The 144179-nt window shown below is 29.4% G+C and overlaps 5 protein-coding genes, 1 long non-coding RNA gene and 1 other non-coding gene across 11 annotated transcripts; 5 read left to right on the plus strand and 2 right to left on the minus strand.

Annotated features, from left to right (window-relative positions):
• The first annotated feature begins 15214 nt into the window (after positions 1-15214).
• Positions 15215-17268, plus strand: LOC149055745 (uncharacterized). The gene is made up of 2 exons (XM_089226940.1): positions 15215-15773; positions 17195-17268. Exons 1-2 carry the CDS (start codon positions 15215-15217, stop codon positions 17266-17268), a joined length of 633 nt encoding a protein of 210 aa, XP_089083066.1.
• Positions 17269-27757: 10489 nt separating this feature from the next.
• MCPH1 (Microcephalin) lies at positions 27758-34339 on the plus strand. Of its 2 annotated transcripts, XM_015509495.2 has the most exons (9): positions 27760-27897; positions 28035-28655; positions 29857-29966; positions 30027-30221; positions 30741-30914; positions 31555-32231; positions 32292-32460; positions 32571-32648; positions 32727-34339. In XM_015509495.2, exons 2-9 carry the CDS (start codon positions 28064-28066, stop codon positions 33024-33026), a joined length of 2295 nt encoding a protein of 764 aa, XP_015364981.2. In that variant the 5' UTR covers positions 27760-27897; positions 28035-28063; the 3' UTR covers positions 33027-34339. The 2 variants fall into 2 exon arrangements, with proteins under 2 accessions (XP_015364982.2, XP_015364981.2); XM_015509496.2 differs by having other exon boundaries at positions 27758-28655; positions 32295-32460.
• A 1572-nt stretch (positions 34340-35911) lies between these two features.
• On the plus strand, positions 35912-66517 carry Cip4 (formin-binding protein 1-like Cip4). Of its 4 annotated transcripts, XM_015509514.2 has the most exons (13): positions 35912-36379; positions 47506-47621; positions 53870-53920; positions 59735-59882; positions 60792-61049; positions 61617-61802; positions 62563-62802; positions 63779-63805; positions 64293-64417; positions 64485-64730; positions 64790-64906; positions 64972-65105; positions 65184-66517. In XM_015509514.2, exons 1-13 carry the CDS (start codon positions 36353-36355, stop codon positions 65336-65338), a joined length of 1830 nt encoding a protein of 609 aa, XP_015365000.1. In that variant the 5' UTR covers positions 35912-36352; the 3' UTR covers positions 65339-66517. The 4 variants fall into 4 exon arrangements, with proteins under 4 accessions (XP_015365000.1, XP_015365002.1, XP_015365001.1 ...); XM_015509516.2 differs by lacking the exon at positions 63779-63805 and having other exon boundaries at positions 64320-64417; XM_015509515.2 differs by lacking the exon at positions 63779-63805 and having other exon boundaries at positions 35913-36379.
• A 2541-nt stretch (positions 66518-69058) lies between these two features.
• Positions 69059-69131, minus strand: TRNAR-ACG (transfer RNA arginine (anticodon ACG)). The gene has a single exon. It is a non-coding gene; the product is annotated as a tRNA-Arg (tRNA).
• A 17659-nt stretch (positions 69132-86790) lies between these two features.
• On the plus strand, positions 86791-90024 carry LOC107162562 (innexin inx2). The gene has a single exon (XM_015509518.2). The coding sequence runs from the start codon at positions 87262-87264 to the stop codon at positions 88339-88341; it is 1080 nt and encodes a 359-aa protein (XP_015365004.1). The 5' UTR covers positions 86791-87261; the 3' UTR covers positions 88342-90024.
• Positions 90025-106647: 16623 nt separating this feature from the next.
• On the minus strand, positions 106648-107193 carry LOC107162533 (zinc finger MYM-type protein 1-like). The gene has a single exon (XM_015509485.2). The coding sequence runs from the start codon at positions 107191-107193 to the stop codon at positions 106648-106650; it is 546 nt and encodes a 181-aa protein (XP_015364971.2).
• Positions 107194-110785: 3592 nt separating this feature from the next.
• LOC149055747 (uncharacterized) lies at positions 110786-115238 on the plus strand. The gene is made up of 3 exons (XR_016191422.1): positions 110786-110890; positions 113796-113939; positions 115115-115238. It is a non-coding gene; the product is annotated as an uncharacterized LOC149055747 (long non-coding RNA).
• The last annotated feature ends 28941 nt before the right edge of the window (positions 115239-144179 follow it).

Below are 144179 nucleotides of genomic sequence, written 5' to 3' on the forward strand. Positions count from 1 at the left end.
TAAGCTGACGGGCGCTGGCGGAGCCCCGTGGCATGTGGGGTTGCAGCAGCCGTCGTTTTTCTCCCTTGCCTGGATCGTCTGCCGACGACTTTCGACCACTCTTCACCGTCCGTTTCCATAGCGTCGGTTTCGGCCTCCCGGGCGACCTGTTCGCCTACCACCTTCGGTTTCCTAGACCTGCGTGCCGAGGCTGCTTTGGACTCAATGACCGCATCACTATCCCAGTAGCCCGGGGTCAGGATCATGTCCGTGGAGGCGTCGGATGTAGATACAGCGGACTTGTCGGCGGTCGGGGGAGCGCTAAAAACGGGCGCGTTAAGCAGTACCCCATCCCTGTTGAGTAATGAATTTAAGCATTCAAACGCCTCGTTATTATTATTGAGAATCCTCTCCATTGCGCCCAACAGAACATCATCCGTCGTGCGATCATTAATCAACCTGGCATCCCTGTGTACATGCATAAGGTGTGCCGTGACTCCCTTGAGTGTCGACCAAAGATCCTGCAACCAGGCGGTTTGGGTCTGCTCCGAATTGCCCTGAGAGGTTACTGAGGACTTCGGGGACGTTGTGATCTTCATTTTCTTGACCAAGGGTTCATCGGTCGGATTCAGCTCAGACATTTTGTGCGAAGCGGCCAGTGTCTGATAGGAGTGGTCGGTTTCGAAGTCTGGTTGAAGCGTGGCGTCGCCAGGGGCCGGGCCCCTGCGCGGTGAGGTAGGCGGCTTCACTTCTCCTTTGGATTCGAGGTCCAGAGCCGCGGATTTGGGGTGCCTCTATCTCCGCTCCTGGGGGGGATAGGGGGTCCGGGTTTGCGGGGTCAGGTCCGGTATCCCTAAAGATGCTAAAGGTACGTTAGGGGGGCAAAATTTTCTTCCCGAAGCTCTCAGACCACCTCCGGCCGAGATATCCACGAAAAACCGTGAAAAGCGGGGTACCGCAAAAAACGCTAACTTCGAAGTTGGCTTAGCGGATCGGATACGGGAGCGTGACTGCTATCGGAAATCTATCGTGGCTGTCGATAGACTTCCGTTGCTAAGTTTGCTTCTACAGGATATGTCGGATATGCGCGCGCGCACACGACGACAGGAATAGCTGCGATAACGGAGCGACCCGCTGCGGTGTACGTCCTTACGGATCGGCATACACAACTCGACTCTAATGATAATAACCTATTTTCGGCGTTTTTTCACTTTTTTGTTAATTACAACTACCTAACTAACTTGGTAAGGTTTTGTTAAAACCGGTGTTTATCGTAATCGATTGTGTAAAGTTATAAACTCAGTTTTGGCAAAAAATATTTTTGTTCGAAATTGTTTACGACTCTCCCACGTGCTGATCACATTACGAACTATAATTATAATTTTTAATTAAAATCATTATAAATTAATAATATTATTGAATATGATGATTAATATATCGTTTTATGGATAATTCGTATTATTTAAATCTGATTGAAAATAAAATGATTGCCAATACAGTATTTATAATTTATTCGTTTTTAAAGCAATATTTTAACGTTTTACGAACTATTTTTACGAATTACCAAGAATATTTATTTGACTTGTATACCACAACACCGTCGTGTATCAAAATTTGAAACCCATTAAAGATTTGTAATCAATCAAATTTAAATATTATCAAACTCGAGGAAAGCAAATCAAACTTTAAAAAATGATAAATTGAATAGTTACCCCAGACAATTCAAAAATCACTGATTAATTTACACATTTTAATAATGTGAACTACTTGAATATATATTATAATTATCATCATTCAATCATTGAATCATTCTTATTTCTTGTTATAACAATTATTACTATACATTTTTTTTTATCTTTATAAAAACGGAGTCAAAAACGTGACTTACTAATTGGATTGTGTAGTTATATAACTTGAAGTATAAAAAATACAAAATGTATTGAGTGCAACAAAGTCTTGTACTAAAAGTATGTTATATCATAATACGACTTCAATGCCAATATATATATAGGTAAAAACCTATATGTAAGAGTACGTATAAGATGCGAAGCCGTATATACTATTAAATTGGCGCTATAATTGTACAATAACATGTAGGCACTCATGTCTTGTCAGTTGTCAAGTTTATTAAGTAAATAAATAAATACTCGGGAAGAAAATATATCTAATGGCTAATTATATCAGTACACAAAAAGAAAATAATATATTAATATATGTGTATGTTTAAATACAATAAAACGGAAATGTTTGGATAAGATTTATTAAGACTCGCTCCGATTACTTCTGTATTGGTATATGTAGAGATAATATAGATCTTGAACAATTAAATTAGAATTTCAAACATTAATTAACAAAAAATAAATAAATAATTCTGCCAGGAGCACAATAGAAATGCATTTTAAGGATTTTTAAAAATTTGATAACTACTTCCTAATGATTTTACCAAATAATTTTTTACGAGTTTCACAAAAACTATTGAATAATAACGAAACATTTGAAGAAATAAAGTTTTGTTAAATGTAAAAATATTTTAAACCAACATAAATCCAATATGTATAGTTACCTAAAATAACATTTCACAATAATTCATACAATCACAATAATTTAATATACATAATATGCATCAATAATATAAATAAATAAACAATTGTTAAAAGACCGAAGTTGGTAGAATTATGTCTCTTTCAATCATATATATGCTTCATAGAAATCACAGCTATCTAATATGCGAATAATGTTTATCCAAATAAGTTAATAAATTAAATTAAATCGAATAAGTGATAACAGTGATATGAATTTAAATGTGTTATAAATTCCAATTTCCAATGTACTAATTGATCTATAAAGTTTCCTATGTTGCGCGTATGTGTTATATACATAGGTAGATAGAAATTACCGCTTTCAATCGTATTAATATCATGACTCATGAGCAACTAGAACAACATAATATTATTACTATAACTAACATCATATCATATTATTTTAAGTTTTGTATCATAAATTTATATTTTTAAATAAAGAGGTATATTTTTTCTAATCGATATTTCGAATCAATATACATAGAGTCACTAAAAATTCTAAACGTAACTCAATGTTAGGCTAACGTAACATAATGATTTTAATTTTAAAATAAAATTTATATATACTATATATATATATACATATATATATATATATATATATATATATATATATATAAGTATGTACGTTAAATAGTGTCTACCCAATGCCCTGATGTAAGAATGGTACAAAAATGTTTAGCCACCTTAGATTCTTACTGAAAAGAGAAATCTGTTGTCAAAAAGGTTGTAATGAATATCATCATTATACAATAATTTATTCATAATATCGCAAACCTTCATACATAATATACATAATACACCTACTAAAATTGTTTCAATATCCGTTACAATATTTTAACGTAAATAATAAATCGCAACAAATTAAATTATAAGTTTCAATTTTAGCTTCAACTCAATAACTCTATAAAAACATTTTATACGTTGTCTATACTAATATTATAAAAAATTTGTTCGGGGTAATTTTAGACTTAACTGGTTTTAAAAATGTTTTTACCATCAAAAAGCTATACACTATTCCAAGGAAGTAAAGGCTATATTTTATCTCGATAAGTGGTTCTGATTTTTTTTTTATTGAAAATTTAAGAAGGTTGTAAACTACTCGGAAAAATAGTATATTTTTGTTTATGAAGGGTTGCTAAATAGTCGTTATGATTGCATATAATTGTATACCTTTATATTCAGAAGTTTTGGAGAAATACAACATTCCACCCAACTTGTATGGAGCTCTGGGACCGAGCAACGAGACCACATCGAACATGATAGCCTTTCTCAAAGGATCGGATTTATACAACAAAATTTAAACGTATTGATAAAAAAAAAAAAAAAATTGTAACATTAACTTAAATAGTAACCATATGTAGTTAGCATCATATAAACATCGTAATATCCTTAACATTGTATCTTAACAAAAAACTAATAGCCTTTGTTGTTGATGTTTTTTTTAGTTCAATAAAAAAAAAAATTGTATACCTATGTACTTTATATTTGATTGAAACCGTCAAAATGACTGTGTTAAAAATCTTTAATGGATATTGATATAGGATAAACAAATGTACAAATGCTATGCTTAATGTAGTAGCTGCTTATGAAGGATTTTATTTTGGTTAGGGTTTTACTTAGTATCTATTAATCGCAGGTCCGTGGTTAATTCCCAATTACATTATTTTTTCTAAACAGTTTTTATACAATAAGTTAGAATATATTATAGAATTAGTCTCAAATTTAGTATTTTAGTTAACGTTCAGAGAATTTAACTTGGCCGTCTACCTATATAGCATAATATCATCGTTAGGTCATAATACACGTGGTTTTAATCAATGATACACTACAGATATGTCGATTATAGTACAGTAAAACCTCTCTACAACGGACATTCCATTAAGTGGAATCCTCCTTATAACGGAAAATGTCAATAGTCCCAGTGAAAATAATATATGCAATTTCTACCTTTCTATGACGGAAAACTCTTTGTAACGGAAAAATGTTTGGTCCCATGTGATTCCGTTACAGAGAAGTTTCACTGTAGTTGTTTAAAAATGTTCTCAATCATAGTCGAATTAAACTGAAACTTTGATTATCGTAATGTTATTACCATTTTACAATTTATTAATCTATCAAAAATGTCTTATATAATTTATCTACTATGTGTACCTATTGCAGATTATGATGGTGTATTGTTGTTTTTTGTAAAAGGAAGACATTTTAGGGGAAGTTAGAACCATAGAATCCTACCCCTACGTACGCCATTGGTTTAATGTGTTGAAAATAAAATAAAAATCAAAGTTAAACTTACACGAATAATTGGCATTTTTAACGGACAATGAAGTGCACGGGGTCAGCTAGTGTATAGTATATATAATTATATAGTTAAGTTAAATTATACAAATTATCATAATATTCATAATTTATTAATAGTGCTTATGTACCTGTATAATATATATATATATATATATTATAAAACAGGACTTGCTGGAATGTTCATAAAAAAATTATACCATTGTCATGATTTACGAAGGCAGATTAAGGTCGGCAAACTAATAGTGTGCTGCTGCAGTGTATTAGGAATACTTAATACTTTACATAGAAAATGTAATAAAATCGATGTCGAGTCCATGGCCGCGTACGATATATAGTGTCATAGTTCAAAGGTTCAACCACACCTACCGGTATACAAGTCGTCATGGAAGAACAAACTTTGGTCTTAAGCGCTGTGCGCGTACATATACATATATAGTCCGTTACTCGTCTAAAACTTGCGGTAGCTGATAGATATAGTTGTAAAGCCAAGTTCATATCGATATACTTTTATTATAGTTCAACAGTGAACATTTTGTAACACTATTGTATGTTATTATTATTGAGTGCAAAATCCAGTTAGGAAACAAAGCTGCCCGCAAAGCGGTTAGCCTCTGGCGTAGGTGTGGTAAAATACGAAAAAAAAACATAATAACGTATATACGTCTTGTCACATTAAAAACATTACACATTCATCACATACAAGCATACTGCATATATACACATATTTGAAAATATAGTATACAACTGATCGTGTTTGTGTTGTCGAAACCACATTTGCTTTGGTCATACATGCATGATGTATAGGTATAATAATTAAACGAGACTCGGCGGGTGATCGATGGTCCGTTACCGTTTTCAATAGGAATAAACTTTAATAATAAAAAAAAAGAATTATGTGACAATGTTTGAAACGACAACAAAAATTAATCATAAACGTAATATCTTTTTTTAGGTTTCAATTATAATTTTTAGTTTGATTTTTATAGGTCGGAACTAGGAATGAAATTTAATCACTTTTCAATATACCTAGCTATGTATATGTACGTTTACACATAACACGTTATATACCGAGTATGTAACAAAGATTTATACGAATTGTGTAAGTTTTTTTAATTCAACAGTCTTATACGGAAAATTTTACAAATACTCACAATTATTCACAACCCGTTTTCCTTGATTGGGTGTCGAAATACTTTAGGAATTAAGATTAAAATACGATTTAAACTAAACGGTTGTATAAAACTAAACACGAGAAATGTTGATGATTTTCAGTTTTTATTACAAATAACTATAGTACAATTAAATTAAATTCGATCGTTTGCTTTTGTTCTGAATTATATATTTTAATTCTCCTTGTCAACTTCATTTGTAGTTTTTCAAAAAGAAAAATTTGATTCAAAAATTAAACCAAAATATATCAATTATACCAATATGTACTGTTGCACTTACTACATTACCATACAGAATATATGCTTGTATATTGTATTATTATTATTATATATAGCCAGTATACCTAACCTACAGATAATGAATTATAATAATATTATATTACAAAATATACTGATACTATATCGGTTTTTTGAACGAGCATAATCCGTTGTGGCGTTGTTTCATCATTTATTTTGATATATTATAATGATAAAAAATTGTTTTTCAATATTAGTCCCATTCGAGTCGTGTCTCTTATAGACTTATCGGCAAGCAACCACGTAACCTGGGGCGGCGGCAGTGCAAATCATTGGCAATTTTTCTTGCGATATGTCTTCGTTGAAGAATCTTTGTATGACTATATCGGCTGACGCTCCATGACAATGACGTCGACCACGGATTATACGCTCCTCGTTCCGGACATCATAATAATTTATTATCATTTAGACACTGGAACTGTATTCGAATGAATATTTTATCTGTGCGTGCCATAGACCAGATCGGGTGTGTAAATACTATCGCGACGGTTTCAATTAGGACGTCCACTGATGTGTCACATCATGCGACTCGCATGCCAAGATCCAGTCAACCGCTTTACTACCCTATCCGGCTATAATAACTAATAGCTCGAATTTATTGTAATGGAACCACTAATCAATTTATAATTTTTTTAAATTTTACTGTTTCTTCGTTTCTGAACAATTTTTCAGGATTAGGATTAATATAATATTATTTTTCTCAGTCAATCAGTTTGTGCATATTGCAGCATGCGTACACTGTATATATTGTTATACGACAGTTGGACTACACCTGTGGTCCGTACTTACCACCTACAAGGCATGTTGCAAATACAATTAAAATAAATTTCACTCCACATTATACGTCTCATGCATATATTATGTTAATGTGAAACAATTAAAGCTTTTTAAATACTTATTAATTGAAATCAATTGCATAACTGTGTTATTAGACAGCATTATGAGAGTACGTAAAGATGATGGTTCATTTATTTTTTTCAAAGTATAATTAGTCACACAGATGTATGCGTTTAATATTTGTAATTAATATTGATCACACACGAATTTATTATATTATGTGATCGGTAAGGTACCTATTAATTAAATATTAAATTGAATAACAAGAAAGTGATTTCAGTGTAAAATAATATGACATATAGGTAGCTATATATCTTAATGTTATTTGTACCTACTAATTAAAAATTACGTCTAATATTACAGTTTATTTTAAAGGCGAAAAATATAATTTAGAAGATAAAATGTAATATTTTACATCAGTATATTAGTGTGTTTAATATTCCAAGGAATAGTAGATAATTACGGCAATCGCGTAGATCGTAAACATCATTTTTAATCACAAAACTCATGTTATTGTGTAATTGTATATACAAAAATCGTTTCTCACCCATAAAACTAATTTTGAGGTCTCTTCGATGAGCCGATTCTCGCACCACGACGTGTTTTTCAATGTTACGCACTCGGATAAATACATTATTACAAAATACAGAAATCTTGCAAATTTAATTCCAAAAATTAATTAACCTCCACAAATAAACCTACCTCAATGATATTTCTGCGATATTATGAAATCGAAAACAAAAAACCACAACAAAAATATTGTCGTTTAGATATTATTATTATGCCATCGCTGATAAAATAACATCATGTCCAACTCTCGTTTAATTCGTTATTAAAAAAACAATAATTTTACAATTTGATAACATTATTTTAACTTGCAGGTTACTGATCAGGTTGTGTAGTACTAACAGCATTACTATTATTATAATTTATAATCTCGTCGATGTAGGAGAAATATTAAAAAAATATCGTACGATGGACATCGAAAACGTGATGCTGCAGTCTCCGCGGATTCGACGGTTGCAAATATATAACAATAATAATAATATAATATATTCGGTAACACTAACACTCGACACTCGTCGTGAGTTTGTGAAACTTTATCCGTCCATTATATCATAGTATTATTCTATGATAACAAACGATCGCAATATACGTCTTAAGGGTCCGGTCAACAATAATACAGCGTTCCGACCTTGAATTCGGCTACAATATAATATAATATATGTTCCTTCTCCACGTGATTATAATATTATTATTATCATGTGCGATATACAAAATATAAAAATAATCATAATAAGATAATAATAATAATCATGTACTAATTGACCCCGGACGGACAGTGACAGACATAAGCACAAGGACAAGTGCAAGCATCGCTTAGCTCCGTTAACTTTCACCGAACTGGTTGTTGGGAAACGTGTTACAATTTCATTGGAAATGAAATACGAAAAGAACAAATTAATACCCATTAAACAAGCGAAATGTGCTTACTATACTCGTATACCTTCTATAAACGATTATTATTCAACCTATTTTTTTATTATTATAATTTTAAAAATACCGTCTGTCTTGTTCACGGCTTGTGATTGTTATACTGACCTCTCACCTCCCCCGCGTGTGCACCATATTATAGCATGTATATTATTGTGTCCACTTACACCCGTTCTGTGCTAAAATCATTTGTAACATATTAACAAGCTACTACACTTTTATTATACATGCCACACGTGTATTTATCATTTTTCAAATTTTACACAATTAGGTAACTATAACCATTATTATATGCGTTTTAATAAACAGATACATCATCAAAAGTTACGAAAAGCATTTCTTCCCCTCCCCCTCCCTCCACGGATTGATATACAGCATTATTCGCTCAGGTACAATGTTTCAATTTTGAGTTCATCAATATCATCATTCCCAGTTATCAATTGCATTGTGTTGACTTGTGTAGCTACACAAACTCTTGGAAATATTCAACAAAGTACATAATATCGTACATAATAAGGCGAATACTATCATTACGATCAAGTCGAAACGTAAAAATTAATGTGGTACTCTGAACTTTTAAAATAAAATGTACTTATGTACATTGTTCATTAAAAATATTTTATTAAATCAGCAACGCGTCGTACTCGTGATAAATATTTTCAGTTAAAATTAAAAATATGACGCCACTCCAAGTTTCGTTATATTTATATCTCCTGAATAAAAGTGTAACAAAAACAATAGTTCGTGTAAATCAGTCTCACAATAATTATTCTAAATTTAATAAACTTGTAATTAAAATAATTAAAGAAAACAATATCTTTGTGATAAAATCTCGTAACTTATATGAAAAAATTGTGTGTTTTTTTTTTTAATTTGAGTATAATACTTCAATTATAATGTGGTACGTATTATGAGTAAGTTGTAAAATCACTTCCCGCAATTATTATTATGATGATTGATCTTCGCAAACTCGTTTACGCAAAGCACGCGTGAGAGAGAAAAATTTAATAAACCCCAGCATGACGTCCTCTAAATACCACTAGGATATTTTATTTTTTTTATTAAATCGCAAAGATAATTATTTAATAATTTTTTTATTTATAAGCATTATGACGTTATGTATTATATTTTTAATCTACATTGAATCCGTTTAATTATATATATTCTAATATGCGTGCGAAAGACGCGCGAGTGTAGAAGCTGTACAGTCTCTAAAGTGGAACTGTCGGCTATTAAAAGATAAAAATGTACACAAATTAACATATTATAACGACACGCATATTATGTATACTTACCTAATATAGGTACAAATTTTATTATAAGGGCTACGATGATAATACACGATAGGTAGATATAAAATTAGTATATTATAGTCGAACTTTTACTTGTATCGAATTGTATACGCATCGCATAATACTACTCGCCACTCACCAGAGTTACTTACAAATTCTAAAAACAGATTTGCGAATTCCCGCTAATCATTAGGAATCGTTTAGTGCAAAGTCTGAAGTTCTATGTCAAAACGGGTGGGCCAACTTCACAATTTCTAAAGTTTATAGCAGCCTCTATCAGGCAGACTTGCAAATTTCAAAAAGGATCTTATAAATACTTGCTGTAATCATTAGCTTTCGTTGAAACTGATTTCGAATTTCTGGGTCAAAATAGGTGGGCTACGTGAAGTTGGCCTAACTTTTAATGGTTTTAGTTTCACGGTAGAAGTTTGGACTTACAAATACTTGCAAATAACATGCAAAATAATGGCATAGATTTTGAAAAATTTGTAGTACTTAGGTTTGGCCGACTTCATGAAATAGTTTTAGACAATTTAATAATTATTTTAATAATGTAGTAATTTCTACAACAGACCGTTTCGTAGAAAAAACCAAACTTTTGAGAGACATTCTAGATAATCTTCGTGTTAAATCTCCTGGCCCCCGAATAACGTTAATCTAGGCTATTATGGTCTATTATGAGGCTATTATGGTCTATTATGAGGCTATTATGATATGTATAGGTCAGGGGTCACCAAATGGCGGCCCGCGAATGAATTTTAACCAGCCCGCAAACTGAGAGAAAAAGCCAATTATTTAATTATATTTTCATTAGTTTTAGTTAAATAATTAATAAGTGTATATTTTGAATTTCTAAGTATTTATTATACATTTTTTTCCTCGACGCGTTTCAAAAACATCACAAATTTCGATATCCATAATCAATACAGTCAGTAGTTATAGTACAGCTTTCTGGCGAACGACTGTTTAAAAGTATTATGCTTTCCTAATACATGACGATTATATATTGATTATTGATATGTAAGGTAATTTGTACTGATAATTTGTACCGATAATTCAATTATTAGGTAAGTCCAAATTTAAAAATATAAAATATATGTTACTCACTGTTTATGTTGTGCGCAAACGAGTCGTCCGTTACAGGTAAACGGCTGATTTCGTTGTGCGCAAACGAGTCATCGATATCTAGGTAAAAAATGTAGATTGTGCGCAAACGAGTTGCACCGCTCCCCCCCCCCCCCACGGATCTGTGATATTAACCCTAACCAAACTAAAACACGCTATACTGGTGCCATGAAATACAAACTTCATCTTAAGTATTTAATATAATATATAAGCCGTTCAGAAACTACTCGTTAAAAGTTTTTCGTAGTCCTCGATAAGTTTCTTACAAGTAAAAAAGTAATTTTGGTGAAATCGATAATTATACACCCACGAAAATTAACCGAATTACGTGCATAATTTATGCATACGGTGTTCACACACTTTAGCACGTTACAGATCGTATAATTATCGACTATAAAAAGCGTATGGCTAGTAGTCACTAAACTGCACACATATGATATTACGTACACTGCTGCTGTACACTATTACAGTATGTAGTATAGTCATAATATCGATAGTCGACACTGCGCGCGTCAACACCTGCATGCCTCTTAATAATAATCAGGGCTAGGATTTGTATGCAATAAAAAATTGTAAAATAAGCATTTTATTTACAAAAATATGCATTTTAATTTTTTAAATAAACATCAGTAACACACAAAAATGTAGTTACAAAAAAATATATTTATTTATTGAAATATATCAGTGATTAGCTGATTGACAGTATTGACACATAATACGTATAATATTAAGATTAAAAATTAAAATAATTATTTATTTATTACATGCATTGATTATTATTTTAGTAATACAATTTATATAATTCTCATTCAATAGTAGAAATATGTGTATTATTAAATGCTACGACCACTAAACTATAAGGACCCGTTTTACAATCATAGTATAAACCTCGTTTATGTTTGAACCACTGATTTTACCGCCGAATTCCATGGTTTTACCGGAGTTCAACTATTATAATACGGGCCCTAAGACGACTTTAAATTTTCGAATAGATCATTTAGATCGGCAAATGTACATCGTATATCGTAGTGTACCATAGTATTATATTTATAAAAATAAAATATATATTTGACCAAAAAAACAAGTTATATACTTTGATCAGTTTAATTAGTATCGACTTAAATACAATGAAAACAATCATACTAAATATGCCTTAAGCTCAATATATGTAAAAATATGCAAAATAAAAATGGTGCAATTTTCATCACAATAAATATGAATCGCGGACATTATTCACTTAAATTCCATTTAGACGTAACAAAAAAAAACATGCTGTTGCATACAAATCCTAGCCCTGACAATAATATCCTCAACAGAAAATTTACAAGAGGTATTTCCTTTACACAATCGTACATTGACACGTTATTGTCTTCCAATAGATAATATTATTCTAGCGTCGTTACAATGGATTTCTCACACGAAGAAAAAAGTATTTGAACACAAATATAATATTTTATTGTAATAATATTATTATACATATTGGTGTGTAACAATAATAATATTATATAGGTAACACGAGTAACAGTCGATTAGTCGAGATCGCTATCGATGTTTGTGGCGTGAACGTATAGCGTTCTCTCGGGTAGTATATTATGATATAATATTATAATATCACCACCCACATAAACACACATAAAAAACTACAAAGATTGTGTAACTACGTATCGTAGCGCCACGAAAGTCCAAGGTCCGGGAGCACGCGTTCACCAATATACAATATACAATAATATATTTACACATATACTATTATGTATATTATAAACGTTTATATGACTATATATATATTATATATTATATACTTAACTGCTATTACATACCGCATTCCTAACATTGCGTCCGTGGCCCTTGCGCATAGGCTAATGAACCATATATTATAATCCTATACGCCGTTGAGCAGTAAAAAAAAAAATTCACCAATGACCAATACGTAGTGACAATACCAAAAAAATATATTGACACCTATAAAATTCTTTAATATCATTCAATGTGCACGTGAGGGAGGAGTATAATAAATATTATAATATAGTTGATTTCAAATTTCTGATCAATATCTGTTCCAACTTCTAACATTGATATTATTTAATTTTTACTACCAGTAGCGTATACAAGGGGAGCGTGGGGGTCAAATCCTCTCCCATTGGATTTTTTCATTTTTGCTTGTAGGATGCTTGTATAATGTATCATATTTTGTCATATTATAATAAATTTGTATTTGATGACAGGGTTTTTTATCCTTATTCATGAAACTACCATAGCTTACACTGCTTATAGATCACAACATTGAACATATATCATGCCGATAGCGTGGTTGTACGATTTTTAATGAATTTTTATATAAACAGGAACCGTCAAACCGAGGTAAGATACACATCGTAGACCAATTCTTCATATTTTTTTATATGATTTTGTACACGTCTATATTTTTTCTATCGCTTTATTTGCGTGTGTTAATATTTTATAGGTTAATATATAATAGGTAATAATATTAGGTATAAGTGAACCTCAATGTTTTTTTTACATTAACGGTGGTCTGCAGTGTCTGCACAACTAAAAAGATTGGGGAACACTGAAGTATAATATTTTACTTCGTAGTAATTTATATCACATACTATTTTAACGGTTTGTTGATAAATATTAAGTATTAAATAAAATATAAAAGTATATAGATGCACAACATTAACAATCCGCATAATATAGTATGGGTTGTAAAATATTTGAACGATTTTTGATGTCAATCAAATAATATAGTATAATATAAGACTCATAAATAGTTTATAGTATACATAATTATAGCCTTATAACTTATAAGGCTATAATATTGTATAGTACTAGGAATAGACAATAATTCATAGAACATCGAAATTAAGATTAAATTTTCTAATATTCTATAATCTATAGTCCATAGGCTAAAAAAACTACAACAAACTATTTACCGACCACGGAAACGGAAGTCAGACGAAATAAGTTGACACTCGTACGTTACAAATTTAATTATAATAATATTAAATGTTAACCTATAAAACAAGCTTTAAAGCCTTGAAGGAGTAAGTATAATAATGTGTAAAGTATGACGATGCATTTACATTTTAACCGTTTTCATCGATGACTATATATGTAACAAGCGTAAAACATTCAATTTTTAAATCGAATTTATATTATCACCTTTAGCTTTTACTTATTATTACATTTTGTGCATATAGATATACTTAATACTCATTTAAAATATTATTATCACGGTAGTTTATAATGTTTAAAATATTATATCCATCGAGTTTAAATTTAAATGATTTATTAAAATTGTAATGCCTGATGGAATTATATACATTGATATAATTTGTTTATTCATTATTAAACTATTTTTTTATTTATAAAAAACAACACAATTCTAATAACCTAGTCAAAATCCCAAATCAACCATTCCTAGATTTCTTTCTGGTGCGATTTCGATAATATTCTTATAACACTGCATTTTTGATACAGACAATCATCCACAAATATGATGGCACGTAAGACGTAACCTGAAATGCATTTATTCTCTAGTCACGAAAATTTGGTCAGATGACCTTAAGAAAAATAAATTACTTCTCTATCTGTTAACAAGGTATATGATTATTGTATTAGCATACGAATAGACAATTCGTTTCTAAAGTTTTTTAATCAATATTGTACGATAGCATCAGTACAAGACTCTCTCCAAACCTATAATTTACAATAAAATTGAAATATGCCACTTATTAATCTTAATAAGTATATTGTTTCACAATTGATTTGATCAATCATACATCGATAATCTATATGGATAGACCACTCGATAAATAAGTTATTATACAATAGATTTATTTATATTGTTCTTTCATTAAAATTCTAGTTACAGGTATACACACATAATTCATAAATACATAATAATTATATATCTCATATTATTTACGTAACATATTATTCAACGAAATGAAAAAAAAATATTTATTTTTTAAACATAAATGTTTTATTATGTTGTAAAATAATTCAATAAATGTACCTACTCAAAAATGTAAAAATATTAGTTAGTATAGACTACCAGGATCACACAACATTTTATACCGATGGATCTAAAACTGAAACAGGAGTAGGGGCATCGGTATACTACAACAATGTAATAAAAATGATCAAACTCCCTGATTTCTGCTCCATTTTCACAGCTGAAGCTCTTGCGATCTCACACGCACTTGAGATAGTTAAACAACAAAAGATAGACCAAGCGTTAATACTAAGTGACTCATCTCTTAGCGCTCTAAACAGTATCTTAAATATAAAACAACCCAACACCATATCCAGAATAATCCAAAATCAGATCTCTCTACTAAATATTAATAATCAAATCATTACGCTGCTATGGATCCCCAGCCACGTTGGAATACCAGGCAACGAGACAGCAGACATCTATGCCAAAAGAGCCATAACTTCTCCTGATGCCATCTCTGTCCAAACATGTTCTCTGAGTGACATCAAGGGCGTCATACAGGCCCTGACACTGGAAAAGTGGCAACATCGTTGGGCTTCTTCACAAACAAAAACAAAACTCAATGAAATTAAACTCTCCATTAACCCATGGCCAAATTACCTTATCAAAAGACGTCATGAAGTAGTAATCAATAGACTAAGAATTGGACACACCTGGCTTAAACATCGTCACCTCATGAGACGAGAAGACCCAGGCCTATGTACAACTTGTGGGGAAGCTTTAACTGTCAAACATATCCTCCTATACTGTCGAAACTACGCAGACACCAGAACAGCCTTAAGTACACCTGATGAGCATCTATATGAAGCACTTGGACCCGATCATGAAAACACTATCAAAATCATAAAGTTTCTTAAAATAACCAAATTGTATAACCTTATCTGACATTTGTATTTGTATCTATTTTGTACTTTGTTTTTTTTTCTTTTCATCTTTCTCTCACTTCCAATGCTGCAGTACTTCTATATTTTAACGATATACCTTTATAAATAGTCTACATTGTACTTAATATTCACAATGTTATCTAGCATCTAATTTAATGTTTGCATTGTACAATATGCCAATAACCTTTGCTGTTGTGGCTTTAATGAAATAAAAACAAATAAAAATAAGTTAGTATATATAATAGTAATATAGAAATATAATATAAAAATTAAAAGTATTTAGACATAATTATACCTGAATGGCTAAAAATTAAAAAACAAAAAATTAAATTCTATAAATATTTATTTATATTTATCTTGCGTAAGTTTTACGGGAATCATTTCATGACATATTTAAATTTTAATAATAATTTTTGAATAATATTCTATGCAATTTTAAAAATTTAAATTTTTATTTAATTGAATTCAAAAAATCATAAAACTTCTTATCAAAAATCAACTTTACCATAACTTCAAATAAATGAGATGAATTCAAATTTTTTCAAAACTTTAAATCCATTATCTTTAATTTAAATTAATTTTTGTACTAATAATAGCAAATTATAAACAATCTTAATTTTCTAATACAGCTTTAACCACTCAAATTGATTATGTTTTTTGGCTGTTTATATTGTATAAATTATTTCCCGATGAAATCCCTTCACATTAATGTTTATATCCCTGATATAATGTGTGTACTGTGTAGTACGAAAAAAATTTGTATATTTTAGTGTAGGTATGACTGCTTTGTTATAGTATTATACTTCACAAATAGCAACATATAATTTTATATGCAAGTACGCGTATACATATTGAGCAATGTTGTAATTATTGTTGAATTTAATTCAAACGAATTTAAATTATCTACAATATAAAGCGTACTATAATGTTTAACACATTTTGAATTTGGACTATTCATATTATATTATACACTTAAACGAAACTATTCAATACCTATAGGTATCTAGCTATAATTATACCAATTGTTTTTCTGCGAATCATGTATAATAATTATGATATGAATATAACATGGTAAATATTTTTGCGGTTTTGTGTATTCTTTGAATAACGATATAATAAATAGTATACTCGATATCTATATAAATTTGAAACACAATGATTACCAGTTTAATGCGGAATCTACATTTCAAATCATAAATGATTTAATATTTAATTTTAATTTTGTTATATTATGTAGGGGTGTCCGAGGGCAAGGATAAGTCCTTGAGCCGAGTGGTCACGCCCATAAAATATTCTTATATACCTGCTTAATTGAACGAAATTCCAATATAATTGATCTCATTATCTATATATTATAATACATATATTATATATACAAAATAAAAAAATATTGTTAATACAAATAAAACGTATGAAGCAATAATAACTGTTACGAACAAGACACGACAATATATGTGGCTCGGTAGCTGCCGGTCTACTTAAACACAATTAGATTGCAAATCAAACCGTCATGCAGTTATGAAATTTAAAGGTTTTAGTGATAAATATTTTAACGTTCATTTACTTAAGTCTAATTGGCTATAAAATTCAATGCTCGAATAAATTTTTTGTAACCGATTAAGTATTAAATCGAATACTATTATAGTATTAAGGTATATAAATCGGTTTTCATTAAGACTTAATATTGAAATAAATGGTAATATACCTAAATATTATTGTATTATATACGATAATGTTATACTGTATAAAGACGAAATTATATTATAACTTACTTAAGTAGTTAAGTAGGATAAATCGAATTTGAATATATGATAAATTTATGTTCTACTTTGATTAAAACGTGTCGTAAATAAGACAATAGGCATGCGTTAAATTCTCTTACACTATAAATTTCAAAATAAGTTATGCATTTTTCAGGTTCTCGAAAAATCTAGAATGAATCTTTACGAGCTTTTTTCGCAAACTGCACCTATACATAATTGTATATATTATATGAGGTCATTATTGCTAGTTATTATAGAGAAGCTATTGCTGAGTAGAAATTATAGTTAATGAACCTATTCAAAATATTATCGGATGGTATAAATATTCTTATACTAAAAATTCCAAAATATCTCTAATCAGTTGTTTATCTGATAGTTTTATATTTACAATAAGGTTATCGATTTACATAGGTATCATTTATAAAAGAGTTACTATAGTAACTATAGCACGGAGGGCTAGTCATTTATAAAATAGTTATTTCACGTTAAAGCCCCGAAGAATATGCGTTGATCCATGAGCTCAGCACCAATATTAGGAAATGATAATCATTAACGATTAACCTAAAACAAAAAACCAAAATTTTAAAATAATACACCAGCAATTTAAAATTTTTGTATGAAGGTGATAATTGACTATTGTGCGCAGAACGTTTAACTAGCAAAAGATTATTTTTTATACTCAGAATTCAATATTGCTAGATAGGTACTAGGTGTCTGTGTTTTAATATAAGAATTATACAATCATACAATCATACAATATAATAGTATAAAAATCAAACTGGACAGTCAACAATTTGAATAATGAGTTTATGATTATAATATATTATTTTTGTTTGGTAATTTTAAAATATTATCGATCTAAGAATCATCATAACTTGCACATAATTCACATAACATTTGTAACAAACTAAAAAGTTTACTCATATGCAGGTCATAACTCATAATTTATAGTTTATTTGAACTGCCAACTGTCATTACTCATTATGAAATATCGTAGGTTCGCCTTGTCGGTTATCATAATAACGTTGACATTTTTTAGTTAATCGTCTATCAACCAAACACTTTTTTCACTGTATACGCAATTATTGGAAGTTAAAATTTCTCCATGTATTATGTAAGTACAAATGTACAGTACAATTCAATATGTAAATAAATAAATAATATATATAAAAGTTTTAGTTATAAAGTAAACTAATAAGTTTATAGGTATTGTGACTTCATATACTAACAAGTTTAAAATTATATTTTATTGTTATACTTTTTATTCAGCATTTATGCATCAATAAATACCGCAAAGTTTACATATGTATTATATGAAATACGATGTGCCGTTAATTTAAACATTTCATAATCAAAATGATTGAACACATTTATATGCTTATTTAATACTTTTTTCCTCCTATAATTTGTGGATAGTATTAAAAACTAATTTTAATTAAAGTATATAATATCATATAGCCATCTAGGTACGCAAACATATAAAAATAATAATCAGATAGACTTCCTGGTATAGAATATTATTTCTAAGTGCTATTTAGATGCGTTTTAAACAAAATAAACGTGTAAATTAAATTTATTATTATTATTTTTTTTTTTTTAATTTGTTTGCTTACACTGCAGTCACGTGGATTAAAATAATATTATAAATCTTATGAAATTATGACCTACACCGCCTAATCATATTAGATGTATTTTGTATACTACCTATTTAGTATTTACTAATAGCGACAAGCAAAATTTAGTAGTATACCCAAATAGTCGTCATATAATGATGTAAAATCCTCAGAGAATTGCGTACTAAAAAAAAACCCACTAAGTCTTAAAGAATAATATTATATTCTTAGTTTCCTTAATAAAATAACACTACAAGTAGATACTATATTAATATTTAAATTATATTAATATTATAATATTATATTCTTGCTCAACGAACACACTTATAATTTACATTTCATTATGTTAGGTATTAATCTTTTATAAATAAGATCACACAGATACACTACGCGTCATATATACTTATGTAGGTATGTTATATTATTGTGTGTAGAACAAATTATTGTAATAGAAGTTATATATACAAGGAAAAAAATAATTTAATATTATTAACAAAATAGTTTTGTAATATGATTTATAGTTAGAGTAACACAAATATATTAGTCACAGACATAAATACTATAACCGTTATTTAAGTACATTGTAATAGCTACATTACTTTTTTTGTTAATTGATGTTTTAATCATATAACAAAATTATTAATAAGAATGGCAAATGTATGGTTGTAGCTACAGAAAATATTGTTCAAAACTTCAACTATTTATCGCAACAAAACATTTGATTAGAATAGAATTACTTAACCATTTATGAATTGATAGTTTGATACCGGCGTACTTTAAAAATAACTGTTCGTTTGGTAAAAACCACTTAACCGCTAGGCTTAATGATGGTACACATGTTTTTGTTCCTGCGACAGTACGACAAGCTGACAAAACGTTTGGTGTTCCGTATGGTGCTTTTCCGTAGTGCCTATTATATTATGCTCTGCATTACTCAATGCTGCGTTGTTGTTTACCACGAGGTTCGGAGGTTCAAAGTGTCATATTATTTTAAACTGTGCCTTTGAAGTCTTGAACTGTTTTTAAGTGTTTAATTTACTATTATATTATGCTCTGCTTTGCTCAATGCAGCGTTGTTGTTTACCACGAGGTTCAACGTGTCTATTATTTTAAACTATGCGTTTGAAGTCTTGAACTGCTTTTAAAAGTGTTTAATTTATTGTGAAAAATGGCCGATCAAGATGTTACAGATATGCTAACGGCTTGGGGTTTAGAAACCTATGTTAACATATTTAAAGGTAAGTCGTTAAAAAAATAATAATTTTGTTTAAAGCACGTGTTTTTAAATTTTAATACTAACATAATACATAAATATTAAGTATGTAGGACGTATACTTCCAAGTAAAATAATAAAATGATGTCCCTAATTAGGGACCCTAACCCTTTAAAATTAATTAAATTTTTTTTGAAAAATTCAGAAGTTTTTTAAGATTCTAAGTTATAGGTATTAGGTATACGGTATACCTAAGTGAATCTCAAATATTGTTTTCTTATTTTTCAAATAATTAAAATGTACCTATATAAAATATTATGTAGGTAGGTATGTATAATACAAATTAAAAAAGTACTATATTAAATACCTAGGTGTTTTTAAAGAATATATGGCCGTGGTGTGTATATTAGTGTGTTCACGCCGTATAGTGAGCCGCACGATTTTAATAAAGAAAAGTACCCCAACTAAACAAATAACTCATTCAGCTGATAATGCGATATACATATACATTATTGGACATTCTCAGTGTGACGTAATAATATATAATATTATAAATAGGCGCCACTTTAAAAGTTGACACTGCCCTAATTTTAAGTGTGATACGATCGTCACCGCAGTTAACGTTGTTTTTGATGATAACATATTTTATTGACATAATATTATATAGGTATAGGTACCTAATACTATACAACCAACAAACAGTATTTAAAATCGTACGCCCAACATTTACAATGGAATGGTCCAAATTTTATATTATATTATCATGATAAATTATAACAATATATATTTATAAGACAATACAAGATCACTTCAGTATTTGGAACAGCTATTATGTAATTAGATTGGTAATTTTGTTATGTTCGCATTGTACGCAGAGTGATAGATTTAATTTAACACAATTATATAATGAATGTATTTAGTCTTGTTAAATGTATCACCCCTTATGAATATTTAGGGAAATATTTTTAGAGGACGAGAAGATAGACTTAAGTCTAAGATAGTAACATTTTATGGATGGCAAATAGAATACAATAAAAAACAAGAAATAAATTATTTTGATAATTAATATAAATAAATCATCATAGTAATTCAATATATTATTAGATGTAATAAGATTTAAAATGTGAAAATTGAATACAAATTATAATTTAATACTCATTGTTATGGGCTTATGGCTATGCGGCGCCAAAGTGTTCAATACGTCTCTATACGCGTTGTAGGTACTGGTAATTAATGATAAAAATAACTATTGTCCAACAGCTTAACCTTAATATATTTCCCCTGAACATTATCTGTATTGGCAACCAAACGTTAGACATGTTCACCGAGACACCGAAGTATGTTATGTTGTACAACCGTTACTGTTTAGTATTTAAAAAATATTTATTTATTTATTTTTATAAAATCGCTCGTGAACTAATCGACACGAATATCGACACCTTGTTTTACGAATCACCCGACACTGATATAGTTTAAAAAGTCATAGATAGATAGACACCTTTTTATAAGTTTTAGATTAGAAAATATATAATATATATAGATACCTACATAACATATTATAAAGTTAGGCGCAACTATTAAGAATGTAATAACTTTGTTGGTAACATTGAATGTATTCCTATCGTTATTATTTTTTAATAATAATAGTTTTTTTTATTTTAATAATTTATTCCGTCACTCATTCACTATTCAAATATATTCATGTAATAACGTTAGCCTTAGCATCCCTAAAAAATATACATGCACATAATATGCATACATCGTAGTTCCACTTATACGTATAACCTCGCGTATAACCTAGGCTGTATAATATAATTACAAAATTATGCAACTTGGTTTAACTATTTAAATCGTGTAAGAATACTATAAACTGAAAGTTTGATAGTTATATACTAATATAATAATATCGTTATAAAACACGATCAACAGTGTTAATGAAGTATGTCGACGTAAGATACACAAATAAATAATGAAATAGCTGAAGGAACCGAATCATAACGAAATCAGTTCACAAAAACTTAATCACGGTCATAAATCCAAATCGTAAAAATGTATCCACATCACGACCGAAATATTTTTGATCATTTCTTATACCTACATAAAAACAAATTTATCGGTCTTACAGTATATTGTTTATAAACATAATATATAATATTAAAAACGTCGTCACTATACAGCTTTCATAGATTATTAAGTCACATTTGCCGGCGCTTATATAACAATAATACGTAAATGTTATTTAGAAACAATGTTTAAGCATTCTCTTTTGGAAACCACGCTATGACGCACGGGATTTATAAAATAGTTTTTTCGCTCGGTACAGCTAGAATCTAAAATGTCGTGCGCAGATCTGATGAGCTTGTGCAGCGGATTGGTGAGAGGACGTGCAAACCGGACGAATTATTCTCTGATGTAGGAGTAAGGAGTGGTTATCTGTTATCTGTTGGGTTTTATTATTTTATTAATCGAACAAAAAATAATTCAAATCAAGAGAAAAATATTACATCCGCCACTTATTTGTATTTATATTTAAGTGGTATGGGAAGCGCGGAAGAAACTGCAATTGACGCCGCGAACGGGTGTTATAGTATATAATTTGTAACGACAACGAGTGAACAACATTAAACTCCTCAGCTGCAGTTCGAGCAAAAATACTGCAGAATGTATTAATGTATTATAGATGTTTTTATAAACAAAAAAAAACTACTAGATTAATTAATATCGTTTATAAGCAATTCAAGTTTAAGTATCGTATGAGCGATCTATACGCGTCTTATGAGTCTTAATGTATTATATCATGTACAAGGTGTAACTATTAAAAGGACGCCACATACGCATGTGTTGTCTCCGTCTTACAAACGCGTAACATAACAAATTTACACTCAGCGTTTTACTCCGTTAGCTTAAAAATTAGAGTGTATAGACCTATTATAAAACTTGATGATAAGAACATTGTTTGAATTAGTTGGAAGTATTTTTACGAAAATTCTGTTTTTAAGTGAGTTATGCGCGTCTAACACAATTGTAAAATAAAAATGTTTAAAACGTAAACACTCATTTTCTTGAACAAAATCAACTTTTTGAAATATTTTTTTTATACATGTAGATACCTATGGCGGCGTCGTCGGTTCAAACAGAAAAAAAAAGATACCTGTAGGCTGTAATGGCAGTTTGGAGTCATTACAAAGCAACGTTTATGAAAAAAAAAAATTAATATTTTTATTTTTTACTGATATTTTCGTTACCATTTTAAAGTTTTTTCTTCTATAAATGAGAGCATAAATTTTTAACTTCATTTACGAGTAATTCGGTTCATTTATGTTACACCTGTATCATATATTGTATTAAAGTTAATTTTCCAAATCATAGTTTTATAACAAAACTCGACCATTTTCCAGTTCAGCTATTTAAAAAATTTCAAATTTTAAATAAACTTAGCTATATTTTTCTCAAAAATGTGTGACTTTAATTAGTTACTCAAATTAATTTAAACTTTGAAATACATTTTTCTTAACTTAGTAAACTTTCTTGAAATAAATTAAATTATTTAAGCAAAATACCAACTTTGCATAAATCACAAAGGAAATTTATATCAAATCCTCGTAATACTGCACCCCGTGTATAAATTAATTTATCATGAATTAATAATCGATGGGTTATATGTGTTCATCATTATTATAATATGACTATAATATAATATGTTAATCTGATTATACTAACTAATAACTATACGAGTCATAAGACTTTATGTTAAAGTAGCCGGATGTCAGAAATATTTACTGGGCTCCCTCCATGATAAAAATATTCCCTGCAGGCTGCAGGTATGCATAAAACATACTAATTTTTAGGTAGGTACTTTAATCATATATAATACATATAATAATAGTTCATACTAATAAATTGCGTAGTATCTAGTCAATTCATCACAAGATGGAGTAAATCAAATCAATATTTAATAATAATAATATTTGTTCAATTGAACAAAACGGACAGATAGTAATATAGTATATTGAGCAATAAAGTTATATGAATAATCTGAGTATTATATTTTTATATTTATGTAAGGTCAGTCAATAATTGTTATATAACAAACTTTTAAATATACAAATATAGAATACAAAATATGTTAATAATAATTATATAATATTATACAATAGTTGAATAGTCAACAATACTCAATAGAATAAATCAATAATTATGTATATGTAGGTTAGGTTACTTACCTACATAAGTAATCGTAAGTTAATCAATAGTAATGATTAATCTGTTGCTTATAGACTATAGTCAGACATGTTTTGATATTTAAATTAAAAAATATAAAATAGAGTATTAAAAATTTAAATTTTGCTTTTTAAATACTTCAATACATTTTCAGAAAATAGTTGAATTGAAAATGAAAAGATTTTGGTTTTAACCCCCTTTTTAATTTGTTTTAGTATCTAGCCCTAGCCATGATTTTGATGTAATAAGTGTATAATTTCTTTTAACTTAACGTCTTAACATACGTACGAGTACATTATTTTGATTGGAGACAGTATGTCAAAAAAAATTAATAAGTTTATTTTATAATAAATATATTAGTATTTTTTTTTTTTTTTTATTATTGATCGTTTACAACTTCAGCGTCAAAGGCCATTAGTTATTTTATTTTTTACATTACGTTTGCTTACATATTTAGATTTTGTTATAAATATTGGTTTGCTTGAGGAAGTTAATTAAATCTGCGTTGAGTTGGTGATTGGCTCCAAGGGCTGCATCGAGGTTGTGTGATATACTGATATCCCGTGTTTAATCCTTTCTTGATTATACTTTATGCAGTCCGATATGATGTGCTTGACAGTGAGATTTGTTCCGCAGGTTGTGCAGATTGGGGGTTCCTTTTTGGCCATGAGGAAACCGTGTATGATTCTAGTGTGTCCTATCCGTAGTCTATTTATTACTGTTTCTTCTTTTCTTTTGAGTGAGGGGTTATACCATTGGGTAGTGTCACATTTGATTTCATTGAGTTTGGTATTTTGTTTGAACCAGATGTTTTGCCATTTGTCGTGGGTGATTATTTTAATGTATTTTTTTGTGTCATCGTATGATATTTGTTCTATATTAGTATTGTTATTATGAATAGTAATTTATTTTACACTTAGTAAAGTTTGTAGGTTGGATTACATCATTTTACTGATAATATTGCATTTAAAAATTTCAGTGTCTACAAAAGTACAAAATATAATTTTTTTTTGATAAATGTAAGACATTTGTTACATAAACTACTACAATTGAATGTAAAGCATACTATAGAAATTAGTACCCACGAATAATATTTTTAAATTACAATAATATAGCTGAAATTGTTATTTTTAGTTATTTAATAGGTAATTTCATCCAAATTTGAACTTAAAATAACTATAAAAATATTTTGTTTTCTGCAGAATTAACTTCTTACATGGAACTTTGTTTTTAATTTTTAATCCTTAGCTATAAAACCAGACACATATGCGTGTTTCTCCAGAAGACAGGACTGGACAAACTTATTTAATCACATAAAATAACACAATACCTTATTATAATATTATACTCATATAATTTAGGCATTTATCAAAAAAAAAATGTATCTTATCCCAATGGCCAAGTTGCTAAAAAAAATTTAAATTATTAAATTTTGTACAAATTTGATCTTTGAATGGTTATAAAAAATACGTGCCTATGCATTTTAAATATTTTCTAACTGCTATTATATCAACTTATGGGGAGCTTCGCATTAAAATTTAATGTTTTGATTCAATGAATAAAATTGTATTGTCATTTATAGAATAAAACACGGAAAATTTCAAATGTCTATAAATACCTTGAAAATAGTTAAAATATTTTAAAATTTTTATCAAGTATAGGAATCGATAATATGAACATTTGATGTAAATTTCAATTTTTACAGTAATTTGTTTTTGAATAACAACAAAATAAGGATATCAGTATAAGAAAAATTGAGTGCATATTCAATGTTGTAAATAAAATGCATTTATTTATATAATGTGCATGCACATAAAAATTCAATTTGGCTTTACGGTAGACATTTTTTATTTGATAAAAGTAAACAAACTTTTGAATACTTTTGTATTGAATTTTAAAACCTTAGATTTAAAAAAAGAAATTATTGTGAATTTCCAACTCGAAATAAATTGCAATTTTTCGTGATTTTAACGTGTTTTTTTCAATATTCGAACTTTCAGTGATATTAAAAAAGTTGTAACGTATTTTTATATTTTTTAACTACTATTATGAAAATGTAATATATAAGCCACTATAAGGAGCCTTGTATTAAATTTCTAAGCATTTTTACGAAAGAATAACATTTCACTGTAACTTATAAATAAAAAAACTAAAAAGATCGAAAATTTCAATTATCTATAAAAAACTTAAAAAGATTTCAAATATATTGAAAGAATATAAAATGCCAGTATAAACTTTCAGTGAAAATTTCATGTATCTATGGTAATTCGTTTTAGAGTTACACCAATATCTAAAATCGATTTCATCAAAAATTGATTTTGCGTAAAAATACCCGTTTTTCTTTAATTTTTTTTCTGTTTTTCCCGGTGCATTTAAAAACTAAAGGAAAATTAAATTTTATCAATGCACCAACTAGATTCATTTTCCAACTGGAAAAACTGCTGAAGTTGAAAATCGAAGCATTATTTCGATAACTTATCGTGTACACAGACACAACAAAAAACATAACATTGTAAAATCAATACATTCATCGCTCCGCTCCAAATCTAAAATCAAAATAAGTAATAACTAGATTCAATTTATGTCAGAAACCACCGCCAAAGTTGAAAATTGAAGCATATTTTTCCACCATAAATTGTGTAATGAAATATTTAAGAATTTTTTACAAAAAAATACACTTGAGTTATAGAAGTAAGTAATCAGCAATCATCTATTGTATTTATTAAGTCATATTTTAATTTCAAAATTTATATCTCCAATCAACTCTAAATTGCTACATTTAGTACCTACCCTTAAAACAGTCTTGATTATCTTTAATCATGAGTATTTACCAACTTTTTGTACGATTTACCTGTTGTTAATTTTAAACGAACCGGGTGCATAAATCATGGAATAATAACTGTTGACAGTGATAAAATTAAAAATCAAACATCTTCCATCATTTTTGTAACGGATGTTTCTTATCAATTTATTTTATGAATTACAACTAAATTTAAGTATATAGTAACTCTATAAGCCACAACTATCAAATATTCTAGACTAGAAAATAGAAATCTTGAAATGACTACTACTGCTACAATAATGCAGTGATACATTACTTTTGGATGGATGAAACTGTATTTAGTTGGACGTAAGACAAACATTCAATCATCGAACTTTGATTTTATACTAAATATAAATTTTTATACTCCCGAATTCGGAGTTCATTTGGCAACCATAAGAGTTAAATTAACTTAACGTTACTTAATTATTATTTTTATTATTTAGCCAATAGATAGACGTGTTAAATTACGATTATGTCGTGTCCAATTAAATATCCTCGTCAAGTATTACAACGAGTCAGTGACCGTAAAAAAAGGAAACTAGCTATTGACGATTCAGATGAAATAGCGTTAAACCGTAATTTAGATTTGTTCATTGACTCTGAATTAGAAGTGATTGAAGATTCACAAGCATCGTTAAAGGGACATAGAGACTTATTTGGTGAACTTATACCACAAGATGAATTTGTCAGTAATGCGGATAATAAAAACAAATCAAATAAAAAAACACCAATATCAAAGAAAAAGAAAAGATTAAATGAAGAAAATATAATTGACAGTCCAGTAATAAGACCAAAAAGGGTGTTTATTCCTACCCCAAAGTTTATGAAATTAATGAAGGAGGCGCAAACAGAATTGTACTCCTTAATGGGTGTCAACAAGAGTTCAAGTGATGTGTCAATTGTAACAAATGATAGTCTTAATGTCAGTGGAATTCAAAATTTAGAAGATAGTCCTATAACAAGTATAATAAATGAGTCTAAAAGTAATTCAAAGAATTCGGTAATTAATACACATAACTCAACTAATACCGATAATGATAAGGAATCTCGACGAATTTTTGAAGGTAAATTTTCATTGATACCTATGCACCTATAATCTTAAAATAATATTATTGCTTTAAAATAAATCCTTGTCCAATAAACTTATTGTTATTTTTGATGTTAAAATATCTATAATACCTTATACCTAAATAGATCACTGTGGAAAAAAAAAGTAAAATATTTCAATTGCATTTAATTAGGTATATTATATCTTCCAGTTATTTACTTTTATAACAGCTTATAGAGTATAGACCTTGTAAACTTTTTAATTTCTATCACAGTTGTCAACACTTAATTTGATTCTGAACAAAGTATTAGTTTTATTATTTTTTTTACTGACTAGCTGTGATAAAATTGTTAGGGTAGAAATGTAAAATTAGTGAACTAATTAATTAAATGTGTACCTAGATTGCACATTAGATCACATGATTTTCTTATGTTTTCATATTATAACGTGTATGGAAAGGTAATCTGTCAAAAAGTTGGACCAAGTGACTAGATTCATTTTTTATTGTTAGACAAAAAATCCGTACACATTAATTCTATTGTCAAACATAAAATCCAAAAATATTAAATTTCCATTTATAATATTATATAGGTGTGTACCTACTATACACCTATATACATTAAAAACTAATTTTATATTACCTATATTATTTGCTAACTTTAAAGAAGGTAGCTTTATAAATATTAAAATTTCATTCACAAATATTTAAAAAAAAAAAATAGAAACATTGATCACTATATTAATAATTTAAAACAAATCAATAAAAAGTTATAGTAAACATAATAATTTAATGATTTAATTTTATAAAAAATCACAATAAAAATATCTTCTGACATATAGGCACAGATAAGTTGCTTGTATTAAAAAAATTTTTTAAACTTTAAAATTCTATACATTTTTAACTTTTACCGGTTATTTTTATAAGTTATGAATAATAATATAAAAATAACTTAACATTTAAAAAAAAATAGTATTTTTTTGAGTTGGATGAATTTTTAATTAATTTAAAATATTGAATACTATCCCAATTACTACATTTATACAAAAATATTTAACTCCACCTAATTTTGCTTAGATGTAGTTTTTTTGATTTATTATTTTATATTCCTAAATAATGTACATACAATTTTGACTTTGTATTTATTGCTGTTAAGCGTGTTAAGCAAATTTTTATTTTTATTTTTATGCTCAAAAAACTGTATATATTTATGATTTAGGAGTTGTTGCATTTGTTGACTACAAAATTGACAACGATCGCAGTGCTTCAAGTATTATTCAATGTCTCATTGAATTGGGTGCCAAAGTTGAAAAAACATTCAATCAAAAAGTTATTATATTAGTTTTAAGCCTTAAATGGTTTTTTAACATGTTTTATTCATGTTTTTAGGTTACTCATGTGATGTTTTGCGATGGCTACCGTAGTACATATAATAAAGCAATCAAACGCAACATCCCACTAGTATCAGCGAGGTGGATGGAATACAGTAAATTAGCTAATAAGATGTTGGAACCAAAAGACTATCCTCCAGTCGATATGGAAAAATACACAAAATCAACACCAGTAAAAAATATTAATATTCCAGTAAGTACCTAAATTACAACATTTAATTTATGTATTTAATTTTAAATTAAACTTGAATACTCCCTGCCCATGTTTGAACTACATTTTGTTTTTATAAATACCTGTGATAAAATTTATAGTAAGATTTAATTAAATAGGTATCAAACATTTTTTAACTGTTATAAATATTAATCAAACAAGGTTTTATTAATAATTGATAATTTTAATTATATTAGCTTAAATTTGTATTTCAAATTAAATTGATTTAAAAAATTAAAATAAAGTTTTTGTTGATATTTTTAATTCTGAACATTGTATTATCTAATTAATTTTAAAAGAAATATTGACTGTACTTCAATTAATTTTTTATTGTATCATACTTTCTATACATAATGAATATTATATTCAAAATTTTCAACTCATTTGTCACAACTCACAACAATATTAACTTGTTAAATAATCTGTTTTCTTGGAGATTATAGGAATAAATTAATACATATTCATACACAATATATTTATTAATACAATATATATTTTCAGATTAGTCAATCATATAAAAAATTTTTAAGACCAAGTAATATTGAACGTGACCAAATGTTTAAATCCAAATGTGATAAAATTATGGAAAGATTTAACAACTTAAATATGAACCAGAATAATGGAGACGAAGACTATCTTATCGTTGAGACTCCCAAAAAAACTAATGCAATCAAAGTAAGTCTATCAACTTCGTTATAATTACCTAAACTCTATAATCAATGGTGCAACTGAAAGGTTGCCAAATGGCAAAATATCCAAGTCCATATTTTTAAATTTTTACTATGTGTTATACTCTATTCCAAATAAGAACAGGCTTCGGCGGCCGACTTTTACGCATGGGCGTGGCTTCACTACAAGTACGGACTTCTAACACTGCCGCTGTCGCGCGACGGCGGGAGCGACGTAATTAGTCTATCATAGACCAGTGACCTAAACTAATAACTTAAAATGCATTGTATACTCGCGTTATGATGCAGACACGTACACGTTACACATACCCGCAGCATCAAACATTGGTCACCTCCGCCGAACATCGGCCGCTGTCGCCGTCACCACTGGTAGACTAACAGGTGGTTGATTTAGTGGGGAATAAAATAGGTGAAGCCTGACCGCCGCACGACAAAAATTGGTCGCCGCCGAAGCCTGTTCTTATTTGGAATAGAGTATAGAATATTGTAAAGAAATTATCTGAAATGAAAAAAAAAATACCAAAACCTAAAACATTTATAGTTTTTTTGTGTATTGATCATGTTTACCCAAAATAAGTGCTAACCCTACATAACTGTTAGATTTTTAATATTATTTTTATTTTTAGGATGATCCTTGCAGAACAAATGATATTGTCAATATGTTATCTGATCAATTATGTAAAGTATTAAACAAAATTGATAGCCCACTACCAGATGATCAAATTGATGAGCTATATATACCAATGTCACTTAAACTATTAAGAAAATATCTCACACCTAATGGAAAGGAAAATACATCTTCTACAGAACTAGATAGTGAACTGGCTAAAATTGAAGATCGGCTAAATTTGAATGCTCATGCTAGACAAAGATTTCGTAAGCTATTATTTCCTCCCGATAATAATTTAAATAACATGAATGATGTCAGTGATTTCCCATCACCATCACCTGAAAAATTAAGAATTAGTGCTCCTTCTAGATTAATTAGTACAAAGAAACGAAAAACTATGTGTCATAATGAATTATTACCCAATACCAAAATCTTAAACAGTAATAAAATAACACCATCACAAAAAAATGTTAATATTAATCCCTCAAAGTGGGAAATACCTTCAGATCTACGTCCTAAAAAAACTAAAAAAATCACTGTTCAAAAAGTAAAAAGTGTGAAAAAAACTCAAACCAAAGACATAACTTCTAGTTTAGTGTCCAGAAAGTCTTCTTCAATTTTCCAGACTCCAAAAGCATCTTTAGCTAGCCCTGTAATATTGCAATCAATTGCATGTAGTGGAATGACAAAAAGGTAAAAATTAAAAAAAGAATTATGAAAATATAATATTTTATTACAACATTTTTTTTTAAGCAGTGAAACAAGCATTTTAAAGTCATGTATACAAGACTTAGGAACATTTATTTTTCATTCTAAGGTAGAACCTTCAACCACTTATTTAATTACCAAATCACAACCAAATCGAACATTGAATATTGTATTTGCAATGGCTTATGGATGTTTCATTGTTTCTGAAGATTGGGTAAAATATTTCACAAATACAAGCTTAATAACTTTATTAATTTTGTGACATATTTAATTGTTGTATAAAATATAATTTAAAAAACTTAATATTGTTGTTTTATAATTAAGGTGCACGAATCACACAAAATTGGCAGGTGGCTATCTCATCATCAATATTTGATCTCAGATTTGTCTGAACGTGTCAAAGTAAATTTAGAATTTACTTGTATTTTGAAGTTAAAATAAATATTTATAAATGTGTTTTTTTTTTTTTTTACTTTAAAGGAATTTCAAATACGTCGTCATACATTTGGGTCATTGATAACGTTTCAAATATTTGATAATGTTGGCAAGATATATGTATCAAATACCTGTGATCCCCCCGCTCAGCTTTTAAAACGACTGGTACGTGCATGTGGTGGCCACTGTACAAACACTGAGACTAAGGCCAATGTAGTGGTTGGTTATACACCACAAATGAATGATAATATTCACGAAAAGTGGATTTTGGATTGCATAACCCAAGGGATATTGCTAAATAAAAATCAGTATATGATAGCTAATACTAATGACAATATAACCTGAAATAATTTTCATACGTATTGGCCTTTGATAACATTTTCTTTTGTTAATTCTTAAAACTAATCTTTAATTCTTTAAACATTATAACTATTTCACATTAAAATGTTAAAATATCTTTTTATCATAAACCATTCTGACTAAATTAATGTAATAATAGTTATATACTTTCTATCTGTTTTCTTTTTCTTTTAAATAGTATTAATTATTTAGTTAAATATTAAAATCTTTCTTTCAGCAATTTTTCTTATTTCTGATATCTGTATTAATAATAACTATTATTTACAAAAAAGTGAAACGGCAATTTTGGTATAGCTATATTTTTTTCTTTTACTGGACAGAGTATATATAGGCTATTAATACTCTGTCCAGTGAAAAAACACTCCAATTCTGCACATTCCCAGTGTCAACTTGCTACTGTAACCGATTCCTCTATGGCAAGGTGTCACATGAAAGTGCATAGTAAACCCGATTTTGGTCAGCCCACAGTGTGTTCAATCACTGGACAGAATATAGGTATAATATTTTTAATTTTGTAATATACTTTGTAAGGATATCAGTAGTTTTATTATGAGGTAGTAACTAGTTAGGATACTAGTTTAAGCTGAATATGTCAAAGAGTATTAAATTCAAGTTTCAAAAAAATTTGATCATAAAAATATTTCCCATCAAAAGACTCTTCAAATTTCTATCCCTGCAGCAGGCAATAAACTTTCAATCACATTATAGAGTAATTATTTAGTTTCACCCCCCTACAGGAAGTTATTGTTTTTTTTTTTTTATCTGAAATATTTGTTATTCATTTAAAAAAACATTAGAAAAGTTATCGATTAACATTGCAATTAGTAAAGACTTTTGAATATACTTATAATTTAATATGTATTTCAAACATGCAATTTTTCCCAAAAAAACATGTGAGCCATTTTCGACTACATTCAACCAGTTTTACTGTGATAATGTGATCTAAACCCTTAATAGTGGGGTAAGTGACCAAATAATGAGGTAACAATTTAATCAAATAATGATTTTATAAATAAATTACCTTTTAGATATGTATTCATATCTGATCTGACTTAACTAAAATAAATAAATTGTATTATTTAGTGGTATTTAAAATGTTTGTATTGTATTGTAAAAAATTATTTTTTTATTTAATATTGTCTATTATTGATATACAATGTAACAGGAAAACCTGATAAATGAAATGACCTTTGTTCTAATCAATATTTTTAATTGTTATTTTTATATATAATTTATTTACTTTTGCACCATATGTTTTATTTTTATTACTGAAAATAAAGGAGTCCGTCTGATGTAAATTTTTTTGAAAATTTTTAAATGTGGTTTATAGAAAAATGTTTATTTTAAAAACATTTATTTAAGTTATATTAAATTTCATTATTTTTTTCAAATAAAGTTGATCCAGATTTGTGGTTTTCTGGTTTCTGATAGGAAATTAATCTATAGTCACAATTTTGTTTATAAGCATTTAAAGTTCAAAGGTTTAGTTAAAAATTAATTACTTGTATCAAAAGAAAAAAATATTTTAATTTAAATATAGCTAATATAATATATCCTAGACTGACAAATAATCTCCGTTTAGATTTATAATCGTTTTTCATACACAAAATTCAATGATACCTGTCATTACATTCAAATTTAATACATCCATTAGTGATCTACTCTTCATGTTTACCACACAGTATAGCAATATACCAATACTGTTCTATGGCAATACCCACTTGTCCAATTTTTTTTTTCGATTCAATATTCACAAAAATGAACTGATTTTTTAAAAGATAGGGTCCTGAAAATGATCGATCAAATCACATTATTATTAAATCAATAAAATTTCCGCTCCACAGTCCTTTCAGAAGTCAGAATATAAAAATAGATAAGTTAAAAAAAAATATAATTTTCTCTTATTAATTTTTAAAAATATTAAACTTTTTTTAAAAATTCGATTAAATTAAAAATATGTAGGTATCCAATGAAATACGAAGTATTCAAGTATCAATAGTATCATTGAACTGACTGTGCTCTTCCCTGGTTTATGTCTATGTTCTCCATACTCTTTACGGCATAGAATAATGTATACCACTAGAAGACAATCTACAACCATTTGAGCGTGGGCCTCATGATAATTTACAAATTACCAAAATTTAATTCTTAGATTTTTGTTTACAAAAATGCATTAGATTAAAGTATTATTTAGTATAGGTTTACTATATAGATGATTGACCTATAAAAAGTTTAAATTACCTATTGAGTATTGGTAATAAAAACAAATAAAAAAATTTTAATTTCTAACAATTTCTTGTCCATATATAGGATGTGCCTTTAATAGTTTCAGTTTAATAATTAATAGATAATAAATATTGGGTCTACGGTTATTAGATGCAGGAAAATAAAATCAAAATTTGAAAAAAACGTCCTTGAAACCGACAAATTTTATAAAAAAATTTGAAAAACCTATCTTTAAAACATAAATCAAAACCAGGAAATGTAGAAAACTGAAACCGTTACCGTTAAAATTTGAAACAGTTTCGATCCCTGCTATAATGTATAAACTATAAATATAAATTAAATTCTCAATTTTAATATCTAATTTCGTGACCAACATTCGTAATTTGTATTTACTATTCAGTATTCATTATTCAATATTCAGTGATTGCCGATTGGAATGGAATTCGGACTTCGGAGTATCGGTCAATTCGGTCATCGGATGATCGACGAATGAATTAATGATAAGCATTAAGCAACGAGTGGTTCATGGAGTAGAAAAAAATAAATGGAAATAACCATATAGTAGTAGTATGGAAACAAAACAAACGGTGTTGCACTGGCACCGCCAGACGTCGTCGTCGTTTCGCCGCCCGCCGTGGTTGACGTCGTACGTTTTTAAGATTTTCTTTTTCTTTTTTACGCTTTTTAGCTTTTATCAGTTTGTTCGTCGCACCCGTTTCGTACACTTGTCTTCGTTGTTTGTTGTTTATTTCGATTTTCGGCGGTGTACCAGTTTCCTCTTTCGCCGTTAGGTTTTTGCGGTTTATTTTCTATTTTTTTCTTGCGTTAACGGCTGACGAGTTTATAATATATTTCAGTTAATAAAAATAATATGTCGTGTTATCCTCTTGTTTACCGCCACCGCAGCCGATTTCAGTGACGGATTTGGTACCACCTTCGTAGTGCGTCTGCTCACTGTTTGAATAATATCTTGTTTTACTCTCAAGCTAGGTCTAAGTGTAAAAGGATAAAAAACCCATTCCCAATAACTACGTGAATTACAGTCCGTGGCACCTGTTTGATGGTTTGATGTGGAAAAACAGTGAATGATGAGTTGGGGAACCGAATTATGGGTGAGTATTGCACCTGTTTGTTATGAGTATTACACTTAGGCCAGATATTCAGGGTAATGTGTAGGCGTTTGCGAATTGCAATTCTAGTGTACAGTAATACGTTTTTGAAAAATTCAAACTATTCCTCCTTGATAAATTCTTGACTGCAGGTATTTTGTTTCTTTGAATAGGTAGATGGACTATCGTATTTTGAAACCTAACATTCGCAGTGTTTCTTAACTCGTTAATAAAAACATTTTCGGGCTGTACATTTTAATTTTTTATCAGAGTCAGGTATATTATGAGGTGATTGGTTTGGTACCACTAGATTATCTTTGCTAAATGCCACTTGGTTTTTGGAAAGCTGGATATCTTATCAATATATTATGATGAATGAATATAATATGTTATACTTTTTTATTACTTCTACTATACAAATATCAAATAATCTGCCATAGATTTGAATGATAAGACCTTGGATTAGACAATGTAGGATATAAAGATGCTGATAAATTAATTTTGTTTTATTCAGTATTCTACATAGATATACCATATACCTATGTCATATTATAATATGTAAATATATTTTATACCTTTGTATAATATTTAAATAGTAAAAATAGGTACATTTTCTTATAATAATCATATTATCTATACGCTATTTGAAGTTAAGTCATCAGTAATTTTTGATACCGCTAATCCAATATTGAAAAAAAAAGTTATATTTTATTTTATAACACTTATGGTCAATTTATATTGAGAACGTCTGGGTAATGTTTATGTATAACATAAATAATTACTGAAAATAAAAAATAAAGAAATATAACAAATGTTACAATAAGTAGTTACTTAATTAATAATCAAGTTATATGTATATGGTCATGATACTTTTGTACTGTATAGTGTATAGCATAATTAAATTAGATTGGTACTTACTACTGTTAAAAATTGTGCATATTAAAAATTATTATCTTTGTTAATCACACGTAAAATAAAACAAATAGGTACCTAATTTAGATTATTAAATACAAAAGATATAAAGTACAAACTAAAAACTGTCATATTATTCATATAGATATATCTATTATATTATATAAGTAGAAATTAAAACAAACAATATAGGTTATTATTTTAAAAGATGTAGTTATGGTATAAATAGTTAAAAATAAAAGTGCACTTTGTCAAAAACTGATGTTTTGTTTTATTCTGTTTTCCCTTTGGTTTTTATCAGTTTATTCCATTGATTAAAAATAAATTGAACATTTTTCACTTTAGACCACAATATAGAAAATTATTATACTTAACAAAATGTATACATCAATATATATTAAACTTTAAACCTTAGCAAATCTATTATGGTCATTCTCAATTAGAAAAACAGAAACAGAAAAAAAGACATTGTGTAGCAGTTTGAAATTTAAGATAATATGTACTAATTGTTTAAAAAATGTCTTATTTTAACTCATATTTTAATATCTACCTCATATCTAATTCTACCTAGTACAACTTAAAATTCAGGATAAGACTAATATTTCACAAGTTTAAATTCTACGAGATATCTTTTAGACTTAAAGAGTTAAGGAAAATATGCTTTTGGTCAAGTTAAAATCATTTTATTGAGAGGGGGCTTTGCAATTTTTATTTTATAGTTATAATTTGCTAATTATAATATTACATAAATTGGGTAGAGAATTATAGAGGGAGTCAACTCAAGTGTCAACAAGAGTATTTTAAGATAGCTTAAATGTTAATTTCCTACCACTTGAGAATTATTTTGAAAAATAAACATCCCTCAAGTACGGTTTAGTAGGTTGGTATATGTACAAATGAACAACATAATACTTATATTTTAAATAATTAAATTAGTTATTAAATATTATGGATTTAGATTTTAGGATTCTATTATTACCTACCTATATGAATGAAAACCTTTATTAAATAAACTATTCTTATTAGGTATTATAAAATAATTTGTAGTTTATTCAGTTTCTAGTCCATTTTGAAGACATTTTAAATCTAAATTGTGATTTATTAGATACATTATTAAACTGTATACAACTGTACCTAGATCTTAGATTCTTACATAGTTAGGTATATACTAGTATATTATATTATGTACCTATAATATTTTAATTATTGACTATTGTCAATTAATTTTCCAAACATTTTAAATTTAATGATTATTACCGATTACCCCCGCAATTACCTAACATAGTACACCTTGGTTTCTAATACAAAGACAATTGCCTTTATATATCTAGTAGATAATAGAGTAGATATTTAACCATAGTTGTACTTCATTATAAAACAATTTAAAATTTGGCACCTACCAAAAATAGTATTGATTAGTTTGTTAAAATGAATATACCTAATACAAAGTTGGTTTAATATTAGCAATAATATTAATTATTGTTTTAGGTACATGCTTATTAATTTGTTATCCATACATTATATTTCCACTCACATAATAATTAGGTTCTGAGGTAGGATACTAATATTCTTATTTTCAATAAGTGTTTTATTACAAATTTATTTTAAGTAAAATGTATTCCTGTTTGATTAATATTGGAATTCTTTGTAAGATTAGACAGAAAAAATGTCAGCTTATAACTTTCTTTTATAATTTTAATTAAAATTAAGATTGTAATCCTAATTCCCATTGTGTAGTATCTAAAAACTGTTTTTCTACTATGTGTCCATAAGCATAAGTAATATTAAATCTTTCTTAGCTTTTAGTATATAGTGAAACCTCCCTTAACAGACACCTCCAAGTAGTGGACGTTTTTTTGAGAATAAACTATAAACTTCTTACAAATTGAATGCTTTAAATAATGGACAAAATTTCAGTGACCAAGAGGTTTAATTGTATACCAATATAATATACATAATATTATCTTGGTGTTTTTTGTCAAAAGTTAATATAATAATTATACTATTATAGACCGATAGTTTTAATTATTTACGAATTTCAATAAGTATTTTTGTTATGATTATGTGCTGCCTGTAATGTAATCAATAACTATCCATAATAATTTCCTATTTAGTAAACAAGACATTAAAGTGTAGTTATGTTGTTGTTGAAAATCAAAATATCGTATTTTAATTAGGTAGTTTTATTTATTTATATATAATAATGTTTATTGAATATCTACAATCTGTAGTGTATACTATATGTACAAGTACAATGAGTAAACTTGAGGGAGGAATGACAGAGATGGGGTGGTGAAAAGGGAGGCTCACTGTAAAGCTACCTTTACATGAATCTTAAATAATTTTTGTTCAGTTTTTAAGAAGGCTCTGGACCAGTTTCAATTTCAACATTGAGTAGAGTTGCCTAGAAGATATTTTGATTGCAGTTGAGCAATAGCATTATTTATTTAAATTTATAAATGTTATTTAATATTCTAAAAATCTTGACACATAATATTGCGCTATTTTGGATGTTTAATAGTGTTGTTAATTATTAGTTATTAAACATATTCTTTTTCTTTGTGTACCTACTATGTATGCCACTGATAAAGCTTAACAGAATTTTGAATTTTGAACTACCTATATTTGGGTTTAGTAATTTATTTAATAGGAATAAACCTTGTAACAAGCATTGTATGACCACTTAAACATGTGTTTAAATTAATAATTAAAAAGATAACTTTGATCATAATTCATAATTATTTGTTTGTATGGTAAATCTTAAATTATGACGTTTTATTTGCTTTATATACTTTTTTTAGAAAATATTTTTATTGTATTAATAGTTGTATAAGAAATGATCTTCTACAATACTAAAGTAAAATATTATTTATTTTTGATGTAAAATACCAGTATAGACTCATGGACATTATGTCCATATTACTAATATGATAAATACCAATCAAATACAATAGCATTTATCTAATAACGTTTAATACTAGTATACTACCCTCTAATATTAATTATTGTAGGTATTTCCTTATTTATGTTGTGTATTATCTTAACACAATTATCTTTTAGAAATTAGAACAGGTACTTTTTTGATATGTTATAAGTATATTACTAAGATCTAAGAGTATTTCATTTTTAGGGCCACTTTTCCTACGATTTTCACAACTTTCATTTAAGTCTTATCAACATTATTACTAAATATATATGTGTTTCAGTCTACTTACTAGAAATCAAAATAAATGTCTTGCCCCTTAAATTTTAAATACTACAACTTTACCTAGGAACTATGTATTCATTATTTTTAAATTAAATAATGGAAAAACAAAATTAGTACATTTACCTAATTAAACTGTATTTTATTTTTATTTATTATTTACTACATGACTTTCAATTAATTACTAATTAGTAAAGAACTTAATTCTTAATCATACATTTATCTATAAAATTACAATAACAGATAAGAAAATAAACTTAGATTTTGATTTATATGGATCTTTTCATTTACTATATTTCTTAATTTATTAGTGGTAAGTACTTTTTTTTGTAATTGCTACTGTTTAAAAAGTACTTGCTTATTTTTGTGATATAATAATAAGTTATTAATAGCACTTTTAATGAATTTACTTGCAGAACAATGAATGTATTGAATTTACAATGTTGTATTTTTTTTTTTTATTGCTGTGTACACGATAAGTTGTCGAAATAATGCTTAGATTTTCAAACTCAGTAGCATTTCCTGGTTGAAAAGTGAATCTAGTTAGTGCATTGGGGAGATAAAATCTTGAATTTCACAGTACTTTTTAAAAGCACTGGGAAAAACAAAAACATAACTAAGAAAAAATTTAGAAACTAGCATAACCAAAAAAAATTACTGTAGACACATGAAATTTTCACTGAATGTTCATACTGGCATTTTCTATACTTAATAACATTTTCAAAATATTTCAGATCTTTTTATTTTTTTATAAATAACAATTAAATGTTATTCATTGGGTAAAAAAATCAATACAAAGCTCCTGATATATTGTTTCAATGTTAGTTAAAAAATATTAAAAATACATTGTCACAATTTTTTAATAAGCATGAAAATTTAAATTTTGAAAAAATACGTTAAAATCACGAAAATTTGCTATTTATTTTGAGTTAGAAATTTATTAAAGTGTATCTTTTAAAATCGTAGGTTTGAAGAAACAATACAATAGTCTTCAAGAGTTTGTCTACTTTTATCAAGTAAAACCGTCTACCACAGAAATTCATATTAAATTTTTATGAGCATTTGAATTACAACATTAGATATTCACTCAGTTTATCTTGTACTAAAATTCTTATTTTGTTGTTGTTTAAAAACAAATAACTGTAGAAACTTGAAATTTACACCAAATGTTTATTTTATTAATTACAATTCTGGATAAAATTTTCAAAATATTTCAACTATTTTTAAGTTATTTATAAACACTTGAAATTTTCCATTTTTTTAGTTTTTTATTCTATAAATGATAATAAAATTGTATTCAATGGTTCAAAGACTCCCAAATAAGTTGATATAATAGCAGTTGAAAAATATTAAAAATACATTGGCAATTTGGCAGGTATATTTTTATAATCATTTAAAGCTCAAATTTTGACAAAATTTATTAATTGAAAATTTACAAATTTTTTACTTGTTAAAAAATATATAAAACGTTTAACTTTTATAGGTAAGGATTGAAAATTAAAAACAAAGTTCCACGTAAGTAATTAATTCTGTGGCAATCTAAAAATTATATATAGTTTTTTTTTTATATTATTTGGATGGAATTACCTATTAAATAACTGAAAATTACAATTTTAGCTATATTATTGTAATTTAAAAATATTAACCATGGGAACTTAAATTTCTAGAGTATACTTTATATTCTAATTGTATTAGTTTATGTCGTTAATGACTTTCATTAATACTTTATAATAAATTCAATATACCTACTATGAATAACTGAGTGAGTCAGGTACATTATGAATCTGATTTGATTAATTCAGAATTTATTTTAAATTTTGTTTGAAATAATAGCAATGTAATTACTAATTAATATAGTATAAAACTATAAAATATTCTAGACTGATAAACCGTCTCCACTTTGAATCGTTTTTCGTAACCAATGATATTAAATCATTGAATTAAAATTTAATACCATCCATCACAGTAACCCACTATTTTTTTATAGTAAACTATACTGTACAGCAGAGCGACATATACTTATCCGCTTTTTTTATATTAAGATTCTTTTGAACTTTTACAATTATTATTTTAATAATTTGTTTCAGTTTTGTAGGAAAGGAGCATTAGATAGTAATATATCTCATATCAATATTATCGATCATTTAAAAATAATATTTATCTGTCCATTACTAATTTGAGCTGATTCACTTATTATGCTGCATCTACGATTAGAGTCTGCATAGTGCACACGCCTATGTATGTCATGTTGACTCATTACATGTAATTACTAATCAATAACAATATATTTTACGTAGGTCGCGTATCCTGTTTCCTGTATAATATAATATCTAGTAAAACCCATATTAATATCAATGTAACCCTTATAACTGTGTTTTTTCATTTGGTTATCTTAAGTTAAAATTTAATTTTTAAGACAGATTCATTTTTGGATAAAATTGATAGTTAGTTTATCATTCAACAAGTTCTAGCACATTTGTTGTACTTATATTTTATAATTTTTAATGCTGCTTTTGGCATTCTCCTTTTTTTATGAAAATTGAATATCATCTTCCGATACTCCGATTAAATATGCAAATCTATTTTCAGCTTGCAAAAAAATTAATTGTTAGTCTTTTTAATGTAATGTTGCCTGCCTAGTGTACGTTCCATATTTTGGTTAATGTTGTATATTTTGCCTAAATTAAAATTTTTTGGTTTTGATGATTACCCTTATATTTTTTTTTGATTCGTCGCATTCTTTTTGTTGTTTCTTAATTTTCAAAAAAATATAAAAAATTGGACTACCTTGGTACCTGATTTAGAACTTGGGCAAGCATTTTTTTAAACCAGTTGATGGTGTTGTTGAAACACATGTTGCCATGTAAAACTTGGCTTATTAAGCTTATGGATTTGTGTAATCTTGTTTAAAGGAGGGTTTGATGAAATGTACTATATCATAAAAATATATAGTTTTGATTAGGGGTATACATGAAAAAAAAAAAATGTTAGTTCGTTTTTTCACTATAATATAACCTATGCACAAAATTAAAAATTACTATTTTTTACACAATTAGAAGTTAATAACATGACAAGATATTTTTAATTTTTTATGATGAGAAAATGTTCACTTAGTACTAAAATTCAATGAACCGCCCATTATAAACGATTTTTGGAAATTTAATTTAATTATAATTACCTCCATAATTTAGTAACAAAAATTAACTTGATAAATTTCGTCGTATTATCACGTCCATCATTTAATAATGACATAAATGAGTAAATGTATACCAATATGGCAATAGCCAATACCTATGTTTTATTTATATATAAATATTATGTGATCTACATAATGTCGATAATATTTATTGTAGCCTATAAGCAGTGTTAGGAACAGATAACAAAAAAATCATCTGGATAAAGATAAAGATAACAACACTAAATTTTATCTAAGATACAGATAAAAGATAAACAAATTTAATTCATCTAACAAAAAGATAAAAGATAAAAATATTTTATCCAGATAAATAACAGATAATTATAGAAATTAAAATTAAAACAATTAATTTAAAAAAACATATATAATGTCATGTAAGTACATGCCTATATAATATGTTTATTTTCGACTTAACTTATTATATCATGATGTGTATCACCAAACATTAACTTCAACACATATAATTATATAAGCCATAAGGAACCAATAAGATCCAAGGGACTCTAGGGAGTAACAAAGTATAAATAAAAATTTGGGAAGTCACCCTGCTTAAGAAGTTGCCGAGTGGACCAAAAACAAAATTCACATAGTTAATAATATTTTTGGTACAGATCTATCTAATTTTCACTTAAAAATGTATCTTTTAAATTTATCTAGATAAGTCAAATATTTATCTAAAATAAATACTTAGATAACTTATATTTATTTATCTAGATAAGATAAAAGATAAAATAATTATTATCTGGATAATTTATCTAGATAAGTCCTAACACTGCCTATAATAATCTTATACTAAATATACGTGCAGGCACACAGGCGCGATTAACATAAGATTGATATATATATTTATTTATTTATTTATAGTGGTATTATTGACTATTTACCAAGTAAATTTCCATTATCTTTTGACAATTGTAATTGCATGGGCTTAAGAATTATGAATAAAATAAATAAAATATAGGAATCATTGTATAAAAAATTAAATACCTATACGTGATGTTATTAGTTACTTTTTTTAATTACAATTTAATGAATTCAATAATTTGTATTTTAGGACTTTTTGTCCTACTCGAAAAATGTGGACTTATTGTCAGCGATTCACCGTCGTCACAAGTTGAAATCCCAATTGGGTTAATATTTATCAAGTATTCCAGAATTAAGTGACTAAAATTTACGTATGTGATTGTGATTAATAATGGCAAATTAAAATTAATACGGACAATTCTGCTGAAGTCATAGCTCATTTCAAAATGAAATTTAGTTTACCCATCACCGTTGTTTAGAAAAATAAAAGACTAGTTCCAAAATACCATTCAGTTCTAATTTTCTATACAATCATCAGCCCAGTAACTATCCGTTTAGCTCTGTGTCTTACCGGAAATTAAACATACATGTACGGCGTTAGGGAATGTACAAGCTTGCCATAATTAAGTTGTGATGCATTTTTCGAGTCATTAATTACTGAAAAGTGAAAACCGCATGTGATCATTTTTAACTACAACCCGTTGTATAAAGTTACCGCATCAACTGGAAAAATCAAAAAAGTTTTGAAATTGTATGCCGTGCTTTTTCAACTGAAAATGAGTTCAGTTTTCAGCCTCACACGACAGGACTTCGCCTGATTGCTTAAACAACTGTTCAAGTAAAATGAAAAAAGAATATAGAACGTGTATAAGCGCTATTTTGTTATATTATGGCATTGCAATCCTAGGGTCCTGCGAAGCCCACTAATAGTAGGCCAATTCAGTCGTGTCAATCAATTGATACGTATACGTATCAAAATTGGAATTAAATATAAGGTTGATGGTGTAGAGATAATATATTTATCTACAAATGAGATGATATTATACCATTTTTAAATTGTCTTTGATTTAAATTAGATAAACGATTAAGTTGTACACCAATTTTTGGAACTTTTCTTAATTTTCACATAATAATTGTTGTTTAACAGTACTTATAGTACTTATGGTCTAGGCAATATTGCATTTGTTTTACTATTATCATATCAGTTATCTAATACTATTTCTATTTTATATATTGTATAAAATATCCTTGTCATGTTAACAAATTGCTTAAACATTCTTAAAGAAAATTTCCTATTTTAGAAACAGCGTTTTGGTTCGTAAACTACACCGGGAGTTATTATTATTAGTGTCTGTAGTGGACGATGGTTTGTCTGGAGAAAGTAGAACAACAGGTTTTTCTTGTACGAATCTTGTCTGAATTAATTGCAACGATCGACGTGATTCTACCCCTGCTGATTATTCCAGGCAAATTCAGTAATCATTTTTTTCTCAATAAACCGGAGTTTAGGTATTACATTTGACCATTTTTTCAAACTAGAAGCATCCTTATCCATGTTTGGAATATCAAACCTTTATAATTTATATTCTTCAACAATAATATTGTCGAGACTGGTAATTTGTACCCAGGTTTCTTAGTTTCTATGAACAATGAACGTTAAAATTTTTTTAACGACAGCAAAAGCTTAGTTCTAATTTTTGGTTTTATTTAACTCTAAATTTGTGAAATTCTGAAGTATTCAAATAATAACTAAATCCATTATTTGATAGTTAATTAAAATAATTTGATTGTTTTTAGCCATTTTAAACTTTTAGTTTATCTTTTCCGTGATAATCAATTATATATTTATACAAAATACAATACACCTCCATGTATCATGTATGTACCTTAGTTTTTCTATTTTTGTCAATCTAATCAATATCCTTTCTCTAAAGTTTATGTTTACATTTCAATGCAATTTATTATATCTAAATATAAATTATTGTCCCGATCTTTTAATAGTAATATTTAATAATACTAACATAAATAATATGGAAGATTACTAGTCATCTTAAACAACTAGAAAGTTCGTCGGCAGGACTTCTTTATAATTTAAAAAGTAGAGTGCCGGTAACCTTGACATCGTCATGACCAAAAAAACCGCACAAATACTGAATGTTTTCAATATACATTTACGCATTTCTTACTATTTTTAAATGATTTTATCCCAGCTTCATTCATATTTAAGAGTTTATAAAAAAAATTCGATTTTCATATTTCATATTTTGTATTAAATAAGTATTTTATATTCACATCATAAGTTTTGAGATAATTTTTAATTATATCCTATCTTAATTTTATTCATGTATTAAGTACATTTGAAAATGGAAGACATATTTTCTATAAAATATTTAATAATAATTTATTGCTTTAATATGTTATATAACACATTTATCGATTAAGCCTTTTATTTTCGCATTTTTGAAACAACAAATCTCCTATAGTGTACCTATACCCAGTGAAAGCGTAAATATGTAGGTATTGTAAGAACTCTGGAGTCCGTTATTCGAACGTTTGTGTTAGTTAATTAATAGAAAAATCGTTTATAGAACGGAAACAATGTATCATGTATGTTAGTATATGTATTGCTGTAGTAGAATAGTATATATCTATATCATTATCTATAATCATTTCACTTCCTCATTTTTTCCGTTCACTGTAGAACGATTCCTCTCCTTTCGAGATGTGTGCACGTGTCATTTAGGTATGCACGATACATAAACAATTAAACGGGCTTTAGTAAACCGTCTTTAAATTCAATATTTGCTAATTCTTTAGTAATGACATGTAGTCAAATAAAAATGTTTATTATTCAAAATGTGCAGTGCGCACCACATACCTATATATTTATAAATACAATATATCATATACCTAATGTCCAAACTCCTAATGTATCTACATTCTATAATATGCTATTCTACTGACCTTGATCTTCACCCAAAATATAACGGTATGTATTTTATTATATTTTAGGACCAGTACGATAATTTATCGTTCCACACTCAAAAAGGTATTGATTTTCTTGAAAGATATGGGCACTTCATTCGCGACAGATGCCTCATTGAAATGGAATACGCTGGCAAACTCAGGTATGTAAACATTATGTAAATATTATGAAAATATTGAAAATGTAATTCGTTTAACGCCTAATAAAACTTAAAAGAAGAAAGAGGGAAAATACACTGATTTATGCATAATATTCACTTAAATATATTGTAAATAATCGCCGCATTTGACCTTCGTGGTATTATTATAAAATATATTACATTATAAACAAACTTTTTTGAGTATATACAAGTTTTTTTAGGACTTATGTTAAAAGTATTTTTTTTCTATTAATATTGTATTTTGTAGTGTCATTATTATAATAATAATTTTACTAATGTTTAATAGCTTACATTAAATGGTTTTCGTTTGATCTCATTATTTACATTAAGTAGTTTAATCTGCAGTAAATTTTTTTTAAATATGAAATTTAATTTTTGAATTTAAAAAGTGTCAAATTGTTAATATTGATTGTTACGTAGGCTGTCCGATAAATAAAGTACAAAGTTATTTTTAGCGTAAACAATGAACCATATCGGCCGGAAATTTCCAGAATTGATAATTTAGGTAATAAACGACATATTCTATGTGATATAACTATTATGGTTTAGTGTTCCGTCAGCTACGTAATTATAAACATGGAAAACCAGTATCTATGTTGCACAAAAGAAGAAGTCCGCGCCGTCATTCGGTTTTTTAATTTTCAAAATATTTCTCCGACTGAAATTCATCGAAAAATAACCGAAGTTTATGGCCCACAAGTAATGTCTCGAAAAAGTGTATCGGTTTGGTGTACAAAATTTAATTCAGGTCGAGAAAGTGTTGAAGATGAGGCAAGAAGTGGTCGACCAATAAGCACGTCCACCGCCGAAACCATTGATGCAGTCGAAAAACTGCAACGATCGGATAGACGACTCAAGATTCAAAAAATTGAAAGAAAAAATTCGTTTCAAGAGAAGAGGACAATTACGCTCAGGAAATGTGAAACTGCTGCATGACAATGCAACCCCACATTCAGCCGGAAAAACCAAAGCTTGGCTGGAAAAATACAAGTGGGAAGTATTGGAACATCCACCATATAGTCCTGATCTGGCACCTTCGGATTTTTTTTTATTTGGTCCGTTAAAAAAACACTTAGGAGGAACTCATTTTCAAAATGAGGAGGAGGTCATGAACGCAGTTACCGAGTACTTCGATGGAAAATGTGCTGCGTATTTCCGAGATGGCATTTTCAAATTACTCCATCGTTGGGAAAAATGCATCAATTTAAATGGTGACTATGTAGAAAAATAGAAAAATATGTCTAATTTATTGTGTAAAAATTTTAAAGTAATAAATTGATTTTTCATTATTCAGTATATTTTTGTACCTTATTTATCGGACAGCCTACGTACTAGTAGAAAATATGAAAACATAATATTAAAATGTATTATTCGACTATTAACAAGTATTCGGTTATCAAGGAAATGTGATTTCGTAGCAAATACACCGATAATTAAAATATATTATGCAGTATTTTACATTTCTATTCTAATATTGATAGTTTTAATTCTTGTTATCAATTATGTATTCAGAATATTGTGTAGACAAACAGTTATAGAACTATTTCAGATTATAATTAAAATTGTAATGTTTGGTTGTGAAGTCGTATTATAATTTTGCGTACACTAACATAGGTAACACATTAATGAATCTTATTAATTATTATATTTTATAGTCACCGTCTTTCCGTTTCACGTTCAATGATATTACAATAAAATTACTCAAAAATTTGCTTGTTTAGAAAAACAAGAGATCACATATAGCCTATAGGAGGTAAGATAGTACATTTTTGAGAGTATTTGTCATGTATTTTTTTTCCTAACTATAAATTAAATCTAGTAAATACAAGTTTTATACAAAAATAAATACATTAGGGAAATCATTGTTATAAATATATTTAATATATATCAAATATTCAGGAAAATAAAGTAGTAGGCCTCGATTTGATTCGTTTATTCCATAAAAGGATAGTAGAATAGTCTTGTAGAATAAATTTGAATTAGAAAATTAATGTAATGGTAAAAGATTACAATTGAAAAAAAAACTATTCTGAGCCGAGATTTTTGGTTTATTGTAATATTTATAATGACGTATCATAATATAGATGATTATTTTGCAAGTACTATCTGATATGCGTGGGTTGTGATGAATAATTAAGTGTGTAACACTAGAAATATAATATTTTTATATTGTTAAATACATACATATTTAAATCATATACTTTATAATATGTATTAGTATAACATCAATAAATTAAATAAGATGGTAATTATTAATTAATATATTTACTTACGTCCTCAAATCAAACATTATATTTTGAACAAATTTAATATCTGTGCGTAATATAATATAAGAATATATATTATTATTCAAATTGTTTTAAAATATTATGATTAAAAAAATTGTTAGAATAATAGTCATATAATATTTACATGGATTTGATCGGATGTTATCCTAAAAATATTTATTTAATTTGCAGTTTGTACCCTGGCCTGACGCAATTTTATTTGTATATACATATTATTATACTTGCATATTTGTTTTTACTTCTTATAACAATAGAAAAAATTGTTTTACAAATTTATTTATATATCAAAGTACCTAAATTTATAAAATAAACAGAGCGATTATTGTAACTCAGAGCAGTTCTCTGTTAACTTGTACATTTTTTTCTATCAATGTCGATTTTTTAATTTCTGTAAATGTATAAATTATGAATATTGAATCCTATGTAAGGTTAATGATAGTAATTGGGGTAAATGAAATCGTAATCGTTTGAGCCCTATCTTTACATTTATTTCATTTGTCATTGACCTATTAAATGAAAGATGTCAATAATATCATCATGATTATATCTTATTCCTTAAAATTGTCCTATTTAATTTTTAAAACATTTCTATCTGTTTTAACGATTTTTTTCATCGAAATCTATTATTTGGAGCTTAGACTAGATAACTAATCGAGTTAATTTAACATAGTCATGTACATTTTCTTGATAATATTTCTAAACTATATTTGTATATTTAGCTTTATATATACTTAGAACTTATACTCTTATATCTTGTAAATTCTATAATTTTAATGATTGTATCATATTATATTATATATTATATAATAACTCTCTTTCTCCAACACAAGCTTTGCTTAAAGGAGAAAGATTATCGAAAATGTTACTCATTAATAATGTATGTATTTATGTCTTTTTCGATTAAAAAAAAAAAAAAAATAAAAAAAATAGACATTTATTACAATATCCAAGATCTAACTCCCAAGTCACAATATTAAGCTAATATTCGCACCAAATAAGGTACAGTTTTCTTGCAGTATTCGGGCGTGGTGTCTCTCATCAGTCCAGGTTATAGTCAGCTACTAGATGCTGTCCTGTTCGTTATCTGACGCTTCCGGAAAACGTATCTTTGGGGTAAATTTCTGCTTAATATAAATTGTGACTTGAGGGTTAGATTTTAAGTATTATTATAATTGACCATGTTATATAAATTATTAATTATCTTGTCTTTATGAAGACAATTATAAATAACATAATACTACCTTAAAAAATACGTCAAAAAGTACCTCACTTTCAGTAAATAAAATTCCAAATTATATATTTTTGTATTTTATCCAGTTGAAGTTGTTTTTAATAATGATACTCATATCTTCATTAGTTCAATATTTTATTTGAATTAAAATAATTTAACACTAAACAAAATTAATTAGTTTTTAAGTTTAATTAAAAATATATTAGTAATAAATGTATCTAATTTACATTTTAATTATTGTACTTTATTACGTTGACATGTAGTTCTCGTTTCTGTATTAAAGCTAACATTTTATAACATCAATTTAATATTTCATAGTTCATTCATTTTATGTCGATGAATTGATGATAAATATTATAATGCATATTTCATTTTTTGGACTACAAGAATGTCTTGATTCTTAATATTTACAATGAGTAAGAAATGTTCTGTTTGGCCTGATAAACCTAATAAATAATTATTGTTTTATAATAGTTGATATAAGTACCTATTTAAAGTATTAAGTGATATGCAATGATCTGAATGATCTATTGATTTATGTCGTTCTAAGAAATTATATATTATGCTATGTTTTAACCCATAGTAAAATGTACATAGTATTATTTATTTTATCATACAGACAGTTAAAATAAAGGAATGACATTTTTTTACTGCGACATTAATCCAATGATTTGTTTTCGTTAAATTAAATTTGAATAAATTGAATTATTTCTATACTTTACCTTATTTTTATTTCTTCTATAGTTGAAACGATCACATCAATATTTATATAAAAGTTATTTGTTTTCTCAATTACCAAAATGGATAAGAATTGTATATAAGTATATAACATTTCGTTTTGTATATTTATTTTATGTTTTCTCCAGTGTAAAATTTAAAACTGTTTCTGTTAAACGCGATGTTTTAAACACGTCAAAAATATTGTTTAATGATTTTTTCACTCTTCCGAGGTGAAACTCGAAAATCGACGATTTGGACAGTGCTTTTTAAATCGCAATTTATTATCTATCTTTGTACATAAAATATTTAAAAGTTATTAGGTATTACGTTTAAATATCGCCTGTAAACGGAATAATTTTCGTGTTTATATTTAGCTACTGTATATATTTGTATGTCTACTTCGGTCATAGGTATATTGTTTCGATAAATGCGAGCCAAAACCAACACTGCGAAAAGAAATATTCTTCTAAGCGCTATTATAGAAGTATAGAACATAATTCCGTCGTGTCCGATCCCGTAATTTCTCGGTCATTGGGCATGACATTGTGTGTTAACGGGCCACGTTTTATCGGTTTCCAGTGCTGTCATTGAACCGCAAAATAACCATTCAGACATATATTACACTATGTGGATGGACAGTTATTAATTTATTAATAGTGTTAGGTTAGGTTGGGTACATTAAATTTTAAAATGTATTATTTAGTAATAAACCATAGCTTAAGGGGACCTACAACATTTTCAGAACTAATGCTAAAAATGATGTTTGTTGTTTTAACATAATGGCTTACAAAAATAGACCAATACTAATTGTTTAATTTGTCAATCTGAATAGTCAATGGCCTGTATTTATTTCCGATAAAGTCATTACTCGTTATAATATGGTAAACCACACTCACTTGTCGAATTTTAACGAACGACCACTACCAATAATAATGCTGTCGGACGTTTACAATATCATATGAGTGTATCGAATCTGGAACGTTTAAAAGCTAACCTTACCCATCTGTTAGCGTTGAACAAAATACTGAAACACTCATTGCTGGTCGCTACTCGCTACCTCGTTTACAAATATTATGGTCTAAAACGCATTTACGTCCGATGTACCAATACATACCTCGCTGTCGACGTATTGTAGAAATTGGATAGGCATTGCTGCATGCACATACCACGTTCAATAAAACTGAATGCAGCCGATATTGTAATAATATGCAGGTAAAAATCGTGTTATCGGCATAAATATTAATGACCCCGGCTATCATATTTATATACACTACTAAGTTGGGTAGGTACACGATTAAATGTATTGAATATTATGTACACGTCTATAAACGTTATTACACGTATTTGTGTTTCGAAGTAATATTTTCCCCGACTTTAACATTAAAATTCGTGCTGTTTATTTAGTTAATTAACGTGTCGAACGCGTATATTATACAGTGTGTACATGAAAACCAAGCATACGCAAATGAGATGAAGTGTGAGTAAAATTGTCAGATTTAAGTGCTGTACTTAAATAATGTATAATATATTATTATATTAATCTAGAGTCCAACTTGCTTTCGGCCATTTGCAGATTTCTGTGCTAATTTGGCGCTCAAGCGTCAATTTGAAAACTGAATCATTTTGATTCATTAATTTAATCGCTCATTAGTTTTAGCTTATTTGCAGTATTTTTTCCTTGTTATTAATAAATAATAAACCCTTTAATAAACCATATATTATTATAGGATCATTTTTTGCTTTTTCCACTTATGCGAATTGTATAGAAAATACAACACAAGACATTTTATATTACTTAACTTATATTCACTAAATGTGACCTGTCTTCTATAGGGGCGGAAACCCTGATTTATATTCACCCAATTTATTTGCTCGATATGAGTAATAAGCAAATAAAATGGGTCATTATTTTACAATTTTACATGTTTAATGTTCATATTATTTAAAATTTAGATTACCTTGACTTATAAATGTAATCTCGTTTTTTTCAGGCGATTGGTTAAAAATTACCAACCCAAAAAAAAAGAAGAAGAAGAATATCAGTAAGTTGCCACCTTTATCACTTTATCACCTTTATCGACGTTTGTCGTCTCAAAGTTCAAATTATAAAACTGATCCTTTTTTAAATACCTCCGCAAACGATTGTTATTTAAGATAATTAGTTTTCAAATCAACAGTACATTTCTATTTAATATAGACCTGTTGACAGGGTAGCCTGCGATAAGAGTCGTGAGCCATACAGCCCATAAAATATAATATAAATAATATAATGAGCAGGAAATGATGTCTATTATTATATTAGTAAAAATTTTAATGACATACGCCGCGGTTTGGCCACCCCTGATTTGCTCTATGGTTATTAGTTAGAATATAATACATACTGTTTACAAAAATGTCCCCTCCGCATTTTCAATGCCTAAGAAGCCACTGAAAAGAAGATATTATTCTTGTATATGCCTGATTGAAAAATCGAATCTTCAGTGTTATACTTTATGTAACGATAATAAACGTTTCAAAAATTCAGAATAACATATAATAAAATGCTGGTTGATTAAAAAAAAAAGGTATCTAAGTTTTAATTATCTAGTGAGCATTTATTTTCCGTCTTAATTATTGTTGTAATCATAAACAAATGCTTATCAACTCTCTGATAAAATTATAAAATTAGATTCAAGTAAAAAAAAAACACTATTGTAAACCATTTTTCGTTTAAATAGCAAATTCTTAATCACTTCTAAATTCTTGTTAAAAATCTATGAAATAATGATATTATTATTTTAAAAATTATCGCTTAATTAATAAAGAATTGCATATTTTTATCCGTACTTGTATATTTGTGGGTACATCAATATTTCTAATCACATTAAATATTAAGGACAGTGTAGAGTTAATATTTTGTAGTGAATACTGAATACTGTTCATAATATTATAATCAAATTCTAGAGTTAATTCTAGCTGTATTATGTTAATGGTAAAGGGTGTAAATTTAATGCACTAATAATATTCGTAGATATGTGTAGATGCTTTTATGGCTTTTATGCACGTTAAGAATTATTATAATACAAAACAACTAAGAGTATGGACGTCTGGATAATTTTTTTTTTTTGAGAAAATTAAAAACAATTATTCACCCAATTTTTACATTGAGTTACGGTTAGGTTAGGTCTGAATACAATGCATGTATCATATTATCATGAATGCTTGATAAATAAAAGGAGTGGTGGGTCATCCATTAGTAATACTCTTTTTACTCATAGTTATATAATATACAAGATTAACAAATTTTAAATAGACATGTTTCATCAATGAAATAAAAAATAATTATTAACCTTTGTGTAGTTTACTTATTGAATTTTTATTCATCTACAAGAACTAACGATATTTCCGAAAACGACAATCTAAAAATATTTACTCGGGAAATTAAAGTAAAATTATAATTATCTGCATTTGTGTATAAATACAAATAACCCTGGGCAATCAGATTTTTACTTAAATTTTCATAGACTAGTTATTTTTAGATTATTTTTGTAATTTATGATAGTGCTTGTCGATGAATAACAATTTCCATGAAATTACGTAGGTAATGATTTGATTATTATTTTCAAAAGTTCTAATAAGAATAGTAGGTTATAAATAACTTTTGGGAAGCAATAAGAACTAGTTCCTCCGGCGTCATCAGTATAAAAAAAAGTTATTAATAACAAAACTCCTGGATTAACTAACGTAGACATTTATTCAAAATAAATTTGTATTTAAAAATTAATTATTCTTTTTTAAATAAATGTTAATATATTTAAAAGCGGAAAACTTGTATTTTTGATAAGTTTTTGTGTATTATAATAGCCTTCATCATCAATGATCTCTCAGCTAATTTTGAACCTGATAGTTTTATCAATATTTTTTTCTATAAAGCTCAGTCTCGTACCTATTGTACCTACTACAAAAATATTTAAGATTTTCTAATTTTTTACCATCGACAAAAAATATATTAATCATAATAATCGTTACGAAAACTATAAGGATCATTGGTCCTAAAATCGAATGAAAAAAATGTTATTACCAATTAGTATAATTGGTCAGTAGCCCTATTAAGACTGCAAATTTTCAATTATATATCATTACAAAAATTTATCTTCAATCAGAAATTATAAATAAATAAAAAAAAAAAAAACCAGAAATTATAATAATTCCTGGTTCATCTGATTTTAGAAAATCCGAGGAATCCCTTATGAAAAATAACTATTTTATTTGTGTCATATTTCCCATTTTAGGTTGTCACCATTATAAATAGTGAAAAGTATTATTGACATATTGGGATATCAATTAATTATGCAATTTAATGCGATGACTGATGAATAACGTGAAACTATAATAAATGTTCTAGTTCTGATTATTATTGTTGAACATTTCTTAATATAATCGTTACGTAGCTATGTACAGGTCATCTCATACAAAATCTAAATCAGTTTAAAATGAAAAAATACAGATTTAATGTTACTGTCTTGTGTTCCAAGACTATATCATAAAAATACGGTATGTATTTAGTTTGGCTATCGTCGTCGATAGCGTATAGCATTATATATATTATAGTTTGTAAAGTTCAATATACTCTACTAAATGCCAACCACTAACATAATATGATCTCTCAATTTAAATAAACATCTTCCTTTTAAACAGCATACCGAGTACAAATATACAGTGCTCTGATATTATATCATAATTCATAATAATACCTAGATAGGTATCCGATCGTTTAGAGATTATTAAATCAAACCTAAAAATTAAACCTTAAGAGGACTGACGTCACATCCGCATGTGATCACATAGCTATTTTACTATTGTGCAACCGCAACATAACAAATTGTATGATGACAATAATCCATTCGACTCTGTTATTTTTAATATTAAAGCGATTTATTATTATCAAAGTAATAGGTGTGAATATCATTAAGTCTGATGTCCTCCGATGTCAAGTCAAATATGTAACCGGGTGTTAAACCGATTCCTTCACATTTCAATTGGTATTTAGTTATAGAAAGTTCGAAACCAAACTCAGATTGCTAAATGAATAATAAAATTTCACCATCGCGGTTTTTGGCGTCACGACACGATACTTTTGACTCAAATTACAACTGTATTTTAATTTAATTTTTTACCTCGGACATTTTTGTCGCACCTGCATTCCGCTGGTGTGATGAATCGTGTTTTTAGTTTTTACTTTGAAGAATTCTGAAATTTTGTCACTTTCTATCTATATGATAATATTGTGTATATATCTTATAATACAATAATTTTGTTCCGACAAAATAATCGTTCAATATACTTAATTAATAATTTCTAAATAATATAAGGACAGTATAATTGTATTAGGTTATTAATTTATTATCATATCACGGATTATGTTTACGTTCGTAAACATACGTATGAATAAACATTTTAATGTTTTTAACACAAACAGCACAATACATTGCGATTAGATAAAATAATAATATACTTATTTATTATTAGTCAACTCCAATGTTCACCACTTCTAGAACTGTGAGCCTGTGACATTATTGTGTACCTATGGAATTTTATGGTCACACCTGTTGACCTATTACAACAAGTCAACAATTCAAACTTGAAATATACTGTTACCCGAAGACAATATTTAAACTCATTATCTTAGTACCTAAACACAAATATTTTATAATTACAATGATAAGTTAAATTAGTATTATATGTATTTTTGTTAGAAGTTTTCACGTATTGCAGTATACTAGTAGTAGTATATACAATGTGCCTTAAATTGAAAAAAAAAATGTTGTTTGTACCTATTATGATTTTTTGTTGATCAACTATTTTCTAGTGTTCTTATTATGGCAAACACGGTCATTAAAAAAAGGTTGATAATTGTATTTTCAAAGTAGTGTCAAAAAAGCTCCTTAATTCAAGTTATCCAGTGTGTATCTCTTTTAATGTATTAATTATTGCAAATTAGCTGTATACAAATTTTAAACATTGTTATTTTTCTAATTAAAGAAAGTACTTCGTTTCATCTAGTATATATTTATAAAAACTTGAAAAAAATTTGTCAGATGATCATTATTAATGTCCCATGTTTTCAATTTCTCTTGGATTTTTAAGATGGGATTTGTTTTGTAGTCTTGAAGGGTTTGTACTGTTAGTAGTGGATTTAGAGTTTTGTATCTTTTTCCCGTTCGAGGTAGTTGTTCATATGGGGGAATCTTTATTTTTTTTTCACGACCAAAGCTCGCGTGAGTCACGATGCTATAACGATGACGTAACTGCTCGCGGGGATCGATACCGAAGGGGGACCTTCTATACTCTTCCTTGCCAGTGTTCGGTCAATTAAAATTATCCTATATCTACTACTATGATATATATACACTCATATCCTTCAGGGTCAAAGCGACCCGGTGTTATTAATAATATAATAATTCGACTGGTACGATAACGAGGGTGGTGCTGGTGCATGCCGATTATTGAAAATGAAAATGGATTAACATGTTATTTTATTCGTAATTCGGTCATCCGTTTGTCCTTGGTTGACGTTTACGAATACATTATGGTAAATTATATATCTATGAATAAGTGCGTAGTATTGTATATTATTATTATTCTAATTCTTACGAACCATTTCATACTAGTAACCGATAATTCATAACTAAACCGAAAATATTTTTTGCCGAAAATCGTTTAAAAACATATAATTGTAATGCAATTATACGATATTAAAATGTGATGGGTACAATGTTGTATTTTATGATAAAACGCAATACACAAATAACTTGAATTAACATAACTCCAACTGTGAGATTTTTTCCCAGATCAATACAAAATATGATTGATTTTATCAAGTAAACCATAGTAATTCTAAGTTTGGTTTTTTAATTTTTGTTATACTAGCGATCAGTGCAAACTGTCGTACCGCTGTACATATTATAATATATTCTCACGTTTTCTTGTAAGTCTCGAAAGTCTGAGAAAAGATTATTCAATCTAATTTGTTTAAAATACAACTTGCCGTTGTATCAAATTATTTTCTTTCTCACTAGCTTTATTATTATTAAATTGTATCTTTTATTCCGAAATTATGTAACGAACTCTTAAAAAATATTTAGATTCTGCGGTTAGAGCTGCTTATTATAATATTATGTATATTATTTCACTTTTTTAATCTCATGAGAGTGAGAGGGTGACAGTCCCGTTAATGGGCATTTCATTAATCTTGCTGATAGTTTCCTAATATTTTGAGAATTAGGCCTTCAATTTTGTTTACATATTTGTTCCCTCAAATGTCGTTAAACGACGTAGCAGTTTATTCCAATGCCTTTTATATAGCATTTGATCAGTTTAAAAATACGATACTAACAGTTTTCATTTAATATTTTACAAAACAATTATTGATGAATGTAGTTATGACTTAATGTATTTTTTGAGCCCATAGTCATTAGTCGTTTAATGTGTTTCTACGTCAATGCAAATTAAATGTATCAAAACTTTCTAGACACCGTGAAGTATACCATTATTATACATAAATTTAACAATTGTTTATAAATTTCGAGTATATGTCTTTTTTTTAAAAAAATGGCTGTGTAGAAAATTATAACAACTCCGCTCCAATACTCGAGTATAACACACGTGACCTATATATGACGAAAAACAAGACCATAAACATAAATAATATATGTGTATATAAAATATAATGTATAATAAGAACATTTTCTTTTTACGAAATAGTCGTATTCATTATCTATTGTTGTTGTTTTTATTGTTAATAATCTTTAGTAATCGATTGCTTTATTGTTATTCGTATCAAATATTTTTTATTTAATTTTGTATATGTATGCTAGATACAGCACGTGTAAAGCGTTCAAGGCGATGTTGTGTGAAGTAAACGATTTGGCAGGTCAACATGAGGTGATCGCTGAAAATCTCCAATCCGATGTCATCAGGGAAATCAATTATCTGGTGAAGGACATCAAAGAAGAGAGAAAGAAGGTACGCCCATCTATTATACTCTCACTCTAATGGATAAAAATAAAAATAAAAATAATATTACTATGTGACTCGTATATAACACTCGCATCTAGACGTGCTCAGGGATTTTTCGTGGTGGAGGGACATATTTTTTTAGGTCCTTTGTTTTAATAAAATATTGATAACTTAAATGAACTACATAGTTTATATATTTTGTAAGTTTTCAGGTTATCTTATATATTTTAAACATGTATGAATAATTAGTTAATTACCCGCCCACTTTTATATTTGTTTTGTTTTTATTTTACAGTTTAAATAAAACAATTAATATAAACGTAGGTAAGGTAATTATATAATTACATAATATTATATTTTATATTAATTATATAATTATAAATAAGGTAATATTATACATACAAATTTAAAATATATAAAATAACCTGAAAATTTACAAAATATATAAACTATGTAGTATTTATTTTTATATATTTAAAATATAATTTATAATTTAAAAAGCGGTCAAATTTTGATTAAATAACCAACTTTCAAATATATTTGTGTAGCTCAAAAATCGATCATTTAATTGTTATTGAAAGAATCATTAGATATATTGTATTTTCGGGGCTCTTTAGTACAAGAGTTATGTACTTCGTTTCAAATTGCATTATATATTTATAAACATAACATCGGATATTTATTTTTACTGTTTCCGGGTTTGGATACTGAGAATTATACATGTAATGTTGTCTATCAATGCCCCTTCATTGAACACTACCCCTCTAGGTTAAAATATCATGACCAACCATCACAGTGAGTACGCATTGTACACATTTATTGCTGTTGTGGCAATAACATAATATTACGTCCGTGATACACTGATACCATATAATAAACAATATATTTTTAAATACGTTTCCATTTCTGCCACAGTTGCTCCAGGACAGCGCTAAATATGTGGCAATGATCAACAACCAAGTGGCGTCACTGGAGAGGTCGCGGAAAAACTACGAGAAGGCATTCAAAGAGGCAGAAAGGGCTCTGGATAACTTTCAGCGGGCTGACGCCGATTTGAACTTGTCCCGAGCCGAAGTAGAAAAGCAGAGGATGAACATGGCCATCAAGAACCAGCACTGTGAGGAGTCGAAAAACGAGTATGCCAACCAGCTTCAAAAAACCAATGAGCTTCAGGTATAATTATATTGGTACTCCAAATCAAATTATAAATTTAATATCGATTGTAGAAGAGGTCCAAATATGATTTTTAGGAACCTTACATACATTTCTCTTTATTAAAAAAAGTTTTAAATTTTTTGGTAAAAGTCTTGATCATGAAATATTCTAGTATATTTTGTAGTACTCAATTCGTTCTTTACTCTTTGCACGTCCGTCGATGAAACCGTATACTGTCAAATGTTGATTTCTCTAAGGACATTTTTAGTTTATAATTTTTTTATTATATATATATGATTCATATATGGGAAACGGGAACATAATGTTCATATTATGAATTATATGACTCAAAGCAGAATACAATATCTCCCACTTCACTCCTCGTATATACACATTTCCAAAAAAATATAATATATATACATTATATTTATACTACTTGCCCAACAACAATAATAAGTTGGACGCGTTCAACTCCTAAACGGAGCCACTGCAGGACTCGAGCACGTCATTAAGTCGCATGCGTGTTTGTTTGTGGTTTATATGCACTTCATTTACTGTTTACTTAATCGCTTTGTATTCATTCAGAGCCAACATTACAAAGCGCTGATGCCGGAGGTGTTCAGACAGCTGCAGGAACTCGACGAGAAACGCATTCGAAACGTCAGGCATTTTATGGCCCATTCGGCGGACGTGGAACGCAACGTATTCCCGATCATAAACAAGTGTCTGGACGGCATCATAAACGCTGCCAATCAAGTGAACGAGAAACAAGTGAGTTGAAATCGATAAATTCGCAATGATATAATGAATTATGTTTGTACTATGCAGTGTACTGAGTGATTCGCCAAGTATGCTCACCCCAATAAATATATTCTTAAAACAAACGGCAGGTAGTCGTTTGAATAAAAATAGTTCATGCCGAACAACCTGTAAATAACATACAAACATCTAATTATTTTTAAGTATAGTCTTAAATATACTTAAAAAATAAAACTGCCAAAAATTAGAATCATAATAAATTAAAGAAGACATTTGCGTGGCAGCATACTGGTGGCACTCTGTATAATGCATTTGTATAAAAATATCGCATATCAAATTTTACATAAAAATTCAGTTAATGAAATACGATTTTTTACCAATGAAATTTAAACGATGGCTATTTCTAGCTGATTTCGAATTATATTTTGTTTTACATAAACACACGCTTTCCAAACGATTCTCCTCTGCCTCTTCCGTAAGTTGACTTAAAAGGATTACATTATTTCTCTCGATCATAGTTTTCGGTTAAACTATTTGTGTAGTTACACTTTTACACTCCTAGCACCGCCTATATATTGAGTAACTAATTTCCCGCTGGAACGTAAAAGTAAGAAACCTATTCAAAAGTCTATAAAAATATTATTAAAAATCGTGAACCGAAACCAAATATTACGGTGGTTGGTTCGCTTTGTAGTTCCGCGCGATAAACCTGCGCAACTATTATTTTTCACATTTCATCATGCATTTGTTTTACTTTTTGTTCGACTTTTAGGACACGATTTTGGTGATAGAACGGTATAAGTCTGGTTTTGAACCACCCGGTGATTTTCCCTTCGACGATTTGAGCCGCGGCGGCGAATCCACGCCGCTCGTAATGCCCGGTAGCGGCAACACTTACGTGTCATCGGGCGTTGGCGCCCACAGGTCCGAATCGATGACCGTCAAGGGCACCATGTCGGCCGGCAAGCTGAAAAAGCGTGTGGGCCTGTTTGCCATATTTAGCTCCAACAAGGTATACCTATATTATGCATCAAAATTATTTACAATCATTTTTTACTACAAAATAATAATATCATATAATTTATTATATTATTATGTACCTTCCTTTTGATTATATAACATGGTCGTTATTTTAACGGATTTTATTTTTATTTTTTTCCGATTATGTTTCGCAATGAAATATAAAATATGCTCTTCTTGAAAAATTCTCAATACCACCCTATTCTTCTTTCTGTAAGTACATCATATCCGTGGGAAAAAAATGATTATAGTGTCGTAATATTATATTGGTCAAACGTCTACGTTTTCTAAAGCCCCGGAAATACTCACCCCACCGCGATACTAATATTTTGACCGTAATATAAATTAAGATTGATAAATAAAACTCTGCTTGTAAATATATTTTAAATGAAATAATGTACGAAAACCGTTATTTTTGTATAATCTCTGGTCATTCTCGTACGATTCATTCATAAAATACAACGTTGAGCGGGTCAGTATTTCTGGAACACAGATAATAATGACGGATTGAGCTTAATGAACGACGCGCCTTATTTGTTTTTCACCGCATTTATTTTGAACTAATAGTAATCACAATAATTATTATTAATATATTTTTATTCGAACGCTACTACACCAAGTTGTGACTATAGTTAATTCTATTTTAACCACCAATGAAATATAATATCCTGTTTTCTTTAATACCTAACATGGTTTCAAAGTTTCCAACATGATTCATTTAAACACTGGAATTAATCAAATCGTCATTACACTAATTTTTATTAACGACCCAGTGTAATACCGAAATTATTATAATTCTGAGATGATCAACTCAATGCCACAATTTTAGAAGTTATTGTACATTAATATGTTGTAATATAATATTTTCAAATGTATATACTATATATTATTATTTTTATGATATTGTACTATTTACTAACTGCATGGCTAATCACGCTCGCTTTATATGTTTTACATGCACTTGGAAGCTAATGGACGTATGCAGTTCTGTAAAGGTATTAAAAACAATTTTTTTTTAATGTGTAATTAAATAATATAATGTTTGACTGTCCACCCTTAATCAAAAAATTGTTAATAATTAAAAACTTAATAAAATATAACAAATTAACAAAAGTTACCTTTATATTTGTATAACCAAGAACAAGTCATGGGATTAAGATAATCAATTTGGGATATTAAATATGCACTAATGATAATGGATAATTAACATTTACATAAACTTCATTAACATTATTAACAAAACTAATATCAATTAAAACTAATATCAAACTGATGATATTGACAATTTAAAACGACCCCATGTATTATACAATTATTTTGCTTATGAAATTAAAGAAAAGCTTGGATAAAATAATTAAATGTTGATTTTATTTATGTTCATCGTTTCTTTGTTTTTATAACAGTTTTAATAATAGCATGATACATTATATTTAAATAATATATCATAATATTTTATTAATTTAAGTTATTAATTTATCATAGAATAATCTTTCATCTTCGGGTGATAAGGATGACTATAGTGAATTACCACCAAATCAACGTCGAAAAAAGATCCTTCAAAAACTAGATGAATTGCAAGCAAAATTACATCAAGAAATAGCAGCCAAGTACACATTTTTTACATTTAAATATGTTAATTTTGAATTATATGTTATGAGTGTTTTATTTATTTAGAGATGGCTTAATGAAAATGAAAGGAGTATATGAATCTAACCCGGCCCTTGGTGACCCAATGTCCACTGAAGGTCAACTGAACGAATGCTCTCAGCGTATCGATAAACTTAACTCTGATATCGCCAAGTATCAGGGACTTTTACAAGAAGTTGAATGTAATGTTAGTCCTGCGGGTACACGCAAACATGAGTTGACAGAACATAATGGTATTGGCAACGGTAGCACTAACAATCTATCCAATCACAAGTAATATTCTAACTATTTCATGTGAATTTGAAATTTATGCCATGTATTGTATCTTATAGTAATAGAATAAATATGTCATCTGTAACGGATGGACGAGCTCCTCTTGGAGAAGATGAATCTTTGAGCCGTTCAGCATCTGATTCTAGTGTTTCTATACCTGCTGTTGGATTAAACAAGTAATGTTTTAAGTATGTAAAATTGTTCATTAAGAATATAATATCAACAATTATTCTATTTACAGTCGATACTCAGGTGAGACTGTAAGTCTAGGCGCTTCGCGTAACTCTTTGACAAATGATGAAGATCCTCCGCCTTATTATGATATTCATGAATTACCACCACTGGGAACCTGTACAGCTCTCTATGCGTTTGAAGGTAAGTGCATTTATTCATTTATCTATTCTTATAATTTCTGTTATAACATAATGTTTAAACTAATATTAAACGTTACAGCTACAAGTGAAGGGTCAATACCAATGTTTGACGGAGAGCAACTATTAATCATCGAACAAGATCAAGGAGATGGTTGGACGCGTGTTAGAAGACAACCTCCCAATGCTGAGGAAGGTTTTGTACCTACGTCATACATCTCCATACACTCCAGCTGAATAGAAGCATTTGTTGTTTTAAATGTTTACGACACTCTATGACATTAAAATCAATTGTGTACATATTAAGCTAAAACACCATATCCATAAATAATTTTAGACTTAATTTTTTTTTTTATGTTTAAGGTTGTGAAAAGTGCCAATTTTTTAATGAAAATGATATTTAATCGGTCCGAGCTCAAGTTGTCATGTAGGGTTTTTAAGTTTTTTTTAAAATCATTACTATTATTATTGCTTTCAAATAATCAAATTTCTTTAATCAATGTGCAATTGAAATGGACCAGTGGCAAATTATTCATCTCGCTTGACTTTTTATTTTTCTATTTCTGCCACTGTGTCTTATTGTTTCCCGTTGTTTAATCCGTTGAAAGCACAAACGAGATTGTAATAAGTTTTCAGCTTATAAAGAGTTTCCGTCCACCTTTATTTTGTTTTATTAATCGTAAGTACTTTAGTTCCAAATATTCTTTTTTTACACTGTTAATTTGTTGTTTTTTTTTTACTCGATTTTCTGCCTTTCAGCCTGAGTATTCAAATAACATGAGTAACAATGTTGTCAATTAATAATCCATTTGTGTATTTTTCTAAAACAGATGTCTAATATTTTAACTTGAAAAATAGGTTGTGTTTGTTCAAACTTAACATAAATACCAGACGAGTGTTTATTATATATATACTAATATATATATATATATATATATATATTGTAATGGTTAAAAAGATTAATTATGTATATTTTTTTAATATAAGTTGTACTAAAAAAAAAATAATATTATTGATAATAATAAGACCATTAAGTTATTATTGAAAGAAATAAAGTAAAATAGTAATTTTTACGAAACATGCGCGAACAAAATTAACAAACAGACAACACTTATATGAGCAGTTGTAATTTTTTTTTTTGTTATTATATTATTATTTATATAATCCTAATACTTATAATCAGTGTTTTTTATTTAATCCCAACTCTGTGCTTATAGTGTATCAGTATAGTCTACCACTGATTTGTACAATATGTATATGCTATATATAATTTATTAAAACGCCTTACAAACATATCACTACTTATTGTTTCAATACATTGATTATTAAACATTACACTACTAACCATATAATGTAAAAAGAAAATAATTACCAAGATTATGATTTGTTATTTATTAAACTGTTATAAAATTAAAATAGATGTTTCCTTATTTAAACAAAAAAAATCTTAGGATAAAATTTTTATCATTTTATCTCGAAAATAAGACACTAATGGAATATAATAAAATGTATTGAATATTGTGTTTTTGTATGAATATCGACCATAACTAGAGTGTGTGGAGGAATTAGCACAATCAGCAAGTAGCTAGATTGTGAAAAGGCCTTATTTCCTTACTTTTTTATTACCCCCAACTTTATTATTTGGTTGTCTAAAACAAAAACAGCTGATTTAATGTTATGTGAAAATGTGTCAAGCTAAAAATTCTTTTTATTTTATGTATTTTACAATACATTTTTGTATTTTGAACAACAGTTACAAACATTTTATAATGGCACTGCTACATAAAAGTTATAGTTAATGTTTAAATTTAACAATATTTTTTGCCTTTATTATTTACTGCAGACATAAAGTTGACAAAAAATTATAAATAGAGTGCTTAGGCAAGGCTACAATAAGTTCAGTATATTAGGGGAAAGTACTTAATCTATCCTAGCTGTATAGTGTATTGACACATTGACATTACTCTCGTAAGATCCTAATCCATCTACTTATTAAAAAATTAGTAGTACAATATTTATACGGTATAGGCACATACAAACTATGTAGTATTTTTTATATAATATAAATTAATAGCAATATTGTGTATACCACAAAAACAGACCACTTTCTGTTGAGTGTGCTCCCCTTTATTTATTTTGAAGTGTTTGAACATTTTTGTGTGAATATTAAGTTAAAATACCACTTTTTGAATATGGAGTCCTAAAAAAAGATAGTAATCTTATCAGCTGTATACATAGAATAAAATAAAATTGAAAATTTGTGAATGTAGTCAAGCAGTTTATTTTAAAGGCGCTAACTTTTGAAGCATCGCCATTTACACTAATTTATTTCATTTTTTTTATCAAGGATAGAGTCAGCTTGGTCGAAATGGCTAGGAAGTCCTGGCCATTATTATTTTATATGATGCCCTTATTAAATTTGTTTAAAGTTAATTAGTAAATAAATAAAAAATAAAATAATAATTCATGCTAGTGAACATAAGTTTCTTAAAAACCCAGATAGGTAGTTATAAATGCAACATTATTATTAATTGTGTTTTTGTTTTAATTCAAAATATAATATATATGTTTTCAAATAAATTTGTTTTGAAACTTTTTCATATTTTATGAATTAATTTTGTTATTTACACAAGTGTTATTTCATTATTTGAGTGATATAGAAAATCTATACAAAACTTGGACCAACCATAAAGCAAGAACATTTGGATCTGTTAATGATGATAGCTGTAGAAAAATATATCAAAGTTGACTGATATGACAGTAAGATCAACTCATAACATTAATTAAAACAATTAGTAATATAAATGATTAAAATGTGCGAATCGTACAATTTATTTTTGTTTATTTAATTGTATATATTTATTTAGTATGTAAATATTGTGTATTTTTACTAATATAATTATTAAAAAATATTAAATGTAAATAGAATTATATTTGAATATACATACTGCAATATTTTTTAACCAAGTTAAAAAACATATAGCAGCATTATTGGAATTCAAATTTTGTAATTATTGTTTACAGTGTTTACACACTGTTTGTGTAAGTTAAACTATTTAAACTTTACGTGCCACACAAAATCTGATAAAACAAATTGCTCGGTGGTATTTTTAAAGACTGAAAATTGTTTTCTACTTCCTAGGTCAGGGGTCACCAAATGGCGGCCTGCGGACAAGATAGAAAGAAGTAAAAATTGTATATTTTTTTGTTCTGGTGTTATGATTTACCAATTTTGTTCATTAGTTTTTACTTAAAGCATATGTATTGTTTATAATCTAAGGTTATATGCCAATATCTGCCATTATGATGGGCTGTGAATAACTTCAAAATTCATATTATGTAAGGACATAACCAGAAAGGTATTACTTATTTAATGACATTTTTTTCCAAACATTATTTACATTCATCTATTTGTCTACCTATGCCTATTGCAGTATTGCCTATGTGCTATAAAAAGAGCATCGATCACCGCCCCTAATAAACAACTACACGTTAATTTTATAACTGCGTGTGGGAATCAACGGAAAAGATTCTCATTTATAAACTTATTATTATTAACTTATTTATAAACTCGCATTCGGAGTGATCCGAACTGAGGGGAGAATTAATATTTTTTTTAAAGGCTAATTATGTCCAGATCAATCAAATATTTAAATGATCAAGTACTTGTGCACATTTTTTACACTATTACGAGTATTATATTCCATTTTTTATTTTTTCCCCAATTCGACCATTGCTCGGAGGCGGATGAAAAATGATAAAGAATCTAACAACTAAAGATAAAAACATCATTAACTATTATTGGTGATAAACACGTGATCAATTCATAATCAAATAGTCATTCTTATAATGCAAAAATCGTTCGTGGAAAAAAAATGTACCATAACTCATAGATGAAAGGATATAATTAATGTACAATTGGCAATAAACGCGTAAAAAAGTACAAAATATTTTTTTCGACCTTGCCAGGATTCGAACCTGGAATCTTCTGATCCGTAGTCAGACGCGTTATCCGTTGCGCCACAAGGCCTCAGCAGTGCGTTGACGTGGCAAAACGTGAACATAATATAAACGCGTTTCAGGCAACTCCAATTATTGTTATCAAATAGTAAAACAGACTTCGTTTAAATATTTAACCGCGCGTTTTTAAATTATGTGAAATGTTATTGAATTTCGTCAACTATATTTATCATACAAAATTCTAAGTTCTAAATATTGTTTGTTGTTTTATATTTATATGATATAAAAATGAACTTTAAATGCTCTAACTCCTAGAATAATTTCAAAGCATCCAAGCTCTCAAAAATATTTCACGTTCAACGAGTATTAATATTTAATGTATTACACAATATTCTACACTTATTGTATTATTGTTACATTAAATTAATTTTAGATTCTGAGCGGAGCTAGATGTATTGATTTTACCATGATGTGTGTGTTTTTTTTGTGTCTGTCAATCACGTTTTAGGGCAGTAAAAGTGCTTCGATTTTCGACTTCAGTACCTCGTTCGATCAGAAAGTGAATCTAGTTGGTATATTTTTTTTTTGAGGGGGAGGGGTCAAAAGTAAAAAATGCTCAATATATTTCTAAACAGTCGAGATAAACAAACTAAAAAATAAGGGAAAAACGGGAAATTTTACGCACAATCAGTTTTCGACAAAATCGATTTTGGTTTTTGATGTAACTTTAAAACAAATGACCATAGATACTTGAAATTTTCACCGAATGTTTATATAAGTATATTCTATCTAACATGCAATTTTCAAAAACTGTTGACTTAAATTGAACTATTTTTGCCTTATAGGTATATGCAATTTTTGATCATTATTAGTTTTTTTTTTCTATAAATATCGATAAAAATTTATTTGTTGGCTAGAAAAGTTTGAAAATTTAATACAAGGCTCCTAGTACATTGTTACAATAGCAGTTGAAAAATATTAAAAATACATAAACTCGATTTTTTTTTTAAGCGTTTAAAGTTCAAATTTTGACTAAATACTTAAAAATTTCGACAATGTTCAAATTATCTAAGATAGAAATTCATAAAAGTTTTTCTTTTTAAACCTAAGATTTGAAAATTGAATACAAGGCTCATAACATATTTTTACAATAGCAGTTGAAAAATAAAAGAAATACATAGTCACAATTTTTTTTATAAGCATTCAAAATTTGAATTTTGACAACATACGTAAAAATCACGAAAATTCGCAAATTATTTTAAGCTAGAAAATCATGAAAAATTGTCTTTTTAAATATAAGATTTGAAAATTTTTAATAATCTATAATATATCCTAGACATATAAACCATCTCCGCTCAGAATCGTTTTTCGTATACAATGATATAATATCATTGGATACAAATTTAATTCCATCCATTATACAGTAACCCACTTGTAACCTATACTGTACAGCAGTGCGACTTATCCACTTTTTTTAGTTATTTATACAATAAATTGCGTTGAATACCTAGTATTTTGGCATATTTTCGGATTTGATTTATTGTTCAATGGAGTGATCACAAATTATAATTTTTCATATACCTACCTATATTTTAATATAATCTATTGTATAGGTAAATCGTAAATGTAAATATGTTAGTTGTTAAATCTACATAATGTGCCTACCTATCGTTTTCGTGATTCTTCGTGGCGTTATCTAAAATATGAATCAGTAATTACTAAATTATAAATCTCTTAGAGTATCATTCAAATTGTGGTAAACTGCTATATAAAATATATTTAGAATTAGTCACAATGAAGTATATTGAAAACAAAAATATTATTTTTACCGACAAATAATTTAAACACAAATTTTTCGAATTGTATTAGGTACAGTTATTTTTTAATCACTGATGCAGACCTAAAATTGTTTAGATTTTATGTATTATTAATATATTTACATAAATGTGAAATAAGCAGGTAATACACTAAATAAATGTAATATTACAACAATAATCATTAACGTATAATGGAAATAGATTGTTAAAATGGTTTCTAATCAATGTGACAATGTATTGTATGAATCCTAATTTCCCAGCAAATGGAGGGTAACAGGGGCATTCCCCCTCTAAGGGCCAAGACGGTTTTTATTTTTTTGCTTAAAGCATAATATTTATTTATGATTATATAAAATGTTTTCGACTAAATATTCGTTTAGACATTCATCACGATTATGTAGACAACTTATCAACTTATCGATGTACCTAATAGATTAATATGATGATATAAATATATAATTAAATTTGTTTCAATAATCTTGTTAGTCGTAATTTCTAATAATACGTTAGGCTGAGTTCAAATAGTGAATGATATTTTCAAAAACGTAAACATTTTTCGGGATAATTAAATTATGTTTGCAGACAAATAGCGTCAAAATAATCACCCTGTATGCACCAATGCAGACGTACACACTCGTTTCGTTCAAAAACGGTCCGTCGGAGCTCGCGCTCGAATTGCATTCTCTGTCACTGAACGTAGTTGAGTGACGTGGAGGGGGTGGGAGAACCGACATCGGAGAAAAACTTCGACATCCCGCCCACCGTTCGGTGTAACTCGGTAGTAGTGGTAACTGGTAATAACCACCGCCGGGCCTCCAAGTACTCACGTGAGCCGTACTGCGTTCTTACTCCATGGCCCATGCGTACTACACAGCTGAGCTGCTGCAGCTGCCGCCACCGCACGTATTATTAAGCAACGGCGTTATTAACAACGTATAGGTCGGGTCTGGAACCGGAGGAGAAGGAGAAGAAGAACGATGACGACGACGACGACGACGACGAGGAGGTGAATAAGAGGAGAAGAAGAAGGAGTCAATTCCGTACGATTATACATACCATTACGAAACTCGTTATCTCCTACCGGCCTGACTTTGTGGATATAGAAACATAAAAAATCCGACGACCGCCACTATAACGGTAGCCACACAGCCGTCAGTGATCGTGAAAATAGTACCTATATATTAAGTATATTATATTTTTACAATAAGACATCTACTCGAGTTCATCGCAACATAATTTAAGGTGGAACTTGTACCTTGTGTGTATGTGTGTGTGTGTGTGTGGGGAGGGGGGGAATCTCTAGAATCCTTGGAAATTCGAATAGATTTATCAAAATAGATTCGCAAACGTTAGAAGGTACTTCTATATTGCTACAATTTTCTTAAAACAAAGTTTCCGTCTTTTGACGTAGTGTAATATAATATACAATTAATATGCTACTTATCCATTTTCCATGTATTCGGTATTAAAATGTCCATAACCAACATGAACCGATCAATTGCCTCAATTCTATCTGCGATATTAATTTATAAGCAATTCGTTTTTTATTGGCAGACGTTTAGGGCAGCTTAAGTTTTGTTACGCTCTCCTGGTGGCTGGTAGGAGGTTTTTGCTATTTTGAGATAGATGATTTTTTTATTAAAATTATTTACAGAGAGTGCTTACTTTGCAATCGTCATCTCACGATAGTTGCTAATTGAACATTTTTTTTTTGCATTCTAAAAACATTTTTTGAAATAACACCCCCGACATGAAGTCCTACTTAGCACAAAATACTAGTATTATGTGTACCTAATATATTAGTAAAATATTGTTTTATATTCCAAATAAAAGTCTGGCGAGACCTTTGAAACGACGATATGGCGTCATGTCGTCATAATAGATACTATTATAATATATTCAGATAACATATTTTTTACGCTGTAGACTGAATCTCAGATTATTGTATTATGTTAATACAGCTGTTTTAGACATTTTATTTTCAGGTAATATTAACTGTAGAACACGAATATTTGTCTTCGTATATTAAACATGTTGCTGCGGGTCGGCGTCGGATTGGTTCTCGTTTTTCTAATGCGGTGAAAATTATTTATACACAACTCGTTTTGGTGCGCCCAGCGGAGTTTTATTTTTTACCGAATCTCCGTCTCGATATACGATAATCGCATTGCATCTACGTGCTTATTTTTTATGCATACGACCTTTTTATTTCTCCGTATCAGCTATATATTCAGTACAGTACGCTCATATACATCAAAAAGAGAGACCGACTGAGAATTTTTTTCTCAAGTGATATTCGGATATAATATTATATACTAATATTCTACCTACAAACTGAATAATTTACCTCAGTAATATATTATTATCATTATTATTTTCCTGGGATAAATATCGCAAAAAGTGGGTTTGATATCAGACTGAGTGATTTATAACCGTTGTATAACAGTAGTATACTAGCTGTCATAGGTATAGCAATGGTATATTTTATGTACCTACTTACTGTCCTCCACTCGTCCATAATGTAAAATGCAGTCACATATTATTATAGACACTCGTTTCGTAACAAGAATGAAATTCGCAGAGTACAAAACCATAAAGGTATATATAATCAATATACATTTGCATATTGTATCCCTCGAAAACTACTACATTTTATAGATCTGTCGTAGAATTTTATAAACGTATTTTTTTTTAACTACATGTATTTTGATGATTTATAAGACATTTTGAATAGGTATAGTTATTATTTTAAAATTGAAATTTACATTATTAAATGGTATTATATTTTTTATATATAAATAAAAATTAAAAACATTTTTGTATTCTTTATGTCTTTATATGTGCTTGCTTATTTTTGATATTTTGTAAATTAAATTAAAGAAAACAAAACATTATTAACTGTTAAAATATCGTAGTGTTGTTTAGATTATTATAGTTAAACGGATCGAAGAATGTATTGATTTTACAATGATGTATATTTTGTTTGTGTACCTCAATAGAAGTTAAGAACCTTTTCTAAACGAAAAAATGATGTGATCATCAGCTTCGAATGAAATTTTTGGTAGAAAATTGTATCTAGTTGGTACTTTTGGTAAGTAAATCAAAATTGAAAATACCCAGTATTTTTTAAAGAAAATAGTCCGGGAAAAAATACGAATACTTGTTAACATTTTAATATTATTATTAAAATAATAATTGTTTGAGAAGCTAATTGGTTATCAAAAAATTAGACCGTCAACGTATAATCGTTTTTTTATCGTACAAAATGATTTATCATTGAATTCAATACATTGATTACAGTATTGGAGTACCTATCGGTCGTTTTTTTAAACCTAACTGGTAAATTGCATTTCACAAAAAATTATGAAATGACGTTCTTGTTTAGTCATTGTATATACTTATCAACTAGTATACACGTAATGACGTCGTTCCATAAATTTTATAAAATATGCATTAAGTCATAATAATCAATGAAATATGAGTGTGTAAAGAGTGTCTTTCAACAACCAGCTCAAATTTTCGATGTTTTCTGTCATGTGTTTAATTTAAATTATATTGTGAGTAATAATACTTATCGTGAGAATTAAGGAAAAAAACAAAAAAAAAACAAAGCGATAAGTTTTCGTGCGCTCGTGGTTTTCCATTTCACATACATCGCACACCTGCAATGTTATAAGAAGTACTCTATGAAATTGTAAAACCTGCACCTTATAGTTATATTCTATCCAGTGTAGAAATATATCCCGCGGTGCGGTGAAAAGATCGCGATTCTTGAATAATTTATTATTTTAGTTAATCTTGCCTGTAAATCCGCAAAGTGTAAGAATAACGAATACCCGATCCATCGAATTTGAACATTTTATGCATACGATTTTTGAACCGGTTTCATGTTATTTATTTAAAAATAAAATTATACTAACAGTGAGCAGCGATACACCCATCAATTCTCATTTGGAAATATTTATATTAGGTACACGAATTTATTATTCGTCCACGTAAATCTGTATTGACGTCAGATGTGCCGCATTGTTGAATTAATGCTAATATATAACAGCTGGGTAAACGTCATGTATTATTATTTATCGCACTGTAGTAGCGAATGAGGAATCAACGTCTATATTATATATAATTGTACGTATTCATCCGACGCCACCATGTGCAGAATAAATGATTTTTTCCGTTAAAAAAATATAAAACTATTATTAGAGTAAGCGGCTTACTGTAAGCCAAATATATTTAGTGAAAAAAACAAACTTCACATATTCAGATTCAAGTATTCAACATGTAGGCGATAATTTGTCCAAATGTTGGTTATAAGTTGTACAAAATAATTGTTATATACTTTTTGACTATTAAAAAAATTAAATCACTTAAAATAATGTAATGTTTTAAAAATAAAACCTTTTTTCTCAAATAAAAATTGAATGTTTCTTAGGAAATTGGTTAAGTTGGGTATAGAATATTATATTTTGGATAAAAAAAACTTTTCATAGTTATTAAATTTAAGAATATGAATAAATAAATAAATAATAATAACTTTAAAATCAATTTATGATAAGAGTTCTTTCAGTTTAACTTTAAACCAATCAATTAAACTAAGAATTTCTGGTTTTAGTTAGATTCTCGTATCATAAAAATATACAAATTATTAGTATATGAAATTAATATACATAACGATTTAAATAATGCTACTTTTTAATGTATACCATTTATTAAAAATTTTTTTTAAGCAATTTATAAACCATCAATTGATTATTGATTTACTTGTATATCTTAATATAAATCTTAAAATTAAACACCATCATATGTATTTACAGCTCAACAAATATTCTGTCGTTTGTTTTCACTTCTCGGTATTCACATAATGACATAATATATAATTATTAATTAAACATTATTATTTATATTAATGAATTATCATTATCATTCATCACACCATACATTTTATAATAATATATGATCTAAATTCTAAATATTAATTATCGTGATATCAAGTGTAATATAGAAACGGTTGAGTGAACTGCTAGTGTATATACACAATGTAGTAATATACATAGTATTTATTTTCTCATACGATGCTGCGTACACCGTGATTTTAATTAGTTTCGAGTGACCTTTGTGTAAGTACGTATTGTCAGTAAAAAAATAATAATCATCACATTATTATTGAATGCCTTTGCCCTCCACAATATACGTTATAACACATGTGAGGGTGTGTGTGAATTAAACAATTATTTATTGTTCTCGTTCGGTTTCGAACAGCAAAGCGCAAACATAATTCATGTCCGAGATGTGTTATGGTGCATTGGTGCGCATAAGTGCATAACGACGGCCTATTCATCGTACCTAGCTGTATGTACAAACGTGATATATGATACGGCAAAACAATTTGCGAGTTTGAAGGCGCTAAACGTGTTTAGAGAATTTGTGCACCAAACACGTTTCTCATAAAATATTAAAATCCCATTCGCAAATAATACTTGCATTTTTCACACTTGCAGACTGCAGTCGTTGTCGTATATATTTTGTACGTTGTGTATCACGTTTAGTACCCAATTCGTTAGTAGTTACTTATTCTTAGTACACTAATAAGTTTCCACGCGGCATTTTATCTAAGTTTATAGGTAACTATAGGGAATCATTGCAAAGCATGAGGGATGTAAAAATGGAAGCACGGATCAAGGGGTAAAGTCGACGTATATCCACGTCTTGGGTGGAGCTTTAGTAGGGGGGTGGTATTTTCAAATATAATAATACTATTATTTTAAGAGTGCAAAATTTGATTTTGCTTGAGCCTGCATGCCCTGAATTCAAGTTTGAACGATGAGGTACCTTCTTTAAGCAGTTTGCAGAGTATTGCACGAGTCTCTATTATGGTGCACTTGCCGACCATTCGATATACTATGTCATTCCGCAAACCTAGCTATTCAGCTAAAGAAGATGTATTATCAATCTCGGAGGCGGTGGTCAAAGAATTTTGAGTAACTGGGTATAACTAACTGGAAAACCGCAAAAACTTTCACTAGACGTCTGGAATAAGGACTTACTCAAAATATCTCGAGTAGCTGTTATAGCTATAACTATATTATATAATTAATAAATATATATATAACTAATTACTATAACCATAGGGATCTTATCTACAGACGCACCTACTACAATTACTACAACTATCACTACTAAAGTGATATCATGGATACAACAGGTACCTAATTAATACAATATGACTACTATATACTCCGTTATACAGCAGATAACAGCACTAAACACACTTGGCTGGTTGGCTGATAAATATATATATATATTATACAATTATGTACATTATACATTATAGAGCTTACAGGTGCTCGCATGCACTAACCGTGCGTTTGTCTTCGATTTAGTAGCTACTAGAGATGGTATACCTATATGTTGCACAATCAAAACGAAAATAATTTTAATTTTTTTATTTTTTCGTCGACGAAAAGATATATTGATATAATAGGTACATAAATAATTTTAGATTTCAACGATACAAATAAGTGATAATTTTTTAAACCATTGTTTATTATATATTTCCAAAAATGTTAGACTGCAGAAAAAGTCATTGACAGGAGCAAAAGCGGTGTGTGTACAAAAATCGTTTTTTTTTATATATACATATTATTCTGCTTTTCCTGTTGGGTTTTCTTTATATAGCGTAAACGTTTTTGATATCAACAAAACAATGGGTTCGTCTCAGTACTATTATATAGCAATGTCTTATTTTACACTGAATATACGAATCTTTTTGCACATGTGATATTATAATTTATACTATAAAATATATATAACATTCCGGCGTATTCATCGTATTTTTTTTCACTCAAGATAGTAGCTTATTGATATATTGTATTATATAATACATAAAACAATTGCTGTTCTTTGTATATTTTAATTTCCTTCCTGCGACATCGGCCAACGTCGAACTTGGAAATGTTTTTATGAAATGCCATTGTGATATCCGTATACTATAATAGTATAATATATATATTTAACTCTAGCTGATCATCCGGCGTTACACGTGCCAAAGATTTGATTTTTTTTTCACAGTTAATATTTGTCAAAATATACATGCCATATTTGTTCTAATTATAATAATAATATAATATGTAACCAACGGTTAAAAAAATAAGGTATAAACGATAAACACACTCCAAGTCACGAGATTTATTGAAAATGGTCAAACTTTCCAGTAGGTTTTAATCTATACGAATTATAATTACCGACAGACCTACGCCCATTTATATATCTTATAATTATATATATTATGTATTATATTATAGTTATAAGTATACAGTACATTAGCCATTGGGATGTGCAATTGAAACGCGCACTCATAAGTGGTATCGGACTTAAATGAATATTGGATAGCTCACTACTGTTTTCAGAAAATATTTTGGACTCAAAATGACTTAGGTAATTATTATAAGTATTAATAACTATATTATTATATACGCGTCATCGCCGAGATACTATAGTCCGTCTGGCGTCTGTAAATGTAAGCGAGCGTGTCCGAAATTTCTGCAATGTAAGATAGGTAGGTTCATGAAACGTTTTCATTTCAGAAACTCAAACATTTTATTAATTCAAATAAATTGAAAGTCGAACGATATCGAATTAAATCTTCTCCGTTCTCTCCTAATTCTGCAATACGCCAAGATATCACACATTCGCAGTCCATTATAAAATTATATTAGGTTTAAAAGACACGATTATAAGCCCTGCAGTTTATAATATTTATTATAGTCACATATATTATATGGTATTCCAATCTAAAGTCCATCAAAAACCATCTATAATATCAAACGAATTCAGTTATTTTAATCAATTTCACTGAGATACGTAGGCGCACTCATTATTGGTACTTTTCAACCTGAATTTGTCTTGCACATATAATGATGAGAATGACTGTTATATGAAGTTTATAACAACTACAACGAACAAGCTCAAATAATGTATGATATTTCCAGCTGAACTTAAGCATACGCGCCATAATACACTTGATGATATTATATACATCATATATTTATATATATGTGTAATGTGTATATATGTAGATCAATAGGTGATTCATCGTCTGAATTAATCTATTGACTAATTTAATTTAATTTTTATCATATTACTGTCTCCGGTCTCGTCTTAAATAAAAAAATATATAACTTATTAATAATAAATATATATTTATGACTTAAATGAGGCCATGAGGGTGATGAGTTGTAACCATCAGTGACTTCAACGCCACCTCTTGTACTTTTTGGGTTATACTTTATACGTATCATACGCGTATAGCTCCCAACGCTTTTCTCATTCATATACCTTAACTAATCTTTGAATGATACAAATTGTATTTAAAATTTACTATATCGATACGAACTACGAAGAGCGTCCGCAAGGACGCATAGAGTGTGTCTGTATATTGCTAGTTGGTGCAATATCGGTCAATATCTTATTTTATATTTATATGTAGAGACAGGATTTATATGCATTTAAAATCTTTAAAACACGATGTTTCTATGCTCTTTAATTTCATCAAAATAATCATTTATAAGCAAAAATATTATTTTATGAAAAAATACTCTTTTTCATAAAAATGTAATAAATACTGAAAAGACAAAAAAAGATATTAAAATGAATCCTATAATCATTAAAACATTATTTAAACTGCAGTCATAATTTGATATTTAATCCATAATATGGTGATATACTGGTCTACCTACCTATAATGATTAATTGTAGTTTAGATGTGTGTTTGTACTTTGTTGAACATAATATTATATAGTAACATACCTAAAATTCAGGTTTATGAATTTGAAAACACAATAGGTAATAATAACATTTTTTAAGTAATTAATACATAAATGTATTGCATATTGTTGGATAATAGAATATTATATATTAAAGCAACTCAAACTTAAGTAATTCAGCCTTATGAATTCAAAAATTATTTTTAAAAGTATATAAATAGTTCTTATTAGTATTGCCTTTTCGTCATTTCGTCAAGATTAATATGATAAAATGAAAATATTTTCGGAATTTTTTTTTATAAACCATTAAATTTTTTTTTATATTTAATTAAACCCCTGCAATATTGCCCTTCTCTCATAACTAGTAGACAACTCCTTTTCTCTTTTCTTTCTTCTTTAGGCTATAATTCTCCTGATTCTAATCTTCTTCTCAACTCCTGTTACATCCCTATATCATCCGTTCTCTTACCCAATTCATTCATACCGCTGGCTTCCTCATTTAACGCTAATATTTAATTACATTGTCTGTTTTCTTTTATGATACATAATTATTTTATAATTGCATTGCTATAATTATTTTTTAATAAAAGGCAAATTAAAAAAAAAACCCTGCAATATGCCAGTATATTCTTAAAACATGTTTTTTGCACAAAATATTCTTTAACGTCGAAATATTCTTTTTTATGCACTAAAAAATAAAAATGTTTGTATATCAGTTCATATCAGTTCCTATTATAATATGTAAATGAATCGTCGAGAAATCTTATCCAATTGAAGCTGCATACTTTCTGTAAAAATATGTTATAACTTAAAAATCCTGTCTTTATTTATATGTGTATTGCGTAATGTACCGTCTACACCTCAATATAAGAAGATTATACTTTAGCATAGAATGCTGTGTACACTGTATAGTATATTTTAGTATGGGCATTTGGCCACTACACAAACATCTTCAGTGAGGCCTAGCTATTATCTTCTTGAATAAAAAAATAAAACAAAAGTATAAAAATACTGTTCCACGTATTGTGTATATATAATATATATCGTTGTTGAGTGGAAATATTTTCGAAAAACATCAGCTCTGCACAAATGTCTTGTCCGGGGAAATCGAAAATTCTCCCTAGTCGTCAATAATATACTATAATATTATACTTCTGTGTAAAGTGCTATATTGTGCGGGCCTTCTTGTTATACGAAACTCAACCACGTCTCGTTTTGTTTGATACTATATAGTATAGTCTATACTTCTATAGTGTACTATATTTATTTTAAATTTCATTTCGACCGCATAAAACACGTACGCGCGGTGTAATATATGATTATGATTATTTTATCATTTTTATCGCATAACTTCAGGACGACGCGACCGGATCGGGTTATGAATATTGAATCGTATTTTACATTATTATTGTTATTATTGTCGTCTGCGGCGGCGGCAACGCGTTTATAAACGATGATCGTGTGAGCTCGGCGGCACACACACACTGCAACACAGACACACAGTTGAACACTCACCTAAACGGTTAGGTACCTATGTAATAACAACAACAATAATAATGTACGTCTAACCTTATCCGTAATTTTCTCGGGGCAATCGTCAAGGAAATACACACACATTATATTTATATATATATACATGTGGTATTGTGTATATAGATGGCAAGAGTATAAATATGTGTGTGTGTGTATTTTTTAAAACGCTTGCGCTGAGAAAACAATCGCATTTAGCTTTGGCCGACGTCGCCACACAACCCCGCATGATTTGTGAGAAACCCAACTCCCGAGACCGCGAGAGTGTATTATAACATATATATTACACTATACGTATATTACATACATTACATATTATACCTGCAACGAGCGTACTACAATCACGACTATAGTGAAATTTCCCACGCACGAATTTAATGACCGTTTACGAGATATCGTAAATATAAGACGACGACGACGACGATACGTTTTTATACGCACATTTCGAACGAGAACGAACGATTTCGCGCGTTTGTAAAAGTGTTTAATAGTATACACACATAATATAATATATTAAATATATTATAATATACTGCAAGTCTACCAGCAGTAGTGTGTGTATAATGCGTACTTCCTTTTATTCTGCAGTACACGGGTATATAGTGTTGGAAAAGTCTCTTATATATGACAAAATAATACTTATTTCTCTGCCGGGTTAAAAAATGAATAATATATATGGAACACCGCACGCAGGTTATAATGATGTATATTGTGTTATATGAATTCGCTGTTTCCGTTTCTCTGAAAGAGCAAAGAGCCCTATACCTTGCAGCTGCAGTGGCGCCGAACACAATGTTATTATTTAGACATAGGACTGTCGAAGTTCTATATATCATATATGTATAATATATATATATTAATAAATCACGTGTTTACGCTGCAGGTGATGTGACTAGGCACATCCCTCGCCCACACACCATATCGAAAATCCACAGTCGGAAATTAGACGCGGTTTCTCGACATGATTCTTTTTTTCAAATATCTATTTTATTTATGTTATGTATGCAATTAAGTTAAAAAATTATTACGACAATACCTACGTATATAATATAACTCTTATAACGTTAATAATAAATAGACAATTAAGAAACTGACGACAGTATTTGTATATAATATTTTTTCACTATTTGAGTTATTATAATAGATCTAAATTATAATGAAAATTAAAATTCTTCCAATTATACCAATTATACCAATTATACTGTTACAAGGCTTATAACGATTTTTAATTTTAATTTATTTTATATTTGATGTTTACTTATATACACAATTAAATAAAACAATATTCTAGAGCAAAAAATGTTAAGTTTTTATTCAAATTAATAAGAGGGTGACAACTAATAATTTTTTATATATTATATATATTATTATATTAATAAAATGTCCTGCATTTATTGTGTAAGTACAGTAATATTTTGGTGAAATGGGTAATGGCAGGGTATACTCAGTAAGGTAGGTCAGATATACGGACGATCCAGTTCGTACCAATAAATATAGAGATAAATAATAATGCGCAGACAAACTGTTTTCAAACTATTGGGCGCTAACGATGATGCACAATATATCGTATAGTATTGTAATAGCCAATGGTATTGATTTTGACGTCCGACGATCGAGGTGCATTTTTGTAATAGAGAACAAACAAAACGAGCATATAGGTTTGTGTATATAACAAACCCATAGGAAGGAGAGAATGTGACCGTTTTTTTTTTGCGTGTCGAGTCTTGATCGTAGTGTTTGACAATATAATAGACGCTCGTAGGTATTATTTAAAATTGTATCTTTTCTCTAAATTGCTCAAGATCTCGATTCTCGGTGCTCTTATTATGTCTTCGACAACAGGTGTTTTTCTTTCGTCCGAACCAACTAATAGTTCGGAAGACGTTTCTCGGTATATGTTAACAATGTATCCGTGTTTTATAAACATCATGGTGATGCACAATATTTTAATATCAATGAATATAACATGTTTATTCCCCATGGAAGAAAAAAATCGTGTTGGATATCCGAACCCGAAGTTCCTCCAATCCCGCAGGATTCCCGCTTGTTTCTACAACGACGCAGCCGCATGACATTGGAATCCGCTACTAAACATTTTGTGATGCCTAATATCTCTGCAGGGTTGTATGTTATAGCTTCATATACGGAACATCACATCGCAATGTAAATAATACAATTTAGCGCTCTCTTATAATATAATATATTAAGAGGACAATCACTACCCAGATATTTTTTGTTTTCGTCAAACAAGCAGGGTGATGTAATGTTTCAAATTTGCGATCTGCGGGTGATCACGTTTATTAGCTCTGTTAGTTTAAAAATTAGAATGAATCGATCTTACGTGGAACTCGATGGTAGAAACATCATTTGTGTTCGAAGATGGAATTGTACAATTCGGTTTTTTTTAAGTGCGTTACGAGCACTTATAATTTACTTATATTTATATATTATGTACATAAAACTTGCTAAAAAATTGAACAACTATAAAACTTCACATACAAACACATAATATTATGAAGTTTCATAAAAGATCGATCACTCCAATTTTTAAGCCAACGTGATCAGCTGAGTATATACATTTCTATGTTACGCACTTGTAAGACAGAGACAATATATCGTACGATGTGACATATTATTACTATAAATCGTAAGTCGTAAAAATTATTCGTCGAGTAGACGAAGACGAAATATTGTGTGGTATAATATATTATGTACAACGTTGCCGCGGTGAGAAAAATATATAGTTCATATATCATTATTATATTTATAATATGCATATTACCATGGTTCGAAACATTTCTCACCTTGAGTTTGACCGACACCATCTCCTCAGGCCAACACGCGACGATTCGTGTTCGATCGGATATAATTATAAATAATATACTCCGTGATACGAAACGAGTACGAATTTCGTAACTTATACCTACATACATAATATGGGTATGATTATAATATACAATTGGGTTTACCGCTGCTGCAGCACACCTCGTCTCGACTGCAGGACCAGCTTCTGGATAGGTACTACCTACTGCAAACACATCATGTCGCTTATCCACATAGGTAAAGTGGAAACCAAGAGCTATTAATGTATTCCATACATCACTATTCGATATGATGACTAATATATATTATAAATTATAACATTTACGATTTATATAGGTATTATAATATGATCGAACAATTATTATTGAATATATTAATTCTTAGCGAGTTTCTTTGGGAACGGCGGTGAAGGTGAACAGCGAATAAATCGCTACGTCGTTCCTATCGTATAATAGTTCTAATAGTATCCACCGTTGCAGGTACTTAAGGACATGAGGCCTAAGTACTGAAATTTACGAATTGCATTAACCATTATAGACGTGTCATCTAGCTGTTATTGCATAGGGTGCAATTTTACTTCTGCAGCCGAGGGGATCGACGCAAAATGATTCAATCTAAATATCCAAACAAATTAACATCAGTAATCAGTATTCGTCATTTATGTACGAAGCCATTACTCATTAGTCATTAGGGTGTGCTCTGCACAGTCACTGTTTTATTATTTACCATTATATTTTTTTTTGTTATTAACCGTTCATTTATTTTTTTTTTCTGCCGTAAACACGACTTGCGCTCAACAGAAAATCGAATGGTTGGTCATTGTTTTACGTTATATATATATTATTACTATTATGTGATAACCTACACGTCATCATAATATGTAAGTAGCAGTTTTGAGGAATTTATAATATTTTTATATTTATACACCGTCTGAGTAGGTACCTATAAAATAAAAGTTTGAGACACCTACAACCATATAACAACGATGACCAAGGTTTTTGAAATTAGAAAGACAAAAAGTGCATGTTCAATCGTATTTAACATAAACATTAAACAGTATGTTTATAAAAAAAAAAAAATGTTTTTTCGTTGTATGGATATTAGGAATAAAAAAAACATTTAAGGAAACTTATTTTATTTTATACTTAAAATTAAAATAACAACAAAAAACGTTCATAGTATGCTTGAAAATATAATATATAGTATATATAGACGAATAGACGCGTAGCATGCATTGTCACGTAGATTTAACCAACGTCTCGATCAACTAATAATGTTTCAATTATTTTAAGAGTTACAACTTACACTAAACGTATCTAGTAGAAAAAAATATATATACGTTTGATTGATTTTTATTTAATTATCGATTAAAAACCGGTAAGATTTCTGATCAGATGTAACGAACCGGCGACATCGATGAGTAATGTTTTTAAGTTCATATGGGTAGACGCAGGAACATTATTGTTCAGATGCGATTATAAAATTCATTATTATTAGATTTTCTCGATACCTGAAATATTAGATACATTTTATAGCTTAAAATCAATTAATCGTACGTATTCCTATTGTCGATCAACGATACCACACAACATACATTTCTGCGCGATCGCCTAATTATTGTTTACTTGACGATCTATGATCCATATTAATTATTATAATCGCGTACAGTACACTTGGAAATAATGGTTATATCGATTGGTTATTAGTCGTTTAGGAGATAAAATTATAATATATAGGCACATTGCACCTAATTGATCCGTCACGTTTAGTGTACCAATATGGTATAATAGTTGTAGGTGGCAGACGCAGCAATGGTCATGACGAAAAAATGCACGATATATTATGCTCAGTCCAATTAACGAGCAATATTTCACATACACCCAAGTGTCGAGTATGATGGATTAGAGATAATTATAATGACCGACATTGGGTCGCTCGTGACAATAATAATGGGTTAATGGAGTAATGTGGCATACGCGAAACACTCGTCGACGATGAAAACGAACGGGTTTACGCTAAATAATGCGTTTATGATGTTTTAATGATACGATACGAAGTGCGCCAAATTTGGGCGTTATCATCGGCTGCAATGTCGAATACCGCTGATACGCAGCGCATCGTCGGCGATTACGTTTAACGAAACGTTTGTTTCAACCAATTTATTCGTAAAACCCATAGAGTGCGGGTACTCGGTACCTATACGATCCTGCGGAGAGAATGGGCGTCGACGCGAAACGTAATATTTTTCGAACGAGCATAGTCGTCGTGACACAAATTGGGAACCCGCGGCGGCATCTTAGGCCGGCGGCCGGTGTGCACCGCGCACGGGTAGTATAGAAGCCATCCCGCCGACGACGACCGCTAGCGCTCGCGAACCGGTGGCTGGAAGGCTGGCCGGCCGGCCGACCGTCTGCCGCACAGCCCTCCGAGTCGGTCGGCGGCGGTGCGGAGACGACACGCCGAGCGCGTGGAATGTTGTGCCGATACGACGGCGGCGACGATCGGTCGTCCGGGCCCGCCGCCATTGGAACGAGTGAGAGAGCTGCAGAACACCACAACCGGTTTTCCCTTCGGTGTATTGTCGCCGACGACGACGCATCGTTAACAAAAGAGAGTGGCGGCCAAAGAGACCCGTTTGCGTACGGGTAGTAGCGACCAGCCGGCGGCGAGCATGCCCGTCGAAGCGGCGTTTCGCGCATGCGCCGCCCGACTCCATTGACCCGACGCCCCCCTTCCCACCTACCGATAACGCCGTCACAGTTGCACACACGAACGCAACGCCGCGCCGACAACATTCACACGCACGCGCACGCACGTTCAGCCGTCGCCCCACCGCACGTAGTACGCCGTACGCGCAGACCACCGCCCGCAGCCGCGTATCATTCCACGAGAAACGGCCGAGTTCGTCCGACGTGCGTGTGTACATCCATGTGACCGTGTTCGGTTTATCTAATTTTATTTTTCGCCCTCTTTCGGAAACGTATCAAATATTATTGTCTCCGTCGTATGCATTTGTGCTCGCGCGCGCGCCGACAATCGACGTGCACACACGACACACACGACACACACATCGCGACCGATTTTTTAGCGTTTTTATCCAAATGACGCGCGTTTCGTCACGCACGTGAGATCGGGTTGAAGACGTTTTCACCTCGTTTCTTCGTCCCGACGACCGCCGCCGCTGCCGTCGACGACGAGTTTCCGATTTCCGGCGGTGTGTTCCGTCTAGTGAGTATCACCCGCGCCTAAGCCCGCCGCCGCCGCCATGTTCGACGTGTTCGGCTCCGTCAAGGGACTGCTGAAAATCGACAGCGTGTGCATCGACAACAATATATTCCGATTGCACTACAAGGCGACCGTCATCATCCTGGTGGCGTTCTCGCTACTCGTCACGTCCCGTCAATACATCGGCGACCCGATCGATTGCATCGTCGACGATGTGCCGCTCAACATCATGGACACGTACTGTTGGATTTATTCCACGTTCACCATACCCAACCGTCTCGGTGGTCGCATCGGCAAAGACGTTGTCCAACCTGGAGTCGCGTCCCACGTGGACGGCGAAGACGAGGTCAAGTACCACAAGTACTACCAGTGGGTGTGCTTCGTGCTCTTTTTCCAAGCAATGTTCTTCTACCTGCCCAGGTATATGTGGAAGACGTGGGAGGGCGGCCGCATCAAGATGCTTGTGCTTGACCTCAACTGCCCGATTATTAGCGAAGAATGCAAGACCGACCGCAAGAAGCTACTGATCGACTACTTTGCCACTAACCTGCACACCCAAAACTTCTACGCCATTCGCTTCTTCCTGTGTGAGTTCCTCAACTTTGTCAACGTCATCGCTCAGATATTCTTCATGGACTACTTCCTCGAGGGTGAGTTCAGTACGTACGGTTCAGATGTGCTGCGATTCACCGAAATGGAGCCTGAAGAACGAGAAGATCCTATGGCTCGGGTGTTTCCTAAAGTTACAAAGTGTACATTCCACAAATATGGTCCATCAGGATCCATCCAGAAGTTAGACGGACTTTGCGTGTTGCCACTCAACATTGTCAACGAAAAAATCTACGTGTTCCTTTGGTTCTGGTTCTTGTTTGTTGCTGTACTCAGTGGCCTCAACTTGGTGTACCGCACAGCCGTTGTAGTGATGCCCAAATTCCGTTTGCTGTTGTTGAGAGCAAGATCTCGTTTGGCTCCACAGGACGAAGTTGAAACTATTACTAAGAAGTGCCAGATTGGTGATTGGTTTGTATTGTACCAGTTGGGCAAGAACATTGACCCCTTAATTTTCAAGGAACTTGTATCAGACTTAGCCAAGCGGTTGGACGGTAAGCAGAGCGTATAAATATGACTTGATTCAACTTCAAATATGTATTTAAATACTAAATTAAACAAAACATTGTTAGCTTAGGATAATCAAAGAATGGATAAGCAATAATTTTAGACAATTTGTTTTATTTTTTCAATATAATTTTTATCACCCCATATAGAAGTATTAGCGCTATCTATACACAATGTTTTTAAAATTAAAATGATTTTCCGATCGCCTTTATCGGAGAACGTGGGGGTTGTGCAGTTAAAAAAATGTTGTGTTCATGAATAACCTTTTTGGTTTTTAAAATATGATTGACAATTTTCACAATATTTTCACTTATTTTGTTAACAAGGTTTATTATTGTTGGTCTCATTTTTTCCCTCTACATAACGTACATTATAACTTATGTGGAATCTAAAAAGGTTACAGGCATGTGTTGCAAATGTGATATTTGATTGCATTCTCAAAGACAACTAATATTAACATAATATTTAGAGCATTGACAACCTGTGGTTTCGTGCTACTTAATCCTTCTGAAGTTAATGATTGGCCATTAAAAACATTTACTTGTATATTAATGATTCATCTCTGCAGATTACTTAATACTAGCAGTTTATTCTTTATTAGGTATTTACAACTTATTATTTACTCATCTAAATACTATATTATTTTAAGATTCATCATAGGTACTACCCACTGCAGTGGTAGTGCCTTCATAAAGTTTCATGAAAGTGTTACTAGTTACATTTCTGGTATATTTTGCAATAATCGAAACATCTTTCGAGTCTTCCATTTTGAGCAAACTATGTGTTCACTTGTTTTATGTATTAATATTAATTTTAACTAATATTACTTTTCATTAACATTCCACAATCAAACATATTTGGGTGATAAAACCTTAATTTTTAATCTACATATGCAACAAAAAAAAAGTAAATTATCGAATTTCGCACAAACATTGTACAAAATTGTCTTATTCTTTCTTATTAAATATGTAAATACGTTTAAAAAAAAAATAATGGGCCTCGTGAATGTCATTTATGAATTATATAAAGATAATCATGAAACATATATGTGATGCTAATTAGCTATAATAATTATTATTTTAGATTTAGTTTTAATACTGACTTTTTTTTTTTTGTCTAGTTCTTAAGTTCTTATGATATAATACATTTATATTATATTATTATTAGCTATATATTATTATTTAAATATGTATGTTAACAATGAAATTCCATAAGTGCCTTTTTGTACTACATATATATATATATATATATAGTAATATTATTGATGTGCATATCTCGACGAATTATCATGTACGCTCAAAATTAATTATTCAACATTCCATATTGATATTTAACTGTACGATGGCCACTTGGTATATACACACTCCTAAGTGTGTTAAAAAAAACGCACACACCACAGCTATGTCAATTAAGTCCAAATTGACTGCCAATATAAGACTATTAGGTACTGTTTTATTCGGGACAATAAAAATTTAAGAAAAAAAGACATTTTATAAGTATAAAATATGACTGGTGTTTTTTTTTTTATAATTATTATTTATATTTGTAATTGTTTGCAGGGATAGTAATGACTTACTGTAAAGATAAACTATAAAACTATAAACTATCAAATTGTGTAAACCATATTTTTGATATAAATATATTTGTATTTGAAACCTAATAAACTAAATCCGTTTAATAATATTAATTTTATTTTCATCTTTATGAAATTGCTTTTAGGTGAAAACATTTTTCATACCAGTGTTCCTTTTGTATACCTTCAATACATAATGTTATTTTGTATGACTTGGTATGGACGAAAAAAAGTCAACTTCAAGAAATAAATCTGTGAATGTGTATGGGAATGGGATTATAATGTTATTAACATCTCGGTAGCGTTGGTCATTCACTATTGTTAATGGTCTACTATTATATATAGTTAAATTCTACTAAGACAGGTGAATGTTGTGGTTTGCGAACAACGGTTAATTCAACAGTCATTGATCTGCGACCACAATTATTTTTATTTCAGTGAAAGAAGACAACAAACCTAAGGTTGGTACGAGAAAATAACGATAAAAAATAATTCACGTACAAAATAAACATCGTTATAAGTTATAACATTCATTCGAGATGAAATTGAGAAATTTCCGGAAGGATCAATATTTTTATTAGTCACCATATTATTGTAATATATTATGTTATATACATTCCGTCAAGTGAAGAGGGGAATGTGTTTTTAATTTAATATACGACCTCGAAAAATGCATGTCCATTGCGCCATCACAGCTTTTATCAGTGATACAATAAATTATGTTTAAAGTTGCCACCCATCGGTGCTTGCAGTTGAATGCATTTTCTTCGTGATGTACTTGTAGCGGTCATTTTTTTAAATATTGGCTAGGATAAAAATCCTGGCTACGCCGCTGATTTCATCAAAACAAAATCTAGCCCCCCTCAAATATGTAAAGCTTATTTACTCCTATAATAATAATTATAATTTAATAACACGTGTGAAATATTGTGTCGCTCGACACATTTAGGGTCGTTTTATAAACAATTTTGTTACTTTCTTTTAAAATAATGATTTATGTAGCGTTATGCCGGTAACATGTTTATGCACGCGTTCAAAACTATACGAAATTAATCATCAAACATGCTCCCCCTTTTTTCTTTAATAATACAATTATTCAATTCTGATTTTTGGAATCTATAAATATCCTTATTTTCAAATGAAACCTCGTTTTTTTAATGTAACATTATTTAGGATGTATTCTTTTTTTAAATATTAATTTACCCAATTAAAAATTTGGACGATTAGTTTAGTTTCCTAGTTACTAAAATGTTTATTCTAAGGATAATAGTCCTTAAAAGTTTTTGCAAAGTATAAAACATGTTTGATAATGGATTTTATTATTATAACATTTGGGTCATTTTTATAAAATATTTATGTTAATAAATAAATTAATTATCACCATAGCCCCAATTTCTTTCAAACCCATTATCATGGATTTATTATTTTTAGTTTAATTTTAATTTTTTAATTAAAATATTCTTATTCTGACCTTGATATTTCAAAATTTTCAGAAAAATTATCTGGTAAATAAATTATATTCTAAAAGAAGGCCAGGGGTTTCATTTGGAAAACAGCAGTTTTATTCACCACTCCTTCAGTACAACAAAAATATTCTAGAATTTAATAAAAAATCAGAATATTTGTAAAAATTCTAAAAATTAAAATTTGAATTATTTATTTATTGAAAATAAAAATGGGGGTGAGCATGCTTGGTGAATCATCCAGTATACATATCATACTACCGACACTGATAAACATTGGTTTTACCATTTAGAGCATTTACATAAAGTGTTTTATATACTTCAATGACCCGGACCATTGTAAGCAATTATGAGATCGGTCTACTACTTGGTAAACACAATCCATCCAATTGTGTTATGATTATGTAGAGATTTGAAAATAAATACACAAATCTTGAATTAAAAACTCGCTTGGTAGGTGGATACTGACTAGGTACTGGTTTATTTTTCGTTTCGCAGGAGATTCGTGTTATCTAATTACTACAATTTGATAAAAATTAAAAATCAATATTTATAGGGACATAATAATACTGGAAACAACTACTGCACGCACTTTGAAATTGGAACAGATCTATAATGAAGAAAAAGATACATTGTGCTTAAAAAGGTAGGTACGATGAGAACAATTTATTAAGGAAACAAATTATTTCCGTTAAAATATTTAAAAATAGATTGTGTAATGTTATTATTGTCTATACAACCAACAGTTCCACAGTCGACATTATCGGTAAGTAAGTATTCAAATTTAAACTTGAATTCTATTCTGACAACTATTTGTATGGAGTTACATTTTTTAAGCACTGCTATCTTTATGCACGGTCGATTACGTCACTTCCACATCAGATAATCATCGCGAGAAGAATCTACTTTTCAATATTTTATTTTTAAATTTAAAATATAAACATATTAGTGCACTGTCTAACACAACATACAAATGAGTAATCGCTAGTTACACTCTCATACCGAGAAAATATAATGTATAATTAGCAATTTTTTGTCAAATTGAATATAAACAACTAATTAAATGCATAATAATTAATAATATTATGTAACACTTATATTAGCCCAATGGCCAATCGATCTCCTAGATAGCCCCCAATTTTTACCGATTAAAAGGCCGTGGACAAACCAACAATACTCTATTTTCGTATTTGATTAGAAATTTAAAATTATTATAATTTGTAATATTTTTATTGTAGGTACCTAATATGAAAAAAAAATCACTAAATACTGTTCAATATAATTGAACCCTTTATTAAAAATGACATAAGGTTCGGTTTGCTTAGTTGTGCGGTTGTGCCACTGGTCCAATATCTTTTTGCTATTACCTAAAAAAAACTGATGCTCATAGAATTTCAAAATGTAGTCGATTAGTTAACAGATTACCTCGTGCGCTCGCTTATATATTATACGAGGTTACTTATACCATTAATGGTACCTAAGGGTGACAAATAAATGGTGCGTTAATTTGTTAAAAAGAGAAATAATACGATTGAACGTCGCAATCGGCCGGAAAACGATTGTCTGCAATGACAGTTCGGCATATTTTATACTTTGTATTGTATAGCCGGTCAATCAATTTTTGGGGGATGCCACTGAGTGAAGTCGAGTGATGCATTTTTGGTGTTGCGCTATCGAAGGGGAGCAATAATTTAATTGTTTTTAATGCTTTATAAATAAAAATGTTATATGTTATATAGGTACATAAAAGGTAAGAAATAATACGACAATTGGTAACTATCAAAGTTAATAAGTGGTGAACGGTGTACGACGTACGAGTCATGTAAAATTCATATATTTGGTGATAGGTATTATATATTTATATATATGATTTGTTTACTTATATATTTTATAGGTATTATTTGTATGATCGTTTCATACAAATTCTTACAATTTTTCATACATAAAACATACCTAGTCAAAAAGACCAGTAACCAGTGTTTCCCAACCTTTTTGTAATGCTAACCAACAAATTAACTACTCGTTGGTTACGCGACTCACCCCCCCCCCTCCCACTCACACACAAAAAATATTGACTATAATATAGCAGTAATAACTAAAAATCATTTTTATTATAAGAAATATTCTACAATACTATAGTTAGAGTTATTATTATACGCAGAGGTATCAAATAAAATTTAGTTACGATTAAAATTATTTTCATATATTTATTTAGTGGTTTCCAATCGCAGCCCATTAAAAAAAATTTCACGATCCAAAACCTAACCCTGCCATAGACATCCAAAAACAATTATGAGAAGAAAAAATGTAAAATGACTAAATCAACGATTAGTGATTTAGTAATTATTTAATAAGGTATATAATAGGAGGAAGAAATTTAGATTTTTTAAGTGTTAATAATGTTACAATTTACAAATTACAGTACCTACCTTATATTATTTATTTTGTTTATAAATGTTAAGGTCTAAGAATAAAATAAAATTACATAGTGAAAAATTTTACAAGACCGGAGGTAGAATTCTGGTGGTGGTGTATTATTAATTTGAATTTTGTATAGAATAATAACTAATTCTGATCAGGAGTTGATAAATTGCGTGTATAAGTATTAAGTCAATAGAAATGCTTATTGATTATTTAAAAAAAAAAAGGAAGTCACTCATAATTAATATAATGATTAAAGTGTTTTTAATATTTTGATTATTAAGAGTTTTAGGAGATCCGATGTCATAAAATAAAAAACTTGCCTTGATTAAAGCTTTAAGCCTTATCATACAAAGGTACTTAAGTCTAAGTCATGATCAACAATTAAATTCAGACAATGTTTTCGGTAATTATTTCTGTAAGCGTCATGAAAACCTCGCCAAAAATATTTAAAAAAAATACATTATTATTCTAAAGGTGATGCAATTTCCAACCAACGTTGACACGGATACAATTTACCGTTTCAATACTCAACTCATTCTTCGCGATGATCGGAAACTCTTGAATAGTTGAATACCAAAAACAAAAACCATCGTAAGACGTACAATAGGAACCTAGTAATACATATCTAATACATGTCTTCCTATATGTTCGGAAAAATCAAATTTTCTGTCACGGTTTAGTTTACTACGGAAGACGAAAACCACTCATTGTTTCAACCTCATAATTTCAAGTGAACATATTTTCATTTGGAAACAGTTTTATTGTTGTCGTTCACGGCCGACGCACATATAATATACATATTATACCTAATACAAAGGCTTACATTATTGTCCCCGCCCACACGTTACTCTGAAAAAGAGTTCCGGTCAGCATAGTTTTCCTTGTATCTACTCTATATAGTTTATATAATATGACATTATTATAAATCCACATGGTCAGTTAATCTGAATAATATTCGTACGACATCGTGGTCCATCGCATTTACCTGTGTCAGTTTTATACGATAAAACAGGAAATCACTATAATGAGCCATCCGGTATGTATACATATATACATATATAACCTATATATTGTGATTTGGTTTTTTTTGTTCGTCTTTAATCCTCAATGCTCGTCCAATATTTAACGAGGCCTTGTACTTAAAATATTATATAGTCGCCGTGCCCGAGATCGACCTTAGAATTCGTTCCAGTATAAATCCCCGCGCCTTTACTGCATGTAAGCGCAGCCTGCTGTCGTATATATTCAATACAACAATATATACAATATAAATAATAACATTATAATACACGCTACATGTCTGTATTATACTTTACGTTATCGATATATAGAATTTATGTAAATATCGTAATATATCGGTACCTATACCTACAACGCACACCATGCATAAATGTGGTCTTGTTGTATAGAAAACATATTTTAATATTTAAAGCATTATTACCTCCATTTGGTATACACTTAAGTCTTAATATAGAACTATAGAAGTTGTCTAGAAAATTTACTGTATATCCAGGGCCGGATTGGGTAGTCTCGGTCCTTCGAGAAACATTTTTCAATCGGCCCTTAATTTGTTACAGTAGCCCATATTGGACGAATTTTAATAATAATAAATAATAATGACCTTATCACGTTTGTTGACTGTATACTGTTATATAGGTGTCATTAAAATCGTTACGTGAGCATTGCGACAAATTTATCATACCAGTCCAAAATGTTAATGGCCCTTCGAGATTTTCTCGAATGCTTGACTTGCCTATCCGGCCATTCGGGCGATATAATATCACGAATCACAGATACAAACTGGTAGGTAATAAATTATGAACTAATAAAAACAACTCTTCCCAGGCTCAACTTTAAATTATTAAAAATCAACACCAATAATAATGTACAATTATAAGTGTATCTTTCTGGTGCGAGAAGTGATTTATTATGGGAAAACTTGGGTTTTAAAAATAAAAAATCGATCTGCGACATCGAAATCGATTTTAATCCTCGATATTTAATAAAATTATAATATACAATTTAAAGCTTTATGCAACAGTCACACCAATTATATTAATCCACACCGTTTAAATATTATATTATGTTGTCTACGTTTTGTCGAAATAGGCAAATTATAGTATTGTGCCGGATAACCATAAATACTTTCATCTGTTGCTGCAGATTACAGTTTTGTTACAATGGTATACGGACGTTATTTGGTATAATTACTATTGTACCCGAAAAAATCAAGTACATATCTACGTAATGTATACTCATCATCCATAAAATTAATTGCTGTTTGGAAAAAATGCAATAATAAGAAAAAAATCTAATGAAAAAAGGTAGGTATATGGAAAATAGCATTTATTTTTTAAATATTAAAACTGAAAAACATATAACAGGATGATTTAAAATTACAAAAAAAAAAAAATAATATTTTACTTTCTTTAAGTAAATTTCATCTTATTACGTACATTTGAGATACAAAAATGTGTTTATTTTGTGACTTAGCCAATCTCACCTCCCCCCACCACCAACTTACATTTCCGTTTGAAATCTACCACTTCTCCACTTCTTGTTAGATGTTCATGAAAGTTGTCTAATAAATGTCGAATGTACAAAGCTATACACATAATCAAACTAAGTTAGTATATAAGGTGTTAAATAATACATTTCAAAGTTAATAAGTTATAGTGCTATACATATATACACTAGTTTTTGTACAATGACACTGGTTGTTGTAGCTGAATAGTTGAAAGACACTAGGTTGTCGCTTATTATTTACCCCACAATTTTTCTGTCAAATATTTAATGATAAAAACAAAACAATCTGCGTAAAAGGAGCCAATAATAATCAAGTATTTGTGTCTAACTCAATTAATATCTGTAATATCCCGTTACACACTTACGCAGTTATCTTTTATCTGATGATAACAATCTGACTAAAATGTACAAATATTATAATTTAAACTTGTATATTTCAACCATGGTTGCAGTCAATGAAAAAAATATTTCAGCAGCAATTATTTAATAAAAAAAATTTAATCTAATTTAATTTAATTAAAAAAATATATTTTGAAGTATTGGTAGGTACTATCATTTATTGTGTTCAATATTGAAAAGTCAGTGGCTCTAATTTGAAATACAATGCAAATATTTCAATGCAGTTCTTTATATGTAATACATCCGAAATGTGATATTTTTTAATAATTTTTATAATATTTTTCAATATATACAGTGTCCCTCCAGGATTAGCCAATTTCGATATTTCCCAAAATAATGGAGACATCATAATTCTGGTTTTGTAATAAGATTCACAAGGATAAGAACTTTAAATATTTCATATTTTAATGTTTTGGAAAAAAGTTAAAAAATATGTTTTTTAATTTAATTATTTCCAAATAAATTGACTACATCCATTTTGTAGGGTTTATATTTCTGATAAGTAATTGACGTTTCAAAATTTTATTTTCATTAATTTATTTTTTTTTTTATTTTTTTTTTTAGTTTCGAGAAAAATTGCGAATTATTTTACACCGTAGTGTTATCAAACATGTCATCCGCCGTTCCAGAGTTTTGATATCTTCATTATTTCGTGAGATATCGCAATAGGTAAATCCTCGCGTGACACTCTGTATATATCTTGAATTGCTTATAGTTAGGGTTCGGGACTTATTGCACACAAATTGTAGTAAATATGCATGCACATATGCACTTAAAATAACCGAAATATGCGCAAAAATATGCAACCAAAATTTGGCAAATATGCATTTTGCTCAGAAAATGGCAAAATATGCGAAAATATGCAATTAAAATTTTTGTATTTCAATCCGTTATGATTTAAAACAAATTTAAATCTTACTTAGACTATTCTGCAGTCATTATTAAGCAATATGCAAATGCAACAAGTCCCGAACCCTAGTGATTACTGATTTGTCTATATTGAACAACACATGAGGGTAAAAAAAAATTATAGTTCTTTAAAATAAATGTACTTAACATGAAACAAAAACTGCGTAAATATGCTATAAATAACATTTAAACTGCCAAAATTTGGCAAATATGCATTTTGCTCAGAAAATGGCAAAATATGCGAAAATATGCAATTAAAATTTTTGTATTTCAATCCGTTATGATTTAAAACAAATTTAAATCTTACTTAGACTATTCTGCAGTCATTATTAAGCAATATGCAAATGCAACAAGTCCCGAACCCTACTTATAGTACATGTCAATTGTAAAGCATATGATTTTTTTAACGAAATTATAGAATTATTGTAATAAAACATGTGTGAGATATTCCCAGTAACAGGTGGATTTTGATTTTTGTTACAAAGATTCATGGGTCTATAATATTGACTGCACTATTCGTCTATACACTATCTGTAATCTGTATTACACTTCGAAATAGATCTAATGTGTCTACTTTCTTTCCAATTAATGAACACATATACGTTCTGTACAGACAATAAACGTAACTATACCTAATTTTTAAAAAACTGTCGTGACACTTCGATATGAAAGAACGGCATTTTGTCCGACATATAGGTATGTAAAACTGGATAATTCAGGAATAATACTTATATCCTTATAGTAGCTGGCATATTATTTAATTTTTGTTTTGTGCAGACCGTAATGCACACTTGTACATTCGTGGTGCACATCAAAATAGGGCTTGCTTCAAGTTGTAACATCATTGCCACCATTACCTGCAGTATTATTATTATATTTTCAATCATCAAATCAAAGTTTAACGATATTGTAATTATTAACTAGTTAAATCTTAACCAATTAAATGTTTTTCAATTAGTAAATAAATAAAATCGTCAATTATTATTTTAAAAAAAATATCGTAAATACATTTTTTAAAAATGCTTGAATTTAGATTTCTTGACATCTATAGCTTACTAATTTTAAATATTGAATTACATTTTTATGGATTTATACTCATCATAATCCTTTATTGTATTTTGAATTATGTTTAAGTCTTTTTCGCTATTTTCTTTACTCTACTATAATAACCGCTTGAATAATATTGATCTGGTCTTTCAATATTTTTCACACATTTTTAGCTTACTCTGCTATTTTTTAAGTATCTCATAAGAAATATGTAAATGCTATAAAATCTCAACCCTGGTCATATATGGTATACAGGGTGTCCCGCGAGGATTTACCCATTGCGATATCTCTCGAAATAATGGTGATATCGAAATTCTTGTTTTGTAATAAGACTCATAGGGATAAGAACTACAATTATTTCATATTTTAATTGATTTTAATGTTTTAGTAAAAAAGTTAAAAAATATATTTTTTTATTTAATTATTTCCAAAAAAATTAAAGATAGCCATTTTGTAGAGTTTATTTTTCTGAAAATATTGACGTTTCAAAATTTTATTTTCATTAATTTCCTGATTTTTAATATTTTTTCTAGTTTTGAAGAAATAAAATATGATTAGGTATAAATTTAAAACTATTAGAAACACGGATAGTATTCGGCCGGCCGTATGGGGATTGCCGCGGCGTGGTGGGTCACAAGTTGGATAACATTACGGTGTTAAATAATTCGCAATTTTTCTCAAAAATAAAAAAAATATTAAAAATCAGGAAATTAATGAAAATAAAATTTTGAAACGTCAATATTTTCAGAAAAATAAACTCTACAAAATGGCTATTTTTAATTTTTTTGGAAATAATTAAATAAAAAAATATATTTTTTAACTTTTTTACTAAAACATTAAAATCAATTAAAATATGAAATAATTGTAGTTCTTATCCCTATGAGTCTTATTACAAAACTAGAATTTCGATATCACCATTATTTCGGGAGTTATCGCAATGGGTAAAATCCTCGCGGGACACCCTGTGTGTATACCGGTATGAAAATTTGCAACAACTCCTAAAACTTCGTACGCAATCGTGTAGTTAAAAATCAGGTAAAATCATACGGAATCGTGTAGCTTAAAAAAGTATCGCCGATAACGAACGTACGCAATAGTGTTTTACCCCATTTGTTTGTGGCGTTCGTCGATCTGTTACCCCAGTCCGAACGTGTCAGGTCAGGTTCGTAAACGGACCGTTACTTTTCATCGAGCCTCATTCGGGTGTAGTATTCACGGTGACAGGGTGGAATTTCAATGGAAAAACTGTGGACAACGACGCTCTTATTTTATAGTTGCCTGCAGTTGGCGACGATAATAGATTATAACCGTGAACACAATAAGAAACTTCGCTCCGTCCCACCATACCAAACAACGCGATTATACATATACTTAAGTACATACCTTTAATCGTGCATTCGTGCCTATAATATTCGATAATCATAATATTTAATTATGTACTGTATACATATTACGTAACTTACTAATATCATATAAAATAAGAATTAATTGCCCATAAATGGCATGAGCGTATTATGAGGCTACGAGGGTGCTGATCTCAAAAACGGGGGAGAGGGGGGTATAAGCACACTCGACTCCCCCCCCCCCCGGACCGAGTCTTTGTGAGCACATAGATTGAGTGACGATCTGATAATATACCGTCGAAGGCGTCTTCGTCCGCTCAGCGGTCGGGATTTTATAATCATAATAATAATATCGTAAGACAATCCATTGTGTTTCGTGACGACGACGTAATATACGTGCATCGTACCAGCTATACATGTTACATTATGACGTGTATAATATTATAAATATGTAGTCTTGTGGATAGAATGAAAGAGAGAACGTTTCCGATGTTTCTCGCGCGGTGGTCGTCTCCTATATACGATAGGTTATATTATTATTATTATTATTATTATTATTATTATCATTATCATCATCATCATTATCATCGTCGTGCGGTGCACAGCAGTTGTTGTGCGTACATTATATTATTATTACAACGACGGAAAGTCGTCAAACGCGCACATGATGGGAGACGGACAAACGGTGACGGCGGCGGTGTGTGGGCGAGACAGAGACTTCGGAGTGGGACAGAGATCGAACGAGTGAAAAATACCTCGTCGTTCCTTTAATGGAAACTGTATAATATTATACAACCGCAACAGCAGCAGCAGCAGTCCGTATAGTCTTTTTAAACCGGTTCGTATAATATTATTATTATCATACGGACTTGCGGTGTGTATGTGTGTGAGAGAAAGAGAGATAGAGTGAGAGGGAGTGAGAGAGAGAGTTATCCACCATGTGCGCGCGTACATTGAGAATGGTTAGATGGGGGGAGGGGGGGGGAAAGGGGCTAAGAGAAAGACCCGATAGGGCTGGATAGGAAGACGTGCGCGTGCGTGTATTTTATGCATAATGAAACCTGTCCAGACGAATGAACCCGGCGGACGCGGCGTCCTCTCATCTGTGTAGGTTACTACTACAACCATCACCACCACGCATTACCTGTATTACCTGTACGGATATAAGCCCGTGTGTTAGTGTTATAATAATGCTATATATACATTACGAGTGTGTTGTACGAGTATATATAGGGTTTTTGAGCGTGAGTCATGCAGTTAAAATAAATAAATTCCGTCCGGTTTTTTTTTTTTTTTTTTGGTGACCGTCGCCATCGTGTGCGACTACTCGAACGACGACGGCGAGAAAAGGGACGTGGAGTGACGACTTCATTTTCGTCGGAGTGCGTTTGAAATAATAATGGTAATAATAATAATAATAATATAACATATTTTATTATAACGCCCGTCGTCGTTGTCGTGTCGGAGATGTACGTTAGATAGGACGGTATAGGTATACGACCTTACGAGTACCGACTATAGTACTATAGACTATAATACGTCTACGTGTGCATTATAATGTGCGTCTCGCCCGTTATTATAACGTGTAAACTCCCGTCGACCTGTAGTACCCGCCTCGCCACACCCGAAGAAACTTACCGAAACACTTACCCGCGTAGGCGCACGTCGCAGGTGTGCTTAGCTCCCTGAATTCTAGAACTAGCACCACGAACCACACATATCTCGATGTCGTTGTCTCGAACACTATTATCGTTCCTAAAACGAAATATTTCCGCCTATATATATACATATGTCAGTAAATATTAATAATACGCGTCATTGTTATTTTAACGGCGAACAATCTCTAGCTGTCTAGCTACTTCGGAATGCACCTACCTTTTGGAAAATGCAATCCTCACACTTATTACAAGTGACTTATATAGTTATATTATAGAATTACTATAAAAACTATTGCTTTATCCTTGTTGTCATCCTTAATTCCTCTTAAAGAATTTAAATGTAGGTCGGGTACTAATTTTTTGTAATTTTAACATTAATTAATTATTATGCTTTTCAGATAAATAAACGAGAGATGGTGTCCGTAGAATCCAAAGTAAACATATAAATGCCAAGCGTCCGTCCGCCAATGCGGTGCAACTGCCACGACAAAGTGCATGCAATTTCACTGCCACCAGTTTCACACTGTAACTGCACTGGCTTTGATGGGACGTTGAAATCCGTTGTCAATACCAAATTATTCGTAAAATGTTTAGTTCTAATACCCTGCAGCAAGGTTAACCAATGAATGTGACATGATGTACAGTATTCATTATCAGTTGGAATCTTATTGGAATTTTTTTCTAAAAAAAATGTACTGTAAAGTCTCATGCCCGTCGTTACAAATAATGGCTTGGAATTGTACGTAATTGTCCTCCTCCAGCACTCAATGCTGATGGGTGGCAATACGGTTGACCAGTTTCCATTATGCACCCATTATGGTATTATGTAATGTAATAATAAGAACCAGCGATACACACAAGAAAATATCGACTTCACGACAACAGCGTACTCGAAATCTTGTTGACAAACACTGCGGCCAGACGTGCACCCTGTATACCATAATATAGTAATGTTTGGTACCATACGCGTAAACGGAGTTCAACAACTGCCACAGGTTCTCGCAGACAGGGCACTGTGTCCGTGTGAATGCCTTCATTTACCCGATGTACCTACCTATGTGTGTGTGTGTGGGATTATTATAACAATACGACGCATTTTGAATTGTGTTGCAGTTGCCCTTTTTTTCGTTCTCTTTCGAAAACACCATACAACGATAGGGACGTACGCGACCTCGTCGGTGGTGTGTGTACGTGGTGTTATGAAATATACCTATAAATTATCGTTACACCCCTAGCGCGTTCCACGAAATCGAAGTGATGGGTAAGGACTATAATAAATGTCCTGTGATTTCTATATTATATTATGTATATGCGGCGTGTATAGTTGTTGTTGTTGTTGTGACTAGTTGTTAAGGAATTTACCAGCCGAAGACGGTCTCTGCTTTGAAAAAAAAACAAAAATGAAAAGGTATCGGTCGACGAACAAAACACCTACGGAAAAAAATCATTTCATTTCTAAGACGATCGGGTCAAATCGGATGTCGAGGACGCGCCCCGGGCACCGTTGTTTCCTTTGTGACTGCTCATTTCACGACTATTCCTCGCAGCGGGGAAAAGTCCCAAACCCGTAAATCTCTTTTTCGGTACACCCTTAATCGTTGGAGTAGCAGAACTTTAAGATATTTGAGTCCGTGCAACCATCAATGCCGATTTACGATTACGCGGTTTTCGGGCCCAGCGCCCACACCTGCGGGGCCACACCTGCGGGGCCACAAACAGATTTCGATACTGTCAATATTAGATAAGAGGTCGCAAGCTTTAATCACACCTCTAATAGGTGCAAAATCATTTTAATATCATTTTAGTTTTCCGATTTCAATACATTGAAACTAAGGAATGGACACCCTCACACATCTTTACTATACGAATCTTTTAACATAATGTCTTTAAGATTTATCGACGCGTTCAGAGTGGTAAGTCGTGATGCTGTACTTAGAACAGTACTCCCGTAGATTCGTACAACCTTTTGGTTTAATTTTATTATTGTACATAATTTTGATGAAGGTATATTATTATTGGGAAACGATTCGTACTTGAGTTTCATTCTCGTCGAAAATGTATTCCAATATTCTGATTTACATAACAGTAAAAAAATAAGATGTCTTTACATTAAGTTCGTATCTATAAACAGCATTTACAATAAATTATCATTAACATACCACTATATTTCAATGACACAAAACAATTATTATTAGTTTTTAATTTGCATCACGGATTAATAATAAAATATAGGTAAGGTTAAAAAAAAATTTGATACAATTGTATTGTAGTTGTATACAATTTTTTTTTTTTTTTTTATATCTTTATTATATATATTTTTGGTTTTTAGTAAGCACATTTTTTGTTATCGTTTTACTATTCTATTTTTTTTTCGTTTAATAATCTCCGACATTATATTATGTTATACTCCGAAGACACCCGAAATGCGGTTAGACAACCGAGACGCCGGTCGATATATTTCGGATTTTGACTAACAAATAATAATATGATATTATAATGACAACGCGCGCGTCGAATCGAATTATTCACCGCCTACACCTCCTATCGACGGTACCAACAAAATATATTATGGGATTTAACCAGAAATCGTCGGAAAAGGTTTAACCGATCATAATATACCTATTATTTATGCGTAGTAAGTATACTAACAAGTAAGAAGTAGTTCACCGCCGTATACCTATATTTATATTATACATATTTACCGGCGGCTATTCAATTGTTCTACTGTGTGTCTGTGTCTATATTATTATAAACGTACCTTGCTGACAGCCGGTTAATATTGATGTAGAGTATAAAAATATAAAATTTAAAAGACTTTAAAGAACAAAAATATTGTTACACAACTTTAACAAATTAACTTTTGATCACGATTTTTCCCAAGTGTAAAAGAGTATATCATACATCAACCTAATCAATTCAAATATTTCATTTTTGGAGTAATTTTCCATTTAATTCAGAAACTGACAATGTAGTTTCCTGCTATAACTTATAATTTTATAAGTGCGTAATTAAGAAAATATGTTGATGGAAAATAAATCCTCGATAAAAGTGGTTCTACAGTGGCATAGTTAAACAAGTAAATACTATTCGGTACTTATTCGAAATTACATAAAGAGAAACTCAACTAATATAATGATAGGTATTTATATGAATTGTTATAGTATAGGCATACAATATTTATCGATACCTTATCCTCGTGGTTAAAATAACTAAAACGATTCTCAACATATAATTATATACGACATGATATATTGATATCATTCAATCAAACGGTCAAACTACAAGTATTTACAAAATATATTATATGTTCATATTTGGTTATATTTGGTAATATAAATGTCAACATTAACAACAGCTCATTAGTCGTTTATTGATACTAATCTCATATGCTGAATACATCACATATTCTCAAAATTCAGCTTAGAAATCGAAGAGACGAGATTTTTATTTCTATGAGACTACATCAAAAATGCTGTTCATATTTAATTTTTGGATTTAATATTTTACATATAAGTTGTACTAATCATTTTGTTTTTTAATTTCCTAACTTTATTACATCTATGTTAAAAACAATTTGTTTTACTGAATAATATTATCAAGATACCTACGTAGATTTATGTCGTGTGTAGAATTTCAATTAACAAACAATAATAATAATGACATTTTTTAATATTGAATCATTAACCTTAATTAATTTTAATTTCCATACAAAATCTAAATTTGAAATCTATATACGATATGTTATTGTATATTAATCAAACATTTTAATATGTGCAGTTATATTATTATTGCTTTATCGAAAATTTAGATATTCGGTATGTCAACTTTTACACAACTATATACGAATATAATATATGACGTATATTATACACTGATCCGAAAAAAAAACGAGGAAGGTAATTCTTAATCGACTTAGAATTGGCCACCCACAACTCACAGATGGACACCTTATGGCAAAGACAGACCCATCCCTATGCCAAACATGTAATATAAACTCCTCCGTCATATCATCGTTCACTGCCTAAACTTGAACGAAGTTAGGAAAGACTTCAACATCCCTGACAAGTGACAATCTGTACGAAGCAATTGGTCCATTTTAAAATTATCAAAACATAATTTTATATCTGAAAAAAATTAAACCGTACAATGACATATAATAATGTAAAAATGTAATAGGTACTCTTGTTAAAGCTAATAATATTTTAAGTATTGTGGTTAAATGTTTTAACGTGATTCATCAATAAACGATGGCAGCAGAGGAGTAGTGTTGTGCAAACAGATCCTCCTCTGCTGTCGGTTCTAACCAGGAAAAAAAATGCTAAAGCTAAATCGGTACTTACTTGATGTTTAACCAATGAAGAAAAAATATATCTATATAACAATCTGCTACTTATGTAAATGAGGATATCGATATTCGTATGATATCCTAAACGCTTTTTAACGGATCGGAGTATAATGTTTATGCAACAATAACCCGCCACGCAGTGTCAAAGTGTCACGTTATTATTTTATTTTATTTTTAAGCCAGAAACGCATAATTTCAATGCACATCAGCGATTTCCCGTTGTTGGAATAGTCCCCAGAGTGAACAAACGAGATACTATATTGGGTATTTTTTAACACTCGCGACCGCTGTAATGTGGTATATACGGTTTTCCCAGCCCACATCGCCCCATCCGACAAGTGAGAGTTTGTCGGTATGTAAGTATGTTTATAGCTCGGATAGCCGAACTCGAAAAAATGCACCGAAACGGATATAGTTCAAGCCCCGTACGCCGTACGGCACGATTTATATTTAAAGTTTTCGCGATCATCACGATCCCGTGATGGAGTTCAGCGCAGGAGATCATTTCATTACATATTGTACAGTTGCGCAGTAAATATATTATTACGTTATAATGTTATATTATAGCGACAAAATATGTAGAAAAAATAACACTCGTGGAATTTTTTCGTGTACGTAACCTACTACCTATCTATATAAATATTTTCAAGTACAAAAATTAAATCACCAATTATAGGACTAGCATCGCAACTGTGTTCTAAAAAAGTATTCATCCTATGTGCTTGACATGGAATGTATGCTACTGAATGACCTAAAAATTCAGTTAAGAAACGCTGAGCACCTTTTTTGATCCCACTCATATTGCTCGCATAATCATACGATCGAAAAGCTGAATTATCAGTATTAATTTCATACTTAACGAGACAGTCATAAATTGATTTTGCTGTTCCATATCCAGTTTTATTCGTAGATTTGACTACATCCAGTAAACGTGAATTTGTTATTCCATTTTGATCAACATATCTTAAACATACAGCTAATTGATCTTTTAATGATATGTCTGGTGTAGTATCAGCCATAACTGTAAACAATTGTGACTTACAAATTTCTTGTACGACAATTTTACGATTTTTAGCAGCAAGTAGTTCAATAAATTCATTTTGTGACTTTGATCCAAGATATGTTACATGATAAGGACGCATTGATTTATCATTTAACCATCTTTCCATTATAGGATTATGTCGGGAAAGTAATAAAACTATTTGATAGAAATTTCCATTTTGAGTCTCATTTTCTTTTTCATTATGGTTGCGAAAAGCTAAACCTTATTGTCTTGTTAGTGTACGAACTACATCAACTAACATTCTTACTGCTTGTCTATTAAACTCTTGTTCACTTTTTTGACGTATTGCTAATTGTCGAGCAGATTTATTGAACATAAAATCAATACGACTTGACTGACTAATAAATGCATAATAATCCAACATAGCCAATAATATGAGACGCAGATGAAAAATGTTGTACCAATTTACCCTTTTTATTGTTTCCTCGAATTTTCATTTTGTGCCATTGTTTTACACCACCAGTTACCCAAACATCAATATCATTTTTTTTTTGGAAATAATGAACATACAAAACAAAACATAGAATCAGTAACTATACTATACTCGAGCATAGGAAATTCATTAAACCATTTGGAAGTAAAGTGATGTTGCTTATTTGTTGAAATGTTAATGTCTCGAGGATATTTGGTTGACGCGGACCTAATTAAAATACAAATTATCTTTGTAATGTTATTTTAATAGGTATTCGGTTACCTGTATCATGCTCAACAAATCCATCAGCAGTACTTATTTCAGTATTTTCAGAATAGTTGATTGTAGTTAATTTGTTTAATGTTATAGTGGCATTACTTATATAATTGGTTATCTCATTATTAATTCTAGTTATACATTGTATACTATTGATTAAAAAGATAACTGGGGTTTGGACACTTAACATTTTTTATACTATTTAACGTTTCTGAACATTGTTTAATGTTCTAAATGGCCAGCACAAGAAATCCATGTATATTCAGGATCATCATTAACCATTGGGATTTTATCAGTAAGATGTTGATCGCACAAATCGACATTGGTTTCCTCATTGGTTTCACTATTATCTAAACATTTAAAATTTATAACGTATTAGATATTAAACCTTTAATAATACTTTTTTACTATTAAGTATATTTGTATTTATATTTGATTTTTATAACAGGTTACCTTTCATTACATTAAATAGGTCCCTATATTTTATATATTTTAAATTAAAAATTAAAAATATAAAAAATGTTATATAATTACATTTTTTATATTTATTATAAAAATTAGTTAATATGGACGTATGGTTACTATTTACCATTTTTTTTTTCAGTTAAAGTGAAATTACTTTTTGGTTTTTTACAGATAGTTTTGGAATCAAGTTTATCTGATTAGATTCTGAAGTAGCTTCCTAAAAAACATATTATTTTAAATAGGTACCTACTTTTTAAAAATTTGTGCAATATACACGATGGTATTAATTAATTAATTAAATACCTAACTAATAGACAAGTTTAAAAACAATTAAATATATTATATTATTATTATTTACTTATAGTACATATTTCAACTTGTTTCAGTTGTGTTGGAGCTTATTCAAATGAAATGCTTGGTACCTACTCCATATGTTTTGTTTTAATTTTTTTACTACTATGTAGGTACTTGTCTTTCATGTTTCAATTTATAATCAATGTTAAAAATACTCCCACAGACATACATTCTAATTTAATTCTTTTCCTTTTACACTTCAACTTATCAGACATTTTTGAACACGTATAACTATATTAACTTGTACAAAATTCAGCAGCGGAAGCAAAACAACGTTAACGATTTAAAATTTAAACATAAATCGTTTGAAATACTTTTTACTAGATATATACCTAATAGGTATAATAAGTACCTATTAAACAAATGACTAATATTGTTTACGACTAAGTTGGCAGGCAAAGAAAGACCAGACTGAATTGAACCATATCAAATTTGCATTTATTAAAAACTATTTTTATTCACTAACATAATTTTTCAATTCAGTCCCTGTACGGCCGTACAAAATAATATTATTTATGACTATGGTTTGTGCAGCGATGTCCTCAAGAACTATACAATGTGGTAAATGATAAACGCAAGACAATAATAGATATTCATTATTTTTTCTATTTATAGTACAATCATAAACCAAACATAGCATAATAATACTATATAGTTTAGTTTAGACAACCAACAAATGCTAAATGTTTAAAATAAAATATATACAACCATTATATTAGGTATATATTATTATTTCATTGCAAGTAAAATTTGAGTTGAAATTGCCGACTTATTATTTAGTTCCATAGACGTCCCGGGGGGGGGGGGGGAGACACCCACCTTAAAACCACCCCTGCTGACAGTACAATATTATTATAACGATATAACTAAGAGATACCTACATAGTAATAGATCAGATTGTTAACACCGTTAAGCTGTTCGGTTGTAATAAATCCGATTTGATTTATTGGTCTAAATATTAGTCTCCTCAAAGCTAAGGTGCCCGCAGAAGGTGACCAAAGGGGCCATTGCCTCTACTGCAGGGAACATTTTAAAAATATTGTTAATTTAATGCCACGCATATTAAAGACATTGCTAAAAAGCAAAAACAAAACATCATTGAAGACGTTATATAATCATTTTGTATGCAACCAAGACGCATACAACTTTTATTTGATAATTAATATAAATATAATTAATTTGTAACATCTACATTAACATGTAGGTATTCTAAAAATATTAATATTGTATTGCAAACCTATAAAGGGACTTCGTGATGACATAATGTTGTTTTTTTTTCTATTTAGGTTATCTATGCTATTTTAAAATGAAGACACTAGAAGTATATTAAAATTTAAAATAATCTTTTTGATTTTGCTCCAGGTGAGATTTTATCCTGCGGACGTGCTTGTCTCAAAGTGTTGTTGAAAACGTAATTTGCATGTTTTTTCTTCAATACGTTCGGACTTTATAATGTGAATATTCGTTACCTACATATATACTACATTATGTAATATGGATGATATAAAAACAGATTCAAAACACAAAAAACTGCAACTGTAACGGTGATATGTAATATATTATTATGAATATTGTGTAGGTACCAAAAAATAGTAAGTATAATAGTACTTAAATTGTTGCTTTTGTAATTTTATAACATAAATTTAAATAGATTATAAACACTATTGTGCCAAAAACATGTTATTTCTTTTTTTCAAAATATTGGACTACGCCGAGAGAACTCGTGCGGGAGCCCAGGTGCTCTAAATTATATTGTATTAAGTAAGTAAATAGTGTTATATTAAACAAATCTTGAAATCCTCAATCACACGTAAAATATTAAAAATAAACCAAACATTTTTGTATTTCATTAAAAGAATTAAATAATATTTAAATATTGATATTATACTGTGTTGGCTATTACCTAAATATACATAGGTGTGTGTTATATATTCATACCGCACTAATTACTTTACTGGCTATAAATAATATTATTATTATACTAGCAAGCTATGGTGAATATATTGTTTATTGTTGACGACGATTGTACTTCTTCACTTTATAATATTTATTTGAATAGAAAACTTAATTTTTTATAGTGTTATATTACGATCGTGAATATTCTTTAATAATAATTGTATTCAATAACTTTTTAATTTGTTTAAAGTTTGGCTTTTATATAGTGTTTATAGTAAAGAATTGTTTTCAATTGATTGTACTATTTCTTCGACTTAAAATAGCTATCGTTACATTCCTCAGCACTGTCAATATTCTGTCAAATATTAAGATGTGGCTGCGGCTTGCAGTTATGCTAAAGGTATCGTATAGTTGTAGTTATATTCTGTTTTACTTGCGTTAATATAACTTGACGTAGTTAAAATTAATTATAGAATGATAGGTGTACTTAAAAACTGATTTAATTAGCCAGATTTATTCAAAAACATCTTTTAGTTCAATAATTTATCGGCCAAACAACGGTTCGTATTGTACCTATATTATGTTTAAAATGTGTGTACCTACAAGACTAAATTCCTTTCAAAATTCAAATCCTAATGGCTAATATTACCTATAGGAAGTTAACTTACTATAGGTGATGATAGACCTTATACTTATACTTGAGAAACAGTGCATTTTTCTATTCTTCTACTTATTAGCTTCGGTTTTAAAATAAAGTACGTCAGTATTTTACGTTTAATATTACGAGCAACCACTTAACGACTGTTATATCACAAATTTAATTTTTAAATATTTAATTACGTTTTCTTGACAGTTCAACAGCTCTGAATTTTGGTGAACCGTTGGCCCCATTTAAAACCTCCGGTTCACCCGTATAGTACACCTATAAAGATTTAAGAGCAAATGAATCGTTAATTTTAATATTTTTAATTTGTCGTTATAGGAAAACGTGCTTATTTACTTACATTTCTAATGTATTAAAGTTATCCTATTGTTCATTAATTACTATAACAATACTGTTAAATTGTGTTAGTTTTAAGAAATCCGTTATTCTATAGAAAATTAAAAAAAACTTAAACTCTTATTTTCCTAAATATGTACAAAACGTGTAACTTATTTATTTATTTACAATATTTTTAATATTGTCTTACGAATAATTCAACGATTTTAAAATCGATTATTTTGAACAAAAATGTCATCAATTTGTAAAATTATTTTACAAAATTCGAATTTTATAATATCGTAATTTTAATTAAATAAATATTAAATACACGCTATAGACAGGTGTAGTACATAAAATAGGTATATTGTGTAAAAAAAACGCATATTCCAACCATTATGTATAGTGCTCGAAACTATAGAAACTTAAGCAAATTAAAAACAAAAGTGGGTGTTATTTTCTCATATTACCTACTCCGACTTAGCGCAGTTGACACTCCTGCACTGTCCACAGTCTACACAATACGGATAATCACAATATCTTACATTGAAATATAATACTAATTAAATATCTATATACTAAGTAGGTATACTGTAAAAGTAAATACATTTTGAGGGAGGAGAGACAGTGTTTTCTGTGCGTATTTACTTTACTTTTTATTCCGTGTTCAAAACATAAGATGTTCATTTCTAACAACAACAAATCTACATTAAATATATAATATAAACACAACATACATTCTAACAAGAACATGTTCAGCGGGGCCCATTATCTTCTTGAAGAATAAATAAATAAAAAATAAAAAATGGTATCCGGCCAAAATAGCGAAACAATTACCGCGAATGTAAAAATCGCGAATTGATAATAGCGAAAATAAAAATAGCGAATTGTAAAAAAAAGCGAAAATACATAATAGCGAAAATCAAATATATTTATTACAATAAAAAATAGATAAAAATAGTTTATAAATGAGATTAAATTACATTCATTATAATTATAATATCGTTAAGTTCTAATAATAAGTATTTATAGTATTAATAATAATAATTTTAAATAAAATAGGTAATTATATTCAATTTAAATATAATTATATCTAGGCATTCAGTGACAAATTATATGCTATACCTTTTATGAAGTTCTTATTCTCATTAGTATTATAATTTGTAACTAATGAATGAATTCTTTTATTACAGTCCTTGTACTTTTTTTTTTTCGTGGTTGTTCTCCAGCTATATATTCGACTAACCAATTAGCTGATTGATCCATTAATTTTAAATTATTTTCGGTCGAAAATATTAAAATTCGATCTTGTGATGCTCCACTGTCAAATATTAAAAATTGTTCTCCTTTCATCGTTTTAGTATACTCATCAGCAATTTTAAGGGCACTCACGGTTTTCGGAATAGGTGGTGCACATTGGTTACGTGTCCGAACTCTTCGTATAGTGTGTTTTAAATGATGAACTGATGGCATTTCACCGGCTACTCCAGGTAATATTTGAACAGTACTGATTATATCATGTGGAGTATTTTGTGTATGAACAGCCGCTTCTTTTATCTTATTCACAGCCATTTTGCGTTGGATTTTACATGGATCGGGAACATGATTATGTGAGTTATCCTTAGGTTGACTTTTAATTTCTCCGTTTATCGTAATAATTCTACCTTTACATGAATTTTCAACGCAACGCCAATATATTGTGTTATTTTGTTTTCTATCTTCACGATGCAAAAAGCCACTATACAATAATAAATCCTTATTTTTATTACTTTTTACAAATTCCATTGAAAACAATATTAAAATATTTTTTCACTGCACACTTTTTTTTTAACGAACGAAAATATTAAGTTAAATAGTACAAGCTACATACATTTACGCACTATCGAACTACAACTGTATTAAATTGTGTCAGCTCAAATATAATACGATTGACAATCTTATCTCGGTATATATCCAATATCAAAATAGTCATAATAGTAACTAAGATAGCACATTGACGATAACCCGATACATCCGTGGTTACGTAGTGGGTATGTATTAATTGCGCCAGAAATTACAGGTAAAAATAAGTTTTAGTTTTATTATATGTTTTATAGTATTTGAAAAAGAAATTATAAAAATCTGTAGTTTCGCTATTATGCATAATCGCTTTTTTAAAAAATCGCTATTTTTATTTTCGCTATTATCAATTCGCGATTTTTACATTCGCGGTTAATTGTTTCGCTATTTTGGCCTAGACCCATAAAAAATGTGCATTTCGAAATCCATAACAGTAAATTTTGATAATTTTTCTTTGATTTTTTTTTTTAATATTATAAATATATAGGTTACGAACCTGGTATCTATTATCATACAGATATTCAAAGATATTGAGGGTCAGCGGAAGTCCAGAGCCGTGTTGTCTTCTGTGTCCTTCAGTAAAACCTAATCAGAAATTGAACTTTAGTGTGTGGAGATCGCTGAGTAACAGGTAAGACGAAGCTGAATATTATTATCACTAGACATTAGTGCGGCCACTTTGGCCACCATCGCACAAATTAATGACGAAATCTGGTATTCTGACCACGTCAACCATCAACTGTAGTTTAGAGTCTATGACCCATGCAACGACGCATCGTACCGGCTTTCCAACGAGCGGTATCCGATCGCTGTCCACTGGGTGTGAGGCAGCCGCGTACACCATTGTAAGCCGGGTAAAAAACTATGGTGAACCAGGTTATACATTGCGTGGAGCACTACCAGGTTAACCATGCGGGCGCCAAAGTACACCGTGTTAAACAGAGGTAACCAAGATATACCATGCGGTGCATCGTCTTCGTGTATATCTTGGTAAAACGATTATACCGCCCTTCTGCGAATCGATCAATACCGTCGCCGATTGGTGATAATTCGGTTGGCTGTAGTTCGTCAAAAACGTCTCTCCACCGAGCGGTATCTGATCGCTATCCACTAGGTGCGAGGCAATCGTGAACACCATTGTATACCGGGTACAAAACTACGGTGAACCAGGTTACACATTGAGTGGTGCACCACCAGGTTGACCATGCGGGCACCATAGTACACCGTGTTAAACAGAGGTAACCAGGATACGCCACGCGACGTACCGTCCTTAGTGTATAATATCTAGGAAGCTCGATTATACCACCCTTGTGCGAGTCGTTCAGTACCGTCGCCGATTGGTGATAATTCGGTTGGCCAGTTCGTTAAAAACGTCTTTCCACCGAGCGGTATCTGATCGCTATCCATAAGGAATGAGGCAATCGTGTACACCATTGTATACCGGGTACAAAACTATGGTGAACCAGGTTATACGTTGAGTGATGCACCACCAGGTTGACCATGCGGGCACCATAGTACACCGTGTTAAACAGAGGTACTCCAGGATAATACATTACAGATGCACGGCGCACCGTTGTCGTATACCTTGGTAGCACGACTATACCACCCCTCTGCGAGTCGTTCGGTACCGTCGCCGCTTGGTGATAATTCGATTGGTAATCCGTCTGATGCGTGGCCGTATGAGTCAATATGCTCCTGACACATGTTGATGCTTATGACGTCAGAATGACAGTTATCGCCACGATGGTGGCCAAAGTCGCCTGGCTCATGGCTGTTATATACTAATTATAGTCCGCTTCGTCTTAGGTCCACCGAGAAGACAAGATTTTCATTTCAAACCAATGATTATAAACTACGTCTTTGTTGAAGTAACAAGCGAAACCAGCTGCAGGCACGTAAAATGATTTGACAATGATAATACGAGTACGAGTATAATATAGTAAAACATATAATTTTATTTCGAAAATGTTGTTTTGTACTGAATTCAAAATATTATGTGTATATAAAATATTCCTCAAACCGTTAATAGATCTCGAGGAAATGAATGTTAACCTTTAAAGGAATCATCTTGACGGTTGTACTCATCTTATATAATATGGCATATGTGTATATTCCGAGGACATGCATTAGACCTACCACAACTCCATTATAATAATAAATAATCATATTATATTGTTATCACTTACCTACCATATGGTTTTTTTCGTTCAGTTTTACCGTTCAGATTTGGATTTGAATTAAAATTTATTTTGATGCTTTTGTATTTCGTCCATTTATATATACTTTTTATTTTATGGTAAATACTAAACGTTGTTTCGAATGTTTCGATCGTGATGTTTTATATAATATAATCATTTATGATTTTATGATGTTTTTATAGATCTCTGCAATAATTTTGTCATTTAGAAATGTTTTATGTTTATCTTTCATATTTTTAACAGAATAATTGTTTATAATTTTTACAATCTATTACGCGCACGATGTATTAATGAAAAACGAAAAGCCATAAATTTATAGAAGTAAAAATATAATTATACCTTTAAAAAGTAAAACGTTAATAAAAACCACCATTGTGGCATTGTAACAAAATGGTTCAGTTAAATTTGACTTATTTAATTTGATTTTAAAGTAATTGTTTGTATATGTTTTATACGTTTACACACGTCTAAAAGCAATAACATAAATCATGGTATAGAATGCCAATAATAGTCACCTTACAATTGATTAACCGTTAGGTTGCCAGGGTTATTGTTTAATTGTTACTCTTTAAAAATAAAGTCTACCATCGATCGATATCTGACCAGACTGTAATTCTAAGAATAAACTATTTTTTTACCTAAAGGAATTTCATTTATACTGTCTTATTTTTCTCGAAAACACAATCATTGTACGAGGTTATTGTGGCGTCTCTCGCATCAATTACTATTTTCTACATAGGACCGGAATTCAACAAATATTTTAACTAAATAATAATATTATGTTTTGTCAGTTCATATGAAGCAAGATAATAACAATACAATAATAAAAAACAAGAAAAATTCTTACCTATTTTTTAAAGTCTAATAAATAATATTATTGTGTGACATGTTCGTCATTATTTTGTCACTTGAACGTGTGTTTAGAGATTTTTGGTAATTTATTTTGACAACACCATTTATTAATTTCCTAATTTCCGGTTATCTGGCCTCATATCGATTATTTTAAGTGAATATCACATAAGCGAAACATTTGATAAACTTTTTGATGAACCATATTGTATATTTTTTTATTGTGGTATCTATGATGTAAATTCAGTGGCGGATTTAGCGTCAGGGAAAGTAGGCAGTTGCCTAGGGCGGCAAATTTTTAGGGGCGGGAATTTTAGGCCAATATTTTATTGAAAATATACTCTAGGTTTCTTTTTGATTTTCTTATGTACGGTGATTACTTTGAAGGATGGAAAATGAAAATGTTTAATATTTGTATAACACAATATTCTTGTTAATATAATTTCTTCATTATTTTATAATACTAAACATAACAATAAACGTCCAAGTAAATAATCGAACGACTGCCGGAACGTATTATTATCTATTATCTAAATACTAACCATAGATTACATATTTCGTTATTTTGTTTTTTTACTAAGTCGTAATGGGGCGGCAAAAAAAAATTTGTCTAGGGGCGGCAATTGTGTAAATCCGTCTCTGTGTAAATTATGAATATTTTTATCGTGCAGTAGATTATCGTTTGCGGGACAAACGGGTTAGAGACTTATGTCGTATATGTTATTTGTTTATTATCTATTGGTTTCTGCGAAATGTCCTATACCAACAATAATGAAGTTTGAAATTAAAATAATGGTATTTCATAAAACTTGAATATAATAGAAAGCGCTTCTTTATTACTGTAAAATCTTAACTGATAAGTACGTTAATGAAAAAAAATGCTGAAAAAATGATTCATATTATCACTTGATTTTATCCATTATACTTGACCGTTGAAATTTTTAATTTCAACTGAACACAGTATATATCATGTACGTCGAGAGGGACGGTGAATATGAGTGAGGTTGGGAGACGGGTGCAAGATTTTTTTTTTCGATTGAAAATAGTATTTTATACATAACCTATCAACTTTGGTTTGTTTTGCAACCAGTCGTGTTTAATAGAAAATAGAAATCCCAAACGAAATAAAACGCTGTAGCGCGTACTGCTGATGATGAGTAGTCAACAGCAATGATTCGATTCGATACGAACACCGGAATACCGGATAGATGACGAAACGTTATGGACTATTATATTATTGTCTCGTACAAGAGATAGTTTATTAACCGCGTGTTTATAAATAGTCGAAAACGTTGAAGATTTTTATGATTACTCGCAATCGCGTGCGGTTTTGATGATTCATTCGAATAAAAAATTATATAATTATTTATTGGTCGGAGTTTTCAGCGGAGAGAATTTAAAGCTACTAACGTTCAGCGTTCTTATGCTATACCACATACCGATACCGTTAACACGTTGTTGGTCGCGTATTTATTTTGTACTCCTTTGGTCGGATGATATGAAAGATATTCTCTCATTCTTAATTTTTTAATATGACATCAATATCATAAAATGTTTTTTATATATAATAAAATATATATTAATCGTATCGTCCGTAAATCGATTCTGCAAGATCCTACCTCGAGTGTCACTCGTAATTTGATTCGATTTGCAGGTGGTTAAGAATTAAAGTCGAGTTTAGTATATTAAACCTCTCATGAGTCAGTCTGTAAAAACTTAAGACCACATTATACAATGTAGTAAATAATAACGTAAACGATTTGTAAATGTTATATTTTAGGGAGTGACTCCTAAATCCTGAAACAATCTGTAAGTTCTTTTCTCACGGGTCAGAAAAAAAATATTGCAAGTTCTGGATGAAAACGCTGATGAAAACGCTGCGTCCCGCTCGATTGCTGCAGTCGCAGCGGTGCAACGCCGTCGCCGCAGTGTCCTACATGGGCACATGGCTACGTCTAATATTATGTTATATATAAATGTTATGTTACAATAAAAACAATAATTATATTATGTATAGATAGGTTGTGGTCTTGCGTAATTCGGTGCCGCCTGACGTCGCGAAATATTACGGTACGAAAATTCGACTAACGGCGAGAAAAGCAAAATAACAGAATTACGTCGATTTTTCATTATTTCGAAACGCAATATCCGTATATATATATATATTTTTATTAATTTTTTACGCGTTCATGTACACCGCAGTTTTCTCCCGCCGACCATTATTGTTTGCAGTGTAATGCCATCGGCTCGACGTCACCGTGTCTAATTATTGCTATCCGTAGATTACTTTTTTAATTTGTATTGACTAAAGTTTTTTACAATTATTTTTATTATTTTTGTAGAATTATATAGGTGTGATGTAGACATCATTGTCTTTAATTTTTGAATATCAAACAAAATATGTGAGATAGAACCCATTTGGTTTGTGAAAAGATCAATATATCTATTCTGTATGATTGCCTGATATTTATGTTTATAATAACATTTTTAAGTAGGAAATTAAAAGTTGACGCCAAACTATTATTACCGCATAAAGTACTTGTCGTCTCGAAGAAAAGAATTATTTTATCCAAAAAATTAAAATTACTTAAAAAAAATATCAAATACAAATGATTACAATAACGTATATATTGATGCGAAGAGGCTGTTATATACTGTATGGTCGTTATAAAATCTCTTTTGAATAACTTTATTTCTGCAATATATTATTTAATAATAGTTCATTTATAGCTCATAATTAATATTTAATGCTGAAAACAGTTTTGAACTTGTAAAGTCTATAGTTTATAGTGTTTATACTGCAGGGTATCAACTTTTCCAAATTTCTAATTTCAATTTATTTTCAAAAATTGAAATGTTATTATCCTGTTTAGATTTCTACTGCTTTTGTTTATTATTTTTAGTATTTACAAAGTGAGATTAAATTAGAAGTCGATTCTAAGCTATGGTTTTGAGGAATGATTCATATCTGTTTTCGGGTGTCTTATATGTGGTACCTATCCGGTCACGTTTTAAATACGTATAATTCACTTGGCACATCCAAATCCCTATATGTGGTGCGCGTCTTAGACAAAGACGGAAAATCACAGTTTTCAATGCCCATAAATTAATATTTAATTAGGATTTATTGCCGTCCGCAGATGTTTCTACGTTATACTGCAAAATAAGGTTCAGTGCCTCAGTGACTTGTGCTATCATCAACCATCTGTATATAGAGCATCATAACAATGTGCTTTGTGAAACAATGACACGACTTGTCAAAAGTATAATCGACAATGTATGTGGTATAGAATATGGTATTTTAAGTTTATTTTGACGTTGTTACTTCTTAAAAAATATATTCGATGCTCGCGATCGCTGTTCGTGACACTGTCACATACTATTACATCATATACATATAGCGTCCCAACTACAGAGTGTGATTTTTTTCTTTTCGGTGGGGGGGGGGGCTAGATTTATGTACTTTTGTAGGTCATATGTGTGTTCTGACATTCTCGCCCACCATGCCAATTATGCATTTTTTAAACAACAAAAACGTCAAATATTATTTATTTATTTTAAAACCAATTTTCTAACTTTCTTATGTTATCTATATTACGGGCATTTCCTATATGGCTTACAAATCCTAAGATCCGAGAAACCATCTTGAAACATACATCATATATGTACAGCCTATTTTTCGCACGTCTAATTTATAAGAATGACGTTTATAGTATAATGCAAGACATGCAAGTATGAGAACTTATAGAAATAGTTGTCGAGTGACTATTGCGCTATACAATAACCAATACATAATAATATCATGTTATACGTGGCCACAATATCGACACACTTTTTTATGTTATCGATTTAAAGACGGTAATCTCAATAAATGTTTGTATTGCTATACTTACACTGTCATTTCTGCTTTTTACGAGATCGGCAATAAAGTATATATGGCATTTAGTTCACGATAGAAATATTTTCATTATTTATCTAAATAAAATTATCCTTTCATATTCGCAGTAAGTAGACATATTTTGAACTTAGTGCTTTTTTTTTTAAAGACAGATATTTTTTTTTATTTTGCGTAGACTAAAATATCACGATATCTCCGTCCGCTCCATGTGTGATTGATGTGAACACGACGTAAGTTTTGCGTTCAAATTCAAACAAAGGATTTAAAACTTGTGATTATATAATATACAATAATAAGTAGACATAAATGTATATTTTAATATTTACGTACATATTTCAAAGCGTATATTGTTTAGCCTTGTAAAAATGTAAAACACCCAGTTCACACCTGACGATATAACGTATTCATTTTTATTCATCAGCAATTTTTGATTGTTTCTACGACACATTCATTTTATCGTTACAATCACAATATTATTATTTATTATAATAATTATTATTATTACTGTTATGTTTACGACGATTACATCACAGTCGCACACTTGTTATGCTATCAAGATTGCTCAATTTGGCATTAAATACGCAAGTGCTTATAATGATAATGTTACCGACCTATCAACAAGTCGTTATTGTAAATCCACCGATAAGCGTGTATGGGTCTCAAAAATCCGCTGTCGCATATTAACGCTGCAAATAGGTACACCGCACGATTGTTTTGTTTTCGCCGCATAGTAACGTCATCGTCTGATTTCGCGACCGCCAAAACGTTCAGAAATTCGAATTAGGTTACTATATTGGGCGTATATAATGTTATAAAGTGCAAAATGCAGTTGTTCGGGCTAGTCGTTGAGCTAGGGCACGTTATCCTTGATTTCGCACCGATAATTTTTCGTCATAACTCCTGCAAACATCCAAACTTTTTGCTCGTGGATCAAACCTATTAAATATAATACTAAACTCACCCTACAGGTGGGTTTGTTATTAAATATTTTTATTTTTATTTTTTTTTATCAGAGTGCGAAACAACTGCAATATAATATCAATTTTATGGTACTAAATCATTTAAAATTACGAATACATTAAAAAAATACAAAAACTCACGAATACCTATATTAATAAAGTAACTTTGTGCAAAATCAGGTGTATAAAGATTCTTTAATGGAATGCGAGGATCAATTAAACAATGAATTTAACCATGATATATGCAAATTTAAGTATATGCAATAAAAAACTTGACTCGATAAATTCCAGTCTTGAAGATCTCCGATAGACCTTTAGGCATTTCAATTATTCGAAATATTTTTTAAATGTTTTCACTATTTATAATTAGCCCATATATGATACATACTTCAGGAGTATTTTTTAAGGTGGCACTGTAGAGTGATTACTCTGCGCGTGGAAATTAATATTTTTTTGGAAAGAAATTGAATTATTTTGAAACAATAACTGCAGTCGACTCAGAGTTCGTACAATTTGATCGCATAATATAGCTTGTTTACGTGTTTATTCAGAACTATATTATATTATCCTCATTGTTGATTAATAATTATAGATCTTCATATAGTTTTTTTTTTTATGTACATCCGATTTTACATACAGAAATATTAGTAGTAGAAATATTTTTAATTATTTACATTCGGGCGCGGTATAAGTCTCCAGGATCCTAGAACGCTATGCGCAGGAATTCTCGGGAAAAGGAGTTATAACCTCTTCTTGGTACAGGATATTATATATTATAAGTGCCTGTCTGCTCATATATTACACCACCGAGGTATGTTTGCAGCAGGAGACAATATATTATTATATAGTATTTTAAGCCCATAAAAAAATGTGTCTGTCGGTGCAGACTGGTTTCAGCAGTGCGCTGAAGAAACCAACGTTTCTATTTTGTCTGTATATTGTTATTAAATGTATTTATTTTTTTCATTCCAGTAAAAACGTCTCGGCTACCTGATACCAAAAATTATTACGAACGAGGTATACGAACGTTGTAGAAGTGTTAACGTTGTGTACGTATTATCATAATTTTTATTATTATTATGACTACTGTCGAACAATGGCCATATTCTTATTATATGTGCAGTTATAGTTTTGAGTTGACTGTTCATTATAATAATACAGGTACAAGTAAATATTTGTATTAATGAACAAATTTGAACTCCACTTGTTGTTTTGTTTTCACTTCACTGACGGTATGACTTTTTTTTTGGTAATAAATTCTGCCTATGGTCTCAACGACTAACGAGGCCAAACGGTAACTATTATTATTATTTTATTATACTAGTGCAATAAATACCACGTGTGTGATACGATTAATTTATTATTATACATTTACCAGCAATATGTCTAGTATAATATAGTATACCTATTATTGGTAAAGTTTAATAATATACTGTAACATATACAATCATACAGATGCGTAAACTGTATAGTTCCATACATTTCGCAATGTCGACTTTGGCTTGGTCCCCCAAAACATATTTAAGATCCCCTTCCCCTCCCCCCCGAAAAAATAAAATAAAATCAACCATAACCTCTAGAATAGTTGATTTTTGTTGTAATTATATGCGATCAGGGTTCGGTGTGTATCGATAGAATCACTGATGGTGCACAGGAAAATACTTTCTAAATTAACTTTTAATCGCACCGATTAATCCGTCTTACACAAACCAAAACGAAACAATCGAAACGTTAACACATGATATATTATTCTTTCGAAATATTATTATACAGTCACTTATTTAAAATTCAGTTGGTGTTTACTGTTTAGATAAAATGTATATAAATCATAAAAAAAACGAAACACGAAGCTTATTAATATTATACTATACGGTAAATTATAAAAATAATTTTGTACTTGTCCACATACACATATATATTCACTATCCTCAAAACCTGTTGTTCGCAAATTAAATGCAAATATTTAAAAATATAATTACTAAAATTATCATATTATTATGAAAAATCAAAAATATGTGTATAATAGGTTTATTAATACCTATACAAATTCATTAAGTGCAGGTATAGTAACTATATACACGATTTTTCAAAAAATCTAGTAAAAAAATAATTAAAGTATTGTGTATCAAAATCAAAAACGGTGCCTGTAATTAAAAACGGCAGACGACGCGAAGATCAATTATTTTGGCAGGCACGCCAATTAAAAATTATAATAGGTACACCATGTTGTGATGGCAAGACGCACGCAACAACTGCATAATATTAGTTTTCAACATTTCTCGGCCGCCTGCGAAAAAATGCGGTTCGCTCGCCTTACATTTAGGTAATATAATCACTAATAATGCAAATATGTATACCAACACACAGTGAACTCGATGATATAGACTTACTCGAGTTTACTCTACTAAATCGTGGTTGAGTGAGCTGCAAACAATTTGGATTTATTGAAGATAGCTTGGCATGCAACGGAATCGCGAGGAGTTAGTAGTCATTTGACGAAGAAATCGTAAGAATGAGGTGGTATATTTTTTTTTGAAATTTGGTTTTTTTATTGATATTATTGTGTTCAGTGATAAAAAAAAAAATCATAAACATCGTAAATGATTATATCAGCCATTAACCATTCAAAGGATTTTTTTCATAATCTTCTAGTATTTTTTGTTCGTCTAGGGTCGTAAAATAATTTTTTCTACGCCATCATAAACGCGTTTTCTTTTATATAGGGAATCGACATCCGGACTGAAATCGTTTTATATGCTGCATCCACAGGTCGCAGATGTCGATAGATTTTCGACCGAATGCCGCAGCTGATGGTATTGTGTCACCACAGAATATATGAAATTTCATATATTCTGTGGTGTCACCGCGATCACTCGACTAAAATCGACAATAGAGATATTACCATTATTATTATAATCGACAACGGAGCTCGTCGTGAAAACGATTTATGAGCATCGGGGGCTGGTCGGTTGAAAAAGGAACTTACCTTAAAAACAATATTCTCTGTATGCACTATGCATATAATAAAATTATTTTATTTCATGGCATAACATTACGTGTGCGCACGAGAAACGGCACCAATCGACGTGGACAAAATGTAAAACCGTATCTCTCGCCGTTTCTCTCTTTTCGCTGTCGTCGTCGTCGAGCAAAAGCAATAAAGCAATATGAGACTATACGCGACCAAAACCGGATTCTCATATTATTATTATTATTATTGTTATGTGTGTAATATATGTGCGTGCAGTGTTGTATGCAGCCGGTCGACTGCGGCCGGCCGGCCAAAGCCCAAAGGCACGACGGGGAAATTTTATTTTAAAACCTCTGGGGGAAAACGATTGCGCGCACGAAAACGGTTTATTTTATAACAATATTCTATACGATGTTGTATATTGTACACGCGCGTACGACACGTGAAGACAATATATTATTTTTAATGTCAAGAAAAAAAAACTCACGATGGCGGAGAACGGTGCGGGTAGGGTGGGTCGGGTTTAAAAGAAACCTTTACTCTTGTCCAAGAATACACAATAGTGTATGTACACAATACTGTGTGTAAATACAAATTTTGTCCTTCGGTCCTCTCTGTACGCGTTGCTTACGACAACGGCGAAATCGTTGCTCAGATTATTTTCCTCATTATTATTTGCCTTCATCTTCGAGGCCGTGTGATTTGCGATTTTTTTTTAACCCAAAGCGTAAAGGATCTTATACATTTTACATATTATTGGGGTATGACTACATCATATACATATTTTCATAAATAACATTCTATTTTCGTTATCTCACGCCGCTGTTCTTTTTTCTTCGTGCATCGTACTTGTTTTGTAAATAGAATTATTTTTAATTAAAATTAATGGAATTTTTGAAAAGTGAAATTTGATAGAACACCTTAAAATTAAAACGCGTGTAATGAGGTAAATGAAAAAAAGAATTTCACCATTAGACGTTCAAAGCGTTGGAAAAGTTCTATACTACGAATATTGTGAAAAATCGTTACGAATAGGCCAGTGATTTTTATTAATAGTCAATACATTATTACTTAACTTACTGAAAATGAATTTTTATTTTCGTTCTGAATTTTACAAACAACAAATATTTAGTTTATTGTTTGGTATATATTTTAATTTTTTTTCTCTTATACCTACTTATATTTCAATATAAAAAATTCCATACTCTGGGTTTTTATTGCATATTACAATCAATTGTCTAGTAGCTTTATACACTAACTCGAATTTGTTGTATAATATTCTTGTGGGCGTATAATGTTTTCGTATATGATTATAATTTATAATAAAACATACAATAAAAATGAGTATACATATACATTACTATGAAAATTTAATTTCAAGATGGTGATAACTGATTTTAAGGAACTAGCTAGATCTGTTTAAATTTAAAATAATTTTTAATCAAAAAAATAAAACGATTTGGGAAGTTTAAATTCGTTAAATTGTATTGAGAATGTAACACTTGACTATGGAAAAGGTACTGTAGAAATGTAACTTCTGTATCTTGAAAAAAATAGGTCCTATACCAAAAATACAATATCTTATTGTACATTTTTCATTGTTTTTTCATAACTTAAATAGGCGATCATTATTATTATATTTGGGATTTATTGAGCGCGTGTAAATCCGCCCGAAAAATAAAAATAAAATAGTAAGAATGGTAATATTTACAATTATAAAAAAAAGAGTCAAAATATAATCATAATCAATAATTACAACAGCCAACATGTCATGTACCTACATATAAATATTTATTTATTTATATTTATTTACATAAAAATCAACGGGCCAAAGCCATTTAACAAAGAAAGAAAAACAATAAAATATAAGAATTGACACAATATGAAAACTGATAGACATATATCCATAATATTGTAGTCAAAGCTGATAAGATATGACATGATTGACGATTGTTGTTTGATACGATTTTCAGTGTACGTAAACTTAGAACTTCCAAAGTTCCAATGTTATAACACGCCACGTAGCGAACAGTACGGTCACGTCAACGCGTCGTACACTCACGGAACGCTTAGTTTAAAAATATTTATTTTCCAGACGGAATTTACAAATCCAATTTTGTACCTGTATATTTTTTCAGGTGTAATTTACATGTACCTTTTTTGCTTGAATATTTTCCAGGGCAGAATTTACCATAGATCTTATTTTTTACCTGTTCATTTCGGGCGGAATTTACAATCTCCCATATTATTAATATCTTTGCCGTTATTTCGTAACCCATACAATAAATGCTTTAGTTCGTTACGTTTATGCAATTAATAAATATTACCTATATTCAGGTATGTTGGATTCAATAATTAATTTAATTTTTTAGTTTTCTTTTTATTAATGGATCAATTTCGATTGTGACTTAATAAAACAAATAAATAATAATAATATACTTTACTTATATACTATACCCAAATAATATATAAATCCTACTTACTATGTTACATTTAAAGAACTTTATTTAAAATTGAAATATAAATTTTACACAAGTGCTATATATGTATATTATTATTTATTACATAGAAACACAATCGAATCGTGAGATATTTTTATTTATTATCTCAGTACATCATTACATTGTCAAGTACTCAAATCTAACAATAACATCGTACCATGGGCCTTTAGCTAATAACAATAATAATAAATAACAATAATTCACCATAATTTATTTGTCACATTGGGTCAACAGTATACGGATATGGTAAAAGTAGATCGGTTTACAATAAACTAACAAAATGTTTAAAATGCAATATCGTACTGCATATTTCAATACTTGCATTATATTTTAAATGTACCATAAGAATAAAAATAAAACCGTTGTGCCAATTTATGAACTGACATTGAAACACAAAAATCGTGTGAAGATTTGTATAAGTATATGTGTCATTTGAATTTGTAGTTTTCCCACACAATTAATTTATGACATTATTGTCCATCAATATAAGTGTATAAAAAATCGTGTACATTGTACATATCAACACAACACAATCGTCGTCGTACGATTGGGAGCGAGTTAAATTCGGTCTCAATTATTTCATAGTATAACTTCTAATTACTATGATAAATGGCCAGTAATTTGATGTCATGTATAGGAGTTGTGTAGTGTAGCTCAATAAGGATTTCACTATTTTCAAAGATTTTTCAAAGGATCAACCATCATTGATTGCTGACAAACAATAATATTTACGTTAGGTAAGGAAAAGGGAGTTTGACTTTTTAAATTTTATTAGAATGTGATATCGGCATATCGCAGTCAAATCAATATGTTTAATTATATGATATGCTAAGTAGTAATACGGATAGTCCCTCGGATGGTGTATTGAACAATTAATTCTAAAAAGTTATCATGGACTAATGTCTAATTGTTAATGACTAATGAATTATAAGTAACGACCATAATCCACCGAAACAGAGTTGGCTATTTTGTTGACGTCTTATGGCACCATTCACTGAAGGCTTATAAATAGTTTTCGTTTAATACTATATTACAGTGGAATATTCTAATTATTTTACGAATGTCTAAATGGGTGGAAGTCGAATAACCCCTTACTATGAAAACATGTGAACTTATTAATAATTGACAATGAATTTTAGATAAAAAAATAATCTGATAATTGATTATTAATTAAATATATTAAAAAAAAACCACATTCAAGTAATACTTATAAATTGAATAAATACTCTCTTATAATGTGTTTTTTTATTTTTTTTTATTTTATTTATTTCAAGAAGATAATGAGCCCCACTGAACATGTTCATGTGAGGGCCCTCGAATTCACAATTTTAAATATAAATTATTAAATGGTTAAAATAAATTAAATAATTACAATTTTGTAATATTATATGATATAATATAAATTATGGCAAAAATTCAAAATTATAAATAAATGCTAAAATAATTTAACTTAATATAAGTAAATAGTGAAATAATTCTATATATTTAAGATTGCCTATATTTTGTTCTAGTAGTCAGTATGTATTTTTTTTTAAATAATCTTTAGAGAGTTGCTTTGTTTAATTTCTAACGGTAATAAATTATAAATTTTGGACTGATGTGTAAGTATGTAGATTGAGTGAACTTTTTGTGCATAGTTGGTACTTTGATATTAGATATTTGTCTAGTACAAACAACATCATGTTCAGTTTTAAAACTAAGGTTATTTTTAGTTATATAATGCGCCGAAGCTTTGTAAAATAAATTTTTTGCTGATATTATATTTATACCATTGTATAAGTATTTTGTGTGGTATCTTGAGTCTTTTAAAAAAAATCTTTAGTATTTTATTTTTATTTATTTTTTAATAGATCTATAATTGTTTCATATCGTATACCTACATAGGATATTGAATTGAAATTAATATTAATATCAATTTTATAGCAAAATCACGTAAATTATATTATAGGTAAAATAATAATATAAATATATAATAAGAATAACATAACGTAGTTCATATACTTTTTTAATATTAAGCTTATGTATATATAAATCAAAAAGTAATAGGTTTAACAGTCTATTTATAATAGCTATATATACAATTAAATTAAACTACGAAGTTCATCATCCTACTAAATTACGCAAATTACTATTTTTTCAAGTATAATACATATAATTACTATATGTTTTATCAATCTTTCACAGATATACAACTTAAAAAATTATTATTATCTCTTTCTGACTAATTTGAAAATTTATTTTAAACAACTTTATGTATTCTTGTTATTTCCTAATTGTAATTTTTAAATTCTTGAAATAAGGGGTTACCATAGTATAAAACTTAAATTTATGGTGGCGAAAATGGAAATATATTTTTTTTATTATACCGGCGGAAAACGGTGACACTCAAAAAAATAATGCAAAAACATTGAACCATTATATTCGGTTATATGTGGATATTTATTTATTTATTAGATATTTGACGAAATGTATTTATTGATTTATGTGTTATTCGTAAACTGGGTGGGGAGGGGGATTGTACTCGGTAACGGCCTAGTGTCTACTTTATATTAAAACTACCAAACAAATATACCTATCATATAGCTAATGTGGAGTCAATAGTTCAACGTGTTTGAATAAAAACATTACATTTTTGAAACAATTTCCAAAATTTTTTGGGACCACAAAGTATTAACAATTAGGTATAAAGACTTCAAGAGGGCTATAAATACTTTTAGTCACCTATACTGTCTATATATGGAAGGGGCATCATTTCAACTTTTTTATTGTTGGTGCCAACATTTTTGCAGGTCATTACAAATCATTAACAGGCCACAAAACTTTTTTTTTCTGTGGGGGGGGGGTCAAGTGGTGAGAATTATTTTAGAATATTTGTAGTGTTTATTTAATATAGTTTCACATATATATTATGTTCAAAATATCACAATTATTACTATTTTAGTTTAATTATTTGTACTTTTAATATATTTATTTTTTTATTTTTTATTTTTTTATTGATCTGAAATTTTATCGACAACTAGGCCATTAGTACACGAATTTTTGATTACATTGTTAGTATTTTAGTATTTACATGATTACATTAAATTAATTTGTACAATTCTGTTTTTTTTTAATAATAAGATTATAAGCTTTTAACGTCCTGTGGGTTTGGTCCTAGTGCTTGACAAATTCGTTTTGAGATGTGGTATTGATCTCGATACTGGTTAATATATTTATATTTATACTTATTCTGTGCTTATCAATGGTTACCAGTAGGCAGTAGTATTTATACTTGTTAAATAAATTACAGGTACCTTAATAATAACATACCTAAACCTAACCGTACCTATGGAATACAATGGAATAATAAACAGTTATATAATTAATAAAATAAAACACACTAGCATAATATATTTTTTTTAAATACTGATAAATATAAAATATATAAAGTGCCAAACAATTAGCTGTATCACTGCATGCATTTATTGTTGGCAGACCAAAGAAAGCGTTTTAAAAAAAATTAGTGCAAATGTACACCCCCTCCCCCCACTTATGTCCATATGGGATATCTTGTCTGTGGCTTGAATACTATAAATACACCACAGAGCTGCTTTAGATCTATCAAACTAAGACTTATTTTTTTAAAGTCCATCAAGGTAGCCTCATATAGACTATATAGTCCATTCACGAAGTACACAAATATATTAGAATGTAAAACTGCTAGCAAAAATCACGTGTTGTGTAAGACGAGTAGTGTACGGCATTACTATCTTATGTTCTAGACGATGCCGATGAACACTCAATTATGACTTCTAAATAATAATAATGGTAAAAAAAATACAACTAGGATGTATAGTAATAACTAATAACAGTAATAACTAATAAGTATCATTATAATAATTATAGCGTAAAATGTATTATATATTTTCAATTATACGCGCGTATAGAATTTTGTCTTAATAAATCAAACTACAGCCAAGGCCTCTACCTTGATACGCGTAAAATTGTAAAATATATATTAAGTTTTTATCGCTCTTCGATAAGCTATACGGTGTACAATCGATGTTTGAAGATCACGATTGTACCTATATATTGAAATCTCGAAGATCGACGTCCGATTTCCGGTTTGTGGAGTACCATGCTCAAGTCTATAATGATAAATGGCTATATGAGAGGCTGTTTTATCGAATTTTCCTCGTAACGTTTTAACAATAATATTACCTTTGTCTACGTGTAACGTGTTATATCTGGAAATAATACCTATTATATGCAACGCAGTCGGAAGAAAATCGAACACTTCTCCAAGCCTATACGGGTTGGGGTAGTATATACAGAATAACCATCAAGTCGTGCGTTTAAATTCTCGTCTTGGCCGGTGGGTCTCGTCGTCGTCACCGACCGCCGTGTACATAAAAATAATAAATAATATTATAATTTGTACAATTAAAACGGTAAATTATTCACGACCGGTTGCTACATACGCGCTCGCAGATTTCGTGTCGACCAACTAACTGCAGATCGAACGAACATCACAGCCGCGATCCGTGCACCATCAAAAAACATCAGAATTACAATTTTTTTTTTTTATTGTTTTTAAGTTACATCAGCTGCAAAGGACATTAGTTACATTTTTTTTAGATACATTTAGATAAATACAGATGCATTTAATCATTTAAAAGTAATACAATATTTAAGGAAGTTGTGTTGTGGTGCTATTTTTTTCTAAATTTGGTTTAACAAGTCAGTTTTTCTTAAGAAGTTGATCATTTTATCGATGTTTTCTGTGTCCGGATCTAAAGTAGCGTTTTAGGTTAGCTAAGATGTTAATTATTTTGTCGTCGAAGTGCTTAACTCAATAGTTGACGCTACAGGCTGGGGACTGTGATACTTCCTATTTCCTCTTTAGTCATGAGGAATTTGTTGGTTATCCTTATATGATCCATCCGGAGGTGATTGATAACTATACTTTTTCTATTCTGTTGAGATTAGGATTAGGTCATTGGTATATTTTGCTTTTGATTTCACGATGTTTTGTATTTTGTCTCAACCAGTGGTCTTGCCATTTAATTTGGATACGATTTTGGATTTGGTTTTTTATATCTGCATGTGTTGTTGTGTTTAATTTTGAAGTCTTTGGTAATTTTTCTGCTTTTTTGATTCTTCATCTGCTCTTCTCGTTCTCTTCTGAATTATATTATTATTGGCTATCAGTTTTTATAATAATATATTGTTGTTCACTTGTATATTGTTACGTAAGTGCTGTCTTTTGTTTAATTGAAAACGTTTTGACGAGATCAGATCGTACAAGACTGCTGGTTGGATTTTAGAGGTCGCTATACACCTGTATGTGTTGTCTTCGTCTTACAAGTGCGTAACATACCAAACTTTACGCTCAGCAGACCACGTTTAGCTCCGTTAGTTTAAAATTTAGAGTGAGTTGATCTTTTATAAAAATTAAACGTAACATTATAATGGAGAGCTTCTCATAATAGGCTTTTTATTATATTTTAATTTTAAAGCGAGTTATGAGTGTTTTAAGATATACAAACATTTTAAAATTTTAAAATTTGGTATGTTACGCACTTGTAAGACGGAGACAACACATGCGGATGTAGCATCCTCTTAAGGGAACTGTAGAGACTTAATTTTTCAAAAAACTCGTTGACGCTGCAAATACTTTTGTTTTTAAACTGGTTCATTGTTTAGATTTTAGACGATTAAGACGGAATTTTTAACGGCGAAAACTAACACCTATGAGTCTGTAATTTACGTTTGTCATGGATTATGATGTATTTATATGTCTCCCGCGATCCGCACCCTTTCGAAAATATCTTCTCACGAACAGGACAGCAACTATCGGTTTGCCGAACCGCTTGGATCTTATTAATCGCATCATTTTAATATAAAATACAGGTAATATAATATATTATATTCGTGCGTACTCGTGAATTTATCATTATTGCCTAAGCGTATACGATATAGAGGCGTGCATGGATTGGCTTTGGATACCGTACACGCGGTCCACGGTATAAGCGTATACGATGTTATTATAAGCGTAATATTTTATAATAATGTACCCCGTCATACATAATAATATTAAGGTCATGATGATGTTTTTCCGCGGCCGATTTGACCAATAAACCGTGCGGGTCACACGCGCGTACAACACCGGAGGGCAAACCCGTCCTTACGTTGATGTTAAATACGATCGTATAATATATATTTGATAGGTAATAATAATAATAATAATTTTATAGCACGCCAGCAGTTCGAGGGGGTGTAGTGTATAATAATATTATGATGTGCTTTGAATAATCTCTCTGAGGAAATCGTGGGAACCGACCGAACAGTTCGTCGCAGCCGTCGTCGTCATCGTTTCCATAGGTATATTAAATGTATCATAATGAGTATTATGATAAATGTACCAAGATGTAAATGGACGAATGCCTAGACCGTGAATATTGTTATTATTTTTAGGATCGCTCGTCGACGTGTTTATTGTATATTAATAATAATAATACGATGATGACGATGATCATGAGGGTCGTCCGCGCTAATGATATCGTCTAAGTCGCGGGTGCAGTGTACAGTGTATGTACAGTGATTTGCTTCTCTTCCTAAATCGTTGCTATCATTGAACTCTCCTTTTTTCCAGCCGATCATTATAATATACTTTTTTTGTTTGCTTGTCAATTTGTCATACTCGTTGGTCAGCTGTCACTTTATATACCGACAGGGGATAATATATCACAGCATCCCTCAAATTTAAAATTTAAAATTTTTTTTCGAGAATGCGCACCATCGAGACGAGATCGAAAGACTGTGATTTTTTTTTGAACACATTTGGCTCTGTTTACCTATGACTATATTAAGTCCGCGATAACACGTCATGTAATAAGTTCATATTAGCAGATATTTACATATAGTAGTATTTACAATAAATGTGGTGCATATATAATATTATTGTAATTATTATATTTTAATGCTTGGTGACATATTTAAGGGTTGAGTTTGGTCTAAATGTAGGTACCTTGAGGAGTTTTGTTTTAGTTTATAATAATATTTTTTATCATAAAAATAACATTGTAAAATGAGTTTCTATATCAGCTAACTATAAATTATGATATGACTATTGCATAACAACGGCAGTTTACCTATCGCGCTGCCCAATGTACGTCTTATATACAGGGTGATTTTTTAAGCATGCTCACCCCATTTTTATGCTTAAATTATGCATATATTCAAATTTTGATTTTTGGAATATTTAAGTGTAGTTAAAGGCGATATTTTTGAGTACTTAGATTTTTCACAACTTTTAAGGAGTATCCTGTAGCGATACCAACTTTGGTTTTTCAAATGACAACCTATATGTTTTAAAGCAAAATGTGATTCAGATAATTTTTCTGAAAATTTTGACATATTGCAATCAAAATTCGAACGAAAACTTCCAGATTTATTCTACTTGAAATACTAAGGAATAAGGATAAAAGTCTAATACTTAAATGCCTACGTTGTAAATGGATACGATAATTATAATTCGGTATACAATATAAAAATAAAATATTTGTTAATAATCACTACTTATTACTAAATGGCCAAATATTGCATCTGACAATTTTCAAAAGAAAAGAAAATATGAATAAAATAATATCCTTTTTATTTTATCCATGTTACCTATACCTTATAGGCAACGTTAATATTTGTATAGCATAGGTATACCTACTTATAATAAAATACCGAACAATAGTGTACAATAGCACAAATGCGAAATATGTACGTGTATCCATTTACAACGTAGGCATTTAAGTATTAGACTTTTATCCTTATTCCTTAGTATTTCAAGAAGAATAACTCTGGAAGTTTTTGTTCGAATTTTGATTGCAATATGTCAAAATTTTCAGAAAAATTATCTGAATCACATTTTGCTTTAAAACATATAGGTTGTCATTTGAAAAACCAAAGTTGGTATCGCTACAGGATACTCCTTAAAAGTTGTGAAAAATCTAAGTACTCAAAAATATCGCCTTTAACTACACTTAAATATTCCAAAAATCAAAATTTGAATATATGCATAATTTAAGCATAAAAATGGGGCGAGCATGCTTAAAAAATCACCCTGTATATAAGATCTCAGCAGAACTATAAGTGAATTGTCGCGAGTATTTAACGCAATATAAACGATATTATATCGATTTAATAAAAGAAAACTAAAATTAAGAAAAAAAAATACCGTGATAATATAACATAGGTATGGATATAGTTTTATCTATATAAAAATAATAATTTAAACGTTCGAAAAACCGTTTCGATATGTCTATGTTTAAAATCTATTCGATTACAGTATATAATATATAAAGCATGTAAGCTAATCTAATCAGGAGTAGATAATATTTATAAACATAATATTTTTCTCTATAATATGTAGGTACTATATGATTTACCAACTTGGATAAGCGTTGAATACGTTTAAAATGTATATGTATACTCCGAATGAATATGTTCAAATAAACATTTTATATATTTTTAAATAATAGTATAGTAACCATTATTTTTTTGGGCGTGCGTAGGGGATATGCAGGATATACGCTTGAATACTCTGTGGTTTGAGCAGACACTTTTTTTAGAGGGTGCACATCAACAAAGTCCCAAAATAATACTTTTTGGTAGAAAAAAATAATAAAATATGTAGGTACATATTATGAGATCAATGTTCGTTGCTCAATTTTGAACAAGAATAAGGAATTATGTATTTATATCCTTTTCAGTAAATATGTAGCTTTTAGTATTTATTTATTTTTATAAAAATTCCAAATTGTAAAAAAATCGTTAAAAAACCTATAATTTTCTAATAAAAGTACCTATAGTATAAATAATTGCAACAATGGCAACAATTTTTCTAATATTAATTTTAAAGAACTATACGAAATTGTACTTGCGTAAGATATTAGACTCTAATCTGACCATAATATATCATTGCTTGTGTTTTGAATGTACCGTAGTACAATATATAGCCGTTAGGTCCTAAATGTATCATTTAATTAATATTGCTGTGTTATATCTTGTTCGTATGCGAGAACATAATATTATTATCATATGACGTTCATCACTTAGATCGGGTTATCACTAATTTCATATTTTTGAATTATATATACAGCGTGTGAAACGTCGTAATTATTGTTCTCCTGCGTATTATTATAGCCTATAGGTAATAAACTTAAGTAAATGTTCGAAATATAAGTTTAGAAAACTATTTTTCGTCACAGTAATAAAACCAGATGGTATATTTTAATTTATCGAGTTATCTTTTATTTAATATACCTGTGATAACTTAAAAGTCGAAAGTTTTAGAAAATTGCCTCATGTGGAATGCGTGCTCCTTAAAACCTTTTATCGATTTGGTACAAAGTTCGATTCCCGATAACAAGAATATAGTTATATAGTTATCAGGTGTGTAATAAATTAATAATATTATCTAGAAAATTTTTAACACGCAATTCGCTAAATAATTGCGTATATTAATAAAGTATAGATCGTACATTTTACATTGATGTCTGTGTCATATCGTTATGTAATAATGTTATGTATACCGCGCACATAATATTTGATGATCGATTATGTGTAATACTATGAATGTATTAGATGTATTGTCCAAAATGTTTATACAGAACATCTTTTATTGTGAAAATGTTCGTACTAATGTTTAGCATAGCTATGTCCTATTGTTAGTGATGGTAATATGGTATTACATATTTATTGTAAAAAATTTATATGTTAAGTATAGTTTCGCAGGGGTCTGATATGTTTGCCCGACACTCAAATACCCGACACCTCAATTGCCCGACACCATTTTCCCGATACTACTTTTACCCGACAATGTATTTGCCCGACAACACATTTGCCCGACAATACATTTGCTTGACATTACATTTTGCATTTTTTACTGTAAGTACGTAATATTATTATAGGTGGTACCTTTTTTTTATTTTCATTATTTTATTATTATAGCTTTTTAAACAGACAATAATATTGTTCTGCGTTAAAGTATTAAAGTAGGTAAGTAAAACTACATAAAGTAATAATGTGGTCGATATACTAAACTGCTATTTACGATAAGATTTTTTTCCCAATTAACCGATAGGTGATAGACAGACAGCGAGTAGACTTGTATGAACTACTATTTGCGACACGAACTATGATCATAGTTCGTGATTTGCGATAAGATATTATTCTTTCCCAAATAGATAGGCGATAGATAGACAGTAGGTTTTAGACTGTAGGATTAGTTATATAATTTTGAATAATTTTTGACACACATTTATGTATAATATAACTTGATATTGCCGCCTGTCGAACAAATGTATGCATTTTTGAATATATACCTAATAATATATAATATAATAATAATAATATATTTTTGAATATATTGTCGGGCAAATGTTTTATTCGGGAAATGCTTTGTCGGGCAAATGGAGTCGGGAAATTGAGGTGTCTGGCAATTGAATGTCGGGAAAGTGTACTGATCCCGTTTCGCAGGCATTGTAGAAATAATCATTTCGACACGTTTAGGTAGGTATAGTAGGTACATTATTGTTTTAAATACTTAGTTAGTACTCTGTTCGAAATTACTATACATATATTCGTTATATCATTATATTCGGTGGTGTAAGATTTTATTTCAAGTAGCTTACATGATTAGTGTGTAGGTACACGATTTTTTATGGAAAGGGTTAGAAGGAGGATCTCATATGATCAGAGAATATGGCCCACTCAGCACTCTGTTTGTATTTATTGTTTATAAACTTCGAGTGAATAATAATATGACGTCAGTATACGTCAAGTGTTAAGTTTGTTTTTTTTAAATTATTAAATTATTTTTATCTCATGATTTTTAACATTTTTTATTTTAACATTGCTCAATTTCCCGTCGTATATTTGTACTTCGTGACATCAGAGTTTTAAATGTTATGGGGCGAGTAAGTGCTCGTATTGTAATTTTTTAACGTAAACGTTGGGAACGAGACGGTGTACTAATCTTTTAAAACACTATTTTAATTTAAAAATTTGTCGTAAAAGAAAAATAATTTGAATTTTTTTTTGTTACTTCCTGATAAATAATACGTATATGGAAAAAATATCAAAAATTATTGTCCGGTGCCTTTTTATTTTAACTAAAGCATTCATTCGTTTCGACTACCAACTAAACATTTTATTAAAATTTTAAAGTTAATTAACTATGATTAGTTGTGTTGATACATTGTCGTTGGAGAATATGTCGTTGCTTAGGATACCTATCGTAAAATTGTTGATTTGAAGTTTAGTGTCCTACTTGGTGTTTACTTATGGAAATATAACTATAACTAGGTATTAAAATATTTGGAGACCAAACTATATATTTGACGACATACGGAATAACTATATTATATATTTAATATTAGTAAATATTATAATTGTTGTACAAACATTTTTCGTCTAGACCACAATTACAATAAATTAATCTAACTATAATATTAAAATAACTGTTATCGCTTTACATTAAATACAATGACATTTTATTCAATTATACCCATCTTTAACCCTATAGTATTATTTATTTTATAGTTTATTTGACCAAATTTAAAGTGTATAATATACTATAAAATCTATTGTTGTTTTGTGATTATACTATAATAATTGAGCTGCAGAATTAATGATAGTTAATGCAAAGAAAGAACACAAAGAAAGAAAACAGAAATTAACCAAAATTAATCACAAATTATAACACGAAATATATGCATGATTTATAGCATAATAATTTTCATTCTATCATTCTTAGAAATTTCAATTAATTTTGAATTATTGTTAACGAACTCGTAAAATCTTAAAATAATGAATTATAATATCGCGTAGGAATTTATATGTTATTAATTTTACAAATTTGAAATTACTCGGATTGTATAGGAAAATATTTGTTGTTTTATTTTTGAGTTGAACATTTTTCATTTTTTGATTTAACACGTAAGTGATCTTGTGTACAAAGATAAGATACAATACATTATATTATCAACATTAATATAATATGCAATTAAAAAAGTAGGTTACTTGTTAATCGTTATGGGTTCATTGGCGTACATAATACATATTGTAATACTTTCAGATTAAGATTAACATTTGTACAAATTAAATCCAAATATCGTTTTATTATATAATTGTTTATTATTATATATCATACGGTAAAGCAAACATGTCTTAATAATGTTATTTTTACCTATAGTTATAATATTTTTAACGAACTTCGTTGGTTAATTTAACATTACGTTTTAAGATATCATAACATATATTATGCATTTATTTTTAATTCACAAAAACATATGGTAACCTTATTGTGCGTGTCCCAAGTATAAACTATATATAATCACTATTTACTATTATCTAATCGTCATTATAATATTTTTTATTATTTTTACTTCAATGAGCAGTCTTCATATTGTAGTCTGAAAACTTGACATTTGTGTTTGAACGACTGAATATACATAAAATCGTACACTAAAATTGTGAAATGACATAATCAAAGTATAGTAATTATATAGTCTGCATATAATTAAAACAAAAATATTGATCTGGAGCTCAACTACAGTGCTCCAACCAAAATTCGATAATCATAATTTTGTTGAAATGCGTAATATTATACTCGTGTGGTGGTACAGTTCAACAGCCAACAGCCAACAGACTTATTAATTGTTATTGTCATTGATTCATTATGTATTTTTTATTTTTAATAATTGCATTTGACTATTATATTATAACTGCACGTCCTGCACCCGTGAGGCCGTGATTCAAGTTTATAATATATATTTTTGCAGCGGTTCCCAACCTTTTTAGCAGGCCAAATTTGTACAAATTTTGTTATAACACTAGTTTTCATTCCTAACTGATTTAAATAATTTTATTAAACATATTATTAGCAAATTATAATTTTAAAAGAAAAAATTCTGCTTTAATAGTGAAAATTAATAATTAATGAGATATTTGAGGCTGCTAATTTTTGGAAAGATTGACAATATTTTTATCCATTATTCAATTATTCGACACATATTAGAAACACTATATATATTTAATATTATATATACAGATATAGTATGCTAAGTAATTTTGTACGTAAAACAATTTTTTATCTTTTCAACTACGATAAATTTTTAATATATTTAATTTAATAATTTTTTTCATTCTCCGATGAGCCGTGGTGCCCCTTAAATGAGCTCGAGGTACCCTAAAGGTACCGCGGTACACGGATTGGGGACCGCTGTATTATTGTATAACAGCGTGATAATATAATATTAACTGTGTAACATATATCATGTGTATGAATTGTATCCATTTAATATACATAATTTTTATTTGTATACACGAGGTACGTATGCTGCAGTGTTCAACATATACGGGTGTGGTGTAATGAATTAATATTATACACGATTTAAAAATGTATACTGACGATATCCTTTGTCTGCCATTATTATATAGGCGTCTGACGAAAGAGCACAATATAATATGAATCGAACAAAGATATAATTGATACTGAAATAATATACTGAAATGTACTGTACACAATTCATTATACGACTATAATAACCGTATATAAATATATATGTACATGAATCGAAAGTTAATAATCAACTACAATGTGCATACAACATGTTATACGAATTATATTATAACGCAATTAAATGACGACGCACTGCATCAGTGTTACTTTTGAAATTCGGGATGGACCATGTTCTAGTATAATATACAGCGTGAATGTGTGATTCACCACAGACGTGCTCACCAGCTCACCCCTCTCTTTTCTTCTTCAATAATTCATCAGTTATTCTCAATCGGAATTTTGGAGTTTTAAATATACATACTTAAAAACCATGATATTTTGAAATTCTTGAGGTGTTTTGTACATCTTAACTGTTAAGAAAAGTGTCTTGCGGAAATACAATAAACTTCTGTTTTTCAAAGACAACCACTTTTTCCAAAAATCAAAAGGTATAAAAATTCGAACTAATAATTTTTTAGTTGCCTGTTAAATTTTGTGTACTAAGGATAACAGACATTTGATATTTTAATAGTTATAGACCTTATATGGTTATATGAATTTGGAAGATATGGTAATAATTTGAAAATTTTAGTGATCAATTCATTCTTATTTAAAATTTATAAAAATAGTTCAAGTACAATAAATACTAGATCCAATATTACATGTATTATGATATATATTATATTGTATTTTATATTTTTGTAAAACTGTTTTTTAGGGCTATTGCTTAGGTATTAATTATTTTGTATTCTTAATATAAATATTTTAATACCTAAATAACTACATCGTTCAAATTTTGATTCTGATAAGTCAAAAATCTAAAAAAAAATATATCCACTAAATCCACTAAATAATTTACTGTAGAAAATTAGGGAGTTGGTAATTTGAAAAAAAGTCTTCTCAAAACACACCTCAATTACTACAAAAAACATCATGGACCTGAAAATGTAGTCTCTAAGTACCTTGAAATTTGAAAGATCAGATTTTGATCAACTAATTTTTTTGGGGGGAAGAAAAAGAAGGGGGTCAGAATGCTTGGTGAATCACCTGTATAATAAGAGAATAAAAATTTGACATACAAACATTTTATTATAGAGTATGAATTGACGAACTATAATCGCATTTATTTATAATATCGAGTATGATAATTCAAAACGACGTGTGTTATCATAGCTTTTGTCAGTGACCACGTTTTTTAAACACATAGTTAGCGACATTATAGCGTTTGATTATGCTTTAATTTTCTCATATAGATATTATCATAGAAATATACAATGGATATTATGTTTTTTTCGATTGGAAAATTAAACGAACAGGTACACGAGTTGAGCATTATGATAGTAATTTTTGGAAACGCTCAGTATGGTTAATAGGCTATCATAAATAATAACAACTTCTAAGACAGAGAACTCCTGTATCGATACAAGATATGTGGCCACTTTTTAACTTAATAAGCATTATATTTCTCGAGGATTTTCAATCAAATCGTTATGTTGTATATATTATGCCAATGAATGAGTGAAAAGAGGTTTGATCTTTGATCAATTGCAACACATTTTGCTAAGGTTAACAAATATTAATATGCTTAGTAAAAACTAAAATTTAAAAATATATAGGACACTAAAATATGTGGTTGTATAATAGGTATCGACTATTTTACTCAATTTCTAAATATGATAATTTAATAACAACTCCTATATTAGGTATGCATTTATGCCGACTAATTCAGTGTTATCAATTCGTTTATTTTTGTTATTTATCAACATGATACTATATATTAAGCATATTAGATCTTAAAAACAAATTAAATTATTTTTATTTTTTGATAAATAATTAATTCAAAAATATTACGTATTTAAAATAAAATGTACGAAATATTATAAACACATTTTTTAAATGCATATTCAGTAGAATACAAAAGCAAAAACAATGTTTAAACATCAAGTGCTCTATTTGTTTTCATAACACATTTGCAAATTAATCGTTCTTTGGTAAGTGCACAGTATCTGGTTTAAATAAATGAGTTTAAATACTTTGGAAAAAAATTGTGCTTAAAGGCATAATTATTGAACTGTATGCTGTATTGCTGTATGCAAGTACGAGAAAAAAATCCTTGGCCTATTAATATGTAATATTGTTTTAAAATATATCTGTACATGCATTTATGTAACAGTTATTAATAATATGAATGGAATTTTGTTTAAATTTTAAACTGTTAAATTAATCACAAAATGTATTATACAAACAATAATTATTAATACTATTTCGAACCATATAGGTATATGCCTGCGTGATTGTTGTTGAGCATTGTCGTTGGTATTCGTATAACAGGTGATATACTCTTAGAGTAATACTAGTTTATATTCTGGTCTAGTACGAGATCGTGATCTACCAAGTGAAAATAATTAAATATAATATAAAAAAAATTATAATACATACAAAATATAATTTCTTTGTATTAGTTAAAAAATATTAAAATAAATTAAATGGTTATTATAAGTTTATGTTTAGTAATTAGTAAAATAAATAAAAAATATTATTTTTTTTATTAAATTTAATATATAATATGTGTGTTGTTATGCTCTGTATTGCTTAATAGCGTAGTACATACTTAATTAATGACAATAATAACTAATAATTTCGATTTTTGAAACTTATTAATAGTTATAATTATAAATTAATAGTGAACACCTCTCACGTATCAGTTAAGTCACATTATGCGATAGGAGATACGTATTATATCGAGACAGGTAGGTTATACCAAGCATAGTTTCTAGTTTCTTCAATGATTAATACCTATATTGTAAAATATTGTCTTTCGATAACATTCTGTACATGTTCACATTTCCTCGACTAGGTAGGTATCTAATTATTATTTTCATCAAATTTTATCGCTGCCGTACACGTTGTGTAATTGATATTTATACATTTTTATCGTGTATTGTATCAGGTATATTATATCATAGGCATTTGATAATCCGAAAATATTCGATGTGGAAATCGAGACACAGAACCCTCATAGCCTACAATAGGCTCCCGGAGTTAACCAATACACCTCCTCAAAAATCTATCAGGATCCCCAAAAAAGTTTTTACTTATGCATATCCCCCCCCCCCACACACACACACAAAATCACTCTATTAAAGATATTTTTTGAACCTTATTTACATAACTTTATGTAATCATTTTAGGATAAGCACATTGCAATAAAGAAAGTCGTTTGGAAACAGTCATTATTATCTTTTTTTCTACGATTTTACACTGCAATGCTACATTCAATGCTTGATACGAAAAAACTATAAATTATTGTTAAACTCTGTAACCATGATTGGTTCAGGGGAGCATGGTGGATTTATAGAGGACCAGAGAAAAGACTGGGAGGAGAACTGAGAAGTAATATTGAGGTAATATTCCTCAATGATCACATAATCACACATAATTTGTAGGAAAATAAAAAACTATTCCCGATCCACCATGAGAAAATGCTAAATCCGCTACTTCAGGGGAAAGAGTGGGGCTAGAGCTTAGCGCGTAGAACATATGACATCGAGATATTTGTATAATAACAATAATACAATAATTAGGGCAGAATACAAGGTACACGAGGTTTCTTTCATGTTAAATATTTAATTAATCAAAGAGTGTAATACATTATGCATTATTCGGCCAAAAATCAAAATTACACTATACTTATATAGTTATATGACATTATATATGGGTACTTGAAAGTCAATATCGCATGCATATTATGCGATTATGCGTAGTTTTACCTATGTAATTAACTTCTATTGTTTAATTTATATTTACGTGATGTGTAATTACTAATTAACTGTGCCTATTCTAATCCGTTACTTTTTTACAAGATCTACGCGTAAAAGAATAAAATTATAATATTATATAACATCCACTAGATTTCGTAAAATCGTGTGCGTCTGCGTTAGGGTGGTACACTTTTGTC

Source organism: Diuraphis noxia, unplaced genomic scaffold, assembly GCF_037042655.1.
Source record: "Diuraphis noxia isolate RWA-SAM2 unplaced genomic scaffold, SU_Dnox_SAM2 contig0004, whole genome shotgun sequence".
In the NCBI taxonomy this organism is placed as follows: Eukaryota; Metazoa; Arthropoda; class Insecta; order Hemiptera; family Aphididae; genus Diuraphis; species Diuraphis noxia.

What these genes read in the sequence shown, in the direction of transcription:
- LOC107162562 (XM_015509518.2), top strand. Translation starts at nt 87,262, where the DNA reads ATGTTCGACGTGTTCGGCTCCGTCAAGGGACTGCTGAAAATCGACAGC.
- Cip4 (XM_015509514.2), top strand. Translation starts at nt 36,353, where the DNA reads ATGATGAGTTGGGGAACCGAATTATGG. An exon ending in AAAGAAGAAGAAGAATATCA is followed by an intron (nt 53,921 to 59,734) that starts GTAAGTTGCCAC and finishes TATGTATGCTAG; the next exon opens with ATACAGCACGTGTAAAGCGT. An exon ending in CATCAAGAAATAGCAGCCAA is followed by an intron (nt 64,418 to 64,484) that starts GTACACATTTTT and finishes TTATTTATTTAG; the next exon opens with AGATGGCTTAATGAAAATGA.
- LOC149055745 (XM_089226940.1), top strand. Translation starts at nt 15,215, where the DNA reads ATGATCAAACTCCCTGATTTCTGCTCCATTTTCACAGCTGAAGCTCTT. An exon ending in ACGAGAAGACCCAGGCCTAT is followed by an intron (nt 15,774 to 17,194) that starts GTACAACTTGTG and finishes TATATTATGTAG; the next exon opens with GGGTGTCCGAGGGCAAGGAT.
- LOC107162533 (XM_015509485.2), bottom strand. Translation starts at nt 107,193, where the DNA reads ATGGAAAGATGGTTAAATGATAAATCAATGCGTCCTTATCATGTAACA.
- MCPH1 (XM_015509495.2), top strand. Translation starts at nt 28,064, where the DNA reads ATGTCGTGTCCAATTAAATATCCTCGTCAAGTATTACAACGAGTCAGT. An exon ending in AAAAAACATTCAATCAAAAA is followed by an intron (nt 29,967 to 30,026) that starts GTTATTATATTA and finishes TCATGTTTTTAG; the next exon opens with GTTACTCATGTGATGTTTTG. An exon ending in TGTAGTGGAATGACAAAAAG is followed by an intron (nt 32,232 to 32,291) that starts GTAAAAATTAAA and finishes TTTTTTTTTAAG; the next exon opens with CAGTGAAACAAGCATTTTAA.